At 51.9% G+C, this 138666-nt stretch overlaps 5 protein-coding genes and 1 long non-coding RNA gene across 13 annotated transcripts; 2 read left to right on the plus strand and 4 right to left on the minus strand.

Annotated features, from left to right (window-relative positions):
* Window positions 1-7747: 7747 nt before the first annotated feature.
* On the minus strand, window positions 7748-11656 carry Zbtb42 (zinc finger and BTB domain containing 42). Of its 2 annotated transcripts, none has more exons than XM_038336303.1 (2): window positions 11518-11656; window positions 7748-10914 (listed from the first exon to the last, which is right to left on the minus strand). In XM_038336303.1, the coding sequence occupies exon 2, from the start codon at window positions 10827-10829 to the stop codon at window positions 9813-9815; it is 1017 nt and encodes a 338-aa protein (XP_038192231.1). In that variant the 5' UTR covers window positions 10830-10914; window positions 11518-11656; the 3' UTR covers window positions 7748-9812. The 2 variants fall into 2 exon arrangements, with proteins under 2 accessions (XP_038192231.1, XP_038192230.1); XM_038336302.1 differs by having other exon boundaries at window positions 7748-11092.
* Window positions 11657-16103: 4447 nt separating this feature from the next.
* Window positions 16104-36919, plus strand: Akt1 (AKT serine/threonine kinase 1). Of its 2 annotated transcripts, none has more exons than XM_038336299.1 (14): window positions 16104-16191; window positions 18530-18665; window positions 28477-28605; window positions 31297-31408; window positions 31706-31853; window positions 32289-32420; window positions 32498-32563; window positions 33311-33379; window positions 33637-33762; window positions 33831-33959; window positions 34034-34248; window positions 34478-34565; window positions 35649-35751; window positions 36056-36919. In XM_038336299.1, exons 2-14 carry the CDS (start codon window positions 18620-18622, stop codon window positions 36133-36135), a joined length of 1443 nt encoding a protein of 480 aa, XP_038192227.1. In that variant the 5' UTR covers window positions 16104-16191; window positions 18530-18619; the 3' UTR covers window positions 36136-36919. The 2 variants fall into 2 exon arrangements, with proteins under 2 accessions (XP_038192227.1, XP_038192229.1); XM_038336301.1 differs by having other exon boundaries at window positions 33637-33744.
* Window positions 36920-44628: 7709 nt separating this feature from the next.
* On the minus strand, window positions 44629-51072 carry Siva1 (SIVA1 apoptosis inducing factor). Its single transcript, XM_038338195.1, has 4 exons — window positions 50908-51072; window positions 48765-48962; window positions 45873-46029; window positions 44629-44795 (listed from the first exon to the last, which is right to left on the minus strand). Exons 1-4 carry the CDS (start codon window positions 51023-51025, stop codon window positions 44738-44740), a joined length of 531 nt encoding a protein of 176 aa, XP_038194123.1. The 5' UTR covers window positions 51026-51072; the 3' UTR covers window positions 44629-44737.
* A 3653-nt stretch (window positions 51073-54725) lies between these two features.
* Adss1 (adenylosuccinate synthase 1) lies at window positions 54726-75954 on the minus strand. Of its 4 annotated transcripts, none has more exons than XM_038336859.2 (14): window positions 75796-75954; window positions 72682-72784; window positions 67422-67524; window positions 63488-63550; window positions 63018-63068; window positions 62641-62707; window positions 61510-61617; window positions 61307-61388; window positions 60995-61121; window positions 60333-60487; window positions 59432-59556; window positions 57666-57763; window positions 56165-56314; window positions 54726-55112 (listed from the first exon to the last, which is right to left on the minus strand). In XM_038336859.2, exons 1-14 carry the CDS (start codon window positions 75924-75926, stop codon window positions 55060-55062), a joined length of 1416 nt encoding a protein of 471 aa, XP_038192787.2. In that variant the 5' UTR covers window positions 75927-75954; the 3' UTR covers window positions 54726-55059. The 4 variants fall into 4 exon arrangements, with proteins under 4 accessions (XP_038192787.2, XP_041911377.1, XP_041911378.1 ...); XM_042055443.1 differs by lacking the exons at window positions 72682-72784; window positions 75796-75954 and adding exons at window positions 64343-64437; window positions 75190-75212; XM_042055444.1 differs by lacking the exons at window positions 72682-72784; window positions 75796-75954 and adding exons at window positions 64343-64437; window positions 72200-72218.
* A 3968-nt stretch (window positions 75955-79922) lies between these two features.
* Inf2 (inverted formin 2) lies at window positions 79923-105881 on the minus strand. Of its 3 annotated transcripts, none has more exons than XM_038337707.1 (23): window positions 105759-105881; window positions 94537-94936; window positions 93441-93556; window positions 93207-93366; window positions 92689-92722; window positions 91678-91819; window positions 91026-91167; window positions 90105-90890; window positions 89485-89630; window positions 89335-89396; window positions 88822-88924; window positions 88543-88628; window positions 88044-88144; window positions 87157-87227; window positions 86462-86569; window positions 86062-86132; window positions 85171-85291; window positions 84641-84805; window positions 84364-84466; window positions 84040-84201; window positions 82901-83518; window positions 82326-82382; window positions 79923-80581 (listed from the first exon to the last, which is right to left on the minus strand). In XM_038337707.1, the coding sequence occupies exons 2-22, from the start codon at window positions 94925-94927 to the stop codon at window positions 82327-82329; spliced, it is 3744 nt and encodes a 1247-aa protein (XP_038193635.1). In that variant the 5' UTR covers window positions 94928-94936; window positions 105759-105881; the 3' UTR covers window positions 79923-80581; window position 82326. The 3 variants fall into 3 exon arrangements, with proteins under 3 accessions (XP_038193635.1, XP_038193636.1, XP_038193637.1); XM_038337708.1 differs by lacking the exon at window positions 105759-105881 and adding an exon at window positions 97329-97426; XM_038337709.1 differs by lacking the exon at window positions 82326-82382.
* On the plus strand, window positions 86457-97462 carry LOC119819482. Its single transcript, XR_005286269.1, has 4 exons — window positions 86457-86585; window positions 88516-88645; window positions 94924-95023; window positions 96558-97462. It is a non-coding gene; the product is annotated as an uncharacterized LOC119819482 (long non-coding RNA).
* Window positions 105882-138666: the final 32785 nt, after the last annotated feature.

The raw sequence follows: 138666 nt of genomic DNA on the forward strand, positions 1-138666 counted from the left end.
TGGCTGTCCTGGAACTTTCTCTGTAGACCACACTAGCCTTGAACTTAGATATCCACCTGTCTCTGCCTCTTGAGTGCTGGAATTGAAGGGGTGCACCATCACCGCCTGGCAGGGAATCCTAATTGAGAAAAATGTCTCCACAAGATTGGCCTATATGCAAGTCTTTGGGTTCTTGTGATTAATGATTGATGTGAGTTAGCCCAGTTCACGATGAATTATAGAAGCCCTGGGCTGGTGGTCCTGGGTACTGTAAAAAAGCAGGAAGAGCAAGCTACCAGGAGCAAGCCAGTAAGCAGCCTTCCTCCATGGTCCCGCATCAGCTCCTGGCTCCCAAGTTTCTCCCATGTTTGAGTTCCTGCCCTGACTTCTCTCAATGATGGACTATGGTGTGAAACTGCCAGCTGAAAATAAACCCCTCCCCCAACAAGTTGCTTTCTGGTCATGGTGTTTTACTTCAGCGATAGAAATGCTACCTGAGATAAGGTCACAATAGGGGAAAAGGAGATAGAAAGTACACACTGGTCAATCATGGGAAACATCTTGCTAGTGATAGCAGAAAACTGGAGGTAGATTTGGGATAAAAAAGAGTAAGTTTTAATATAATTAATCAGAATGGTAGGAGACAATTGTTAGTGTGGGACCTTGTAAAGGCTGACTCTGTCTCCCAGGCGCCAGATTTCCTGTAGTGTAACCAAAATTCCCTTAATACCTGTCCGTAAATGCTTTATACATGTATGAGTGCATATTCACGAGGATACAATTACAGCATGTAATTTATCACATCAAGAAGGAAGAACAACATAGAGTCCATTTCACTTGGTAGTATATTTTTTGGATGTTACAACAGGGACTTTTTTGTTTTAGATTTAACTTTATGTGTTTGAGTGTTTTGCCTGCCTGTATGTCTGTGCATACAGTGCCATGGAGAGAAGAGGGCATCAGATCTCCTGCAGCTGGAGTTACAGACATTTGTGGGCTGCCGTGTGGGTGCTGGAATCAAACCTTGGTCCTCTAGTAGAGTAGCTAGTGCTGTAACCACGGGGCCAGCTCTCCAGCCTGGTGCTTTGGTTTTGATGGTGGTATCGTGATGAAAGGGTGGCAGGTCTGCTGTTGGTGGGCATCTAGGCCTTCTCCAGTGTAGCTCTGTTGAAAAGTGTTCTAACCTTATGCCAAATCATTCCTTCTTCCCCGCTCATCCATGGCTCTGATTCCAAAGACTGCTGGGGGAAAGTGCAGCTGTGTGGATGGCTGTGCTCAGATTTCTTCCAAATGATGAGTACTCATGCTCCAAGCATCACAAAACCTAGCCAGAAGTTTGGGACTGTGTATATGTATGCTCCAGATCTGTGAGTCCCTAGTCCCCAAGGTGATTGTGTTTAGAACTGGGCTTTGCAGAGGTGGTTAATCTTAGATGGGTTCATGGGTGTGGGGTCCCTGTGAGGAGATGAGGTGAGCTTGTGATCTGTGCCATGTGAGGTCATAAGTGGTCGCCCTCAATAGACCTTGAATGCTCCTTGTTCTTGACCTCCCAACTTGGTTGGTGTTTTGTAGCAGACCCAACTGGGACACTGTGTTTTATCTCTCCCAATCTGCAAAATGGCATCTTTGTGTGTTTTCAAAAGTATTTATGGGACGTTTCAAGCTATATCAGAGTTTTGAGTATATAGACCTTGTGCACCCACCCCTGACTGCAGTGGCCCTCTCCTGCCCCTCTCTATTGCACCGGGATCTGTATCATTTGTACATTTGTACATTTTAACCAATGGATATACTCATGTAACACATTCCTGTCAGACCAAAGTCATGTCAGCTCAGGAGCAGTCCAGATACTCCAAGTGGAGATTCACCTTCCACCCTGAGCTCCTGTTGCTCCTGTTCTTCCTGCCCCCCACTCGTTATGCTTGCATGGGGCCTCAGTCTGGCTTCCTTTCCTGCAGCATGGGCCATGAACTTCTGTGTGTCACTTTTCATTGCCCCTCCTCTCTTCAGCTGATGTCTGTGAGGGTGACAATACTGATTAGAGTGACTGTACATTAAGTATAAGTGTTTTGAGGGTGCACATTCATTCTCTCAAGCAACACCCACTAGTAGAATTGTTGGGCGAGATGACAGGTGGGGGATTTAACTTTACTACAAATTGCCATTCCAAGCTGAGCATGGTAGCACATGCCTATAATCCCAGCCAGCACTAAGGAAGCTGAGGGAGAGGACTCATAAATTCAAAGCGAGCCTGACCTGCATGTCCTTTCTAGAGTCCTGCCAGAAGGCAGTGATGAGCATCCAAAGACTTTGCCACTGCCGCCTTCCATCTTAGGTGTGTGGTGGTGTCTCGTTGTGCTACTTTGCATTTCCTGGTGGGTAGAGAAATGGAACACTTTTCCCTACAGCCCTTTTGGCTATTATAACTTGCTGGACCCGAGTCTGTCTCCTGAGAAGATGAAGTGGGCAGTGGGCCTTCAAAGCCCCATTTCGGGGACCTCTGGAACATGAGCTGTGTGATGGGACAGTGGCAGAGTTAGAAGCAAGGACTTCCTCATCTGAGGCGTGCATCTCCCTCATGGCAGTTTGTGTGCTGGTGTTTCAAAGCTGAAACGGTGTCTGTCATATCTGATGTTATCAGGAGGCCACCTGACTTCTGTGACTCTGGCCAAGGTTATTTAGCAGTGAACACCGTAAGCATGTAAATGCAGCTTGTGGCTGTTCTAGAATGGAGAGTACCAGCAGTGGAGGGGAAGCAGAAGTCACTGCCAAGGACATTCCCAAAGTAGCCACACCAGGTGTTGTCAACATGTGTGAGGCTGGTGGCTACTGACACAGTCCTGTGGCCATGGGTTCTTTGCCCAGCGCTGGCTTCCCTCAGCCCTGGCTACCACCCTCACTTTCTCAGTAGCATTTTCAAGTCACTTTTTGTCATGTGTATTTTTATCCAGAATTGATCATTTTATCCAGGGTGTTATTTCAACATGCTGCTCTGTGTTGCCAATTCCTCGCAAGGATAACCTTAACGTTTCCTCTGCTATATTTAGTATGAATGGGGCAGAGTGCCTGTTATACGTTGTGGACATGTTTGTCCCCTTCTGCCTGAGATGGACTTCAGAGAAAATGTTGGGACACTTACAACTTTGAATTGGCCAAGTTATGTGTCAGGGCAAAAGGAGGACATGAAACCTGGAGGCGAGCTGGAGCAGGGTTGTGGTGGCACCTCACTTGAGGAGGAAAAAAGGGAGGACGAAGGTGGCAAAAGATGGTAAGATCAATAAACTGGCACTAGGCCGCTGGGGTTGGGAGTAAAGGGTTCCCAGATCTCACTTCAAGAGGAGGGGCCGTGCAGGTGAGGGGACTGATTTGGGTTGGGAGAAGGAATGGGTGGAGTGCTCACAGTCAGGTCCTTCATCAGATAAGAACAGGGTGGTTAGTGGGGGTGTGTGCCCAAGAGCACAAAGGGCAGAGGTCAGAAGCAGTGCAGACTGAAGATGTTCCCCTACCTTCCTACTCCACCAGCAATAGTCTGTCTGGATAGAAGCATGCCAGGCCTCTTCCATGCCACAAACCCTGGTCACCTGCCCTGAGATGCAGGACATGGGAAAGCAAGCCACAGTAGGTAGGATGGACAGGTAGAGAGGCCAGACCCAGGGTCCATTTTTGGGAGGAGATAAATATCCCACTTGCCGTTAGTTCCTGGTGGCCTGTGGGAGTGCCGTAGCACTCTGGCAAAATACCAGCAAGTCTTACTGGGGACTAGTCCAGGGACTCCAGGCCATATTCTCAGCCTCCCACAGCCATCTGAAACATCAGTATGCAGACAGAGCTGTGTCCCCTCAAACTCATGCTGAAGTCCTAGGCACCGGTTTTTGGAGGTAGGCATGCTAGAGGGACGACCGTGGTGTGTCCTAGCTCAGTGTGAATGTGTCCTTCTAAGAAACAGCGTGTACATAAGGACGACCGTGGTGTGTCCTAGCTCAGTGTGATTGTGTCCTTCTAAGAAACAGTGTGTACATAAGGATGACTCTGGACACAGACTCAGCCTACACAGGGAGAGGTCTCAGAGCTAATCTACCATCCCTGCTCTGGGACCACAAGATATATCTTGTTGAGAGTCCTGTACAAAGGACTGTCATGGCAACTGGACCAGTGATTACAGCTGGCACGGGAACATAATGGCAGCCCCAGCACCTTCATTAGCTTCTCCTTTCTGTAGGATCCTGTTTCAGGGAGGTGAGAGCCATTGGCTTATCTGAGGGACCACTTACTGTACACACCTGGAGGTGGGCGAATAGTCATGGCTGACAACCACAGCATTTGGCCTGATGTCCTCAGTGGCTACAGGGTCTCTGAACCACCTTTCTCCATCTCAGAGGTTCTGGCATGCTACCAGCCTAGAGCCTATAACTGTCTAGCCACTATAGCCACAGGTCACCCCATCATTATACGCCACAGCTGTTCACAGGGGTAGGAGGAGAAAGGGGAGGGGCACAAGGTGCCTTTCACAGGAGGTGGACTGAGTCAAGCCGTGCTCAACAGCAGTGATCTTCACACTACACTCATCACAGGTTCTGGGACACCCAATGCTCTGGCTGGCCTGGTGCACCCCAGATCTCAGTGCCAGTGTCCTCAGTCTGGGGTGTTCTGACCTGCAGCAGCCCCCAATTGCTCACTGCCATCCGTGCCCACCATGCACAGGTGGCCGCCTTCTTTCTGTCTTTCAAGTGAACACTGAAGCAGAAGAGAGAGGCAAAGAGACAGGACAGGACCTGATCGGCATGGAAGTCACTGACAGAGGCCTTTTTCACAGCATGCACTAGGAGTGTTCTAAGTATCAGTGGGAGAAGGGCAGGCCTGCTTCATGGAGCTATGGACTTTCTGTATGGGAAGGGGTTAAGTTGGAGTTAAGATTCAGAGAATATGTGGAGGACAGAGAAGCAAAACACAGGTACGAAAGCCCCACATAGGATGGAGACTATGCCATTCTCCAACTGCCTCTCAGCTTGTAGATTATTAAGATTGTTGGCCTAAACCTGGTGCAAGCCTCTAATCCCAGCACTTGGGAGGCAGAGGCAGGTGGATTTCTGTGAATTTGAGACTAGCCTAATCTACAAAGCAAGTTCCAGGACAGCCAGGGCTACACAGAGAAACTCTGTCTCGAAAAAACAAAAACCAAAAAACCCCAAACAACAACAACAACAACAACAACAAAAGACAGCTGGCCTAAAATCAGGGGCCTTTCATTTCATAAAGGTGATGCTGGTGACAGACATGATGGCAGTCATGGGGAATGGTGATTGATGGACGTGATGATAGGGGGAGTGATGGCACTGGATGATGGCTAAGACGACAGTGAGGGAAATGGTAGTGGTAGAAACGAGGGTGCTGGGGGTAGAGGTGACAGTGGAGCTAGAGGTGATGGGAGGAAAGACAGAGGTGAAAGGAGAGAAATGATGGATGTGGACATGTTGGTGGCAGCAGCTGGGCATGATAGAAGTAAGGGAGCGGCTGTGGTGGAGGTAATGAAGACAAGTGGTGGAAGTGGCATTGGTGTAAGCGTGGTAGAATTAGTGACTAGAAGAGATGGCAATGGTGGTGCTGGAGTAGGCAGAAGTGAGAGGAATAGTGAGGTAGTGATGGAGAGTGGACAGATGTGGTAGGGGTAGTAATGGAAGTTGTAGACATTAGGGAGAGGCAGATGGAGGTTCTGGAGAGGACGGTACTAGCGGTAGGTTGGTGGTAGTGCTTGCTTAAGGTGGTGGAGGCAGTGGAGCTTGGGGCATTGATGGAAGTCGTAATAAAGGTGGTGGAGATGGAGACAACGGTGGAAGTAATCTTGGTAGCACTGGAGGTGAGGTAGGTGGAAGCAGTGGGAGAGGGCACAGAGATGATGGCAGACGTGGGGCAGTGGATACAGAGGTGGGATGATGATGATGATGGTAGACGTGGGACAGTGGATACAGAGGTGGGATGATGATGGTGATGATGATGATGATGATGATGATGATGATGATGGTAGACGTGGGGCAGTGGACACTGAGGTGGGATGAGAGGATGGCAGACAGACTGAGCTGGGAATAGATACAGAGGCCAGTACAGAGGCGCAGAGCAGCTCAATGCTCACTCCCTCCTGTCCTGAGATGGTCAAGTGTAGAACGGTACCTGCAGTGTGTTTTTCCTACCTTCCTTAAGGATATCTTTAAAAAACACCTTGTGCTATTTTGAATACTAGAAAGGGGTGGGACCAAGTAGATGTTGTGTGGTGGACAGCTCAGTGCCTCTGAGGTTAAGAGTTAGAGAAGTGGAGAATCCAGCAGCTGGCCCCTGCTCCACCTGTTTCCCTAGGCCTCGACCTTCCCACACCCCTTCTCACAGCACCTCTCACCCCCTGCACAGTTGTTCTGTGTTACCTTGTGGGCCCCTTCCAGGTTCCTGAAGAGGCTTCGGGACACATCTTCACTCCCTCCAGCTCTGTTTTTGATGCTGTGCTGAGTGACAGTTCCCTGGGGGCCCCAGGTCTCCAGTCACTAGGGTCTGTGCTCCTCACTCTGCCACAGAGCTGAGGCACTCGACACTACTGGAGGAGGCAGGCAAGTCCTGGAATTGTCACCCATTGGCTGAAATTTTGGGCTACTGCCAATCCTTTATACCAGCCTCGGTTTACCATCTGGCCAACAGGTCAAGATGAATACCTCCAGGGAGGGTGCCAAGAGGCCCATGCTGCCCAGAAACAGAGTGAGAAGCTTAGTGAATTGCAGCAGATCAGAGGGGCCCCAGGAAGCCTCCCCTATCAGGGGACAAGGTCCCCTCTTCTCTTTCCCATGGCATGGCAACAGCTGCTGCCTCCCCCTGAATGGGAAGAAGCTTGGGCTGAGTCATGGGCTCAACTGGGAACATGACATGGCCTCCTGCAGGACAATGGCTCCCATCCAGGCTTAGTGGGAGGCAGTGGGACAAAGGAGGGTCAGGCACCTCCTCTCAGGACTTAAATCTGGAGCCAAAACTGGGTAAGGCACAGGAGTTGGCCCAGGAACTATCAGGCCTTTCCGGTGCCAGCTTAGGCTGAACTCAGGGCCCTTGTGACAAGCACAGCCCCCACCCTTCCCTGAACTTGGCCCAAGTAGAATGAAGCTGATGTCACATGCTGAGGCCATTCTACTCTGCCTTCCCAGAGGCCTGGTAAGAAGGTAGATAAAGCCCGGAGGGCTCAGGGGGACATCGGTACTCCTATTCAATGGCTAGCACAGGGAGGTGTAGGGGAGCTGGCATGGGCCCCAGATCATCAGCCTGGCGCCCGGCCACCCATTACGGAGGGACCAGACAGAGTGAGGGGAACAAGAAAACCTTTGGTCCAGCCCCAGCCCAAAAGAAGTGTGAAGGGACTGTGGAGGGAAGGTGGTAAGGTGGTGAGAGGAGAGCAAAGTGGAGGCAGTTTGGGGTTGGCTGGATGATTTGGAGGAGGTAGAGAGCCAGGGACTATCCCTTCCTCACATCACACTGCCTTCGTGGGACTCCTTTCCCAAACTCCAGCTCTCTCTCTCTCTCTCTCTCTTTCTCTCTCTCTCTCTCTCCACACACACACACACACTCCCGGGGGTGGGGGGGGCAGCTGGGGAAAGAGGGTGCTTGTCACCAGGCCTGTCCCAGTCCACTCATCCCACAGGGCATGACTGCCTCATGGGCCGAGTGCCAAGGTTGTCCACTACTCCACTCCCCAGCCCAGCAATGCCCACCTTTCCTAACCCCAAGAACAGCCGCAGCCATCTTCACCTGTGGTTGGCTTTATTACACTGTCATGTGATCGCCAGAACATGTGAACAGAAGATGGGCCTCTTTTCTAGGAGTGGTGCAGGCTGACCACAAGCAGAGCTGTGCAAACCTAGTGGGAAGAATTGTCCTGTGGTCATTTCCCAGTGGTCCCTCCAGGGGCAGAGCAGCAGCGAGACCACAGGCAGGGACAGTAGCTGAGGTCCTAGGAACCCCACACAGCAGAATGCACCTGGACTCCTCCACACATCTGCCCTGTACTCTACACAGGTAGTGTGTCAGACATATGCATACAGGCAACTGAACGGTGCCAGTTAGAAACTTAGAACCAGTCACTTATTCCTAACTTCACAGTAACTGCACCGAAGACAATGAGTCCAGTGTTGACTCAGGGCAGATTCCCTGCCCTGGGAAAGCAGGCACTCGGGGAAAACCAACAGCGGTGCTCTGCCTGCTCTTGTAGTACTGCAAACACAGAGACAAATAGACACAGACAGACAGACAGACAGACAGACAGACAGACAGACAAATGAGAGAGAGGAACCTCAGCTCATAAATCATCAGTGGAGTTAGAAGCCAGGACATCATCGCCTCCTCTCCAGCTCTCTAGGCTGCAACCCGCCCTGGAGCTCCAGTCTTGGAGCATCATGGACAGGCATCAGCTTCCCGACCAGCCATGGACATATTAGGAGAGCACAGAGAGAGTCAGTAGATGAACAATGGTTCTGTCCACCATGGGGAGACCAATTGTCACGTCACTCCAGACCAAGCAGACAAATAAATAAATCAAGTGTTAGCAGAAGACACAATGACAGACTTGGCCCATGTCTGTCCTCTGGAGACAGCCCTGCTGGGGAGAGGGGCAGGTTGTTTCAGGCAAGGTTGAGGCCATCCCCATCCTGCCACACCCCTTCCTAAAACCATCAAGGTTCTGGGACAGCAAGGCTTGCTTGGGGAGCAAGTGTCAAAGTAAGGTGGCCCATATCCAATACAAAGGCAGAGGACGAAGACCTTCACATTTCAAGGGTGCCAGCCTTCCTTCCAAGTATGCCGATGAAGGGGAGTCTGCCTCCCCTGCCTCGCTGTGACAGCTCTTCCTACCCGTGCCCCACAACGGGAGGTGGCACAGCAAGCACTGCTCTTGCTAAGCTGCACAAGCTCTGGCCTTGTGTTTGGGGCCTAGGAATGACTGCAGCACCAGGGAAACCCTTAGAAAGCAGGAGAGACTCCCAGGGTCAGGCCTGCTGGAACACAGCATTCACTTCAACATGTGAAGCTTGGCTCATGGCTGGATCTGCCATTTCCAGCCTTGTGACCAGCAGGGACACTTGGAGGGTCCTCACCCAGTAGCAGACATATGGTGGCCTTGAGAGGGCTCCTTTGATATAAAGAAAATCCCTTCCCAAATCCCCTTCTTTGCCCAAAGTCCCACCTTCATTCCACTCCCGGAACAGTCATTCCGGGGACACCCAGCTTTAACCACCTTCAGGACACTCCAGGGTCCCCACTGGAGCTGGGCCTCCTTCAAGGTCAGCTGTGTCTCTATGGCCCCTGCTGATACTTGTGCCTGTGGCCTTCTCAACAGGGGATCCTGCTGCCACTCACCGGGAGTGGGCTGTTCACTCAGTGCACCCTGTCAGGCACCTGCATTAATGACTTTTTTGACAAGTGAGTCATTTTATGATGGCGCTGGCACACAAGGATACTCTCAACTATCCCAGCAGGGTGTCAGAGAAGCCCCGGGACCGAGAAAAACTGTTACCTCACACTGAGAAGCCCAGGCCCAGTGAATGTGCAGGTGGGACCCCTTGCTGGAGAGGACACTGAGGAAGACTGTCCCTAACTGGGCAGGTACAACCTGTGCTCAGGTGTGAGGTGGAGAGTGAAGGGTGGGGAGGCAGCCCATCTAAAAAGCAGCAGCATTCATTCCGGTCCCCAGGTGGAGCCTGCTAGTCTTGAGGTCGGGCTTCCACCCACCTGGGCTGCTTCTTCTGTCCCAGATTCCCACCCAGGAGACCTGTGCCCTGTCCCTTCCTCCACCTTGAGGGATACAGAAAAACACTTCACACCAGCAAGGACTTGACAAGGCCATAGTGGAACTTGCGGACATGGCGATACAGGTCCCCAGACTGTGTGAATCGGCGCTCACACCAGCGGCAGGCATGGGGCTTCTCCCGTGTGTGGACCACAGCATGCCGGCTTAAGTTGTGGGAGTACTGGAAGCTCTTGCCACACTGCACACATGTATAGGGCTTCTCCCCCGAGTGTGTCCGTTCATGCCTCTTCAGTGTGTATGTGCAGGAGAAGGTCTTGCTGCAGAGCGGGCATGTGGGTACTGCCCCCTCAGGAGAGAGTCTGGCACGGGCACTGTCCCGCTCTCGGAAGTGGGCACTGAGATGCAACTGCAGTGCATGGGTGCTAGGGAACAGCTTGCAGCACAGCGGGCAAATGCAAAGATGCCTGTTGGGACCCAGCTCCTCGCTGTCCCCCACTGGCTCTGCGTCCAGTCCAAGTTGCTGGCTGCTTGTCTCTTGGACATTCAGTGGCTCCAAGTCCTCTGCCAAGTCTTGGGCTGCAGAAGCGCAGACTGGTGGTGGGGATCTGTTGTTGCTCCGCGGGCTGCTGCTATCTTGTTCAGAGAATGAATCTTGCTCAACCTTCACCAGAGGCTGGACCCCTTGCTGCATCGAGCTGTAGAGGGATTTCTGGAGGATACAGGGTGGGTGAACCTGCTCCGGTCTTGGACTAGGCTTCAGTGACAGGTCCAGGGCCCCACTTGGCTCCCCTGTAACCTGCCAAGATGAAGGTCCAAATGTTGGCAGGGGATGGGCAGCCTTGACCCCTAGAAGTGGGGGTTTGGCATTTGGTGCAGCTTGACAGAAGTCAGGGGACCAGGAAGGCAGGGAGTGTGGTGGTTGACCAGGAAGCTCTGTCGCCAGAGCGCTGGTCTCCAGATCTGGGTCTTTCTTCCTAAGCCTGCCCTTGCAGACCTTGACGATATCATACATGTGTAGGTAGCTGGCGGCAGCCAAGACGTCCTCGACAGGCAGGCTGTGCAGGTCCAGGCGGCCCTCGTACATGAAGTCCAGCAGGCGGCTGAAGGCGGGCACTGTGACGATGTCGCCGTTGAGCCGCACCGTGTCGCGGCTGCTCTCGGGCTGGTCCCTGTAGAAGAGATGGAAGTAGACACTGCACGCTGCCAGTACAGCGCGGTGCGCCGGGAAACGCGCGTCGCCCACCAAGACAGTGCAGTCGCACAGGAAGCCCAGCTCGCGCTGCTGCCTCAGGCGGCCCAGCAGCCGCACGCCGTGCTCCGGGAACTCCATGCCGCCGCAGTCATCACCTGGGCACAAACGGGACTCCTGTCAACACGCCGGGGATGCCGTGACCGCCGCTAGCCCCGACGCGCCCTTCCCTGGTGCAGGCAGCGCGCAGAGAGGCGCAGGAGTGACGCGCGCAAACGCCAACCCCGAGCTGCCCGGGCACCTGCCCGAAGCCGGAAAAACTCGATCGAAAGTAAACAGAAGCCGCTCTGCCGCCGGGGCGGGGCTCGGGGCGCAGCGGAGGGGCCGAGTCGCGCGGATAGAAGTCGGGACTTCTGGCAGCCTCGCACGCCCGCCCGCCTGCCGCGCCCCCCGACGCCGGCGTTGCCGCCCGCCCGCGCTGCTGCCAGCTGCCACCGCTGCCGTCGGCCCCATTTATGGCAGCGCGGCCGCGGGGAGCGGCCCGCAGAGGCAGGCGGAGCCGGGAACCCGCCCCTGCGCTCACCTCCGCTGCACGCGCTGCTATCCGCTCGCACTGCAAGCTGTCCCGTGCGGCTCGGACCGCACGGAGCGGCGAGCGATGCGCCCCGGCCGGGAGGGCGCGGGGACCCGGACGGCGCCGGGCGGGGCGCTCACCAACTTGGCCGACAGGGCAACGCCTGCTACTAGCCCCGCCCCGGAGAGCGAAACTCCGGGCTGGGGCAGGAGGGGGCGGGCCAGGCGACTTCCCGGAGCTGCGGAACCGCTGAGGTCACCTCACTATCCCTACTCTGTCCGCCCCACCCGGTCGGTCCCGCTAGAAGCCAGCCCGCGCTCTGTGGCGGGAGGGGGTGTGGGACCCTCTCGCGATACTTGTTTCCTGGGCCTCTGTGCCCTCTATGGGGTCCCGACTGCCCGGGTGGACAAAGGGACGCCTTCCAGGCGTCCGCTTCTCCCAGGACCAGTGCACCCGCTGTAGCCAGGACAGTGACCTTGGACCCCCTTTTATATGTCCATGGGTCAGGGCGCTTACCGTTAGACGGCAAATCTCAAAAAGAATTCACGTCTTCCTGGGAAATATCCCCTTGAGCTCTGGTTAATGTATCTGGGACAGGCTGCAGAGCCGTGGTCTCTTGACACAGGATTACCATCCGCTGCGGACCCTAGGCTGGTAGCCAGGGCACTGGATAGGGCATATATGGTGGGATGGGTGGAAGAGACACACAACCACAGAGGAGCAGCAGGAAACCCCCAGAGTCAGGCAGGCAGGTCACAGGATATGTTAGAGAGGCCAGGGCTGGCACCCTGGGCACGGTGTTTCGGGAGAGTCCTGGTCAGGAAGGTATGAATGGGGACACCTGGTTCATTAGACGCAAGGAAATGGCAAGAACGATAGAGCTCTGGGTTTGGAAGGGTTGAGGTTGAACTGATGCCTGGGAAGTCTTCTCTCCCAAGGGTGCATGGGGGGGGGGGGGTTGAAGTTACTTGAGACATTGCTCACAATTAGCTGTCAATTAGATGCTCTCATTTACAGTTCTATGGCGAGGGAGGGGCCTGTAGCCTAAATTGCAGGGCCAGGGTTTCTATGGGGCTAGGCCCATTCTGAATTTCCACCTTGCATTTGCTAGAAGCCCAGGGACAAAGAATATTGGTTGGGCACCACCCTGAATGCTAGAAGGCAAGTGGGAAGGAGGTTTGTACAGGGTAGGGTGTCCCCAGTGGGCTGGGTTACAGTGGACAGGATTGAGGTCAGGTTTTGGGTAGACTAGCCCAGCACATTCTGTGTGTAGAGGGCCTGCTCCTTAGACATACAGAAGAGAATGCCCAGGTGTGAGAGAGACCTCCTGGCTGTTGGGGGGAGCCTTCAGGGTCCTGTTCAAAGTTGATGGGTTGAATGCCTAAGGGGCTGTAGGGGCCCCGGAGGATCAAGACTCCACAGGGAAGAAAACCACATTGTTATACTAAATAGAGGCCAAAGCAGGGGTATTTTGAGTTCTAGACCAGCTTGAGCTATGTGGCAAGGCCCTGTCTCAACTGCCCATCCTGGAAAAACAGTGTATCTGAAATGCAAATTTGACTGGATATATGACTTCAGCAAGGAACAAGTCACACTACATTTACCCAGGCACAGCATGGCTGAGGGGCAGCAGAACTTGGCTGTTCCCAACCTAAGAGCCTTGCCTGAGGAGGGCCAGTTCCCTCCTCTGACTGTCCCCTACTCTGCCTCAGCAACAAAGGCCCACATCATGTATTCAGGGTAACCCTGACCCTATTGACCCTCTCTGAGCCTGCCTGGGCTAGAGCCTACCTCTGCCTCAGCTCCTCTCAGGGTTGGTATGATTCTATGGCAGTGGTCCTCAACCCTCCTTAATATTGCAACCCTTTAATACAACTCCTCATGTCATGGTGACCCCCAGCCATGAAATTACTTTTGTTGCTACTTAATAACTTTAACTTTGCTGCTATTATAAATTGTGGTATACATATCTGTGTTTTCTGATGGTCTTAGGCAACCCTTGTGAAAGAGTCGTTTAGAGACTCACAGGTTGAGAACCACCACTTATAGCTTTAAATATCCCCATTAACAAAATGGAAATCAGAGTACACTCTAGGATCTATGAAAATTAGCTTTGGGGAATGACATAAGGTGATAAGTCTTTAATTCTTTCCCAAAGTCTCCATCCATCCTGTCTTTGCATGAAGGTCACTTTAGCTAGAGTGGTCCTCCCTGGTCCCTCCTGGCCTGCAACCCATTCTCTATTTCTGTCTGGCCTTGTGTAGAGAGTCAAAGGTTGTCAGGAAAAGTGTACCCCTGTTCCTTTTCCAGGGCCATGCTTCTGTATCGATGGATCCTTGTCCTGCCGCAGAACAGGTTTTGAGAAAATGGTGACTGGATGTTGAACAGTGACACCTGCCAGCTCCTTCCTCCATGCTGAGCATCTAGCAGTGCCAAAGCCTGGCCTCTCACTTGCTCTACATGGCTTTTGGGACAGAGAAGTCATAGAGTACAAAGACAGTGAGCCTGTCGCCTGCAGGGCCTGGAGACCTTCGGCGTCACACCATATTGCTCAGGCTAGTCCATCATTTGTGCTGAGAACCCTGCTACCTGGCATTCCAAGATCCTTCTCCACTAGCCAGTGGTGTGTGGCATACAGATGACAGAAGGCTGTCATAAAGTCCCAGTCCAGGTGGTACAGAGAGAACCTCTCCAGCTCTGGGGTGCCCACAGTGCAGCTGATGCCCAGAGCTCTTAGTTCAGAGCTCAGGCACTTGAGTCCTATCCAAGTGCCAGCAGCTGCAGGAGATGGCAGGGAGACATCGGCTGCAGAGCATGTCACTGGCAAGTCACAGTAAGACAGGGCTCTGAGGCTTGCTTCTCACATGTGACTGTCCAGGAGTCTCAAGAGGGGTGTTGCTAAAGTGCCGGCCCAGAAGAAGGAGTTGCATTGAGCACTCTGTCCACAGGAAGACCTTGGACACAAGGAAGGAAGAAATGCAGGACTGGGCACTGCGTAGAAATGGCTCACCACAGGTAGGAGTGTTGCAACAGTGGCTTCCAGAAAGAGCACCCAAGAGAGAGTAGAGAAGAGCCTGGAATTGCTATGTCTTCCACAAGAGGGCGGCCTGCTGGCTCCCAGTGGCCCAGCCCTGTGTAGCACTGGGATTAGGGAAGCATGGGAGGAGGATCAGGGGGCCTAGGGTGAAAGTTTGCTGGCTGAGTGAGGGGTGTGTGTGACTGTCAGTCTCTGAGGGTAACCCTCAGGTCAGGGATACAGCTGAATAGCACAGAACTGCTGGGCCTCTGACTTAGCGCCCTGGAGGTGCTCTGAGCTGGGGCAGCTGAGCAGCAGGAACGACGCAGAACTGACCTCCCTCCCCCCCCCCTCCACCCCACCCCGAGGCGTGTGTGCCCCTGCTGAGAGGAGAGTTTTCCCGGAGAAGGGCGTGTTTCCTAGGTCAGCCCCAGCGGGCTGAGAAAGAGCGCCGATTTTAGCGGCGACTCCTTTCTGGGCGCTAGCGTGGACTAAATCTACCCTCTTGTTTACACTCTAGGTGAACTCTGACCCTTGGATGAAAAACAAAAAATGTCCCCTGGGAAAAAATACCAAACACATGAAGGTATTATTAATTTGGGCCTCAGGGATGAGGGAGGGGCTCTGCGCAGGAACTTCTGGGGCAGGCTGAAGGGGGAGAAGAGAGGATGGGTTAGAGGCCAGAGCCACCTTGACTCTTCAATTCCGGGACACCATAAGGGACCGCCCCCCCTCGTCCTCCCACCCTCCCTCCCGTGCCTCGCCCATCTGAGTCCACAGCGAGGTCTTGGCTGAATGAGCCCTCCCCTTGAGTCGGCCCCAACAACACACCGACCCCTCTGGATGTCCAGGTGTGTCCCCTTCTCCCTGTCACCTGCCGAGTCCCTATCAGTTTCTGTGGCAGACGGTACTGAGTTGAATGAGCCCTCAGTAGCCTTCCTTTTTTTGTGTTGTGTGGCCTTTAGGACACCAGTGGCCGGCCTCTCCCGGTTCCCAAGATGGGGACAGTTGGGCCTCTTGAGGAAGTCAAACTGATCCACTCCCCACTTTAGGACACCGGTGGCCGGCCTCTCCCGGTTCCCAAGATGGGGACAGTTGGGCCTCTTGAGAAAGTCAAACTGATCCACTCCCCACGCCGGCCTCCGTGGGGTCTGGAGAGCTAGGCCGATAAGTGCCAGGTCGTTCAAGAACGGGGAACCTAGGCCAGAGCTGGAGCTCTGGATCTGCGGCGGGGCTCCGTTACCCGCGTGGCCCTGGCTTGGGGCCACCCGAGGGCGGCGCCCGCGGGGCCGCGCTCGCGCTCACGGGGTGCCTCGCCCTGGCCGCGGGCCGCGCCGGGGGCGCCCGGGGCGGCGGAGGCGGATGTGGGCGGGCGGCGCGGGCGCGGGGCGGGGAGAAGGCGGGCCGGCGGCTGGCGGCGGCGGCGGCAGCACCGAGGCGGCGGGCGGCCGGCCCAGCGCGGTAGCGCACGCGAGTCCGGGACAGGCGGAGCGGACCGAGCAGCGCCCGGCGGCCGGCACCGCGGCGGCCTAGACCCGGCCAGCAGCGCGCGCTCGGCCGCCGCTGCCTCCAGCCGGCCCCGCCCAGCGCCCGCCCGCGGGATGCGGAGCGGCGGGCGCCCGAGGCCGCGGCCCGGCTAGGCCCCGTCGCCCGCACGCGGCGGCCCGGTGAGTGCCCGCGCCGCGCCCTGTTCCGGGCCGCGGCCACCCCGCTTTGTTCCTGGCCGCGCCGCGCCTCCGAGCAGAGGAGGAAGTGGCCGAACGGAGGCCTGGGCGGGGAGCGCGCGGGGCCGGGCTGATCGCGCAGGAGGCCCACGCCGGCGAGGGTGCGGGCGGCCGCCGCGTGACCTTGGGTGGCCGCCCCGCGGGGCCAGGCCGCGGGAGAGGGGCGCTGTTAGCGTGCGCAGTGGGGGCCGGTGCGCCCCGGGGCCTGGGGCTGTCTGGGCACTCGGCCAGCGAGGGTAGGAGAAAGGCTCGCCCCGCGGCCTGCGTGTGGTGGGAGGGCCCTGGGAAGGAGAACTCATTTCCCACGGACAGAAAGTTGTGCGCGGTGGCACTGTGCCCGGGCGCGCGGTAGGCACTGTGCCCAGGCTAGCCCACAAAGGACTGCTAGCCCTCCTGGGCCCGGAAACTGCTTCCTGGACTAGGTGGTTTCTGGAGGTGCTGGGGCCTGGAGGACGCGTGGGCAGGGATCACAGTATCTGGGATTCGGGATACTGGTTGAGCTGATGGATTTGTCTAAAGAGGACTGATTTTTGAGTTAGGTGGTGGTGGCTCTGCTCCGTGGCCAGACTCTCCTTCCTCTGGCCCCTGGTCTTGCTCCAGTGGCTAGCCTTGACTGCTTAGAGCCACCACTCAAGTGAAGGGCGAATCGCCTTGGTGGGGCCCCAGCTGTGTGTGTGGGCCCAGTGTCCCAGAGGGGCTGAACTCTTAAGATTTAACAATAGCAACCATATGCCCTTAGAGCAAGGCCCTCCAGGGGCACGGAGGGAAGAAGGTCCCATGCTCAGGGCTGCTTCATGTGAACACTGGTTAACACTGCCGCGTCTCTTCACTCCATGTATATAAATTTATTTTTACAGGGCGCTGGACAGCTGACTGTCATCAGCAGACCTTGGGTCTGGGTGGGGGTGGGGGACATCCAGAGAGAGGTCTTGCAGTTCAACCCTCTGCCTCCAGGCCACACCCACAGTGACAGCCATCACCTGGGGTTCCTTTTTGGCCATCATTTTCATCCTGGCTTTCCATTGCTGCCTGCTTGCTGAGGGAAGGGTGGGTGCTTTCCTTCTTGGGTCAGGTATTTGGCATTGACACATGGCAGTGAGGCCTTCCTTTTGTCACATTTAGCTTCAGTCAAGGCAAAGTAACAGTGACTCTACGTGCTAGATTGTGCCTTCTACGCTAAAGAGGTCCTTAGGGCGTTGTCTGGGTCTGCAGTAGTAGACCCAGGCTGGCATCTCTTCCACATTGACCTGGTCTTTCCTGGGCCTGTCCACAGAATCCCGGTGGAGGGACAGCACCGGTTCTCTGGTAAAGGAGTGCCGAATGCACTTCCCAGAGTGTGCAGACTTGGCCATGTAAGAACTGGGGCTTGAGAGATACCCAGGAGATTCTCCAGCCTAGAAGCAGTGGTGCAGGAACTTTGCAAGATGAGCTGGCCAAGTGTGCTTTGACACAGGCTAGCTGGTGGGCCACTGCGGGACCATAGGCCTTGTATGTTGCCTGCCCCATGTGTGGGCTGAATGCTGTAACTGTGGCTGTAACTACTCTGCCCTGGATGCTCCTTAACTGCACGCTGTCTAGACGTCTCTTTGTCCCTGGTTAGAGTGAAGGCTAGGCAAAACCACAGATGCCTGGTACACCTTAGCCCGATGAGTGAGGCGGCTTCAGAGGAGCAGGGGGCTGTTTTTGAGAGAGTCTGGGGTTTTACTGGAGCAGGTTTTGCGTGTTGCCCTGAAGGAAAGACTGCATTGCCTGCTATGCCTGGAGCCTTTTCATTGTTTACATTCCTGTGTTCCTAATCCGAGCAGGTAGGAACCCAGTTCTGTGTTAGGCGTCTTCCACTATAGGCGTGGTGAGAATGCAGGACAAGGACAGCAAACAAGCACCCCTCACTAGTGTGGGGCAAAACAGAAGCAGTCAGGGCTGGCTGCCTGGAGGAGGTGGACTGTTTGCTGGGTAGCAGATCCCGCAAGCTGTCTGTCAGTAGAGGCTTTCTGGGGATACAGTGGTTTCAGCAGAGGCCTGGAAGGTAGAGGTCGGCCTCAGCCCTGCGTCCTAGACTGTCATGCCTGGCTTTGGGTGCGGCGTCTATGGAGGTGGGTCTCACACAGCAGTGTTTTGAGATAAATCAGGAGACTGGCAGAGTAAAGGTGAAGAGGGAACCAGGGCCAGAGGGGGGTAGGCCCCATGAGGGGTCGTGGGTAATTGGGTGGGGTCCTCTGGAACTCACTAAAGCCGACCCCTAGCTGGACCCTGCCTCATGTGCTTTCTTGGCTTCTTCTAGACGCTGTGGCCAGGCCAGCTGGACTCAGCCTGCTGAGAAGACGCTCTGAGCACCCCTGGGTTACCCCGATCTGTGGGGGCCACGGATACCATGAACGACGTAGCCATTGTGAAGGAGGGCTGGCTACACAAACGAGGTCAGTCCCTGCACTGCAGGAGCAAGGCTGGGCCTGGGTCTGCCCAGCTTTTGGGTGTAGAACTTGGGGGAGGAGCTATACTGCCCTAACTGGCAACTTTGTGGCCATATCCAAGAGTACTTGCTGTGTCCAGGCCTGCTCAAGAGTAGCACCTCCCTGCCATGGGGCTCTAGGTCTGCCTCAGGAGTGTGCAGGCCCAGCTTTTCCCATAGTATGGAGGTCATGGCCTCCTCCTGGGGCCTCTTGGCCAGAGGCTGAGGCCCTGTGCAGGGCTTGCTTTGAGCGGCTTGGGGGTGGGGCCGACTGCTTCAACCTCATTCCTGGCTTTCCTGGAAGGCAGCAAGGATATGGCTGCTGTTACAGGGCTGGCAGGCTGGTAGCCTGGGCACTGCCCAAGGGCTCCTGAGGGCAGGCAGGGCAGGGTTGCTCCGCTTGGCCCTTTGCCCACCTCAGTCCTGGATTCCTGAAGTCAGGGGGCTCCTCGTCAGCAGGGGCCCAGCAGGGGTATGCTGGCATCAGAACTGAAGGGCTGACTGGCTCTTCCTAGGCCAGGGCCCTTCACGGTCCAGCTTACCCACCAGCCCCTTCCTGCCAGCAGTGAGTTTCAAAGCCGGTTCCCCAGGACAGTCACTTGCTCTTTCTCCAGGGCAGGCATCTCAGCCCCTCCTGACTTCCTCTTCCTGCAGACCTGCTCCCACCGGAAGTTCTTGTGTTCCTTGCCAATGCGAGCCACCCCTCCCATTCCTCCTTCTGGCTCTCTAGCAGAGGGAATTGTGATCTTGGTGGCCGGAGGAGGACCCAGACACAGAAGACGGGGAGTGGGGACAGAAGTTGGTGTTAGGACATGAGATGCGGAATATACAGAGCTCTAGCAGAACAGGCCTGAGAGCCACAGGCGCTAAGAGGTGGGGGAGGCTTTCTGGATGGAGACTCAAGGGGACTCGGGAGGACTCAAGCAGCCATGGAAGATGTGGTCAGCTGTTGAGAGGTCTCATTATGGCAGTTACTGGGAAGAATCTGTGCTGGGCTCTGCAAGGGCTGTGACCTGTGCTCATCTGGCTCCAGTCTGTCCTGCCCTCACCTGCCTTCCTGTCTCCCCAGGGCCTCCTTCCCTGGCCCCTGGGAGTCCTACCTCCTGAGCTCAGCTCCCTGGCTCATGCTGTGTCTGCCCCACCTGTCAGTCTTCTTTGGAAGTGGGGCTCATCCCCTTTGGCTCCTGTTTCTCCTATACCCTGGCCATACACAGCTTATTTCATGGACAGATGGATTTGTATGGCTGTTAGAGTTAGGGCCAGTCTTGCCGGGCCTCAAGTTACTGGTACATTCTCCAGGCAGGAACCCTTCTGAGGCCTAGGGGGTGTCGTATTGCTCCCTATGGCTGAGCCTTCTGAAGGGGCCAGGTGGGACAGGATATCAGGCTCTGTGGGTATCCAGAGGCTGTGTTTGAACCTGATTGGACAGCTGTGTCATTGTGTCTCCAGGAGAAGGTCATTGAGTTCCTTAGGCCTTGATTTCCACATTTACGGTATGAAAATGGTGGTGGGTGGGTGGGGAGGAGACTATTATCTGTAGGATGGCTCAACTAGACAGGACACCTACCCTGTGGAATGGACAGGGAACACCTGTCTGGGGTAGGAGCTTCCCACCCTCAGCAGCCTCTGGGGACAGCTGCCTGGTGACCAGCCTCAGGCCAGGAGAGACAAGGCCATTCTCGTGGTCCCTTATCCTCCTAGCTCCAGCCCAGGTGGTATGGGCTCTGATGGGGATGATGACATCCATATTGTCATTCCTGCTCTGGGTCCTCCTACTGTGTCCTGCTCTGGCCCAGCCACGTCCCACTGCTTGGCCTACTGCTGCTTGCTGGGAAAAGCCTGTCTTGGTGATCGTTATTTCTCCCTTCTGAACACCCCTAGCTGTATATGTTATGGGCTCCAACCCATGCCTGCATCATTGGTTTGGGATTCTAGCCCTCTCCCTGTCTCGAGTTGAAGCCAGAACATGTTAGGTCAACCACTAACCTGAAGCCACTCTGACCTGACTGGGGTAGGCAGGGAAGAAAGGCTACTACAATTGTCCCTCAGTTTCCAATGATCCCTTGCACACCTTGTTACCCCCCCCCCCCATATCTTCTACTTTGTTGGCTCTGTAGGTTAGAGTACTTCTGACTGGTAATGGAACCCATCTGTTAGGTCTCCCATGTCCAGCAAGGGACTTGGAGAACATACATTGGTCAGCTGAACTCCCAAGCTCCCCATGAGCTGGCCATGCTTTCAGGGCTTTGGGCATATAGAGAGGATGTTCCTCCCCCTCATTCCATATCTACAGAGATACCAGGTCCAGGTTTCTCCTACTCCGTGGGAGTTCACCCCTCAAGAAGAGTTCCCAAAGTATTTCCTGGGAGTTCTATTTATGTACTGGACCAGAGGGTGCCCAGCCAAGTGCTTAGTACCAGAGCAGTCATTCTAACTATTTATTGATCTGCAGCTGGACCTGAAAGCCTCTGGGCGTCCAGCAAGGGGCCCATAGACCTATGGAAGGCAGTGGGCTTGAACTAAAGATGAGCGGGAAGCAAGGTCACTGGTCTGATGAGCAGGTGGATGGGCAGTGAGGGCGGCAGCATCACCCAGGAGAGTGGACATGCCATGGCTCAGTACTGGTCATACGTCCCCAGTTGCAGAGATTTGGGGGTCAGTGAACTCTGACAGTGTTTTGATAGCCAACTTGGGGTTAAATTGCAGGTGGCTGAACTTTTGTGACCTCTGATTTCAGTCCTCAGCTTGCAAATGAGCTCTGTACTGAGGCCACAGACTTATCTATGTTACCCTTTTGGGCTGTTCCCCCAAATCCCTGATACCTGCTGGGCTGTGTGCACAGAAACTGCCCTGTAGCCATCTACTTGGTCATGTTAGTCATTGTTGTGTCCCCCAGCCCACAGCAGGTGGCTGGAGCAGGTGGGTCAGGAGAGGACACTGACACAGTAGATGGAGGGACTGTTGGGAGTAGGTAGCATATACCGGCTGCTTATGGGCTCACCCACTCAGCAAACTGCTAGTTGAGGGGCCCACCGGTGTAGGGACAATTTAGCTGTTCTCACTGGGTCAGTGCCTGTCAGGTAGAGGAGGTTCAGATAGGGGTGGAGAGAAGCTGGCATATGGTATAGGGCTCTCTGGCTTTGGGTCTAGATCAGTGAGTTTTGAGCTCCTGATTTCTGGGGAGAGCCAGTGGTCCCGAGCCCAGTGGGCAGGTCAGCATTTAGGGACAGGAGTTGTGCTGTGTATGTTGGGGGGGGGGGGCTTAGCCTGAGAGAGGTAAGCATGTGGCACCCGCTAGAGAACTGGACAGAGGTGGCAATTGAATGCCCTGGGCCCACCCCTGAAGGGACACTCCTCTGTAGTGTGTGGCTGTGGCTGAGTCTTGGCTGGTGCTGGGCTGAGTTTCCTGTTTTGTGAGCATGTTGAGTTCTCCCTTAAAAACCAAACAACAAAAGAGGAAGCTGGGCTGCCTTCCACTGGGGTGTGAGGGGTCACTGCTGGCCCAGCCTGGTGATTCCGGAGTGGGCAGCACTCCTCTCTGTTTCCTGATCACTGTCCTCTAGTTGGAATTGTTCCTGTGGGGCTGACCATGTGGAGGTCCCAAGGAGGTGGGGAGATGTGTGTGGGTATGGGACTCCACTGAGCTGCTGGGCCTGGGACAGCCTTTTGGCCCTGCCAGTTCTGCAGGGTGGCAGAGTGTCCTGTACAGAGGAACACTGAGCCCTAGGAGAGGAGGTGCTACATGGATGGGCAGAGCCATGAACTCCTGCCACTGCTAGGAGCAGCTTGAGTGGTTGCATCAGGCTGGTTCCTAGAAGTGCCGTGGGTAGTGGGGAGAACTGTCCTGTTCTTGGCTGGCAATCCTCTCTGCCCAGTCACACCCGGGCCAGGCTCAGAGCCAGCACCAACCCTTAGGCCCTCCTGTAACAGTAGTTGAGACTGTCCTAGCCACCCCACTACGGCTGGTGTTTCACCCATACCCAGCACTTCCCCAGAAGAGCCTTCCCAGCCAAGACCTAGGCCCAACCCAGGCAGGTGGATGGAGGAGCAACCAGTAGCCCCTCAGTGCCAGTGACCTGTCTGCAGAGAGTTGCAAGCCTCACTTCTGATGCCCAGGGACCTGTCCTTCGCCTCTGGATGTCTTGCTTCTCCCCCTCCCCCCCCCCCATTCCTTCAGTAGTTGTTTTTGGAGATAGGGTCTTTGCAGCATAGATTGGTCTGAACTCACATGAGCTCCCCACCTCACTCTTTTGGGCTCTTGGCATAGGACTTAGGAGGTAGTGGTCCCTAAGACACTGTTTTAGAGAAGGCTTCCTGCCCTTGGCTAGGGTCTGGCTGGTCCATGTAATCTCTGTTATCTGTGGTGGAGGCAAGGCTGGAGCTGGCTCTGTTTCCTAGCACAGCCTTTCTGCTCTGTCTGAACGCCCCCCCCCCTTTTTAAGTATGTGTGCGTGCACATACACACATATGCACAGGGGAGGAGCACTCACATGTGCTACAATACATATGTTCTGAGGATACCTTGTGATGTGGATCCGAGGGATCAGCTTGGGTCATCAGGCTTGAGGACAAGTGCTCTTACCTGCTAAGCCATCTTAAAGAACTGTCTGGGCTTCCTGGGCTGTGCCACAGATGAGGTAGAGAGGGAGGAAGATGGGTACCAGGAGGGCACAGCTTTTGGACTCAGCATAGGAACAGTGTGGGGTCTCTCAGCTGTGTCCTGTGTCCGGGGAAGTAGGATGGCAGCTGTGGTGTTGGACTGGCATAGAGCTCTAAACACCAGGCAACAGGACAGAGGCTCCGTGGCTTGCACAAAAACTGTGGGACTAAGCTGAATGGGACGTCTGAGTGGTCCAAGAGGCTCGGCATGTGTTGGATGTATGGCAGGGTGAAACACTAGACTGGCCTGTTCTGGTCCAGGGAGGGTGGGGGCAGTGCTGTGGAGGAGGTAGGCATGTGCACCAAATACTCCCTGTGACTCAGGGAGGGGGTCGGAGGTGGCAGTTGTGGGGAGGTACCATAGACCCAGTGGGTTCTAGGAGGCTGGAGACCTAGGCACCACCATGTGAAGTAGACCCTGGAGCAGCACGCAGGCGCATGGAGTCTGTCACTACGTTTGTGAGGCGTTGTGGTTGGTGGTTGCTGTATCTTGGCCATTCTCAGTGGAGGCTGCCTATAGCAGTTTGTGTCCTGCAGACCCACAGCTCTGCTTATTTTCGGCCTTGCTGTGTGACCTCAAGAGCCCCTTTGTTTCCTCAGCTTCTCCAGAGAGCTAGTGGGCACAGTGAGCCCTACCTCCTACTAGAGATTTTAGTGTTGTGGGCTATGGGGCTCAGTGGAGGGCCAGCCTTCCTCAGGCCCAGACTGGCCACTGGTGCCCCACTCTGTGAGACCAACATGAGCACTCCTCTCAGAAAGGCAGGGCCCGTGGTGTACCTGGTGACACCAGACCTGGAGTTTCACCCTTCCACCCCTGCCTTTGCCCAGCTCTTGGTCATTGAGTCTGTTGAGGGGTCCAGAGACATGGAACCCAGGACCTTCAGAGAGGCCTGGGAGGCTGTTAGTGATGACCTTGCCAGCTGCTGACCACCCACTGCCCAGAAGGCAGCAAGAGCTGGGCTAGCGGCCCCAGTGGGCTGCTATTAGCAGACCGCTTGCTCAATGTGCTGGAGAAGGTAAATGGGCACCCGGCAGCTGTCGGTGGGATGGATGTGCTGGCAGTGGGGGACGTTTGGTCGCTGCTGTCAGCTGGCGCCTGCTCCCCAGGCCTGCTGAGGCTCACTTTGCTGTGGAGAAACAGCTCGGTGCTGCCTGGCGCCTTGCCAGCTGCCGCCTGCCACTGCCACTGCAGCAAAGTGTTTACCCAGCATATCCAGCAGTTTCCCCAAGAACCAGGGACTTGGAGAAAATGCTCACAGTGATTAGGGACCAGGCCAGTATCAGAGGACTCTAGTTGTGCCTGGGACGTTGGTGTCCCCTAGGATGTGTCTGGAAGTATAGGTCATGGCCTTGGTTCTCATGTTGCCCTGTTAGAGTGCTCTGCTGTCGGGGGCCAAGCAGGGGAAGCCTCTTGTGGAGGTACTGTGTTAGGACCCAACATCAGCATCCACTTCACTCTTCCTCCTTTCTCTTCTCTTTTCTCTCTCTCTCACTCTTCCTCCTTTCTCTTCTCTTCTCTTTTCTCTCTCTCTCTCTCTCTCTCTCTCTCTCTCTCTCTCTCTCTCTCTCTCTCTCTCTCTTTTTCTCTCTCGGGTTTTTCTGTGTAGCTTTGGAATCTGTCCTATAACTCCATCTGTAGACTAGGCTGACCTTGAATTTATAGAGATCTGCCAACCTCTGCCTCCTGACTGCTGGGATTAAAGGGGTGCGCCTCCACCATCCCGCTTCTTTTATTTTTAAGACAGGATCTCTATAGTCTTGGCTGGCTTGTTACTTCACTATGTAGACTAGGTTGGCCTTGAACTGTAAGAGATCCACCTGCCTCAGCCTCCTGAGTGCTAAGATTAAAGGTGTACACTACCTTGCCCAGCTTCCCTGTTTCTTTCTGGATGATTTAGGTCCAGGAGGCCCTGATGGAGGGATTTGGAGGGTAACCCTCACAGGTGCTAGGCCATGTGGACATCAGTGAGTGGCATCTCTAGGTATCCTTTTCCTCCAGGATTGGACAGGATCTGGTCTTGGAAAGGTGGGTGGGTCTGAGGAAGCCCTTGCCTCTTCCTAGGTGCTACTGGCCTTGTTGCAAGAAGGTAGGGTAGGCCTTTGGGTGAGGTGGGTACTAGCTGTCACCTCTACATAGAGGTATGCGGGTGGATGTGAACATGTGCTTAGTGGGGAGCTGGGTCTACCGTGACGCGTGGGCTTAGCCCCCATGTCCGCTGTTTGCTGTTTTTGTTGCTCACTGAGAAGATGTTGTTAGGCATATGGCCTCAAGGGCCATTGGGACCACACCGTGGAGGCGGCACCTGGTCATTTATCATCTGCCCATGTCTGTGTGAACACAGGCCTGATAAGGAAACTCCAGTTGTAGCGCGGCACCTCTAGTGGGCCATGTGTACCTGCATTCCCAGAGGCTGTGTGACAGGTGGAGCGTTCCAGCTGGTGCTGTGTGTCCCCAGCTGGACTCGCCTTGCCTGGTCAGGGTAGCAAGCATCCAGATGGAGTAAGGCAGCCAAGAAGATCCCGGTTGGGCCAGAACCTAGCACTTCTGCAGCGACCAGAAGGGCTCAGTACCAGTCCCTTCTCACTGGAGTATGAGCTGGGGGAAGGCCTGCCAAAGTTCATGTCGCCAAAAGAAACCCCATGGTATTCCTAGATACCATGAGGCCATGAGGGACCAGGGAAGCCATCTCTTGTATTGTTTATCATATGTTGATAGAGTTCTGCAGAGGGGTGGGGCCTGGGGGTCTGTCTGCACTGAACTTGTTAGCATGCAGGCCACATCCCAGCTGCAGCTGGCTCAACTGGTACCCCACTGACCACCTGGCTAGACCTTGAGGCAGGAGATGAAGAAAGAGATCTGTGTGCCAGAGCTGTGGCCCCCTTTCTTCTGGAAGGAGGCCGTCACAGGGAAAGATGTGACGAGATCACCTCACTTTACATTTCTCCTTGGTCATGTGGCCTCTGTGAAACCAGGGAGGGGAAGGGCACCTAGGCCTTTCTGGATACCTGCCTTCTCCTCTGCCTGGTGAGTGCCTCTGCCTGTACCTCCAGGTTCACATTCCAAAATCTGCCTGGCCTGGGGCTGGTCATTTAGGCTAATAAGAGGTCAGGGTGGTGGTCTTCATGTGGGGCCTGCACTGGGAGCCTGTACTGGGCGCAGGGGGGTGGGCAGCAGTTGGTAAATCAAGATGGATTTCGGGGGCACGGGTGCGTTGCTCATCAGCTTCCATCCTCAGTTAGTGTCCCGGGGAGCAGCAGCTGGTGAGATGGGAGGCACTCCATCAGGGGCCGACAGCTCCAGACTGGTGCTGGCGGGTGGGCACGCACAGTGGGTGGCCTAGGAAGGAGCGGGATGGGGTGGGCTGCTCACCCCCCAGTGGCTCTGCTATGTTACCAAAGCCCTTGCCTACCCCACTGCATCTTCTAGGCCGTGTGTGTTTGTGTGTGTGTGCGTGTGTGTGTGTGTGTGTGTGCGCGCGCGCGCTGAGGGGAAGAGCTGTCGTGGGACTCTTGGGCATGTGAATACTTGCAGGTGTGTCCCACCTGGTCAGCAGCAGGGCTGGTGCCTGTAGGGGCTCAGGGGACTTTGCAGACTGGGTGAGATCCCTGTTCTCTTCCTGTTATGTAGGCAAGTTGCTGAGGCCTTAGAGCTTCCTCCTGAGTGAGGGAGGGTTGACTTTGACCATTGCTTTAAGGCCCCCAGTGGCTGTGGGAGGTAGCTGGGCTTCTGGGAGCTAAAGATGGGAGGCAGAAAGGGCTCACAGGTGTCCTAGTGGTTGCATGTAAACTGTAGACCCTTGAAGAGAAACAGAACAATCTTGTCTATGCCCTGGAGGAGCACCAGCCAAGTCTGGGCACCTGCCACAGTCAGGAGTAGCTCATGCTTGCTCTTTCCATTGTGGTGCTGGGGTCTTTGTCAGTGCTGATGGCCGGCTTAGGAGACCTGCAGTGACGAGGGCACAGGATCCCTCGCTCTGATAACTGCCAGCCCCTGGAGTGGGGGTCTTGGCCTGGTTGTGGCTTTATTTATTCACTGCTCTCACCAAGAGCCTTCCTCCATCTCTTAGGTTTCCTCTCATCCCGATTAGGGTCATACTGTAGCATCATGCAGAGTAAGGCTGGTGTTTAGAAATGCCTCCCAGGGTGTCGTGTCAATTGGAAGGGGCTAGATGGTGGAGATGGGGGAGGTGGATCATGTGTGGAGCCCTGCAATATGCTGCCCAGAGCCCCAGCTACTTGCACCCTGGCAGGTCCTGAGAGCCTAGAGGGGGCCGTGCTGGTGTACCAGACTGGGTAGACTGTATCTCACCTGAAACCTAGATTTGGTACACACTGTAAGAGGATAGAGAAGGAAAGCTGGCCAGCCTCCCTGGGGCTTGGCAAGGGGATTAGGTGCACTGCCTGGTGCCTGAGACCAGGGTGTTTGACCTTGTGACTTGGTCTGTGCCGTGGAGCACCTGGTGGTAGGTAGCCTGGTCCAGGCAGTTGCTCACAACACATCCCTCCAGGTCCCCTTGTTTAGGGCTCAGTGGGGCAAACAGACTTTATCCCAGATAGAGCCCAGGGACCCCAGCCCTGTGGGCTGCCTCTCTTGTCCTCAGCCTAGTGTCCCGTCAGATGAAGAAGTTGCCTAATTAGTTAGTTCCCTGTTGTTCAGACTCCTTTGCTCGGCAAAATGTAAATTAAACATTTTTTCCGGGTGTCAGTATGAAAAATGACAGTCGCTGGGAGATCACAGAGGACATCTGCTCTGATGCCTAAGTGTGGTGCCTGCTTATGGCTGATGTTGCAAAACTGGAGGGAACAATGTTCTGTGTACCTGGGTGACCAGGGCAGAACTCAGCTGGGTACAGCACAGGTCTCAGCTAGGACCCAAGGCCCCCTGTTCCAGCCGTGGCACCTCTTGAGTCTGCTACACAGGTGGAGCCCTAGAAGATGCTCCCAACAACATGCACTGGCAGCTTTGCCCTAGTGGCAGTGCCTTCAGGGAAGGCTGAAGTGGTCCAGATCCCTTCCCACCTCACACTGTACCCTTCACCTGAATCTGTGTGCCTCTCAGGTGTCTGGGCCACTGCAGTGGTGTTCATGTGCAACTCCTTATGTTCCCCCAACCCCTGCAGGGGAATACATTAAAACCTGGCGGCCACGCTACTTCCTCCTCAAGAATGACGGCACCTTTATTGGCTACAAGGAACGGCCTCAGGATGTGGAGCAGCGCGAGTCCCCCCTCAACAACTTCTCAGTGGCACGTAAGTGTCTTGGGTTGAGTGAGGTGGCCAGGCAGGCCAGTAGGGAGGCTGAAGCTCTCTGTGCCCACTGAGAAAACTCAGGAGAGCCCCCTAGGTTTTGTCCTAGGGTGCTGGGCAGTGCTGGCTCTGAGTTGCCTCCTCTAGGACTGGTGAGTGGCCAGCTCTGACTGGCCCAGGGAACCCTTGCTAGGAAAGCTGAAGGTTCCATAATGGTGACCGGACCTGATTCAGAGAGTGGGTTGATCAGGGTCCCTCTAATGGGCACTAAACAGCCACTAAAGGGCAGTCACTGGGAACTCTTGGGTATACAGTGGAAGGAGGGGCTCCTAGTTCTATGAATCTATAACATCTTAGGAACTATTTCTGTAATTCTTGGGAAGGCCATTAGAAGTCCTTTTCCCTGTGGGTCTTGTGGTCCCCTTAGCTGGAGTGCCAGTGGGAGTCAGTCCTACTCCAAGACTGGTGAAGGTGATGAGGTTAGGATATTGTGAAACTATCTTTGAGAGCTTGCAATTTAAGAAGCTATGTCCTTGTTCTCTGTGCCACATTGTGTTATGCCTGGGATTGGCCAAGGGCTCAGCTAGTTTTGTAGGTGTGGTTGAGTTTGATAGTGATAAGTAGCAGCAAGCCTGAGCCATGAGGTTACTAACAGCAGACTCTGGGGTCATCCTTGGGCTCCAGTCTGGAGTGCAGTGTATGTCTGCCGTAGCTTGGTCTGCATTCTGCCCCAGCACCTTCTTGATATGTTCCTGCTCTGCAGGTAGCTGTTTGACCTGCCTCAGATCCTAGGGATGCCCACCTTCCTTGACTTGGCCAGTCCCCACATCTGCCCCAGAGCCTTGAGGTTTAACATAGTTTGCTGTCTCTGCAGATGGATGGGGAAGGAATCCCAGCTTAGTTATTGCAAGAGGTAGGAAAAGGGCCTCTCTGGAGCAGACCCATAGGTATGGGCACCAGCCAAGGGGGCTGCCGAGCAATGGGCAGGGCTTGGGCCTCAGGAGGTGGGTAGTGTATACCTAGCAGGGAACAGAGCTGGGTGGGACTGTGTTCATCAGTTCAAGGGATTTTTCTTGGAGGTGGGTTTTGGTGGGAGGGGTTGAGACCCCAGTTTGGTTCTTGTATTCATCTGCTTGCCTAACAAGCTATCCCAGATGTGCTGAGGGCAAGGCTTAGGGTGATTTTCCACCCCCATCCCCCACTCCATGTTGACACAGGCCTTCCCCAAGGCTGGGCCTCAAGCCCCTCTTGGCCTCTGGCTTGGCAGACTGCCCCCTGCTCATTCATTGGAGCCTGGAGGCCCCTCACATTTCCAGGACCCAGACGATGGAATGTCGGAGGCCTCTCAGCCCCTCCTGCCTTACAGAGTCTTGCCTGGAAGACTGCACACATACTTTCAGGGCCTGGGATATCCCAAGGATCCACCCTTATAAGTGTGCAGCTTCTAGGTGTGTGCACCAGGCTTGCAGCAGGTGTGCATGTTCTGAGTGTCCATATTCCAGTGTATGCTTCTGGTGTAGGTGCTGCATATGTGTGTAATTTTTCCAGGGACTCTATATGTGACTGAGGAAACAGCAAGATACTCCTGTACCAGACAGGGTGGGTGGGTTGTGTACTCCTGTCCCTTCTGGGGACATCAATGTTCCCCCATCCCTGAGGCCCAGCGTGAGGTAAGGGTCAGAAGCTGAAGGAAAGAGGAACTTTAGAAATAGTTGCGGTGTAGGGCTAACTGATCTAGCCTAACACCTTCTTATAGGGCCTCACCTTGGAGCAAAGCATCCCAGCTGCCAGAACTTAGCTCTCAGTTCTTTTAGGAAGATTAGGACTAGAAGAGGGGCTGGAGCTAGGTGTAACGGCTCATGCTGTAATCTTAGCACTCAGGAGGCCAAGGCATGATTGCCTCAAGCTCAGGACCAGCTTTGATTACAAAGTGAATACCAGGCCAGTCAAAATTGTATAACAAGGGGCTGGAGAGATGGCTCAGAGGTTAAGAGCATTGCCTGCTCTTCCAGAGGTCCTGAGTTCAATTCCCAGCAACCACATGGTGGCTCACAGCCATCTGTAATGGGGTCTGGTGCCCTCTTCTGGCCTGCAGGCATACACACAGACAGAATATTGTATACATAATAAATAAATAAATATTTAAAAAAAAAAAAAATTGTATAACAAGACCCCACCACAGAAAACAAAAAAGCCAGGACGGTAGTTTAACCTGTAAACTTAGCACTTAGAAGGGAGAGGCAGGATGCTTGCCATAGTTTGAGGCTTCCGGTCTACATGGAGTGTTCCAGGACTATACAACAAAGATCCAATATCAAAAATAAACAATTTATTAAAATTAAAAAAAATATTTTATGTGTAAGGGTGTTTGTTTTGTGTTTATATACGCGTGTGCCTGGTGCTTGTGGAGACCAGAAGATGGTGTCAGATCCCAGGAACTGGAGTTACAGATGGTTGTGAGCTGCCATGTGGGTGCTGGTAATTGAACTTGGGTCCTCTGGAGGAGCAGTTAGTGCTCTAAACCAATGAGCCATCTCTCCAGCCCTCAAAATAAATAACTTTTTTTTAAAAGGGAGGATGGAGTGCGCCTTCCTGCGATAGGATGGGTGCGGTCTGGGAGATAGGTTCTGTCTGGCCAGGACTGTAAGGGTTTCATGGAGGAGCAAATAGATGCTTCCCTGAGCTCTCCTTTAGAATGCCAGCTGATGAAGACAGAGCGGCCAAGGCCCAACACCTTCATCATCCGCTGCCTGCAGTGGACCACAGTCATTGAGCGCACCTTCCATGTGGAAACGCCTGAGGAGCGGTGAGTGGGAAGGGGTGGGGAAGGCTTCTTGCTCAGGGCCATGCCTGTTTGAGAGCCAAAGGCCTCTGCTAAACCCATTCTGGAGAACTAGGCTGCTTCCACTTGCAGGGTGTAGGTGGCGAAATGATGGGAGAAGCCATTGTCCCTAGTACCTTAAGGCTTTCTGATACTCCTTAGTGTATGCAGACCCAGGTTCTGGGTGGTTGCCTGTAGCTTCAGGACCAGGTAGCCAGGCAATGGCTGAAAGCCATGGCAGAGCCCCTGCCTGGTGCCTGAGGCCTCACTTGACCGCTGCAGGGAAGAGTGGACCACCGCCATCCAGACTGTGGCTGATGGACTCAAGAGGCAGGAGGAAGAGACGATGGACTTCCGATCAGGTTCTCCCAGTGACAACTCAGGGGCTGAGGACATGGAGGTGTCCCTGGCGAAGCCCAAGCACCGTGTGGTGAGTCCAGGCTCTGTTTCTACTGGGGCTACCAGAGTTGTGGAGGGATCTGACAAGCCCTGGTATCCCTGACTGACTGGCTCCCTGTTTGGGTCTGGGTGCCCTGGCTCCCCTTATATGGGTTGAAGATATACCTCAGTTGGCAGGATGCTTGTCTGGCATGCTTGAAGCCACAGTACTAAAAAATAATGAAAATGAAGATGTCTACCATGTCCCAAGCCCCAGTGCTCTGACTAAACTACTGGACTTTCACTGCAGGCCAATAGATGTGAGAATGGGCCTGTCTTGTCTCAAGCTCTCTTGAGTTTGCTGTGGGGTAATGTGGAGTCTTGTTTGCTCTAGATGCTGTCAAGCTGAAGGCAGTGGCATAGATATTTCTCCCCGTAGGCTAGCTGTGGTGAGCACGGGCCCTGCCTAACTGTCTACTATCCACAGACCATGAACGAGTTTGAGTACCTAAAGCTACTGGGCAAGGGTACCTTTGGGAAGGTGATCCTGGTGAAGGAGAAGGCCACAGGCCGCTACTATGCCATGAAGATTCTCAAGAAGGAGGTCATCGTTGCCAAGGTGCGGGGTGGGGAGTGCTGGAGGGCGGGTGAGAGGAATGCAGGGAAGATGAGTGCTCACTTGGTTTTGCCCTCTAGGATGAGGTTGCCCACACACTGACTGAGAACCGTGTCCTGCAGAACTCCAGGCATCCTTTCCTTACAGTAAGTAGTGGCCATCAGTCTGGGTCCGTCTGAGGTAGGGTCAAGTGGGATAGAGTGGGTCAGTCACATGGTGCTGCCTTCAGGGGCTTTAGGTGGACTGAGGGAAGGATAGGTGTGAGGTGCTGGCATGGGGCGGGAAGCCTGCTCACAACAGTAATGTGCGGGAAGGAGGCATGACTTTGGTCTTCTGACCTTTGTCCCCTTACTCCACTTGGACCCATCTTTAAGCTGATTCTTCTGAGGCCAGGGTTCCTCAGGGTTTGGTGAATGGAGGTCAGGTATAGCAGCTCGTTTGGCTCCAGGGTCAGCATTTTGGGCTTGATACCTTTAAACAGGGCCGCCTGTAGTCCATGATGGGAAGGCTGCTGGGGTGGCTCAGCACACCAGGTCTAGAAACGCTGTTGTGTCAGACTCCTCTGCCTGGAGGCTTTTGGTAACCCCAGAACTTGGTATAGTCAACTTCTAAGCCATCTGCCCTGTACTTGATCTCTGACCCCATGTCTCTCATCTTAAAATATGCCATTTGACATGGTGGCTTTCCTCTTGTGGTCCTTGCTCTTAGGAGGCTGGGGCAGAAGGATTTGCTGATTGCAGGATAGGACGGCGTGGAATATCACTTGAGACAGTGTTATCTTGTCTCAGGACACTGAAATGTGCCCTGATATGTCTTGGGGGTGGCTGGGTGACAGTGTAATACCAGGATGTTAATGCTTTGTCCGTGCTAAAGCTCACTGTGCTTCATTGCAGGCCCTGAAGTACTCATTCCAGACCCATGACCGCCTCTGCTTTGTCATGGAATATGCCAATGGGGGCGAGGTAGGGCCGTAGGCAGCTTCAGCGCTGGGCACTTGGTGGGTAAACTTGTCCCTCTGAGAGCCTTGGAATCTCTCTGCAGCACCCCTGGCCATGTGAGCAAGCCCATGGTTGCTTGCTTTGGGATGACCTGTTTCTGCTGAGTTAGAATCTCTAGATCCCTGGTTCTCTTTGGGGGTAATCTCTAACTTTCCCTCTGCCTTGTGGGTCACGTGTGGGGCCCCTCATGCAGTCCCTCCTCAGCACTTTCCACCCCACAGCTCTTCTTCCACCTGTCTCGTGAGCGTGTGTTTTCTGAGGACCGGGCCCGCTTCTATGGTGCGGAAATTGTGTCGGCCTTGGACTATCTGCACTCCGAGAAGAACGTGGTATACCGGGACCTTAAGGTGTGTCCACAGACTGGGGGAAGTGGGGACTGGGGGCCTGGCCACGCTAACTGAGGCTTCCTACACAGCTGGAGAACCTCATGCTGGACAAGGACGGGCACATCAAGATAACAGACTTTGGGCTGTGCAAGGAGGGTATCAAGGATGGTGCCACTATGAAGACCTTCTGTGGAACCCCTGAGTACCTGGCCCCTGAGGTGCTCTGCCACTTCTTGTGTGTTCCCCCACCCCCCCATATCCCAGACACATGGTGACAGAGTCCCCCATCCAGGTGCTGGAGGACAACGACTATGGCCGTGCGGTGGATTGGTGGGGGCTGGGCGTGGTCATGTATGAGATGATGTGTGGCCGCCTGCCCTTCTACAACCAGGACCACGAGAAGCTGTTCGAGCTTATCCTCATGGAGGAGATCCGCTTCCCACGTACACTTGGCCCTGAGGCCAAGTCCCTGCTCTCTGGGTTGCTCAAGAAGGACCCCACACAGAGGTAAGGGCTATCAGTGCTTCAGGCTCAGCCTCTGGACAGTACTGCTTCCCACTGTACCCACCATACTGCTCTGCACAGGCTCAGTCACATGCAGCCAGGGCAGACCCAGGGGGTGGTCAGGCAGCTAGGGGATACCCACAGCTGCTCAGAAAGCTCCACCCTGCGACCATCCCCACGAGCCTGTCACCTTGCATGCAGTGTCTGATCTTGGACCTGTCTCCCACCACAGGCTTGGCGGGGGCTCTGAGGATGCCAAGGAGATCATGCAGCATCGCTTCTTTGCCAACATCGTGTGGCAGGATGTATATGAGAAGAAGGTGTGCATCTGGCCACTGTGCCACACTGGATCACGTGTGTGTGCATGCACATACAAACACTCTTCAGTTTTCACTGGTTCAGATGCCCATGACAGGCTCACAGCTCTGTGGTAATCACATGCCCCCCAGAACCACAGGGATGTGCACAGGATACTCACACAGGATAGGGGCACTCTGCTGCCCTGCAGGCCTCACTCACTCAGTTGTTAGGCCTATCCAGGCCCTTGATTGGACTTCTGCATCGCCTCCTCCTGCCTTTTCCCTGAAGGTCTCATGTGCCACGTGTCTCCAGCTCCAAAGAGAGCCCCACTCCTTTCTTTTAGACAGTACCTGGTTTTTTTTTTTTTGTTTGTTTGTTTTTTTTTTTTTTTTTTTTTTTTTGGCATAGTGGAGGTCACTGGCAGAGAGCAGAACCCCTTGTACTCATCCATAGGTGGGGTGCCCTTTGCCTCCTAAGCAGCCTTGGCCCTGAGTAGCTTGATGAGGCTTGGTAGGTGTATGTATGTGTTGGGTGCCGTCACCAAGCCTGCTTTTAGTGTATCCAGCCTGCCTCCTACCTTAAATGTTCTTTCTAGGCTACATGGGACCAGCAGCTGGAGCCCTGCCCTCTGACCATATGGGGGTGTGGATGGCACACCTCTCCTGCCTGTACCCACTAGAGGTCCCTTGAGTTGACGTGTAGCACTGCCCTTACACCAGACTTTGGGGAGATAGCATTTGAGGATCCCTGCCTGTGGGACTCTAGGGGACGTTAGCTACTTATATACATATCATTTTCTGGATTGCTTCTTGTCCCAGGGCTGTCAGTGAGGCAAGTGAGCTCAGCTTTGTCTCCTTCCTTATGTATGAGAAAACTTGCAAGAAAAATGACAAACAAAAAAGACAGGACTATTCCTGCCACCGGGAGATGTGCACGGTTGCTGTCTTCTACCTCTGTGGGCCTGCCCTTCCCAGTTTCATCTATAGCTGTTCTCTTTGCTAGTGGCTCACTCCAGGAAGTCACACTGCCTGGAATGGAGAGGGCTGGAACATGGGGTTGGAATTTGGAACAGCTGACACCTGTCATCTTCTGTCCCTCCACAGCTGAGCCCACCTTTCAAGCCCCAGGTCACCTCTGAGACTGACACCAGGTATTTTGATGAGGAGTTCACAGCCCAGATGATCACTATCACACCGCCTGATCAAGGTGAGGCCACCCTGCTCTAAGGTGCCTCAGTGCCAAGCTTTTATTAACTCTGTTTTTGGAACTAGAGTTACGAGATGCCATGTGGGTGCTGGGAATTGAGCCTGGGTTCTCTCAGAGCAGCCAGTGCTCTAACCACTTGGCTTTCCCTCCAGCTCCAAACACACACTTTTAAAAAGTCCCTTTGGAGGGTGGTAGCAACTAAGCTGGGCATGAGCACTCTGAGGGTGTCCTCATATCCTCCGTTATGTGGCGGGTGGGTGGGCTGTTTCAAGTCTGGGTCTGAACCACCTCTTATGCCCCACAGATGACAGCATGGAGTGTGTCGACAGCGAGCGGAGGCCACACTTTCCCCAGTTTTCCTACTCAGCCAGTGGCACAGCCTGAGGCCTGGGGCAATGGCTGGCAGCTATCACTCCTTTGCATTGCCGAGTCCAGAAGCCCCGCATGGATCATCTGTAACTGATGGTTTTCTCGGATGTGCTGGGGAGGAACCTTGCCAGCCTCCAGGACCAGGGGAGAATGTTTCTACTGTGGGCAGCAGCCTACCTCCCAGCCAGGTCAGGAGGAAAATTATCCTGGGGTTTTTCTTAATTTATTTCATCCAATTGGAGGCCAGATGTGGCCTCAGTGCCCAGAACAATTAGATTCATGTAGGAAAATATTAAGGACTTCTGCGACCATGTGCAATGTGGGCTCATAGGTCTGGGTGGGTCCTGTCACTGCCCCCATCGACCTGGCCACTCAAGCTGCCACCTGTCTTTAGGGTCCAGGGCCAAAGTCCACCTGGAGGGCACCAGAAGCACCTCACTGTGGTATGCTAGCCGGCTCTCCCTTGGGTGGGAGGAGGCAGAGCAGCCTCAGCACTAGGGCTCAATGGGATAGCCAGGGCTCACCTAGGTTGACAGAGGAACAAGAATTCAGTCTGTCGCTGTGTGTCATGCTGTTGAAAGGCATTTTACGGGGTTAATCACGGTGACAGAAGAGTATCTGCCTCACACGAGCTCGTCCCTTAGCGCTGTCCTTAGATGCTTTACTTCTCCAGCTGTCCCCTGGCCAGACACTGGCCATTGCTGCACCATGTCGTTTTTTACAACATTCAACTTCAGCATTTTTACTATTATAATAAGAAACTGTCCCTCCAAATTCAATAAAAATTGCTTTTCATGTTTGTGGTTTGCTTTGCTGGATGGTATGAAGTGTGAACCCTGTTTGTGGGTTTCAAGTGGCAAGGATCATCTGGGACCTCATGGTGGGTCCTGGGCACAGATCCCTAAGGTTCGCTCCAAGGATAGCCTTCAGGGGAAGATATCCCTCCAGTAAGACACTCCTGATGACAAGATCCTGTCTGTTTCTGGAGTCTACTGTCCTCTTGACCCTCCCCAAAGGATGCTATCCAAGCCACTGGCGAGCTCAAGCTGCTATGTGTCTGGACAGAGCAGTAGGCTGGAAGGATCACCCCTTGCAGGGGATTACAATTAAAGGGCTCAAGAGGCCCTGGTTGAGATCACATAGCACATCTGTGACTGAACAAAATGGGGCCATTATGGGTTTGGATGGAGGTGACAGTAGCCAAGGTCATACTCTTAGAGTGTATCCAAGCAGCTTCCAAGATATACTGAATATGCTGTTGGTTCCACCTGGTGGCTAGTGGTGGCTACTGCAGCAAGAGATGAGTCAAAGCAGAGGTATCCAAGAGCTGGGCTCCCTGTAGGTGTGGGAACCCAGTAGCTGGTGACCTTACTGAGATGGCATCTGACTCTTGGAAAGATAGGAGTTGGTGATGGTCTTGACCTCTGGAAGATGAGAATATCCACCTCTAGAACAGCCCAAATTTTTCTCTGGGTGACCACTAGAAGTCTAGTGGTGACTTCTAGAGCCCTCCTGGAGGTGTACACAGCACTGCATACTGTTCTTTGAAGTTATTAAGGATCTAGTGAGAATAGGCACCAGATCCAGGTGATGGAGCACACCTTTAGTCCAGCACTCAGAAGAGTGGAGGGAGATAGCTCTCGAGTTTAAGCCCAGCCAGGCCTACATAGCAAGACCTCGTCAGAAAAGGGTGGGGGTGGAGCAAGCATACACATGACAAATAGTGCTCTCCATGACCCTCAGACTAAGAGTAAAACCTTATCTAAATAAGCCAGTTGAAATAAAACAGCAGGCACAAGACCCCTTGGGGACGTCTCTAGTACAGAGGAAAGGGTCTTTGTATGCCTCTGTCGCAGGTGGACAACGCTCTTAGTGGATACAGTGATGGTCAACTGAGCCCACTGTCAATTATACAGCTGCCCAACAGAACCATTGTAGGCAAGAGCCAGGCGTCTAGGGGATGCTCTTGGGAAATGTACCCTCACCAAAGACAGACCTGGCCTACCCTACAACCAGAGCAGATACGGGGCTAGACCTTGCAACCTTGGAAGGGTCTGGTAAGCTTACATGAGTTCTCTAAAGTAGTCCAGTTTATAGAAAATTGAATAGTTTTTGCCAGGGTGGGGACTGGTAGGAACAAGGAGTAATTGCTTAATGGTTTTAGTTTCCATTTAGGGAAATGACTTACTGAGGCCAGGAAAGGAGAAAGGAGATTTAGTTTATCTTCTGGGGACTGAGGTGAAAGACCTTTTGGATATGTTCTAGGATAAAGGTTGACTACTTGTATTGTGACACTCAAGTTGTGTTGGAGGAAGATACTCATTCGTTCCTGGCCACTTAGACCTGAAATAATCACTCAGAAACTATTACTATTTGCAATACTGTTTGGACAATAGCTTAAGCATATTGCTAGCTAGCTCTTTTATCCTAAAGTAACCTATCTCCATTAATCTGTGCATCACCATGAAGTTGTGGCTTACCAGCAAAGTTTTGGCAGGCTCCAGTGGAGGCATCCGTCTCTGGTGGTGGCTACATGGCTTTTCACTAATTCTGCCCCCCCCCTTCTCTCTCTCTCTCTCTAATATATATATATATATATATATATATATATATATATATATATATATATATATATATATCTTTTCCAGCCTGGCTACATTCTGTTAAGCCAATGGCCAAAAGCAGCTTCTTTATTAACCAATGGTATTCACAGCATATAGAGGAGAATACCACATCACCTCCTCTTTTCTGTAAATAAAAAGGTTTTAATTTTAACATAGTAAAATTACATAAAACAGGTATCAAGGAAGAATTACAGTTACAACATTTATATCTGCTTTATCTTTTGTCATAACTAAGGAAAATTATAATTGTAACTGTCTATTCTTCAACTCCATCAAAGAAGGATATAATATTACCTAAGTTAACAGGAAGTACATTGTAAGCAACTTCCAAAACTCTAGAATTGACAGAGACATCTCCCTGCCTGGATAGTCACCCAAAGTTCTTCTGTAATGTTGCGGCAACCATTTTCAGCCTACAGGCCCATATTATCCGGCAGACTTTTCCATGAAGCAGGAAATTTCAAAGATAGTTCCTCCTATATTGGCAGTTTGTCAGTCACTTTCTTCTGTGTCCTGCAGAATGTCTGGCAGACCCTTTCATGAAGCAGGAACCCCAAGCTCACCAGTTATCTCTCCATGGGTCCTACATGTCCAGGTCACATAGCATAACACCAAGCAGTCCAGGCAAGAGCAGTTTCTTGCGCAAATGGCCAACAAACTCCATAAGGAGCCTCTTTGGTGTCTATCATCCTCTTGAAGTAGATTGGTGTTGCCAGGAGCAGATGAGTTTCACTATCATGAAAAATCTCCAGTTTAAAAACATTTTAAATGCCATATTCCATAGGTCTTTGAAAGATTTGAAGATTATCTATCTAATTGAAATATATATCTAGAAAACCTAAGCTTGACTATTATAGATGATTATCTATAAACCTATATTTCTTAATTATACATTACATTTTTAAATGAGCTGCACAAACACAATACCTTAATCACGAGAAGAAATATATACATAACAAAATTGACCTTAAATTTCTATCAATAGACCAAGATCTATACTAGTGCAAAGTATTGATCTCTATGTAATATCCCCCTTTAAATGTAAACAAATATTGATAAACAATATTTGGGAATTTGGGCGAAGTTCTCTCCAAACTGCTTTCGGTTTTTGTTGGGTGAAGTAATTTGGGGGTGTTCATGGTGACCTTTTGGAGGGAGGATCTTGCTTCATCAAACCACATTAATCTGGAAGGAATCCACAGGTTCTCATCCTCTGTGGAAACAAAAGAACCTCTTTTCCAAAGCAATAAATCCTTAGACCCAAATTTCGAAGTCAGGATACCTTTATAATATATGTTGGTTTAGCTTAGCAGCCTATAAATGAAATGTCTCTCTGTACTTGCTCATTCACAGTAAAAAGATTCAAAGAAACACAATAGTATACATAATTCAGATTCCATCTTTATGTGGCTTATTTTTCTTACTACTTTTTCTACAAGTTTACTCTGTCTCTTTAAAGACTTTATTTTGTAAAAAAAAAAAACCATTTACTTCTTTTTATAACTTTCTATACTCTTTTCCTTTTCTCTCCCAAGCCTACATACATTTTAAAAACATACTGTGACCCATTTAGAGGTCTTTTACATCTCTATTTGTCTTTATTGTGTATCTGTGTTCCTTTTCTGACCAGGACTGCTTCTTAAAATGCTAAGTGGCATAGCTAGGACTAAGGCTGCTTTGCCTTTTGGCTCTGCCCAGTGCAACATGGCAGAGGCCCCATCCCTGCCTCTGAGACTGCTGGGTGGGAGCCATCCTCATCACCTCAACTCTGGTAACCAGTTGGTCCGTGCTGCCACCACGTAACTTGCAGCATGCTGCCCACAAACCCCATTGAAGTGTTCGGCCTTCTGAAAGAGCCAGAGTTCATGCTGGCATGGACCAGGAAACCGTGTGTGTGTGTGTGTGTGTGTGTGTGTGTGTGTGTTTGGCTACTGTTGAATCACGAAGATTTCTCTTAAAGAAAGTGCGGCTTGCTACCAGCAAATAGCCCATCTGAAAAGAAAATTGCAACTAAACTTGTTTTTTTTGTGTGTGTGTGTCTAGAATTCCTTTCCAAGCTCTCTCAGGTTTTATGTGGATTTAGCACACATTGGTATGCCAGTTTATTGGGGGAGGGGGGAGGTTGCTCATTTGTTCCTGGCCGCTTAGAGCCAAAATAATCACTCAGAAACTATATGATTTGCAATACTGTTTGGACAATAGCTTAAGCACATTTCTAGCTAGCTCTTTTATCCTAAACTAACCTACCTCCATTAATCTGTGCATCACCATGAAGTTGTGGCCTATAGGCAAACTTCCAGCTGGTGGCTTGCATCTTTCTCCTCTGGCGGCTACATGGCATTTCCCTGACTCCACCTACTCTCTCTATATATATCTTTTCCAGCCTGGCTATATTCTGTTAAGCCATTGGCCGAAAACAGCTTCTTTATTAACCAATGGTATTCACAGCATACAGAGGGGAATCCAAGATCAGAGTTATGTACTGGAATATGGTTGAGTATTTGTATGATACTGTTCCTGGGGTGATGCAAGCAAATGTCTATTTATCCCAGCTAGGGAACCAATGATAGACCAAAGTACAGATACCACCTAGTGAACCTGGTTTTACGGGGTGGGGTGGCATATAAGAATATAGATGGCTGGACAGTGGTGGCGCACGCCTTTAATCTTGGGAGGCAGAGGCAGGTGGATCTCTGAGTTTAAGGCCAGCCTGGTCTGCAGAGCGAATTCTAGGACAGGCACCAAAGCTACATAGAGAAACCCTGTCTCAATAAAATAAAATAAATAAATGAAGGGTTGTTTATAGGAACAGAAGTGACTCAGGAGACAGTTGTGTCACCAAAGATAGGTGACAGCTCACACGCACACACTGCACAAACTACAGGCTGGAGAGTAGTCTGAGCCTCTTTGACAGAGCTTAGGGGGATTTGCTTGTTCCAGGGAGTCCATCAGACCTGAGAATGCTTGGGAAAGGCCTAGGGAATCTAGTCAGTTTCAGGGACTTCTGAAGCCCTTGAATTTACTTGCTGAGCTTTCCTGTAGGAGGAGTGTTTTACTACATCCCATTCTCAACATCCTGTCTTAAAGAGCTCCCCCAAGACAGGACAGTTAAGTCCTGCAGGAAGCTGCCACACATCAGTCCGATGACAGCAGCACTTCATCATGCAGTTTCCATGAGGCTAGGAGGCCTGCCCACAGGATCTTAAGACCCTGGTGAGGATCCTCCCCATATCCCTTCTTTGCTGGGAATGGCGACTGCTTTTTGTCCTCTTCCTGGTTCTCTCCAGGTGGTGGTGACACATGCCTTTAATCCCAGCACGCAGGATGCAGAAGCAGGTGGATCTCTGTGAGTTCGAGTCAGCCTGGTCTACAGACAGGACAGGCTCCAAAGCTACAGAGAAACCCTGTCTCGAAAAACAAAATGAAAAGCCCCAACAACAAAACCCAACACATTAACCCTTTCAAGGGTGCCCTGTTCCAGTGTGCAGGTCACACTGGCAATCTGGTGTGCAAACTCTGGCCACCCTAGCTCTAATCCCCCAAATCTCAATTCTTTTCACAGGCTCTCTGAATCCCCTCCCACACCACAGCTGGGCGTCCTGTAGGCAGGAGCTACACCCTGGGCTCATCTCATTCCCTTCTTTGGGGTTACCATCCGACATTGGGTACTATCTAATGTCTTGGTACTTTCTTCTTTTTAAAAGTTGTCTAAGGACTGGAGTGCTCCTTTGGTAAAAATGCCCGCCGTGTAAACATGACCTGAGTTTGATCCCCAGAATATATATAAAAAGCCAGACTAGGTGGTGGCATTTGATTATAATCCTAACGCTGGGGAGACTAAGACAGTCACAGGTCCCTGAAGCTTGCTGGCTAGACAGCCTAGCCTAATCAGTGAGCTCCAGGCCAAATGAGAGGCCCACCTTAAAACCAAACCACCTCCTAACCAAAGAAAGACAAAGCAACATGAAGTAGATTGCTGGCTCCACACATGCAAACTCATACATGCACCCATCACTAGCATACACTGACACTAACATATGTATGTACTAGCATACACACATAACACTCCCTAAACCAACCATTTCTAAGTCATTGCAACTCCATGTCTGGATGTTGGGCAGATTACAAGTCTGTGACACATAAGGTGCCATTTCAAGCGAAGTCACAGCTCTTGGGAACCCACCTACATCGCAGCTGAAGGGTTAACAAATGTATCATTCTGAATGGTAGAATCAGAAAAGTCAATGGGGCTGTACATTAAGGCATTAGGATGCTTCTGAGCCTAACCTGAACCACAGGGACATCCAGAAGAAGAGCCTCCAGCCACGGAAGTGAGTGGAGCCAAGGAGCAAGCATGCTTAGCATGCTCGGGAGTGGACTGAACCCTAGCGGGGCAGGAGAGGTAAAGTCTCCAGTGTTTTACAGTTAGGGCCAGTCAGCTACTTTTGAGGACAGCCTGAAGGTGATGGGGTTATGCAATGCTCCTAGCTAGTGAGAGATGGGCTAGATACAACAGGACTCATGCAAAACATGGCTGAGCAGGCCCGAGGACAGAATGGAGAGCCCGCAGGGCCCGAGAGAAAGCTACAGCAGGGTGAAGCAGCATCGGAACCATGGGAGTGACAGTGTGGTGTGGGGCCAGGGTTTGCTTTGGTTCCTGTGGGTGCCTGGCAAGCCCCCAGCAGCCAGCTCCTTTCTGATACCTGCAGACAAGTGTTGATGGCTCTAGCACTTAAGACAGCCTCAGAATGTTTAAGATCCAGAAGATTGCCAGGCATAGTGGTGCACGCCTTTAATCCCAGCACTCAGGAGGCAGAGGCAGATAGATCTCTGTTGAGTTTGAGACCAGCCTGGTCTACATAGTTCGAGGACAGCCAGAGCTAATAGTGAGCCCTTGCTGCAAACACATCCACCCGTCCGTCTGTCCATCCTCAGACAGAGCTTCACTGGCTGGCCTAACTGGATGCCTCTCCTCCCCAGCCCTGCTATTAGCAGTGTTAACTGCTACAGACCAGTAGCTTTCAGCACTACTTAACCCTTAACTAGCCAGGATCCCATTATCCACAGCAGTGAGGCTCTCTCCACCTGCAGCCTCCAACCCTCCTGCTGCTTATAAAGGGGCTATGGGTCAACTGTCCAATCATACCAGGAAGCTAACCACCCTCATCTAGGGCAACACCTCACTGATGTGCATGGGGACCAACAGCCATAGCTATCCTTACAGGGTGGGGCAAGGGGAGCTCTGTGCTGTCTACCCTCCCACCAGCCAAACACTTCTAATTAGCAGAGCCAGGGAGTTGGAGTGCCTGGCCTACCACTACCTTCCAGGCCATTTTACCTCTGTGAACTCCTTCCAAAGCCCTGCATAAACTACATCTCTGGCTGGCAGTGGTGGCGCACGCCTTTGATTCCAGCACTCGGGAGGCAGAGGCAGTAGGATCTCTGTGAGTTTGAGGCCAGCCTGGCCTACAGAGTGAGTTCCAGGACAGCCAGGGCTACACAGAGGAACCCTGTCTCAAACAAAATAAAACAAAAAGCATCTCTGAAGATGCAGTGAGGACTGTCATACCCCAAGCATACTCCACTGGACCAAACCTCTGGAGGGCAACAGCTCATTATAAATCACCTGGGGCCCGGCTATGTGGGTACTGAAAAGGGCTGGTCGTGTGACAGTGGCTATTCAGGGTGAGAGGCAGCCAGCCTCCCGAGATCCAGCTGCACGAGGACAGGAAGGAATTCTCCAGGCCTGGCTTGCCTATCAGGTGGGTTGCAATAAGCAGGGGTCTTACCATACAAGGAGACATGGTGCGTGCTGCTGGGAAAGCTGGCCCTGAAGCTGTCACTGCTGCCCTCAGCTTGGCTGACCGACGAAAGGGAGTCCTCGTGCAAATATAAAGAGGTTTATTCACTTGTTACTGGGGTACAAAACATAATGTATAAAAAAGCCACCTCCTCGCTCTTCAGTGTGAGCATCTTGGTTGTCCACGGCCACATCAGGCTTCAATCATGGCACAGCTGGTGCAAAGCGTCTTCTCACCGACATCTGCATAGCTGCATTTTCAAGAGAGAGAGAAAAGCCGCCTGAGAGGCCGAATGCTCCCTACTTACTGAAACCCTTAATCCTAGGACACCTCAGCATGTGAACCTGTTGGAGGACAGACTCAGGAGACAGTAGCTGTCATGAGACACACACAGATGTGACATGAAGACGAAATGACAAGATGGCCATTGACGGGAACACTGAGACTTAGAGCCAGCAGCCATCAGAAGCTGGGAGGCAGCCGGGCAAATTCTCCCTCCCAGCATCAGCATGACCGGCCCTACAGGCACCCAAATCTTTTCCCCAGAGCACATCTGCACTGAAGAGTGGTGGCAAGGATCTGCCATGTGATGTGTGGTTTTCCATCTGATCCATTAGTTTTAGAAATGTTGGGTCTGAGCTTGTCTGGATCCATGATACTGATTCCACACACACTTGGTGGAATGTGTCCTTACAGGATGGGACAAGGGGGCAGGGCTCTGCAGTATCCACCCACTGACCAAGCACTTCCAAACAAAGAGCTGACCCAGCCGGCTGCAGTGCCCCTTTCCACAGGGCAGACCTGACCTGCGTGGACACTGGCACATGTGAGGCAATCCTCAAATGACAAGCACACTGGGTAAAAACTGAGGCTTAGAAACAGTGTGGAGGGGCTGGAGAGATGGCTCAGTGGTTAAGAGCACTGCCTGCTCTTCCAAAGGTCCTGAGTTCAATTCCCAGCAACCATATGGTGGCTCACAACCATCTGTAATGAAGTCTGGTGCCCTCTTCTGGCCTGTGGGCACACACACTGACAGAATATTGTATACATAATAAATAAATATTTAAAAAAAAAAAAAAAAACCAGTGTGGACTACTGGAGTTCTAATAAGGACTCAGAAGACCAGACCACAAGGCTGTTTAAGCCAGGCAGCTGCTTTAAGTAGTTCACAGACACTTGGGAAACACGGACTTCTTTCAAAAGGGTCACTGAGCAGAGCATTTGCCACCAAGTCCTGTCCTGTAGTATGATGGCAAATGGTGCCTACAGAGTGCCCACCCAGGAGAGAGACCATGACTTTTGCAGCCCCACAGACCAAAGCACTCACTCTGCAAGGCCACACAGCATACAGGCCAAGGCACCGCAGCCCCAGCAGGTATATATACATTGTCCACACAGGGCCCGGTAGCACTCGCTGCAGACTGCCTTCCCATCCACAGATCTCACGCAGGATGAACAAGCGATGGGTGCTGTCCCAGGCAGTCCTGTGAGGAAAAAACACCCAGGCTGTCAAAACTGGAAATACACTGGAAGAGGAAGAGAGCAGTGTGCACCGACCTTCCCCAGCAACTGAGTCCTGACACCTGTCAGCCACCTGAAGGCATTCCCAGGACTGGTCACAGACTCTAGGACAGACCACCTGCCTGGTCCTAACATGAATGGGTCCACGCTTCCTGGAGTACTCTATCAGAACTCTGTGCCTCTGTCTAGGTCTCAAGATGTGGTCCCCTGTTTCACTGGTCAGCCAGGAGGTTTCTGCGCTGCATCTGGGGCCACCCAGATTCAGGGCTGAGGCAGAGGCCTGTTCTCACCAGTCACATGAGAACCATGTCTCAACAGGCAACAGACCAGCATGTTCCTACTATAGATGGGACACCAGGAGAGTGTAACATGAGGGCCAGGCTTGTTGGGGTTTCTGTCCTGCCTAGTTCCCACAGCCATTTAGCCCCAAAGAAAATCACAGAGGTCTCCATAAGATTATAAACTGATTGGCCCATTAGCTCAGGCTTCTTATGAGCTCTTGTAGCTTATATTAACCCATTATTCTTATCTATGTTAGCCATATGGCTCAGTACCTTTTTCAGCAGGGCAGGTCACATCCTACTTCTTTGGTGATCTGGGCAGAACTGGCGAGGGAGCTTCCTGCTTCCCAGAATTCTCCTGTTCTCAATGCCTCACCTCTACTTCCTGTCTGGTTTTCCCACCTATACTTCCTGTCTGCCTACCACCCAATCAGCGTTTATTTAAGATATGATTGACAGAATGCAGACAATTCTCCCGTACCACTTCCCCTCAAAAAAAAAAAAAAAATCCATAGTCCATTTTTTGGGAATGTGGGCGTAGTATTCCAGGCTACTTCCAGCTGGCTGGGGGCGCTGATGATCTTATGGGGACCTAAAGAAAATTTAAATTATGATCAAGTCCTGACTAAAGTATCCTGTGAGTCTTGATCATCTCAGGCAGCAGTCTTGAATCTGTTCTGGATGTAGAACTCAGACATCCGGGCCATCTGTTCCTACTGGCGATTTCTCAGGTGGTCTTCCTTGATCAAACCTGATTTTTCTTAACTCAGAATGAATCCACAGCCTCTCATTTCCTGTGGAAACAAAAGCAAAACCTCTTCTCCAAAGTAATACACCTTTTGACTTCAATTTTCAAGTCAAAGTATTTTCAAAATACTTATCTTGGATTAATTTAGCAGCATTTATAAGCAAATATCTTTTAGCAGCTGTTGCTCCTTCTTCAGCATTCAAACAATTCAAAGAGAGCATAATAACATACAGTATCAAGATTCTCTGTGTGTTTTCCATCTTTACGTGGCTTTATTTTAAACTCTATTTCTTATATTTTTACTTTTACTTTTTGAGACAGGTTCTCTGTGTATCTTTGGCTGTCCTGGAACTCCCTCTGTAGACCAGGCTGTTTTTGAACTCACAGAGATCTGTCTGCCTCTGCCTCCCAGGCATTGGGATTAAAGGTGTGTACTACCACACCCAACTACTCTCTTTCTATTTTATTTTAAGGACTTTAACCTTTTTCTTTTCTCTCCCAAGCCTGCATATATTTTTAAACACACAGGAAACAATTTAGAGGTTTTCTTCGTCTGTGAATCTATCTTTACTATCTCTCTCTTTTTCTGACCACTTGAGTCTTTAATTTACTAAGCTGGATCCAGCCCATTCCTTATCTTTCTGCAGTTCCAGCCTCATGGCAGAGGTACTGGCTGTAGCCATGTTTATTTCCACCATTCTATGGCATTTCAAGGTCTCTGCCAGCAAGCAAGCTGCAGCAGTGTGCTCACAAACCACACTCAAATGTTCTGTAGTTGGACCGCATGCCTGAAAGAGTCAGTCTGCCCTGGCAGGAAAGCCCAGAAAGCTGGCATTTTAAAACAGCGCAGCTTTTTTCCTGCTACAGCTGAAAACCAGAAAGCATGCATTCTGCTTTTCATCACCACCATTTAAGTGTTTTGTGGCAGGACCTCTTAAAAGAGCTGCAAGATTTTACAGCTAAAGCTGAGTCAGGAAGCCTCTCTTAGATGAGAGTGCTTGCTTGCCTCTAGCAAGCAGAGCAGACCTGAGAAATTGTTGCTACCAAGAAGGCATGCTTTACTCTATTTTTTTCTGTCTAGAATTACTTCCTGAACTCTTTCAGGCTTTATGTGGATGCAGTTGCCCCACATTGGGTGCCATTCTGTAACATGAGAGCCAGGCTTGTTGGCTGTCCTGCCCAGTTCCCACAGCCATTTAGCCCCAAAGAAAATCATATAGAGGTCTCCATAAGATTATAAACTGATCGGCCCATTAGCCCAGGCTTCTTATTAGCTCTTGTAGCTTACATTACCCCATTATTCTTATCTATGTTAGCCACATGGCTCAATACCTTTTTCAGTGGGGCAGACTTCCCAATCAAAGGAAGCTTCCAAACCTTCTGCCTTCCTAATGCTGCAACCCTTTAATACAGTTCCTCATGTTGTGGTTATCCTGAACCATAAAATGATTTTTGTTGCTATTTCATAACTATAATTTTGCTGTTGTTAAGACCTGTACTGTAAATATTTTTGGAGACAGAGGCTTGCTAAAGGGTTGCAAGCCACAGGTTGAGAACCACTGCTCTGAGTGGATCCTGCTTGCTCAGGTGGTCAAAGTCCCTGAACAGAACATTTGTCAAGGTCTTTCCTAGGTGCAATAGCCAGCAGGTACCACTGGCAGCCACTCACCAGCTTCCGAGGAGGCCTGAGTTTGGCACCGCTTCAGTCGGCCATCAGGTCCAATCAACATTTGTCCCCTTGTAGCTTGAGGAGCCCCTGGCAGGCCAGGCTTCAGTGACTCCGGCAGGTGGATGATGGAACAGCCTTCGCTCAATATGTGATCTCTATAGGCTTGGGCCCCTTGGAAAAGGAGCTGCTTGGTTCTTTCTGGGGGAAGAAGAGCTTTTCTAAAGACAATACTGCCAACAACAAAGCCATTGCACAGCTGTTCTATGACCCTGCAAGGCACAGGGTCCCTTTTCGTGCCTGTCCCCTAAGTCGTGACACTGCCAGGGCCTCCCTGCCTCCAAGCTGAAAAGGCTCCTCCGCTCTCCTTCCTCTGGCTCCACTGTTGTGTCCTCCCAGAGCAGCCTGCAGATCCTGCAGCCCAACCCTTCCGCCAGGCTGTGCGCAACACTGCTGCTCCTTTCATTAGCCCATTTCAGCAGCCACAGCAAATCTCCTCATCCTCCCAGCACTCCTGAGGGCTTGTCTTATAACCAGAGAAAACTGTGGTCCTGAAGCATTCATTCTCAACAGCAAGTGCCCCAAGGAGGCAGGAAACAGACATAGGTTTAAAACAGCACCGACAATCACTGTCAGGCCAGTGAACAACTGTACTTACTATAGGGGACAGAGCCAGCAACCTCCTAATGAAGTCTGTCAGAATCTACCAGGCCCTCCCACCCACCATCCCAGGATAAGTGGCTGCTCACACCTTTAACAGTGGCTTACCATTAGGCAACAGGCCCAGGAAACCTCAAAGCGAAACAGTGTTGCTAGTCCCAGAAAAACTCACTCCCACATACAGCCAGGGGAGATCTGCCAGACCCAGGGCTCTCTGTGAAGTTGGCAGCAGCAACATCAAACAAAAATTCAAAGAGAGTGGCTGTTATCAGCCTAGCTACACTCAGTGCCACCTCCTGCTCTAAGACAGAAAGTGGATGTGGGGCACATCCCACCATTCAGGAGGCTTAGTAGTAGGACTGTTTAACTTCAAGGTCAGCTTAAGATACATTGTTTGGGAAATGGAAAGAGTCCTGTGTTGAGAGTAACCTTTGTCCTCAAGAACTCCTAACCCACCGAAGAGTCCAGAGTGTGGGCTGCGGCTTGGTATTCATCCTTCAGGCCTCAAATCGTGTGTCCTGTTTTACTATACAACACCCCAGAACCCAACACCCCTCCCTGACCTGGCTATGACTGGCCCTGGCAAGTGCTCCAGGACAGAAGTCCTTAAAAAGGTAGAGCCGGGCTGAGGTTCCAATTATACGCAGGTCTTCTTTTTAACTGCATGTTTACATGAAAAAAATATGAAATTTGCCTTATTCATTGTGAATGTGGAGGTCAGAAGACAACTTCCAGGAGTTGATGTCTCTCCTACAGTGTGTTCTTGGGATCTGAGTCAGGGTCAGGCTTAGGTAAAATGCACTTTAACGGGCCGAGCCATCTTCTAGATCCTGTTTGAATTTTGTTATTGCGGTTTTAACACATCTTACTATGTAACCCACGCTGGCCTCGAACTCAAGAGCTCCGCCTGCCTTTGCCTCGTGAGTGCTAGCATCAAAGGCATAGGTCACGACCCGCCCCCTGACCCATGTCTCCATTTTTTCCGAGGGCTCGACGGTTTGCTGTTCAGTCCTCACACTTCATCACCCCCGAGGTGTCGGCAGAGTACAGAAAGGGAAAGGCCAATTAGCTACACACTTGGGGCCGAATAGGGAGTTTGTACTTCCGAAGCCTGGGCTTTATGGCACATTCGAAGGCACCGGGGTACCACTCAGAACTACAGGTGAAAACTTTGTGCTAAGCAAGGGAAATCTGGTTGCATCTACCCCAGAGAGTCATTACGGCAAGGCAATGCTCAACAACATCCATCTGCAAGAAAGCCCACTTGAGAGGGCCTACTGCAGCGCACGCCTTCGCGCCCACCCGGTCGTCCCTCCGCTTGTCCTGCGCCAGGCTGGACCACTCGGCAGTAGTCGGCTTCGACTCGGATTTTCCCGGAGCGGCCTGAGGCCGCCTCTATCCCCTGGGGTCGCGACGCTCAGGCCAGTTGGGGTCTCCCGCTGCCCCGTGCAGCACGGCCTGCTCTACCACAGAACCCCGCACTCACCGAAGACCTCGCGCGAGTAGCGTTCAGCGAACACACCGCGGCTCAACTCTCTCGGGCCCACATGGACCTTCAGCTGCAGCGGGGAAGCGTCCGCGAACGGGCAGCTACGCTTGGGCATGGCAGTGGGTACCAAACACAGACCACAGCTGCGCACTGCGCGCCCAATACACGTCACAGCGCGCTCACACCGCCGAGGAGGGCGGGGCGGACGAGGGAGCGGAGCCGGATAGGCCGGGGAAAGGCTGGGGGCTGGGCTCAAGGGCGCGGGATAGGTCGAGGGAGGCGGTGAGTGGGACTCAGAGGCGCGGGAAAGGCCAAGGGGATGGCCAGGTGGGCGGGATCTGTGCGTGGCGAGAAGCAGGATAGGGCGAGGGTTGGTGGTGGGCGGGGCTAATGAATGACACGGCTCAGGATAGGCCGAGAATTAAGAGGCGGGTGTGGCGCGGGAAATAAGCGGGGAGGCTAACGCAGGGGCGGGACTTCAGCGGGGTGGGACTTTTGGTAAAGTAGTTTGAGATCCCGGATAGGGCTCCTCCGGCGGAAAGCAGAGTGTCCCCGTTGTCGCTAAGCAACTGTGATGGGTGGTATTTCTGGGTTACGAGTCACAAGCAGTAGGGTGGCGCACTTTGTCCGGGCGTTGTGAATCCTGGCACCCATCTTCCCCTCAGAGTTCCTCCTGCATCCCTGAGGCCTGACCTTGGGGGATTGTTTACAGTGTCACCGCGGGTCCACTGGTCAGAGCGGATTTTAAACTGCCTTGGGGTCTTGTAACGTAGTAAACTAGGGCAAAGCAGCGATGCTGAGGACCTTCTCAGTCCTTGTATTTCCACACGACCTGAACGTAAGGGCTACTTGCTGGGGTGCATTAAGTTTTGCTCTCCGAGTGCGGGAGACCGGAAGCATGCTCAGCAGGCATTTATTCTCCAGATTTTGGAGATTGGAAATTGGGTTCTCTACAGGCCTCTCATCTTCCTCTATCTGCAGACGGAAACTTTTGTGTCCTTACTGGATGGGGTGTCTGTGTCCTCATCTCATAAAAACACTAAGTACTTTGAATTAGGGTCCACCATAAATACACCATTTTAACTCGTTAAGACTATATCCAGGAGCCAGGTGTATTGCTCATCCCTTTTATTCCAGCTCTCAGGAGGCAGAGGCAGGTGAATCTCTGTGAGTTCAAGGCCAGCCAGGCCTACAGGATCTAGTTCCAAGACAGCTAGGACTGTTACAAAAAGAAACGCTGTCTCGAAAAGTAACATTCTGAGGTCTTAAGAGCTAGGTCTTCAACATGAATAGGGGACACAATACCAGAGCCAAGTAAGTGTACAGGGTAAACCCTGTAATAAACACCTGATAAAAGTCACTGTTCTGGTGGAAGCTTCACCCCAGCCTCTGGCATAAAGAGTCTGGAATGTTCTGGTAGAAGTTCCACCCCAAATCCCCTTTCCATCTTTCTCCAGACCGTGTAGCCCTTCTCCAGAGATTCTCAAGACCACTCCCACAGGGTATTTAAGCTGTCCCCCAGAAATCAGACTGGTTTTTCAGTCTCTCTTTCCCATCTCCTCTCTGGGGGGCTGGAAAATCATCTGGGGCCATTTTACCCATTAAACCTGGGCTGTTTCAAGTTTGGTTTGATTTGGTCTGATCTGGATTGCTGTGTCAGTGGAGAGGCTTATGGGGTGCAGAAACTTTTCAGTGACTAACTACTGACGTCTGTGCTTCCTTTCCCGTGGGTGGTGTCCCCTGTTGCAGAGCTGTAAGGAACTGACTCTATGTGGAGACACACATTCGTCTCCTACTCTAAGGCTTAAATCCAGTGGGACAGACAGTCGGGGACCTGGATAGGGAACCACCACTAGCAAAGCTGCTCACATTAAGATAATGAATTCCCCACACCGAATTCCCACTTCCAAATGCAGTTCCTGCAAGCTACCATGGGGTTCCACCGGGTCTGACTGCCATTCTGAGTTAGAGAGGTATAATTATTTCTTAGTTTCTTCTGTCTGTTTCCTTCAGATGGAGGCTAGAGCCTGAATATGCTTTTAAAATGTCTAACGTTGGGCTTTCTTACTCTTTTTCTAAGGTTCCCACCAAATGGCATCCAAATCTCACGCAGGGAGACACATTCTGTGTATGCCATTATGTCTGGCTGTTGTCTCATAGTTCTGAGTTTGCTCTCCCTGGCTCACATCTGTTGGCAGCTGGTTCCTTTCGATACTGCTTGTTCTCCTGCCTAGGGAGCCTAAAGTTTGTTCATCAGTCTGTTAGACACCAGGTCCCTTGGCAAGTTTTGGCTATGATGAATTTAGTTCCTGTAGACAACCTTGGATCAGGCCATTTTTGCTCACTGTGTTGGTGGCACCTGGGAGTGGGGATCCCTGTTCCATGCTGTGAGTGTGTTAGAGGGAGAGGGGTCGTGTGCTTTCCTCTAAACAAACCCAGCAGCTTCACAAGGTGTTAGGAATAGGGTTATTGTGATTTTCCTCCCACATGGTCCTTAGGGAAGCTCTGAAAAAAGGCCTTAATCTCTAACCCCCTGACGGGTCAGGGAAGTTTAGTGTGAGCCTTTCATGGGTGGTCCGGTGTGAATATGAAGTCTCCCCTCAGAGGTTACACACAATGGCAGCGTGATTGAGGGGTGTTCGGATCACAATGGCTAACTTCAGTAGATGAATACATCAGTGAGTTGATGGCAGAATAGGCTTTTCAGTGAGACCCGGTTGGAGGAGGTGCCCTCCCTGACAGTGTGTCTGAAGGGTGTATGGTATCCCTGTCCTCATACTGTTTCTCTGCTTCCTTCCTGAAGCTTTTCCACCATGATGCATCTGCTCCACCAGACCTATAGGGGCTAGTCTGGAACTGTGATCTAAAATAAAGTCTCTCTCTCTCTCTCTCTCTCTCTCTCTCTCTCTCTCTCTCTCTCTCTCTCTCTCTCTCTTTCTCTCTCTCTTAGTTATTTTGTCATAAAGGTGAAAACACAATGAGATATGTCCCTAGACTGGGATACCCAAACTCTGGCATATTAAATTCAAAGAGGCCCCTCGGTGTCCCAGTGGGCACAAGGCAGGGGCAGTGCTAGTTAATACTTGTTTGCTTCAGTCTGGAGAAGTTCCCAGGGACAGTGACCCAGTGTGTCTGGCTAGAACGACAAGGTGCTGCCTGGGCTGCTCAGGCCCTGGAGGCAGGAAAGACTGTTGTTCCTGGATCCCTGGCAGCTCTGGACTGTATACTCTCTGTATGTTCTCAGATGGTTAGTTCTGGAAAACATAATATACCAGGTCTATCTTTCATGGGCTTGAAGCATTTGCTTTCTGAGCAAGCCCAGCACTGTGGCTCCATACACCAAGGCTGTAGGAGTGCAGCTGTTATGACATCTTGGTTATAACACCCGTTGTTGCTATGGCACTCTCCCAAGCTCTGCAGGACAGTGTCACTAAGCCATCCCATTGTGAAGTGCAGGCCACAGACAGATCATTTCCTGATTGACAGTGGACAATAGTGTTGTTTTAAAGGCAGGTGCCTTCCAGATAGCCCTGGCCCACTTTTGTCTGGCTTTTTGCACGTCTTTCTCCATGCCCTGGGAAGTGGCCCCTCCTGCTTTGGTGTTTATAAGTCTGCAGGAAGTTGTGCTTTGTGTGATCCTGGCTCTGCTGGCTTCTGATTCGGATCTCACAGACCCTATACTGTGGGCAGCGCTCCTCATACAACGACTTGGGGTTTGATCTCTGGAAGTGGCATCATGCAGACAGACATGGTCACTGGGAAAGGTTGCTATTAAGTGATTAAGAGTGATAAGGACAGAGTCAAGACAAGTGTGATAACTTCCTGGTGGCTCCTGGGTGTACGTTTATTATGACATGGCTCCAACTAAACACATGCCATTGACAATCAGTCATTGAAGGCCTCTGTGTTGAGCACGTAGGCTCATTTTAAAAGCAGATTTTTAAAAAGTGTGCACAGTGCTCCTTTCACACACTTTAAGTTGTTGTAGAATTCAGTGGGTCAAACTAAAGACGTACATAGAAAAATAAAAGTATGGGAAGTGGCTTCAGATTGTCTCGAAGGTGTTGACTGCACTGCTGAGGGTCTTGGCTGCAGCTGCTCACTCCTGGCGGTGTGGTGCAGTGTGGCCTGCTGGCTTCCGCTTGGCATCTAAAACAGCTGGATCATGGACTCTCTGGATTTCCCAACGCCGACCCATTTGACTGAAAGAGCGACAAAGAGCACAACAGAGAGATCATGAAAAAAATTGCTTCCCAGGGCTTGGGGAAAGAGCCCTGTCGGTAGAGCTTCCTTGTTAGCACGAGCACCTACGCCGATCCTAAAAGCCCAAGTTAAGATGCTAGCCTGGTGGCATATTTTAATCCCAACACTGGGGAGGTGGAGATGGAGCCTCGGGGCTCACAGACCAGCCAATCTAGCCTGCTCTCTGAGCTCTAGACCAGTAAGAACTTCTGTCTTAGAAAGAAGAAGATAGCATGCCTGGTTCCTAAGTTGACTCCTGAGGCTGTCCTCTGCACACATGCACATATGTTACAAAATGCCCCTTAACACTGCATCATATGGTTTTCATTCCCCTGGCAAAGGTGCTGCTGGTTCACCAAATGGAGAATTTTTAAAATAATTTTTAGAATTTTAAAATTTTATATTATATGATAAGTATTTTGTCTGCATACATGCATACTATGTACATGCCTGGTGCCCACAGAGGCCAGAAGACAGGGGATTCCTTGGAACTGGAGGTACAGATGGCTGTAAGCTGCCATGTGGACACTGAGAACCAAACCCTGGTTTGTACAAGAGCAACAATGCTCTTAACTGCTGAGCCGCCTCTCCTTTCCCAGAAGGGGAGTATTTTAAACGGTATTGTGGGCCCTATAACAGGCGATTCATCCACAGGCATCAGAAAGTAGCACCCTGCCCTATCCTTCTCTTTGCTTGAGTCATGTGGATGCAGCCCTGAGTCTTCTCTGGGTGACAGAGTAAACAGCCACAGGACAGGGACATCCTGCCTGCTTCTTTGCATCCTAAACTACACACTAGTCAGGGTCGCTGGGTCCCAACCTGGCTGGAGCTGTGGAAGGGACCCTCCCCAGATGGCACCTGTTCCCAGCTCCACTTCTTCCTATCTGTTCCGTTCATGGGGTTACTACCTGGGGGGTCTTATTTCCACTAGGCCTTGTGTTGGGATACCAGCCCCTTGGGGTATCCAAGGCCTCAGGCCTGGGGGTAGAAAGGACAGACCTATGGCACATACTTGCAACTCCCAGGTGATTCTCCACGAACCGCACATAGCTCTGGGCCTGCGGTGGAAGGTCGTCCCACTTCCTGGCACCAGTGGTGTCTGCTTTCCATCCAGGCAGTGTTTCATACTCTACCTCCACCTTCTGCAGAATCTCCTGGTTAGCTGGGGGCAGGAGAGAGTGGGGTCAGAAGGGTCCCACAGACTGTCTAGCTTCTGGGGATAATTGTCATCTGACCTAGTGACTCGGCAGGCAGGAAGCTGATGAGGACAAGTGGGCCCTGCTGGCTTTTTAGCATTGGGCAGTGAGCAAGGGATTGTAGTGGGGCTCAAACATTGGCTGTGTTCCTTCCAGCCAGGAAGCATGACCAGTTCTGAGACACTGGCTGACTGATCTGCCCAGTGTCCGCAGAGTGTCAATGGAGGGACTCCAAGGCACAACTGGAAATGATAATGGATTCTAGAGTCCTGAAGCCAAGGTATCCTTAAAGATACAGAACTCTCTTCTTCCCTGGCACTGCCAGCTCTGTCCCGGGGCACCATGGCTTATAGTGGGTGTACCATTTCCTGCTGATGGAATATTCTGGATAGGCAGCCTCCTAGAAGGGTTCGCAAGCCTCAGAGCCAGATAGTGGGACATTCCAGATCACCACAGAGCCCTGAGCCACCAGTAGGACTCTATCAACTTGAAGGGTCACCCTTTCAAAGGTCAGGGGTCAGTAGGGCCAGAGGACTGGGCCTCAAGGATGCACATGGCTCCCCCAGCTAAGGAGTACTACTGAGTCTGTGTGGGTTTACTGAGTGGTGACAAGCAAGAGGCAGTTTGCCTATAATATGCTGCAGGGGAGGGAGTCTCAGCTGATAAAATGTGCCTCTGACCTGAGGCTGACAGGCATATATAGGCCAGATGCACAAGAAACGATAAGCCAAAGAGTGTTTAACAAAAGACAGGATGCATGGGTGCAGGAGCCATGCCAGATCTTTAGATACCACCCAGGGACAAGGACACAACTCAGGGCCTAAGCACCTGTTAGCATAGGTGGGCCCTGAGTTCTAGCCCCAGCAGCAGGAACTCACAAAAGAAGGAATCCACCCATAGAGCAGGTTTTCTCTCTGAAATGTATTATGTTTCATAGCAATCCAGATTTTTAAGAGCCGCTCATGTCTCCTGACTGTCCAGGCTGTCCATCCCCTTGGAGATGGGCCTTTCTGAGGCTGCTGAAGGTCCCCAGGAAGCTAGGGCAAGTGGCAGGGTGGGATCTCAACTGCCTTTCATTTCGGCCCTGTCCCAAGACACTTCCAAGCCACCAGAAGGCCTGGAGTTTCCCAGAGATGGGCCAGGCCTATCCAAGAAACTGTGGAACTAAACCTGGTTTCTGCCCATCTTTGGAAGCAAGCAGTGACCCTCATCTTAGAGCCTAAGCTCCTTACCTAGCCACCTAAAAATTAGTGGATGCCTTTTCTAATGCTCAAGAAGGGTCCCACAGCCGGGAAAACCCCGGCTCATCTCACATACCCGGGAAATAAGGTATCCTCTTCCCATTGAGCTTGTAGGAGATGCCAACTTTAATCTCGCTCAGGACATCTAGGATGTCCAGCTTGGTCAAGGCCAGCCTGTACCCAAAACAGAGGAATAGCATACAATCATGGCTTCCGTCTGGTTTTCACCCTCTCCTTTCTCCTGCTGTTTGCACTGAACATGGTAAAGATTAGGTGATTCCTCACAAAATGCAGTCACTGCACGGGCTGGAGCACAGAGACAATCTCCTCTGGGCCTGAGTCCCGAACCCATTTCATCTCCAGCAGCTGGAGCATTCCTGAAATCTGAGCTTTCTCTCTTGCCAGTGGGTGCCTCCTCTGCCTGGGCTCCTCCACGTTGTCCATGTTGCTTGGGGCATATGGGGCCTAGGGCTCTGAGCGTGGTACCCACTTTCCCTTTCGCTTTTCCAGGATAGATCGGCTTGAACACCGCTCCAGAGCTGTGACCAGTGCAATATGGCAGTGGCCTTCCTTGGCCTTCAGCACTGCCTTGTACTGGTTTCCTTCCTTCCCTCTTTTTTGTTCTCCCCCTTTCCACACAGCCTTCACAGCTGATCTCTTCTCAGCAGGATGTGGGGTGCAGACCCTTGCCACCTTGCATCTACTTCACAGGGCCTCAGACACCTCTTCACCAGCCACACGGTTTACTTCTAGCTACCTGTCAGCTGTTTCCACCCAGGAAGGCTCTGGTTAAGTCTTGAAGGCAGCAGACACTCCCTAACGCTGGTGGAGGAGCCTTGGCCCCCTTTCATAGCTGGAGAAGGAGCAGAGAAGCCTGCACCCTACAACCCCCTTTTCTGTCCCCAGGAGAGGGTCCTGAGCAATCAGACCTGCAGAGGCCCCCTGTGGTCTATCCTGAGCTCCCTGACACCCTTGCAGAAAACTGTTCGAGCATTCCAACTAAACGCATCATTGGAAGCTTTTCCGTGCAGGCTCACAGCAGTGGGGGGCCTGGGAAGCCCCTGCTGTTGCTGCAGGGATACCTTGCTTTAGGTCCTTATCCAACCTTGACCCCCTCCCATGTCTCCTGACTGGGGGGAGGGTTTCAGGTTCTTCATAGGGAGCCTTTCTCACTGGGGCTCTGTATCCTCAGGAGTGTTAAGTCAGCTCCCAGAGGTACATGGGAGCTACAGGCTTGGTCTGTCTCCCCACCTAGCCAGAGGCATCCAGACCCTGCCTGCCTATCTGCTCCCCCACCCAGGCTTGTGCCTCTTCCCAAATCCTTCTCAGGGATCCTCCTGTGGACAAGTCTTCTAGAAATGACAAGTCCTTCTGGCCTATAAATACCACTGTACTTTGTAGAAGGTCCCCAAGCTCTGCAGACAAAGCCAGGGGCCATCACCCCCACATCTTCCCAAATATACCCTTCTTTTAAGCCTGCTCTGCTCAGGCCCTGGTAGCTCAGCTCGGGATCACCCTTATCTTGCACTTGGCCCCACACTGTGCTGCACACCCAGCCAGCTCACACTAACTCTCAGATGGCCACTGCAGTGATTTTGGATTGGTCAGGATGGAAGAGCATCCCTGTGTTGGGTTCGCTTCACACTTATGTCCTTGTCACTCCCTGGTGCTGGCCTTGCTTGGGGGTGGGACTTGGTGGGATGGAAAGACTCCATACACATGTTAGGGCCCCAACCCCTGAGGTAAGTTTCACTTGCCCTGTGGGCACTGGGATCAGAGAAGATTCCTATGTGATAAAGCTTTGCTGACATCTTGGTGCTAGTGTACAAAAGGGCTGCTTACGCAGTGAAGCCATTAACCATGTGAGCATATCTTAGGATCATCAGGTCCAGCCAGCCGCAGCGTCTCTTCCTGCCTGTGGTCACCCCCCACTCATGGCCACGGTTCTGTAGCAGATCTCCAATTTCCTATGTGAGAATAAAGGACTGTTTGTGCTGGCCGTGTTGGGCACTGGCCAGGACAGGTGTGGTAGGTGCCCACTGTCTCCTGTGCTCCTGGCTTCCTCTCTTCTCCATCTCCATCAAGCTGAGGCACACTCAAGGGGCTCTGCTCCCCAGTATGACCCTAAGAAGGTAGCACTTTTTCCAGAGCACCTCAGAGGTCCAGCCTGTTTGTTGGGGCTCCCCTTCTTTCCTCTTGTTTATGTGTGCGTAAGTGAGGGTATGCCTTGTCCTGTAACTTGGGGTAGGGGGCAGGATTTATCCCCACCCTGAAAATAGCCCCAACTCAGGCTCTTTCCTGGGACAAGAGCTGTGACCCATCCCAATCAGGTGTCAGGGAAGGAAGGCCCGGAAGATTCTGAGGCCTCAACAACTTCCAGAAATGCTCCAAGGCTAGAGAGCTGAGGAGAGGGCACTGCGCTCAGCCTCAACTCCAAGTTAGTGCCAAAGGATTCCCACTTGTCTGTGGGCCTTGGTGGAACAGTGGAGTTTCGGACACATGTGCACACACACACACATACACACACATACACACACACACACTTTGTGAACTGTGTTGCTAATGGTACAGAAACAGACTGTCTTTCAAAGCCCCTAACACCCTCACCTCTGAGTCTGTGCTGTAAAAAGACCCCAGTAGGACATGGAGAATTTTTCTGCAGGGTCCCCTCAGCATGCCTGCAGTTCCACCTGCCCACCGTGCAACCCCAAATATCCCATCCAACCCCTGTGCTGGAACTCACATTGATCTGTTCCGTGGGGAAGGCCCCAATGCCCACACGGGTGGTGTAGGCCTTTACTACACCATAGACATCACCTATGTTCTGAGGTGGGATGCCCAGGCCTGTGCACACACCGCCCACGGTGCAGTTGGAAGAAGTCACAAAGGGGTAAGTCCCTGCAGGACAGAATAGTCAGTGACTACCAATAACCCTTTGTAGATCCCAGGGCCCAAGGGACCTTTTCAGCAAGGGGCAGTTTGACTCCCTTTGTGGGAATTACTGGAGCCATCAGCTGAGGTCCTACCTGGGACAATGGCCTACACAGGATGTTGTGTGGCTCACATAGGAGCCTGTACTGAGGTAGCCTGGCCTCCCCAACAATGAGGGCAGTAGACTGGTATGACACGGGGCTGGGGACATGAGGTACCCGGCCTTGCAAGGCTTTCTTGTCCTATTTCTGGTCTCTCAGCCTCGCCTTAGTTCAACCTTTGGTGCTCCCTTTATCCGGCTGAAGTTGGGCAAGAAGGAAATGGGCTGACTGACAGTAGGGGGTACGGACAGCACTGTGGCCTTGGAAGGTGACCTGTTTCACTCAACTGCTCCATGACTTTTCGTAGTCCCAGGCAGATACAGAAGGCCATGTGAGAGCCCCTCAGGATGGAGTTGCCTGGAGGGGGACTCACCGAAATCAATGTCAAGGAGGGCTGCGTTGGCTCCTTCCACTAGGATCTTCTTGGGGGGGCCGTGGAGTGCCTCATACATAAAGTAGACACCGTCTCGAACCATGGGTCTGATCCGCTCAGCAAAACCCTGAGAGGACGGACCATGCAACCACATGAGGCTGCAGAGGGGCAGGGGCTACAAAGCCCCCCCAAACTGACATCTGGCAGTAGTGCCTGCCTGGGACTAGGGTTCTCGGTGGCAGCTCCCTTGCCACAGAGGGGTCTGCCCCACCTCCACGTACCCAGCGCCTGGCCCAGTGCTGGCCAGTTTACCTTGAGCCTCTTGAGTTGACCTTCCACATCTATTTCCAGGGTGGGGAACATGGACTGGTGCTGGTGGGCCAGGTTCTTGAATCTGCGCAGGCAACCCTCACCGTGACCCTCTGAGGGCACACACTGGACCCGGGGGCGCTGTTTCCCGTCATTGTCTCCCACCACCTTTACCTATGAGCTGTGGGAGGGTGGGGCAGACTCACCTGGCGGAAAACTCGTCAAAATCCGACAGGAGGTCACAGATGCGGAGGCCTGTCCGGGCAGCTTTGGAGGAGTAAGTTGGTCCAATCCCCTTCTTGGTGGTGCCGATGCTGAAAGATATGAGAAGGCGCTGCTGAGGAGCTCTGCTGTGACCCCACCCCAGCTTTCAGCAGACTCATGCTCATGAATCAAGGCCGGAAGGTGAGGGAGGCCACTAAGCAGCTGTAGTGGGGTCTGAGGCTCAGCTGCTGCAGAGACACCTGGACAACTCGAGCACACAGATCACGGTGCAGAAAGGTGGGTTCCATTATCAGGGCTTCTCCTGTCTTCCTGCCTCTAAGCATTTGCTCTTGTGCTCTGACTGCCCTCTTTTTTGGCAGCAAGAACACTGTTGGAGTGTTGGAGCTACACACCTAGCCCTAAGGTCTGCACATGACCCCAGTCAATCAAATACTGCTGCCCCCTGTGTCTTGCTCTGTGTGTTCATGTGAGAGTCTATGTGTGCTAGTGTGTACGTTCGACTGCAAGTGTGCTGTGTGAATGGACCTATGCAAGTGCAAGTACACGTGTGAGTGTGAATGTGTATATACAGGTGTGCAGGCACATGTGTACTCATGTGTACATGCGAATACATATGAGTGCTCATATGCACAACTGTATAAGCAAATGTGCCTTAGCATGTATGTGAGCTCCATGTGCCTGTGCAGTGTGTATGTGGCTGTTGACTGCCTCCCACATGCATCCCTGGCACATCTGGGGTCCTAACAAACATTTCTGAATGGACAGAAGTGCAAACATTACATGAAAGAGCCGGAGTTGGGTGCGGGGTGGCTGTTTGCAAAGCAGAGACAGTCAGGCCATTTCAGTGTTTCTTATGTTTTCCTGTGGGATGTGTACATGGTCAGGGTGGTATTGCTATGGCAGGAGATAGCAGCGACGGTCAACCAAGCCAGGGTGTGACACCCCCTGCCCAAGGCTGGACGACCCCATTGTTCTTTCAGGTTTTATTCTCAAGGGACCCTAAGTTGGTTGATGATTGCCCCCTCTCCTGCTCAGACAGAACCTGTACCCAGGTCACCAGATTGTGAAACTGGGGTCCCAGGAAGAGGAAGAGTGTGGCATGAGGAACTTACTTCTTCCCCTCCTGGGCTTGACGCTGTACTTCCTGCAGCCCGTCCACCGCCTGGTGGAAGTCAAACACTGTTGCAGCAGCCGGCATGTGGATAGGAGAGGAGAGAGGACAGTGTGTGAGGGGCCTCATTTTCTGAACGGTATCAGGAGAAGGGGTAGCAGGTCTCTGGCTGGGAGTAGGTACTGGGATCCCAGAGTCCCAGGCTCCACAAAGGGGTAACCAAGTATGTCCCTAGCTTTGACTTAGCTCCTACCTTGAGGCCCATTAAAAAGAGTAAGCTCAGCAGCATATGGGACCAGGCAGGTCCTCCAGGGTCTCCTGAGCTCTGGATGGAGCGAGCAAAGAAGGGCCACCCCCAGAGCCCCATGGGAACCTTACCAAGGTGGGCCCGGTCAGAAATGATAAGCCGCTTCTCCCAGTCCTTCAGACCTGTGGGGACAGGGCAGAGATCACAGGTATGTGCAATCTTAGGTGATGAGGGCCATCCTCCCAAGTACTGTTGGTTTCAGTGTGACCAGATTCCAAAGGACCACATGCATTGCCCAGCAGCCATGGCCCTGCCCTGGCACCTGTTCCTTACTGAGGCTTCTGAACTCCAAACCCACAAGACACCACAGCCATGCTAGAGCTCCCCCTGTATCAGCCTCCTTCCTGGATGACCTGGGCCTTGAAACTCCAGGGGCTGGAGATGCCATGGCAGTGGCCTACAGCAGTTTTGGAGATTGTGGGTTGCCCAGCTGCTGCCCTTGAGTGAGGACTCCACTCTCCACTCTGCACAGTTAGCATGCAGTGAGCAGTCAGCTAGGACCTCAGCAGGCCATGGGCCTGTGGGTGGGGAGATGACCTACCCTTCTTCTCATTCTTCTCTGCCTCTTCAAACAAGCCTGGCAAGTGGATGACTACACCATTGCCTGCAACACAAGGGACAGGATCATGTCCTAGGTCTTGGACATTTATGCTTCAGATGGTATTGACAGATGGCAGCAGCAAGAGACTCAAGTGCCCAGACCCAGGTGCTGCATGAGAAAGCTCATTCCATCACATGCAACAGCACAGTTACACTTGGGGACACTGGGCCTAGACACTGAAGACATGAACCCCATGACCCACTTAGGTGAGATCTTGAGGTTCCATGCTCATGAATACAGAAAGTAGAGGAGCAGCTTCTGGAATTGGGGAAGTGGAGGGGTGAGAAGGTGGTTAGGACTCCACAGTGTAGGTGCGGGGTGAGGAGAGTTCTGTCGCCGGTGGTGTGATGGCCCCATACACCTCTATCCTGGGAGTTTGACCGAGGGGGCTGAGCACTGAGCCTGCCCTGATGGTGACAGCAGCTTATTATAACTGAGAAGTCTTGAAGGCTAGCAAGACTTCTGGAGGGTGAGTGGATGAAGACCTGTGCTGTCAAATGCTGGGCTGTTTCTTAGTGCTAAGGGAAGTGAGTTGTCAAGCCAGGAGTTCTGGAGGACCCTCAAATGCAGGCAAATGCAGGAGTGTCCGAGGAGGCTGTCCACTCAGACCCTGGTTGGTGTGAAGCAAGGGCAGTTATGGAGGTGGTCCTGGTTAGTTTTTTCATTTACTTGACAACCTAGAATTACCCAAGAAGAAGAAACCCCAGTTAAAGAACCCCTTGATCAGATTGGCCTGTGAACATGTCTATGGGACATTATCTTGACTGCTAATTGATGTAAGAGGGCCTAACTCACCGTGCATGGTGCCATGCCTAGGCAGGTGAGCTTGGACTGTATAAGAAAGTTAGTTGAGGCTGGGTCTGGTGGAGCATGCCATTAGTCACAGTGGCCTGGAGGAAGAGATAGGCAGATCTCTATGAGTCGAGGCTAGCCTGGTCTACATTAGCAAGATTCTGTCTCAAAAAATCGAAGAAGATGAGGAGAAGAAAAGAAAGGAAGGAAGGAAGGAAGGGGAAGAAGGAAGAAAGGAAGGAAGGGAAAGAAGGAAGGATAAAAGGAAGGAAGGGAAGGAAGGGAAAGAAAGCTGAGCATGAATGATCAGAAAGTGAGAGATCTGGTGAACAGAGCTCCACTATGGTTTTGTTTCAGATCCTACTTAAGTTCCTGCCCCAACTTTCTTCAGTGATGCACTGAGACCTGGAAATGTAAGTGAAACAAACCTTTCCTCCCCATTTAGTCTGAGTGCTTTATCATAGCATCAGAAAGCAAACAATAGTAGAGGCTGTCTTTCACGTGGAGACCTGGTGACCACAGCAAAACCAGAACAGGGGGGCTATGCGGGGACCTGATGCCAAGATGATCATTAAAAAACAGCCAAACCCAGGAGACTTCCACTCAAGTCAGCCTAGCAAGAAGTCCTCTCTCTAGCCCTGAGGAAGGCACCTAGATACCAGGGTCCCCTGTTCCTGCTGCTCCCACCATGTGTGCCTCCAGAGCTCCCCTCCTCTGCCTGACTCACCAGAACACATCCTGATCTAAGGGGATGTGACTTTGCATCTCTTCGGTTGACCCCAGAACAGCGGGTCAAAGCCCATTAGAAGCATGAACTGCACCTGGGAGGCTGAGGCAGGAAGATCATGAGTTTGGGGCCAGTCTTGATTTCATGTCTCAAAATCCCAAATTAATAAAGCACTCAGGGTGAGAATAAGGAATTCAAGGCTAGGCTTGTCTTTGGAGCAAGTTCAAGACTGACATGGGCTACAGAGATCCTGTCTCAAAATGCAAAGCAAAGCAAAGCAAAACAGCAACACAAATTGAAACTACTGCCTAGCTGACAACTGAAGGCCAGCGACACAGGGAGCTTCGGAGTGACCAAAGCTTCTGCTATCCCCAAACATTCTGAAATCAACTGTGGTGGCCTCAAAACTGCCATTACAGTGAATAATTTAAAAAATTATTCTATTTTATTTTATGTGTAGGGGCTTTTTGCCTGCATACACATGTGCATGTGGTCTGGTGCCCATGGAGGCCAGGAGAGGGTATCAGGTATCCTGGAACTGAAGTTACAGATGGTTGTGAGCTGCCACGTGGGACTCAGACATAGGTCCTCTGGAAGAGTAGCTGGTGTTTTGAACCATTGAGCCATCTTTCCAGTCCCTACAGTGGGTGGATTTTATAATATGTAAATTATGGTTTAATGAAGCAGTTCCATTTATTGAAATTATATAAAAATAAGAAAATAGGAACAATGGAGAAACGTGGACCTTAAAGGTTCCCAGAATCCCACGCTGGGAGCTGTTCTTTATCATGGAAAAACAAACATGGGATCTTCAGAATTAGTTCACACAGCTAGAGTCAGAAACTCAGAAAGTGAAGGTGGCCTTGCTGAAGACCATGTGGCATGCCAATATAGGGTCTGGACTGAGGAGATCCTAGCAAGCAGAGACCACCATTGCTCCTGGAGGAATCCTATACCAGCCTCATGGGGCTGGCCATGGCATAGGTTTGGCAGAGGGAGGTGGGAGACTAGTCCAAATCAGAGTGACTCAGAGATTCCACAAGCCACAGAGAACACAAAAGGTCACCCAAATGCCATAGCATCTTGAAATAACCCCACAGCAAAGGCAAGGAGTGTCGCAAGCTGAGGGGCAACATGAGCTGGTACTCTTGCTGAGTGGCTGCTCTAGGCACCCTTTGCGATGAGCATGGCCCCTCTGGTCTCGAGTGAGCTCCCAAATAATTGCCAGCCACCCTCTTGCTGTGGGTTCCAAGCCATCCTCTGGGCTAGGAAGCATGTGTCATGTGCATCCTCTGGGCTAGGAAGCATGTGTCATGTGCATCTCCACTGTGCTGCCTTGTCCCACCCAGGAGGGTTCTGGATGAGGGAGAACCAGGCTGGCAGGTTGTTTCCTGCGCCTCCCCGAAGGACGGACAGCACCACTGTCCGCTGTTCCGCTTGGCACACAGGTAGACAGGCCACCTTAGCAGCTGTAGCTTCTCACTGTGGAAGGTGAACATCACCACCACCCGACTCTACCAGGAGGGCTAGAGACAGCATGTACTTGAGAAGAGGGGTCTAAGAAGTCTGAGCTCTGACTCTACCCACCCCAGCCCCTACCTTTCAGATTTCCTTCCTCTGCTCCTACACAGTGGGCCAGATCTGTGCTATCCACTGGTCGTGGACAGGCAGTACCTTGCCTTTGCTTCCTGACTGAGATGTGGGGTCAGCTAGGCCTCAAGTATGTCAGTCAGAGCTAGAAAAATGAGGACAAGCGGGCTGGGGCTGAGATAGCACCACATAGAGAGACCAGGAGCAAGCCTGGAGATTCTCAGGCATCTGGAGTAACTGTCTGAGTGGTAATGGCTGTGACAGCCCAGGCAGCATCAGGAAATATGCCCAGGCTGTTCCCAGACCCATGTACTCTGAAGACACACTTTTGTACACTCACCCCACACATACAAACATACACTTACATACATAAACTTAAAGACAGACACACTCTTTCTCTCTGTCTCTCATACCTCTCTCTCTCTCTCTCTCTCTCTCTCTCTCTCTCTCACACACACACACACACACACACTTGTTCTCTGTCTCTCTCTCATACCCCCTCTACACACACACACACACACACACACGCACGCACGCACGCACGCACGCACGCATGCTCTGTATGCTGCACAGAGCTTCCTGCCCCCTCTGACCGCCAGTGAGACCATACTCTGAGGACAGTTTCTGGGTGGGGAGCTCAGGATGAGCACACAGGGCAGGCCGGCTGAAATCCAGCTCTAGGGTTTACAAAGAAACCTCCCACGCTCTCCACACACACTGGGATCCTCCTTCAGAAAATCAGGCTGAAGCTAGCGGGGCACTCACCAATGAATGACACGGCCTTGGTGTTGATGATGCCGCTGGGTAGCAGATGAAAGTCATATTCCTTGCCGTCCACCACTACTGTGTGCCCAGCGTTGTTGCCCCCCTAGGAACAGAGACCCGAGTGAGTGGCTGGTACCTGAGTGTTGCAGACAATTCCAGAGCCAGCTCTCTCCCTACATGGTGCTTGAGGCCCCACTATTATGCCGTGGTACGGCTTGGGCCATATAAGTCAGTGGTCAGGGCTTTGGGCTGAGTTAGTGTCTGATGCTGGGATGACCAGGGGTTAGGTGGGGGATGCTCTGGCCCAGCCTTGCCCCACGGCTCAGTACAGCCTTGGCAGGTGGACCTTACCAAGCACCCCTCTCCACCAGGGAGGAGTGAGGAATTGAGGATCAATTTCTGTGGAAAGAACAGACCCAGACCCCACGGCCCAACTTGTGGCCCTCTTCAGCAGGGCTCTGTCCTGGATAAAAATGAAAGGAAAAGGTGATTCCTAGGTCACCCTGTTCCAGGGAGGTTCCTTCTTGGAATTCAAGCTGATAGGGTAGGCCAGTTGAGTTAGGGTTTTCAGGGTGGGGAGAGAACCGAGAACCAAGGCCAGGCTTCAGGCTCCAGCATCCTTCCTCCATTAGTCAGCCACCTGACCACAAGCACACAGCTCCACACTCTGGACACTGTGTCCTCAGGCCCTCAGAGGCAGCTGGTGCCAGTGGAAAAAATAGAGACCATGGTGGTGGGTCGCCAAAGCTTTCTTGCCTTTGATTGTGGTAGACTGTCATCCACATGGGGTTGCAGGGGCTACTTAATAAGTTTCTGTCCAGCAGGAACTTGTAGTTTGGGTGTGCTGGTAGGTGGGTGGAGGCAAGGCACAACGGGTAAGGCTGAAGCCATGAATAGGTGGAAGGCCACACTAACTGGATGTCTGCAAATGGGAACATAGATTGGTATAGGGAGTAGCAGACTTAGCTCCCAAGCTGACTTGATGTCCTCTAAGCCAGGCACCTCATACCTTGCTTATGGTACTTCTAGAGCAGGGGTTCTCAACCTTCCTCACGCTGTGGCCCTTTAATACAGCGCCTCATGTGGTGGTGACCCCAACCATAAAGTTATGTCTTTGCTACTTCATAACTGTAATTTTTCTACTGTTATGAATCATAATGTAAATATCTGATATAGGACCCCAAAGGGGTTGCGACCTACAGGTTGACAACCACTGCTGACAAACTGTGGTCAGGCTTTCAAAGGTCAAGAGTTATGACCTGCAGTACCAAATTCCACCTGCAGGTAGCACTGTGGTCCCCCTGATTGTGCAATGGGGCTCAGCACTTGGGTTTGGCCTCTAGTCTTGACCCTTGTGGCGCTCATTTTAGCCTAGGGACTCTGAACCTCAGCTCCAGATCACCTCCCTGGCCCATCTCCTGGAAGACACACAGGCCAGGCACACGTCACTTTGTTTGCCTTGCTGAAAGAGCTGAGGTGGTTTCAGCTCCCACATTTCTCTTGCCTACCAAAGCAAGACCCTCAGTGAAGGTTCACCTCCCTTTGTGACCACCTGTATGCACAATGCCTACCAGCTCCTCTATTGAGGCAGGCAGCAGAGAACGCTGATGCTGAGATCCTGTCTAAGGGCTTTCCCTCCAAGGACTTCATTTTACACATGGTTTAAGAGTAGACCACAGACCTGTATGCCTAAGCTTCCTGCTCCTTGCTTGCTCTCTGAGAAGTTTAGTAGCATGTAGATGACATCAGATGACAGAGATGGGCCAACCAGAGGCCAACTTCATGGCATGGGCCCAGGTACCCAACTGTTAGGGAAGGTACACTTGTGCAGTCTGTTCTGAAACCTCTGAGACACAATTCTGCTGTGGTTGTTTGCTGTTTAAAGGGTAGAAACCATCTAGGAGGCTACTCACTTTAACATGATTTGCAGGGAGCTCCCGGTTTTTAGGTGGCTCCAGAAACATGAAGGTACCTCCTTGGGAAACCCAAAGTACTTAGTCGTCTGGCCTTATAGGCCCTGTGAGCGGGTGATAGTGACACTGGACTTCCCATGGAGTAGGAGAAAGTGACATGGAGCACGCCAGATATAGCACTAGAAGGTGAACTGCAAGAAGGGCCCAGAGGGGCTGCTGGGAAGAAGAGAGGACTTGTGGGTGGGGCATGAAGGAGGTGGAGCTGAGGGAGATACCTGCAGCTCTGGCTTTGAACTTGCCATCAGCTGGTTACAGCAGACGCCTGAGTGTGTGAGGTCAGACCATCAGAATGGCCCCTGAGGAACCTTGGCAAGCCTTAGGGTTTGGAGACTCCAGCCACAGCAGATGCGGAACTGCCACCACCCCCTTTCAGTTCCCAAAATATGTGAACACCCACAATGCTGTTTGCTGCCTGAGGCAGTCAAGGTGGTGTCCAAGAACAGATGGGGAAACTGAGGCCCCTAGAGAAGACAAGCTTGCAACAGAGCCTAGGGTGATAAGCTTTTCTTGGGCTGGCAGGCTTGCAGGAACAGCAAGGCAGCCAACCTGGATTCCACTGTGGTTAGGGCCAGGGAGCCCAGACACCCTCGGTGGGATGCTCTGTCCCACCCTCTCTTCGAGTGCCCAGGCCCATGTCAGCTGGCTTGAGAACACAGACAGCAAGCCACCCGCCTGTCTGTGTTGGGGTAAACACGGGTGCCTGGGAACAGGCATGAGCATCTCGGGCCAACAGATATCAGATGACCTCAGCGCCAGTGCCCACTGCAACACCCAGGCACGAGGCACAGGACACTGCTAAGGCATATACCATCCCAGGACACTGGGCTTTCAGCAGCCCTGTGGAGCCCAGGGTGATGGCTCCCTCTTCCTATTGAGGTTTCAGACTGATGGGCTGCCCAGAGACAGCTGGTGGAGATGGAGACAAACCCTCCCATGCCTGGTCCAGACATTCAATAAAATTTGGGTATGATGGGAGTCACTAACCCCTGAAAAGGTGGGGGACATTCAGACCTGCCTGGTACAGCTGATCAGACTCGGCCCCTATGAGGGAGGTGGAGTGAGGAGAAGCGAGGTCAACTCTGGTTCTGAGGTTCAGCAGTTTCCTTAAGTGGGCAGGCTCTTGAGGACCCTGTGGGGATCTGCACAAGTGAGGAAACACTACCTGTGGTACTGTCGGCTCCAGCTCTGGGGGATGGAGAGGTCTGCCAGCCTCAGACTGCTCCGGGGCATCTTAGAGCCCAGCTTCTCACTGATACTCAATACGGGGCGGGGTGGGGGGAATCCAGCAGTGCTAAGTGGCCAATGGCCAATGTATGTCAGGAATAGCCCAAAGGCCTGCTGTGGCCCTGCCCTGCTGCGGGAGCCTTCTGCTTAGGATGACCACAGGTGCTGAACACTAAGGAGGACCTGAGATGTTAGAGCCAAGCTCTTGTTCAGAACCCTTCCTGCAGGTCCACTGGAAGATGACAAGCTGTCTATGTTTGCAAATGAATCCTGGCTACAGCCTTCAGGATCCATCAGCAAGGGCAGTTTCTCTCCACCCGCAGTATGAATAGTGTGGAACAGTGCCCTTGGAGGCATGGTCACCATGGTACATCATGACACCTTTCACCACTGGCCAGGTAAGGGGAATGGCTACATGGACAGCCCAAAGCTCATACCTCAAGATGTCTGTACCACAGGAACTCAGATCAGGCTGCAAGCCCACGGTCAGGGGCATCACGGAGCCTGCTGGGCACAGCAACACCGCTTGGTGTCTCCAGGATCCTCCTCTACAGCATAATTCTGAGTCCCCCGTGTACACTGCAATCACCCTAGCACTCTTCGACAGCCTGGCTAGTAGTCACCCAGAACCCCCAGCCCCTGGTATCCAAGAGTTCAAGACAAGAGACCTTTATCTTGTGCAAACAAAGAGGGACCAGGGCCAAACCAGATTCTACTCCAGATCAGCTTTGTCTGGACCTCTGCTATATGCCCTGTAGCTGTGACCCAATGTCTCTAGTGTGAGGCAGGGAAGGGGTCTGGTGCAGCCCTGTAGGGGCTCCTTCTCAACGGGCTGCATGGTTGTGGACATACACTGCAGAAGCCAATACTCATTTCCTCTGCCTACCCCCACCTATCTTGTAGCTGGAGAGCCTACCTGCCCCCACAACCCTGAGCTCCAACCCCAATGTCCAGAATGCTCTTCCTACAGCCACCCATCTTGTGGCTGTCTGGACACAGCTCCTGACAATTCAGGGCCCTGTCAGTGCATAGGCATAAGCTAAGCAGAGGACCTCCAAGTTGCATGCAACCAGCTGGTGTCCAGGCATCTCCTTCCAGGACAGACCCAGAGCCCTGCTGGGCGAGACCTGAAATAGACCTCCATGGGCAGCTGGGCCCCTCTACCCAGGAGATCTGTGTGTGGACGCAGGGCACCTATAACACATCTCTGAAGTCTTCCTTAGCCTCTCCCACCTTTATCCTCTAGACCAGGACCTTCCTTGCCTTGCAGGTCCTTGGACAGGGAGCTGTGGCCTTTGCCTTCCACCAGAGGGTGCTCTGGGCTCCTGCCTTCCCAGTCCTCCTCATTCCCTATTCTGGCCTAGTACCTGTAGGCCCCAGTATGGTAGGGTACAATGAGATGGCTGAGATAGTTAGGACTCCTCTGTCCTCCTCATGGCCAGCAGGGAAGGCTATGTCAGAGTGACGTGTATTACTGTGATGTGCACCCAAGGGGCAGTCTAAGGAACAGTGTTTAGCTCCCAGGGCCTCCGCAGCACTGGGTTCCCCGTTTACCTTAGCTCATTCCCACTCTTACAGTACCTGCAGGGGTTTCTCCACCCCTCTGTCAACTCTGGCTGTCCTTCGGGCCCTGGATGGTGCAATGTGACTGCAGGACTTGGCCTGGCCACTAACATGTCACAGGTTTCGTCACCGTCCTGTTCCTGTCTGTGTCTGCCACAGCTCCTGCCCTGGGACCTGCCCTGTGCCCGATTTCTAACCTGCTGATGCCTCTCCCCTCAAGGCCTGCCTTCTAAGGACTATGGGGGTGCCAAGGCCTTCACTTCCTTCCCAGATCTGCTCACAGACCTATACCTCACTTACTTCTTTCCTTATAGGGAGGAATAGGTTTGGACAGGAGTGTGACGGTCCTGCCCAGGGTAATGTGGGGCTGTGTGACCCTGAGAGTCTTCTCCTGGAGATACTGTTTGGCCATCAAAGTCATCAGTAAGTACAGCCATAGAGAGACATGCTTCTGGAATCAACACCAGGCATTCTGAGCACAAAGCAGTGACTCCTCTTACCTGCCAGAGACTCCTGGAGTGTCCTAAGACCCACGGCCATGCATGGACAAGGTGCCAGAATGCCTGCAGACCGCGAGGCAGGTCCTCACACAGAACTTCAGCTCTAAGAATGCCACACTGTTAGAGAAAGCCCTGGGACTCATGGCCTGTGGTCATGGCTATTCACCACCGCCTGAGGCCAACCTTTCTACAAGGGTGACCTCAGCTGGACAGAAGCCTCAGACATGGGAATGGTATGTGGGTTCATACCAAGCAAGCCCCCAAAACAGCCCAGTACTGAGCATGACCTAACACTCTGAGGGTTCTGACCCTCCAACCACATGGAAGGAGAGTCTTAAATTCCAACAGGCCTTCATGGCAGTCTGGCAATGCCAGGCAGGGCACCATAAGTACCGGAGAAAGAGTACTATGGGCATGGAGGAAAGAGCCTAGGCCAGCAGTGAGGTGCATCAGGAGATGGCGGTCAAGATGCCCACGAAGTAACAGGTACACCGGGCTCATCTGAGGGAACAGTTGACACAGCCGGCCAGTCAGGCGGCAGAGGAGAAAACATGGAGGACACAGAAAGAGGAAACCTGGGCCTCCAAGGAAGAGGAAGAGAAAACAATCTTGTCCTAGCCAGTGGGTCCATGGCTTCAGCCTCTGGACCTTCACTTGGTTCATGCACCCATCCAAAGTCAGAGACAATTTGCCTAGACTCCCACCCTGCCAGCCTCTGATCACATAGGCCTGGCCATGGCGACAGAAGACCAGGGAAAATGTGAGGCCAGTGGCAGGCAGAAGGGTCCCAACCGAGGAGACAAGCACAGGAAGGATTTTACTGCACTGACCAAAGGTTTTGCAATGACCAGGGCTGGGTACCCATGGGAAAAGGACTTGTGGTGCCTTCCAGAGGGGGCTAAGTCGTGCCCAATGGAATTCTGGATCAGTTGCCTTCTCCACGGAGTCAAAGGAAGGAAGGCAGGCCTGTGCCATCATGGTGGCTTGTGGTAGAGGCTATAGAGGACCCAAAGGGAAAGTTAGTTTCATTCTGCAACCCTGAGCCTCAGTGTCCCCACCTGTAGAGGAGCTCCATCAGTGGCTCCTGACCTGCTAACTCAGCCATGTCTCCCTTCCCTTGTTCTCTAGGGAAGCACCTACTTGGGTCTGCTGGGGAGGTCAGGTGGTGGGAGAGAAAGCCCGTCTGAGTAGATGGTGTGCTCCAGCTGGCTCTCATCTCTGCAGGCCCTGTCAAGTAGTGGGGATCTGGGCCTGGCATGTTGACTTGGGCATAGATAGAGCAGGGAAGGACCATCCCCACCAGAACTGTGTCCACAGATGGAGGAGGAACCTGGGGCCATCAAGGCACGCCACAGGGATTCTCTGACAGTGCTGATCAGAATCAGCAAGTTGGAAGGAGGGGTTGTAGGCACCACAGAAGCAAATGACCAGGGGAAGGGTGGGGAGTGGTGCTGGGACACTTTGGAGAGGCCTACGGAGCACTGGGAGTGTAATACCCTGGCTGCACACACTCAGCTGGGCAAAGCATGCAAGGCGTAGGGAGCAGGGGTCCAAGGACTGTCCTCAGGACCTAGAGACTTCAGGAGGGAGGGGTGAACAAGGCAAGAGAATAGGAGAACTTTCCAGAAATCCTCAGCCCCAAGCTCTGCCTCCTGAGCCCACAGACCCTGAATCCCTGCTCTGAGTTCAAAAGGAACTGAGCAAGAAAGCCATAGAACCAGGGAGAAGAAACTCCAGCAGGTGTCCTGCCTCCATTTAGGTCAGCAGCCTTAAGTGTGTCTCCAAATCCAGTCATAACAGGATGTGTTCCCTCAACCTAGACCCTTTCTGCTAGAGCTGACAGCCCAGAGGCAGTGTGGCTGCCAGGAGCAGCAGCATGGCACCACCAGGAACCAAAGGAGGCCAGGCTACTAGCCCACTGTCCAGAGCCAGTCAGCACAAGCGTGGGTGCTCAGAGCAGTCTGCAGCTGGCCAAGAGCACGAAATCCGTCTCTGGCCTTCTCTGAGCACTACCAGCCACTAGATCACCCTGCCAGGAAATCTGTGGCTCCTCCTTTTCCCATGTCATCCAGGACCCCTGTGAACTCAGCTTCAGGAGCCCACTCCCTGCCCAGAAAGCAGCCCTCAGCCACTGCGGTGTCTTAGGGGACCTTGACTCACCCCAGTGGGGCTCTCCCCACCAGAGGGCCCACCATCACTGTCCTGGAACACCCTATCCCTAAGGATCCCGTGTCTCCTACTCAGCAACTTGTATTTTTAGCTCGGGATCCTGCCATCGCCCTGGGGAGGGGATGGGTGGGTGGGAGGACAAGAACTTTGTGTGAGAGGGTGTGTGTGTGTGGGAAGGAAGGGTTTAGGCAGTGGGGAAGGGGAAGGTGCTCCTGGAGGGGAGGAATCCAAAAGGCAGTGACCCACTCAGGACACAGGAGGACAGGGTTCATCTGGATCCCAGGGAAGGGGAGAGGCACGCTGGGCAGGTTGGGGAGGGACTCGGCGCCTGGCCCGCACCTGGCAGCGGCTGACGATGTCGGCGTCCGTGGCCAGCAGGTCCACCACCTTGCCTTTGCCCTCGTCCCCCCACTGCGCGCCCAGCACCACGGTCACGCGGGAGCCTGTCGCCGCCACCTCCTGCTGTAGCCGCCCCCGCTTGACTCCGCCCGCGCCGGGGGGCCGGTCGTTGGAGGCTCGGGTCCCCGACATGCTGGCTTAGCCGGTCCGCTGCGCTGGGCCACAAAAGAGCCAGCCGCAGCCAGCGCTCTCTCACCATTAAATGCGGCCGCCTAGAGCTGGGGGCGGGCCGGGGGCGGGTCCTGCGCGTGCGGTGAAGCGCCTCGGTGACCTCTAGCCACAGCTCCCCGCCCCTGCCGCTGTCGTAGCAAGTGGCGCGTTTAGGGTGCAGACACCCCCAACACAATTCCGGCAAGCAAATGACCCAGAGATCCAGGGACGCAAGGTGGGTCAGTGTTGTGTGACCTGGATACTTTAGTCCTCTGCCCCCTGGACTGCCAGGACTAGGGTTTGTGGTTGCAGGAACTGCAAAGGTGGCTGGCTGCCTTTTACCGAGCAAGAGAGTGTTAGCAAAAACAGAAGTAAAAATGCGTCCTTGCCGCTAACCTGGAGGATCTGCCTGCGGGATCTCCTGCTCTCCCATGGTGAACTTCGAGTCCGGGACTGGGCATCGGTCTCCTGAGGGCCGCCCAGAAAGTCACCTTAGCTGAGGATAGCCTCTCTCCACCGAGCCACATAGTCACCCCTGCGTGCCTACGTCATGCTGTGGAGGTGGCATGCAGCTCTGGGGTGGTTGTAGCTGTCACTGGACTTCAGTCCCAAGAGTAAGATGAAGCACCCCAAACAACCCGATCAGAGCAACTTGAGAGACACAGGAGTAGAACAGGGTCCAGGTTTCCCAGAGACACACACCAGACTTAGGTGACAATTGCCTCTACCACTCCTGGGAGCCCACCCGGGTGCACTGCTTTGCCTTGTTCTTGCTCGCTCCTGGGTGGTAGATGAAGCAGGTCAGTCCAGGATGGAAACAGGGACAAAGGAAGGCCTTGGGGCTGGGAGGACTGCCCCACCCCCGGGGGCTCATATGTGCTTCCAAAGTGTGCTGACTGACCCCTGGACAGGTTCGTTGTGGTCCTGGGGCCAGTTCCCAGATCTGTCACAAGACCAGGGAGACTTGACACACCCTCTAGTGGCCTGGCCTCACTCCCCAGCTTGGGGAAGAGATGCTGTTCCTACTCAGCCTCAGTCACACTGCTGCTACCTCCCTGTATGCAGGTCACTGTAATGTGTCCCTGTTTCACAGGGGACATGGACACTCGCCCTCCTTCAGTTTCTTTGGGTGAAGCAGCCAGGGCCTACCTCCAGAAGAGAGCTTCAGCCTTTATGTGCAGACTGTATAGCTTTGCTTCCCTCACTCTGCCACAGTGGGGAGCGGACAAACTATAGAAGTGGGATAGAGTCAGTGGTTTAGACCAAGATCTCCTGAGAAGCGGCTGGGGCAGACAGGAATACCTGAGGAGAGCTTACTCCTGGAAAGTGAAGCAGAGGCAGTTGATGCAGGAACGGAGTCGGGGTGCATGGGAGAGGATGAGGGTCATAGGAGGTGGGAGTGGGGGGCACAGCAGTTTCTGAGGAGTGAGGCAGGAGAGAGGCTAGCAGAATGATGCAAGGGTTAATGAGTTTTGTCTCCAGGTGAGAGAGATTAGGAATTAAGAATGCCCGTGTTGCAGCAGGGTGGTAGTGGCACATGCCTGAAATCCTGGCACTCAGGAGGTAGAGGCAGGAGGATCTCTGTGAATTCAAGGGCAGCCTGGACCCACGCACGACTGCTGGGGCTACACAGAGAAACCCTGTTTGGGGGGGGGTCATATGCCCATGCCAAATGTCTTTAATCAATGTGTTTGCCCTTGCTCTCCGGGAGGTGTTGCTGCAAGCGGGAAAGGAGTCCTGGCTCCCTTTCCTGGGGTTCTGGGTGAGAGTCACGGTCGGGGGCTCAGAGGGATCTGCTATGGGGGCTTAGGTGGGTCCTGGGACACTGACTCTCTTAAGCCAGGGACTATAAATAGCCAAAGGCCCAGATAGAAGGGGGAAGGTTTTTTTTAAAAATAGCTTCAGTCAAGCTCAACAGCTGAGCCCTGACAGTCATGAGGCTCAGCCGGAATTAGCACCCCACCCCCTCATCGAGCCGTTCCAGGGTGGTGGGCAGTGTAACAGCCACTAAGTTTGGGGGGGGGGGGTCTGGCTTTGCAGCTGTGTGACCTCAGACAAGTGGCTTCAACAGTGTTTTGCATGGCCTTAGGGAGAGGGTGTGTAGGCATGGCACCACCTACGGTTCCCTCTGGATCACCGTGAGACCGCGACACAGACGCTGCACACGAATTGGTACCCATCAGCCTGCAGGTGCCAGGTGCTTCATAGTTGCCACAGAGCTGGCTTCTTCCACACCTGTCAGCCACTAGGCTGACTTTCAGCAAGCAGTGGGGACAGAAGGCTAGGGGAGCAGGCCTGTCTGCAGGCCAGTGAAATGCTGGCCTCTCTTGAGGCTTCGGCAGGTTTGATTGATAAGGTAGGCATTCTACCCAAAAGTCAACAATTCGCTACTCAATTTTACTTTAATATCTGGGAGCTCCAGAGTGAGAAAAGCAGAGTTAAATTGCTTAGAAACAATAGCCCGAGGGGCCAGCAAGATGGTTTGGATAGTTTGGATCATAAAGGCACAAAAGCCAACAACCTGAGCTCTACCCCCTGGATCCAGTGGTAACAGAGAACAATTCTTCAAGGTTGTCCTCTGATCTCCACGTGTGTGCTGTGGCAAACACCCCCTCCCCATTAAAAAAATTAAAAATATCCCTGGTAGGAATAAGGCAGCAGCTTTGGGAACACAGTCCAGGCGGGTGTGCAGAGCAGAGATGAAACAGTCCACTCTCGGCCTTGCGGGCAGATGCTGCACTTAGCATCACCCCACACGCAGAAGCAGTTAAGTGGAAAGCACAATCCAGCCGTGTCACAGACTGTGACTCAACCATGAAATAGGAAACACGGCTCCATGCATCTCGAGAACAACTGGAAGCAGCCAGCCACAGAAAGAAACATGTTGAATGCTTCCATTATACAGTATGCTTAGAATGGGCAAATCCAGTGAAAGCCAGACCATAGGGGCAAGGCCGGAATACTGGATGCTCATGGGTGTGAAGGAATTCTGTGGTAATGGAAAACTTTGATCATGGAATTTTTTTTTTTTTGTTTCTGTTTTATTGAGACAGGGTTTCTCTGTGTAGTCCTGTCCTGGAACTCACTCTGCAGACCAGGCTGGCCTCCACCTTACAGAGATCAGCCTGCCTCTGACCACCCTCCCCACCAGTGCTGGGATTAAAGTTGTGTGCCACCATGTCTGACTTGATCATGGAGTTTTTTTTTTAATGTTTCTGTGTGCATGAGTGTCATGCCTGCATGTATGTCTGTGCACCATGTGCATGCCTGTTGCTCACAGAAGCCAGAAGGGAACATCAGCTTTGCTAGGACTGGAATTACAGATGGCTGTTAGCACCTATGAGGGTGCTGGGAAAGGAACCTGGGTTCTCTGTAAGAGCAACCAGTGTGCTTAACTGCTGAGCCATCTCTTTAGTACCTTTCATCATAGTTGCTAACCACCACACAGCTCTTAGATAGGCAAAAAAGGTTTGCAATATGTGGGGTGAGGTTTGCAGAATGCAAATCAGCCATCACACCAGGGTAGCCAGGGCTCTGAGCATTTGCCTTGTCTGGCCTTAGTTCCCACCACCTCCCCAGGGCTCAGGAACCCTCAGCAGGTGCCTGGTGAGCAGCTGAGTCTGAACAAAGCAAGGGAGGACTGCAGCTGACTGTCCCAGGCTGGACTGTAACCTTCCTGCGAGTCTGGGAACACGCTCCCTGGATAGTCTTTAGGGACACTCTGCCCTGGCTGCTGACAGTCAGCAGCTTCCAGGGGGCTGGGCCAGGCCAGCAGTTGCTTGAGCATGGGCGGTGACATGAGTCCCAACATTGCCTCCATTCCCCAGGTCCCTATGTCCCTCTCGGGCTGGATCCCCAATGGCAGGGGCCTGGGGAGCAGGACAACTCCCTTCTTTACTGTACCAAGGGTCTTTGAGGAACATGGCCTGCACTTGCTCACTGTTGCCCCAAACATCACCTGGTCCAGGCACGGAGTTTCAGTTTCTCTGGGGCTCAGTCCCAGCCTGGACCCGAAGAGCCTCTCCAGGCAGCACACCCAGCATCTGCTGCTGTTACCCACTCGGAGGCGTGGAAGCTTTGCTATTTGTTGCATCCATCCAGCCCACCACCCCTTTCTGGCTCATCCTCTTCCAGTGGGAAGGGACAAGCTGCTGAAGACTGTCAGCGCATGTCTTTATGCCTCACCCTGCTGCCTGCTGGGGGGCATGAGGGGTGAGGGCTGCGTCTGGAGACTCAGATCATTCAGGCTGGACAGCAGCATGCATGGGGATACAAACTCCAGGTTGGTGCTTCCTCACCTGCTCCTTTTCCAAGTCTAGAAAGAGAGCAGACGGTCTTGACCACTCGTGTGTCACCACGCCTGCACTGGCTCACCCGTCCATTTTTCTACCCATCAAGCAACCCTGCATGCTGCCTCTGGCCTTTCTCCCGGTCACTGCCTCCTTGTAGTTCCACCTGAGCTGCAAGGGGAAGGCCCTCTCCACAACGCTGCCACTCGTCCCCCGGTGTAAACACAACGGTCATGACAGACAAGGTTGCTTTTTATTGGTTAAAATCCCCGCTGGGCTCCAAACTCAACAGTGCACACCTGGAATGGGGACAGGGAAGCCGAGCAGGGGCAGCCTGCTCCTCGCTGGGCCAACACTGAGGGAGATGGCAGCTGTTGTGGTCCCCCCTCATTATTCAGCTCGTCTTGTCCCTTGGGGCCTACCAGCCAGGATCTTCTCACCGCACTGCCAACAAGACTCCCTGGGGCCCTCAACATCCCCAATTCAGCCACAGCAGAAGAAAGATGCAGAAAACAGTACTCAGCTAAAAATCAACTGCGCCACGGAGGCAGGCTGGGGATACTGCAGCCCACTGCAGGCATTTGTGTCTCCCTGGAGCCAGACAGGAGGTTCCCTCCCACCCCTGCGGTGCATGCGGTAGGGGTGGGTGGTGGTTTGCAAAGCGGATTGTGGGCCTGTGAGCGTGCAGGTGGTCCGGGGTGATGCCAGGTCAGGTCCTAGCATCAATGGCCAAGGCTTCCAAAGATCCCGGCTGGGTAAGGCACGGAGTTTCGGTTTCTCGGGGGCCCAGTCCCAGCCTGGCCCCCAAGAGCCTCTCCAGGCAGCAATCCAGCATCTGCTGCTGTACTGAGCCGTTGAGGACACTCACTTAGCTTTGGGCCTGGACCTGAGGCCTGTGGGGAAGGAAATGACAAAGTTAGGAGCCACCTTTCTCAGAAAGCTACAGCTGCCCACTACGGTTCTCACTGCCAAGGTTCTTCTCCGGAGCAGCAGAGTTCATCTGAGTGGATGGAGACAAGGTGATACCAGCAGGCTGCCCCTGCAGAGGCTGTCCCAGCCAGGCTTGGTGCCTTAGCTCAATTCCACCTGCAATGGGGTCCGTGGGGTCTACTTCTCACCTCTCAGACCCACACCCACTCTCTATTCTCACCAACCTGCACTGGACCCTTTGAGCTGGACTTGGTCCTTCCTGCTTTCTCTCTGGCTAGGTGCTGACCAAGGAGGGTCCTGGACTGGCAGTCACACACTTAACTGCCACCAGCCTACCCCTGTAGGAACCCTGATCCCAACACTCTATGCGCTTCCTAAAAAACCCGCTTTTCCACCAGTGGTAGGTGGGGTCCAGGCTCCCCTGGAGGCTTGAGTGTGAGAATCTGTTCAAGACGAGAGAGAATGAGTAGAGCAGCAGCTAGCGGCCAAAACTTCGCCCAGGGTGTTATCAGGACATCCACAGGGGGTACGGAAATGAACCAACACCAAGGCAGCGGTGTAGCAAGTCAGTGTTAGAGCAGTGGTACGCAGCATAGAGAGGCTGCTGGTCCAGGGACACAGGAGCTGGTCTCCATTAAAGTGCATTATACAATGGGGCAGTCCATGTGCAGGATTAACACCACTGAAAAAGTGAGGGAAGACACCGTGAGGCTGGGCCCCAAGAGGAATGGAGTTCTGACCTCCCTGTGGGTCTTGCCTACAATGAACCAACAGCCCTCATCCTTGTACCTCGATCCTGAGACTTAAGCCCAGTGGCCAGCGGGTTCTAAGTGCCAGGCAGACACAGGGTCCCTGAGCATAGCCAGAGGTGCTTGGGACTTGCTCAGCCTGGACTCACGGCTCATGACGGGCCAGGATCTTTTGTCCTAAGCTGGGCTTTCCTCCATCCACGAAGCCTGGCCATGGAGCAGGGCCCAAGTTGGTCCAACAGCACCTTTAACCTCATGGCCCTGGCTGTCTTGCCATGAGCGGGGTCCAGAAGACCCCTATGGCACATACAAGGAATACCTGGCTCCCTTTCTGCTCCTGGGTACAGGAAAGGGAGGCCCAGGAACCTTTGCCTCTGGCAGCAGCTGCACTTGAGACATCCATTTTCTTCCAGTCTCTTTGGGCACACGTTTGGCCTTAGCCTGTACCATGGGAGAGCTGGAATAGTCTTGGGAGGGTTGGCTTCATGCAGAGGGACCGTGTCTTCTGGGGAGTTGGGGTTAGTAAAGCTGCAAAGTTACCATGACCCTGGGTAGGGCTGAGACACAGATAGGAACAACCTCAGTCTGTCCTGCAGGACCAAGAAACAGTCATCCCCAAAGATCCCATGCTGTACCCACAAAGGCCTGAGATCCCACTCCCTACAGGAAGCTTGGCTTGATCTACCCTTCCTTGGAAGCCCATTTGGAGTCCAGCTCTGAGGTTGTGTCCAGCTGGGGGAGAGAAGACCCTGGGGCTGGCAAGGCTTGGCAGCTGGGCTTTCTCCAACAAGGCAGGAACAGCAAGGGCACCAATAACAAGAGCCAAGGTTGGGATTTGCTGATAATACCCAGAGGGCTGTAGAGAAGCTAGGTTAGTGCCCAGGAGGGTCAGGCAGCAGGCTGAGGCCCCAGCACCCGCTGCCACCATTAGTCAACATAAGCCAGGCTGCATACATACCTCACTGGATCACACACAGCCTTTTTGTTTTATTATCATCAGAATCAGGGACAAACTCTGCTTCCAAATAAAAGAAACACACTCATCAGCTCATCACAGGAGGGCAGCCCTGAGCTCAGGGTGGTGGAATCTGTGGGGGCCAAATTAGCCATGCCAATACTCTTGGCCAGGGGCAGACATAAACCGCCAGTCTAAAGCCCAGATTCTCTGGTCACAGTGACAATGGCAGTTACACCCAGGATCTTAATGCCAGACCACCCTGCAGCAACAAGAGCCAAGGTCCACCACCTTGCTCCACTCCCTACAGAAGGGGTGTGAAGGCAGGAATTTGCAGGCAAGCAAGGGTGACGTGAGTGGTGGCTCCCAAAGTGGCCCTCTGTGTGAGGTGCTGTGTCCCATTGAATCACCCTGTCTCCTGGACGCTGGTTGAGCCTGTAGTACCCGCAGGGATAGGGGAGGGACCAGCTGGATGGCAGGGAGAGGTCCCAGGCCCTGTGGTGGGACAATCGGCTCTAACCACATGCCAGACACAGGCGTCCCCCAGCCTTGCTCACCACAGCCCGCTTCCCACTTACCTTCTTGGTTTCTTGAGGGACGTTTCTTCCTTCGCTTGCTTGTCCCTTTTGAGACCCGGCCTCGAACCCTGGGGAGGGTGCCAGACCCTGAGGAATCTGTCACTGCATCTTCAGAAAAGGACCTGTCCAAGGATGTGTCAAGCGCAGACTCTGGGGCTGTGTCGTCCTCGTCCTCAACCTCTCCAGGGCCTGTGCAGGGGAGGTGGGTGCTGTGGCCGCGCTCAGCTGTATCCTCTGCTCCCTCTCTCATGCTGTCAGCCTTGGCTTGGTAGACACCCCTCAAGGCTTCAGGATCCACAGCATCCTGCTGTGAGCTCTCGATTCCAGGAGGTTTACTGTTAGAGAACTCGAGGGGCTTCAAGGCCTGAGCATCTCCCAGAGTCACTGGCCAGACGCCCTCGGAGGGCTGAGCATTCAGGGTCTCTTCAGGGACCAGGAAGTCACTGGCATCCACATACCAGGAAGAACGCCTCTCCAGGGCTGGGGGGCCACCTTCCTCCTTGGAGGGCTGGGGGCTGGGGACTAAAGCGTCCACAAGGTCCCAGCCCTGAGGCTCGCTGGCTGCTGGAGTATCCAAGCTTGGCTCTGAGATAAGGTGGTCTGTGTTACTGGCAGCAGCTGCTGTGGATGGAGGGATATGTCAGTGACATGAAGGGCCATGTTCGGGGCATTCTGGTCCCACTCCTGGAAGTGTTCCTGACCCTGAGCCCTCCTCAACTACTCCAAACTTCAGTCTGAGGAACCCTTCAGCATGGCTTCTTATGGGTCAAGGCAGGGCAGTATCTTCAGTCTGGCCACACACGGGAGACTGGGAGGATACCCAATAGGCCACAAAATCCAACCGTTTTTAGAGCTCCAGTGGAGCCCTTCCTAAGGTCTGCCTGACCTAACACCTCAGGTGCCCTGAACTCGTGTGTCTATCAGCAGACCACAACTCCCACACCTCCTGGCCACCCAAAGGCACAGCCCTCTTAGGGGGCCTTTTCAGAGCTGTGCCACCGGGGCCTCTACCATGCTCCCCTGTCTCCAGGGATGTGTGTGTAGGGTTCCCAAAGAGCCTCAGGTCCCAGAAGGCTTCCCAGAGGTAAGCATAGGTAATTGGTGGGAGGGCACGGGAAGGTCACAGGCTCGGGTCTCACCAGGCTCTGTGGCCTTTGGAGGATCTGTTGGAGCCAGTCTGTTGCCCGCTTCAGCGTCCCCTCGGCCCCGGGCTGTCTTCCGTAGCTGGAAGCCCTTCCTGATGTCGGCAAGCAGGGCATCGATGACACACACCTCTTCTTGTTTCCCAGGCCCCTTCCTGACTGCAGAGCCACAGGCCTCAGAGAGCAGCTCAAAGAGCCCCAGGCCACCCCAGGGATCCCCAAGAGAGCCGGAGAAGCATGGCAGGGCTTGGGAGAGGAAGGACAGCAGGTCCACCTGGATCCCAAGCCTCGTAACTGTTCCCACCTGTCCCCGAGACCCACCAGGCTTCCCATCCTCGCCCCTCGGCCTCCGTGCCTCCTCCTCTGCCAACTGCTGTTTCCTCCTCTCTGCCTTCGCCATCTGCTCCTTCCGGTCCTTGTTCTCCTGCTCAGACAGACAGGAGCCTCGTCATCCATCCCAGTAACCCACAGTGGAAATACTGAGGGACAAGTATGGTGGGGGCTCATGGCTGCACCTATCACAGCTGGGAACAGAGGGGCTGGGAACCCCACTCTGGTGTTCACCAGGCATCACCTAACTCCCCTGGGCCCACCACACCTTCAGGGAACGGGTGAAGAGGTCTCGGAAAGTCTTCATAGTGTTGAACGTGTCCTCTAGAGATAGCTGCTGGGCGTCTTCACACAGGTAGTCGGCCAGCTCCAGCTTCTTCTGCTCAATGGCCTCAAACACCTTGTCTAGTGCCTGAGAGGCCTCGATGCTGGCCTGGGGACATAAGCCTCGGTCACCCCACAGTGAGCCAGGGGAGCATGCTGGTGAGACCTTGTGCCCAGGACCCTTGGGCAGATGTCTCCATGTAGAGTAGGGCCTGGGGCATGCTGGATGTACCTGGGAGCTTTAGCTTAGGGTCACAGAGTCCATACCCTACAAGAAAGACTAAGACAGGAAGCAGAGAAGCGGCTCTGCTGACTCAGGCTCTCTTGTCCCCTTGGCCTGTGCTCACAGCAGAGCTGCTCACTCATCTACTCGTTCTACATGGACCTGGACATCCCAGGATCTGCGCTCCTCCCTCGACTGTACTGAGAAGAAGCCTCTTCTGCCAACCCTAGAACACCACTGGCCAGCCTTACCTGGAGGCGCTCAGCATACTGCTTTTTCACCTCAGGGATTGAGGCGGACACCTTCCGCTCTGTTTCCAGAAGCTTCCTCAGGTTGGTGCTGGCCTCTGAGCGGATGATCTCCAGGTTGATTCTGAAAGGCACCGAGGGGCAAGATGGGCAAGGTAAATCAGGCATCAGCTGACACCTGTCACAGTGGGCCCTTGTCTGCACAGTCCCTGGGACTGTGTCAGTCCTCTTCATGCACCCTCTGCCAACCCTGGGTCCATCACAGTTCTCACACTGCAGGTCCCAGAAGCCAGCCAATCCTGATGACCCTGTATGGTAGGTTAGGTGCCTATTCTAGTGACACTCAGATCAGTCAGACCTGACAGGATACTGACCCCTCACTGTAGAGTGGGCTCTGTTTCATACTGGACACTCCTGGGAACCTCTGCCCAGCTGCTAGGCCCACTGTCACTCTTGTTTGAGTGACTCTAAGGCCCAGCAGCTGCTGGACCAACAAGCTCCCAGGGCAGTGGAGCATGATGGGAGCATAGACTCTGGAGCTGGTGTGTCCAGTTAGCCTCTCCGCTGGGTGGTGAGACTCCAGGATGACGACACCACTTCCCTGAGCCTCAGTTTCCTCACCTAAACCATGAGGTGGCGGGACCTAGCTTAGGCTGTTAGGAAGGTTCACTGTGTAGAGACGCTGTGCCAGACTGTCACCCCATCCCTTCCAGACTTCACTTTCTGGTCTAGGTCACAGTTAGAGCGGACACGGTCCCGTCCCAGAGTGAAAGTCAGTATTCTCTGGGGTAGGGAGTCCTGAGGCACCGCTGTGGCCAGGCTCTACGGCAAGGCAGCTGGGATCAGAGGCTGGGGCCCGAGCTGCTAAGGCATTAGGCTAGCAGGAGCACCCACCCTGCAGCTTGAGAGGGTGGCTCCAAGTCCCGCGGCAGCTGTAGGAGGTCTGGGTGGCTTTTCTCTACTTCCTGTAACACAAGGTGCCCAATAAGATCCTGGTGACCCCACTGAGCCTGTAAATATTACCCTGTACAAGCATGGGTGGAACCTCCACCAACTCTTTGACCCTTTGGGGTCTCTAAAATCCTGCCATGGGCCTGTGATCTTGTAACAGTTTTGCTTTCCAGAGGTGGGTGACAGTAGACGGCCTGTCCTGATGTGTATTGGGGGAGTAGGTAAGGCCTGCTGGGGATGGGCAGTGTTGTGGCTTAGTCTCTAGAATAATTAACAGGCCTAAGGCCAGAGTAAGGTCTGACAAGAGTAGGGGACGCCCCATCCGCAGGTTCCCAGAGGTCACCTCCAGTACATGGTGCAGCAGCGTCACACGACTCTGCTGGGACTTGGTCTCTGTGAGCTTCAGCAACGTGCTAATCTTGAAACCGTCTGCATCTCCTGTGTGGCTGCCCTGTGAGGGACAGGGGGTGAGTCCCAACTCCTCTTCAACTCCCAGGGTGTGGGTGAGCCCCCTGACTGATTCTCAGGGTGTGGGGTGAGTCCCTTGACTCCCAGGATGTGGGGTGAGCCCCCTGACTGACTCCCAGGATGTGGGGTGAGTCCCTCGACCCACAGGGTGTGGAGTAAGTCCCTTGAGCCCCAGGGTGTGGAATGAGTCCCCCGACTCCTAGGGTGTGGGGTGAGTCCCCTGACTGACTCTCAGGGAGTGGGGTGATCCCCCGACTCCCAGGGTGTGGAGTGAGTCCCCCGACTGACTTTCAGGGAGTGGGGTGAGCGCCCTGACTCCCAGGGTGTGGGATGAGTTCCCTGAAGGACTCTTAGGGTGTTGGATGAGTCTTCCGACTCCCAGAATGTAGTGTGAGTCCCCTGACGGACTCTCAGGGTTTGGGGTGAGTCCCCAGACTCCCAGGGTGTAGTGTGAGTCCCCTGATAAACTCTCAGGGTGTGGGGTGAGTCCCCAGACTCCCAGGGTGTGGGGTGAGTCCCCAGACTCCCAGGGTGTGATGGGAGGTGGGTCACAGGACAATTTCGACTTACATAGTTGAGGAAATTCCCAATCTTGAGGATCAGCTGGCAGAAGACAGGCAGCCGTTGGCTAGTGAGCAGGCCTGTGATGGATGAACAGGGTTGAAGTAAAGTCCAAAGTCTCCATGTATCCCAGAGTGTGGCTGTTTGCTTGGCTTCCTGACCCCGGGCCTATCACAGCATCAGAAAGGACACAAGAAGGGGATACCTGGGACTACAAACTCCTATACCAATAGGCGTAGGGACTCTTGAAACACTTCCTGCCATGGCCACGTTTGCTGAGCCCTCAACTCCAGCAGGTGTCCGGCCATTACATGTCCTGCGGGCAAGGACTCTGGAATGCTTGAGGAGCCTCTTCCGATCTGTGGCCACCCTCGTTCTCAGGTCCCTGTCCCTTAGGCTGCAGGGGGGACACTCCTGGCTTAGTGGCTGAGACAGGAGCTGGCATGCACCATGCTGTGTACCTGAGAGGAATGAGCTGTCCCTGGGCACTGGAGCCCATCTATGTCCCTGATCTGGTGGCTAAGTGGGTCTCTGTCATTCTTTATTCACAGAAGAGGAATGTATATATACCTTTGTGTTTCTGTGTGCTGCAAGTGACTGCACATGAATATATCTGCATGCATGCTATACCTGTGGGTATGGACTAAGTATCCTCACTCATGTGTGCAGTAACTTACTGTGGAAGTTAGTGTACTGAGTGTACAAACGTGTGTGTGTGTGTGTGTGTGTGTGTGTGTGTGTCATGTGGAAACGGAAGAGGTGACCATGGGCTTTGGTGGAGAAAGCCAGCAACTTCACAGCTCTCGATGGCCATGATGCCACGGCTACAGCAGGGGTTGCCGTGTGGCAGGCCTGTCCCTCCCAGCCAGCCCCATAGGCTTTCGGGCCCCACTCACTCTCGCAGGCGGTGAGCACCAGCTGGGCCTTGGGCCGCACCATGTCCAGTACGATGGCCGTGCCTTCACACAGCATCATGCACTCCACCCGCAGCTGGTAGCTGGTGTGGCAGAGCAGGGGTTAGGGCCTGGAGGCTCCACCAAGCTTGCCACTGGGAACATGCTCTGCCCTTGGTGGGTGGTCTGAGAGAGGGGTCCCCATGGCCTGGCTGGGGAACGCGCACATTTCTAGGCCTGTGCCCAGGACAGAATCAGGTGGCAGCTTAGGGGGCCTGGAGCTTCTCAGGAAGACTCTGGCCTCAGGACTTAAGAGGTCACCTCTGCTTTCTGAGAGAGGACGAGGAACATGGTGACATTTAGAGATGACTCATTCTTGGAGCCCTAGGGACTGTGTACAACTGCCTTTCTGACCCCTTCCTCCTCACCTAAGCTTGGCTCCTACCCTACTCTCCCCATCTTTCCCTTCTCACAGGCTAAGCAGGAGCCCAGGGCTACTCACCAGGGAATATCCAAGAGGAGAATGTAGAACTGGTCAGCACTGGCCAGTTTGGCTCGCTCCTCCGTGAACGCCCGCAGGTTCTCAATCTGCATGGATGCCACAGGTAGGAACCATGTCTGCCTGCCCGACACCTGCCTCCCTGCACCTCCTCATCAAGGTCCGTGGTGGCTCCCGGCCTTCCAGTGGCTCTCCACGGGGGTGAGGCGGTTCTCCATGGGGGCGAGGCAGGTCAGGACCTCACTATCCCTGCTTCTCTGGTTGATTTGGGCCCCTGCTCACCTCATGCTTTTCTGGAAGGAGCTTTAGGAGCTGTTTGAGAACCTCCACATCAAACTTGGTTGTGTCTCCAGCCCGGATCATTGCAGTGACTTCTTCATTGGAGCTGGGGAGGGTGAGGGCAGGGGTCAAGAAGCATGACTTTCTCTCTTCCCCTTGTCTCTTGCCATGCTTAGGGATGCGGGTTGCTGATGGGCATCCATGAAGCTCTTTGAAGGGTAAGGGTTTAGAAACTGGGAGGCAGGGCCTAGTTTTCCCTTGACTTGGTCACAGCTTGCTTATGGCCTAGGAGTCTACCTCAGGGATTTTCTGGGCCTCACTTCCACCCTAGCCTCTAGAATCTTCAATGAGACAGTCTGTGTCAGCTATCATACACTATCTCCTGCCCTGGGGATGAAGCATGCACAGACCTGGCCAGTCTGCAGAGGGCGCTGCTGGACAGACCTGGGAAGCTCAGGGCAGAGCTGGCCGCCTGCCTGGGGCTGAATCTGACAGTAACGTTAGTCCCTCACTCACCATTTAAATTGCTTCAGGAAGATGTTGAGGTTCAGGCTCTTTTTGGAATCCAGAAAAGTGACCTAGAAAACCCACCTTTTAGCTGGTATCTGGAGGGTGGGCAGAGCAGGTCATTCTACCCCCGCAGGAGAAGGTCAGGTTCCACCTTACCTCTTTGGGTTCCTTCCTGATGGGGGCAGCAGAGGGCTCCTTGGGCTTAGCCGTGGGGAAGGAGAAGAGCTGCTCGATGCTGGAGAAGTCAGGTTCCACCACCTCTGTGCAAGGGCTGCTCAGTGTTGCCCACATGGAGTTGCGTTCTACAGGGGAGGGACAGACAAGGTACCCTGCTGAAACTTCTCCTTAATGTGGGCCCACGGATCCAAAGGCAGGTGTGCTGTGGTCTCTGGGGACTGAACAGGAACCTGGAGCCAAGCCTGGGTGGCATATCTGATAAAGGAAACCTCCAAGCTGTTGTCAGGCTATGTGCACATATGTGGGCACACACACACACGCTGGCAGGCGACCTGGGCTCTCCAGCTGGCCTTCCCTGAGCATCAGCACCTGACACCTAGGGCACTACAGAAAGCCTTCAGAGGAGGGAGGGGTCTTCGGCAACAGACACCTGTGATCCACAGGACTCTGAGGTGGCTTCTTCCCATGCAAGACACGTAAGACCTGGACTCTGACAGGGGCCAAGCTGTCTTGACTAAGCAAATGTGGCTGACACCCACAGGAGGAATGACCACTGTGTACCCACCCTCCCCAGAGGCTGGCTTGGAACAAGGGCTCACCTCGTGCCACATTGGATGGCAGCTTCTGCCAGTTCAGCTTCTTCATACGCAGTGTGGGTGGATTCACCCTCCGGTGACTGGGGACCCAGGCTGAGCCCAGGCCGTGGTCCACCTGAGCCACAATGATCTCCTCCACGCCACCCACCATGGAGGGGACAGAGAAACCAGGCAGGGGAGGAGGTGGGGGAGGAATCCCACCTGTTCCAGGTAGTGGGGGAGGGGGAGGAGGAAGAGGTGGACCACCCATGCCAGGGAGTGGGGGTGGGGGCGGGGGCAGGGTCCTCCAGGAGTCAGACAGAGGTGGAGGTGGTGGAGGTGCTGGGGGGGTCATGGCTTCTGAGCCTGGTAGGGGAGGTGGTGGTGGGGGTAGAGAAGATATGGTCCTTGAGCCTGGCAAGGGGGGTGGCAACGGTGGGGGTGGAGGGGGTGCTGGGGGAGATATGGTCCCTTGGCCTGGCAGGGGTGGTGGAGGTGGAGGGAGCACAGGGGTAGAGCTGGAGAGTGGTGGGGTAGGTAGAGGTGAGGCTGCCTGTTGGAGGGCTGTCTGTGGAGCTACGTCATCACTGGGGCTCTGGCTGCTGCCCACATGTTGGCAGGTAGAAGCCGCCGCTGGCTGCTGGCCTTCCACTTTAGCCGTGGGAGTAGTAGTGTTTCGGGAGGAACTGTCCCGATTCTGGCCTAGGTTGGCCTGGACACTCTTGTGGGCCTTGTCCAGGGGGCTTGGTCGGGGCCGCCCTTTGATGGACAGCAGTCGCTCAACTACCTCCTCCAGAGTGCAAGCCTGGGCTGTAGGAAGGAAGTGTGCAGAGTTAAGGGAGAAGGCCAGAGATGGGAACAAGGCAAAGGGACGTGGCCAAAGATCTCAGGGTCTTCCCACCAGGCTGTGCCCCCCTGCATGCCTTGCCCCTCCCAGCTTCTCACCATCGCTGGTCAGGAGTACAGCCCGGTTCACCAGGTTCTCCAGGGCCTCCCAGAGTAGCTGGCCTGAGCGGCCGGCAGGCTCCAGGTGCATGAGACCCTGCAGCACTGACAGCAGCTGGGCTGACGCTGGGGAACAGCTCACCTGCAGTAACCAAAATAGACATGTAGATAGTCATCCCCACCCTTGGGCAGGTGGCTACCCACCAGCCCATGTGCCAGGGGCGTACTGTCCTAAAGCCCCTTCACCTCATTACAGCCCGGGGTGATGGGTGGCTCAGATGCAGAGCTCTTTGTGGTACTGGTAGTACTGAGGATCACCCTATATGCTAAAAGATGTTAAATGGTACCCCTGGTTTCTACCTATTACTGTTACCCCCAGAAGAGAGCTGTTGCATTCAGTCACTCAGACTGGGGGGGGCATGTAAACTCAGACTCCTGACCCCTCACCTGGCGTTAAGTTACCTGAAGTCCCCAATAATCACTACCTAGCGGAGGCACAGAAAGACACAGTTAATTTGGACATCTTTGACCTCTGGAAGCTTGTCTTGCATTACGACCCCATCCCCAGGACAACACAGCCCCTGCCTTATGAACCTAGCTCTGTGCCTGGCTATTGTGGGACTGGCCCTGACCGCAGAGAGCCAAGCTGTACCTTGTGGAACAGGGAGGCGAAGACTTCCTGGTGGCTGTTCATGTTGATACCGTTGCAAACATGCTGCAGTTCCTCCTCATCCTCTGCTTTGGCCTCTTCGAAGGCTTCCAGCTGGATCAGCAGATCAGCATCCTCTAGGTCTCTAGGGGATGAGGACAGCCATTTGAGCTGTCTCACCGAACCCTTCCCCACAGATCCAGGCTGCATGCAGCTACCTCTACGCCGCCCACCTGAGCACACTGGACAGCGTTCCTAGCCAGGCCCAGTGAGCTGCAGCCAGCACTGCAGCAAGAATGGATCTGAGTCTCTTACCCTGCCAGGCTGCCCAGGGGTCACCTGGATATGTCCAGGCATGGGGTAGGGCAGATTCTCATGACAGGTACAGGATGGACTTGGGCCCTCATGTAGAGGTTTTAAAAAAACACAGTCAAGATCACACTTGAGGCAGGCCACCATGACACAAGAGAGGGGATGGGCTTGGCCTGAGTCAGCTGTCAAGAGTATACACTGGGGCTGGGTGCTGCCACTACCTCAGCCTGGCCACTAACTGACCCCCTCACTGCCCACCTGGGGACAGGTCCCAGAGCTTTGCACTGGGCTAGTTTCACAACAGTACAGTCTATACGGCTGCTCATACTGACTTCCTGGAGGTAAAAAGCCCCAGTGGGGTCTGTCTTGAGTGTAGTCAGGATCAGGGTTCTCAACTCGACAGGCTCCCTTTGGAGACACCAGGGTCAACACAGACTCCAGGCTGTGTTACACCCGATCTTCAGAGCAAGGCGAGCAACTGTCCATAGAAGTGAGTTCTACACCACAGCTATGGCGTGCTGTGCATCTGGATCCTGAGTTAACCAGGCATTCTGGCTCCTATGGGCAGTGCCTGAGTCCTAGGTTCACTCCTAGAAGAAACTCTCAACCCTTCCGCAGACACTGCTTGGGCCAAATGGCTGGAACCCCAAGGAGGGACTGGGGAGGGGGCAGCTGGCAGAAGCAGCCATAGCAGGGACTCACCGTAACCGGGTCAGAATATCCAGCAGCTGTAGCCCTGGGTTAGAAGGAAGGGATTAGAAAGTCTGGAAACTGCCTTTGGCTTCTCCCTGCCTCCAGCTCCTTGTCACATGATTAGGACTCTCTGTTATAGCCCCTCTCCCTCCTTTAAGACCACCAGGGAGTCTTAAAGTTCCAGAGGGGACAAAGTCTACTGCTTGTTCAGTGGCCACTTGAACTTCTACTGCTTGAAGAGGCAGAGCTGGAGTTGGGAGCAGGCCACCCGTCTGCCCCTACCACCTAGCCAGCTATGAAACAGAACCCTCAGCACTGATGTCCTATCTGCCATAGGAACCGACGGCAGTCAGAAGCACTCAGACCCTGGAACAGTGCCTTACTCTGGGGTGCTAGGGGATATGGGGCAGGGGCAGGATTTGCTGCAGTCCCACTTTCCCAGGGGAGGGGGCACAGCCTGGGCTGGCCCAGCAGGCAGGCACTTTGGAGGAATTCTAGATGACTGGCCAGCACACGAGGGTACCTACCGATGAACTCACTCCGCAGCTGGGCACGAGTGCGGAGATCCTCAGGACCCAGAATGATGGCATTGATCACGCTGAGTAGGGTGACCACATAGGGCACATTGTCACTGTCTGACAGCTCATTCATGATGACGCTGAAGCGATACTGCTGGCTGCACACCGTCTGTAGGTTGGGAAGGGTCAGGGCGTGCTCCAGCAGGAGATCCTGTGTTGTTGACCCAGGTCCCCACTACTCACCTTGTAATGGTCCAGGGCATCTAGCGTCAGGGCATGGCCCTCAGGTGAATAGATGCACAAAGCAGCCAGCAGCTCAAACACCTGCTTCTTGACCATCACATTGGATGTATCCAGGGCTGTGAAGGGTCAGGAATGTCTCAGCAGGCCCACTGTCCTGCTGCCCCCATCAGTCTTTAACACACCTGTGATTTGATTCTGGTGCTGCCTAGGATGCCAACCCCAGCTAAACTTACGGTCCAGGATCTTTCTGATCCCCATCTTTCCCAGCACCCTGACTTTGCCTCTTGGGACACACCCAGGTCCTTTCGGGGAAGGGCTTTAAGGCAAGGGAGGGTATTTGGAGTCTACAGAGCCTAGCCCAGCCCAGCCCCTGCAGCTGGCTCCAGGCTCAGCGTGTTCCAAACTTGACAGCAAGGGATGGCTCCTCATTCCTGTGAGCCCTCTCCTTCTCCATCCTGAGCTAGGGAAGTTTTGGGGTGCTTTCTCATCTGGCTGTGCTGAGAACAACAAGGGCTTGATGGAGGGGACAATCAGGTCCAGGCTGGAGATACAGACTACAGCTGGTGTGGGTCTCTCAGGCTAGACATGGCAGCCTCCTGTTTCCTAGCTCACACCGACACCACCACCCTAGTAGCTGCTCCATAGATGGTCTTAGCGCCCCAGTGGGACCTAGCTGCTTCTACCAAGGGACATATAGAGACTCGCCACAGCCAAGGCACTGCTAGAAGCCAGAAGGTAGAGCAAAGGCAGAAGCAGGAGGCATGGCCAGGTGTGGCCAACTAAGTAAAGAGAGAGGGGTGGGGGCCAGGGAAGGGGCTTAAAGGCAGAGGGTGATGTCCTTAGCAGGTGAGGGCCAGGCCTGAAGGGCTGTGGCTGTGCTGTTATGGGGCTTGGAACCGAGCAGTGTATTGGGGACCTGTTCTGAGGTCAGAGGGCAGGTAGAGCCAGCATAAGGCTGCTGGTCACAGAACTGAGGAAACAACTAGGAACAGCTAGTGGAAGGACTCAGGAGGCCCGACTACCTTCCTCACCTCAGGGCTGTGTTTTCTCTGATGAGCCCCCATCCCCTGCCCTCACACAATGGCCTCCAGCTCACCCTGGGAGAGCTGGCGGACATAGCCCTGGTTGCTGAGGATGTATTCAATGCCCTGCTGCGAGTTCATGACTGCACGCACACAGCTGATGCAGGTGAGCTGCAGCAGGGCGTCTGCAATGCGGGCCACTCCGCGCCCTGACAGCCGCGCCAGCGCCTCCAACAGCAGGTCCAGGCCGCTCTGCTCCAGGAACTGCACCATCCAGCTGCCATCGCTGCTCTCCAGGCGCTTGCGCAGGCCTGAGTAGTTGACCACAGAGGGCATCTGCAGCAGCCGGATGCACAGCTCAGGTTCCGCGCTCTCCAGGTTGGCCTCCGTGGGGTCTGACTCCTGCGGCCCCAGCTTCTCCTTCAGCGCTGCCCACTTGCGCTGTGCACCTTCCTTCACAGACATCTTGCTGAACTGCAGGGAGAGAGGAGGACAGAGCCATCAGCCTGACCAGGGAACACACAGGACCCACAGATTAAGAGATCAGAGGCCAGCTTGGCCGTAAGTAACACGTGGAGGCACTGTTTGCTACCTCAGTTTCTCTTTTAGGTTTCTGGCTTATAGTCCAATAATGGGAAGTTGGGACAGCCACTTTGTTTCTAACCCTCATAAAGGCTCTCCTTGTTCCATCTGGATCGAATAATAGGCAAGTCCTAGCATATGCAGGAAAAACCCTAAGGCTCAGGGAGAGACAGTCAGACCCCTGTGCATGGGTATCGGGACATGAGCTGTGTTGCCCTGATAAGCCCCATTCAACTAGGAGAGCCTGGTTTAGGCAGCAGGCAGCCGTGCCAGCTGGAATGCTATGACATTATGGTGACGATGCATCTCTGAGGCTCCCCTATCTGGCTCCAGCTGCTTCCCCAATGCCCACAGCCTGGGAGGTGGGGAGAGTGGGAGTGGGAGGAGAGGCGAGTCATAGGTGCAGGCTGAGGACCCAATGTGATGAGATGCCCAGGGCTTAATAGAGTAGGTTCACCCAGAGAGAAAGTGAGTCCTCGGCATACAGAGCGTCACCTGGCTCATCAGCAACAGGCCCTACTCCGACTACGGAAATGCCTCCCAAGTGGGGCAGGGGCAAGTCTGGCCTAAAACATTCTCCAAGTCATGTCTTTCCTCAAAGCGTAACCGTAGACAAACTGCACTCTTGTCTCCTCCAACCATGAGATTCTCTTGGGCCAGTCCCTAGGCCCCGCTGGCTGTAAGGCTGTCCATCACAGCCCCTGGGGACAGCGTCAAAGGTCAGGGGCATCCCAGGCTCTCCTGCAACCATGTATGGCTGGGATCTTATATTTAGCATCTGAGAAAGGCATCATGGATCCGTGGGAGGAAAACGCTGAGGGGAAGGGCTTGGTGGGGCAAGCTCCCATAGCTGTCTCCATCCCAAGGGCCGTGTCCTGCACTTTCTGCTGTACTCAGGACAGGCATTTTACCTGCTGAATGGGAGAAGGGCTGTGGGCAGTGCTCAGGGAGGCTACACTATGGCCACACTCATAGCTACTGGGCCCTGCAAGTGTTCCTGGAGCCCACTGAATGCTGGCAGGCTGGTGCTCTTCGTATAAGGCTTCTCCTCCAGGGAAGGGGCAAGCTCAGGCTGAAGAGGTGCCCAGAAGATCATTGCCTGAGTGGAGCGAGAGCTCAGGCACTCTGCTAGTGTGGCTCTGGCTTCCAGGCATCTGCTGTCCTTACCCGAGGCTCTGCTGCTCTCAGAGAGCATGCCTAGCAGTACTAACAGAGCCCCTGCCTGGCTCCCCATTTTTCACCCGTTCAGACGCTGGTGGCCACTGGGTCCCTCTTACAAATAGCCTGGTGAGCAGCAGAGACAGGTCTGGAGACCTATGGGGGTTTCAGTCCAGTTACTCGGCCTGTTTGAGCCTCAGTTTCCTCCCCTGTGATTCTGTCTGAGACTAGGCTGGGGTTGTTCCTCCTGCCTGTAGGTAAGAGGAATGTCCAGGAAGATCAGCCTGGGTCCTGTGCTGCACCTCACTGGGGGAGGAACCCACTACCCTCCATCTCTGTTTTCACCAAATCCTAGGCCCTTCCAGCTGTCCAGCTGTCTACTCACCCAGATGCGCAGGACTTTCCGACCATCTCTGCCTACACATTCGGGACCCTGCCTCCAGCTTCTCATCCCTGCTGCCAGCTGCCGGTGTGGACCTGGTTTCTCTTGGGCAGCGTTACGCCCTTGAAGTAGGTCTTGGTAGTAAGTGTGGGAGCTTTACCACAGAACGGAACTGCCTGACGGGCCTCTGCACACTCCCTAGTTTCTGTGCTGCCCAAAGAGGTGCCTAGAACTGGCCTCCCCGCCTCCCCGCCCCATCCCTGCCTCCATTGGCCAGAGGCTCTGTCCCCTTGGCACAGGCTGAGTGGTTGGAGTATGAACTCACCCAGACCTGGCCTCTGGCATCCAGAGTTCTCTGGCCAGGAGCTCTAGTCTTTCATGCTGAACCCACCCGGTCTTTCTGGGACATCAGGATCACCAGAGTCACTGTGCCCCAGGCTTGAGGCCCCCAGATACAAAGGTCAGGGTAACTGCTTGCCTTACAACTGCTCCTCTGGCACTTTCCAGTCCTCCTGCCCCGTGTGCAGCCTGTCCAAGGACTGTGGACTCACTCTGTGATGGGATCCTCCCTGTATCTGTGGGGTGGGCCCTGGATTCATGCTCGCTTTCCTGGGAATTTATTTGTGGGGTTAAAAGGCTAAGCCCCAAAGCCCTACTGATGACTGTCCACCTGGGAGAGCCAGTCTGGCTGGAAACCAAGATGCCAAGGTGAGGAGCACTTTCTTCCTCTGCCAGGCTTCCTACCTCTCTGTAGGATGACGCCGAGGGTGGACAGGTGACAGTGGCTTAATACTGTGACAGCATCTGGTACTCCACAGTCTAGCAGCTTTGGCCAGGAAGGTCAACGGATTAGACCGATTAATGATTGACAGCCTTCATCACCTGTGTGCATGTTTCCAACTCGGCACCAATCAGAGAAAGGCCAGTCTAAGCAATAGGACGTCCCAGTCTAAGCAATAGGATGTCCCATTTCTGGCTGGCCTCCATGAAGCATCCTAACTCCCCCCCCCCACCCCCGCCACCGTAGAGACTATAAAGCTCTCCCTCTCCTGCCTGCTGTCAAACTTCTGACAAACACAGCTGTGGGTGACCCCTTTACTACAGCAGTCTTTGAACCCAGCTTCTGCCTTCCATGGGAGACCTGGGGAGCAATTTCCAGGAAGGTACTGGTGCCAAACATGGCTGGGGCAGAACCTCACTGTTTATTGTCTGTGTGTCTCAGGGAAATTCACACATGCTCTCTCTGCTCTCATCTGCAAAGTGGGTCGGTTACAGTGGGACCCATACAGCGGCTTACAGCCGCTGGTCAGAGTGAACAGCTGGAATAATTGCGCTGGTTTTATTTTGTTTTGTGACAGGACTTCACAAAATAGTCCTCTTGGCTGGCCCCAAACTTATCATGTAGCTGAGACTGTCCCTCAAACTCCTGGCCTCTTACCCGTGCCTCTGAAGTGCTGGGATTAGAGGTGTGTGCCACCACAGCTGGCACGAAGCTGTCTGAAAGGCATCTGTGCATTCCTGGCCCTCCCACTCCCAGCTCTGGGGCCAAGTGCTCAACTCTGAGTCAGACCTGGTGGAGACTCGGAGGGGCTGGATACCCTGGTTTTGCCCAAGGTGTAGGGGATGGCCCAGCATGGGAACATTTTCAGGTGTTTTTTCCAGTCAGCATCCTAGGGTGGAAGGGCTGGCTCTGCAGCCAGGCTTTGGCAGATGGAACTGGGACATGGAGACTGTCCCGTCTGCCTACACAGCTCACTCAGAATAATGGGACTGCAGTGGGCAGGGCCTTTGTCCGTAAAATCACCAGATCCAAGGGCTCAGGGCAGCTTGCCCTTTACCCAAGTTTTTTTGTTATTGTTGTTTTGCTTTTTATTTTCTTTCTTTCTTTCTTTTTTTTTTTTTTTTTTTTTTAAAAAAAAAAAAAAAAAAAAAACAGGGCATCACTCAGTAGCCCTGGCTGGCTGTGGATGGCACTGAACTTACAGAGTACTGGGATTAAAGGTGCACAATGCCATGCCCAGTTTACACGTGGTTGTTTTTGTTTTTTTGTTTTTCAAAACAGGGTTTCTCTGTAGCTTTGAAGCCTGTCCTGGAACTAGCTCTTGTAGACCAGACTGACCTCAAACTCACAGAGATCCGCCTGCCTCTGCCTCCTGAGTGCTGGGATTAAAGGTGTGCACCACCACTGCCTGGATTTTTTTAAAAAAATTTATCTTTATGTGCACTGGTGTTTTGTCTGTATGTATGCCCGTGTGAAGATTCTGGATCTCCTGGAACTGGAGTTACAAGCAGTTATGAGCTGCTGTGGTGCTGGGAATTAAACCCTGGGTCCTCTGGAAAAGCAGCCAATGTTCTTAACCACTGAGCCACCCACCTCTCCAGCCCACATACATGGTTCTTAAGGGTTACTTTTCTACAAGTACAGGCCTTCTACTTAGAGACTACTCATGAAGGCAGGGTCTTTTTCAGGGTCAATGGTGACCAGCCCAGATCTGAGCATTGACAGGACTCCTAGAAAGGAGAGGATCAGGGCCTGCAAGCCTCAGGGTCACTGTTTGGGAGGGTGGCTCTCAGTAATAGTTGGCTGTCTCCTGCATAAGCTGTAGACCAGCCTGGCATGGCGCTGTCCGCACCTCCACCCCACATGCCTGGGCAGCTACTCTGACTCATGGAACTCCAGAGGCTTCCGCCCCTGCCTAGTAATCAGACGTGAGCTAAGTGGGCGTGGAGGACCAACTCTACTTACACAGCATGCCATGCAAACAAACCAGGGGAGAGACAGTAGCAGGAAGCCCTGCACGGGTCCCCGGTATCTAAAAGGGTGGCTGGGGTGTTCCAATACATTAGGGAATCTGAGTGAGTCACATGACTCCACATCTCAACTTCCTCATTGCTACATCCAGGAAAACAAGGAATATAGTTCCAGGAGCCAGAAGGCCCTGCAGCCAGTTAGCTACACAGGGCCTTTTAGATATGCCAGAGTTCAGGTATCCCTTGAGCAGCAGCAGGCCAGGCTTTGCACCTAAGCCCTGGGGCCAGAGGCGCTGTCATCTGTACCCAACTCCTGCAGGGACTGCCAGCATTAGGGAGTTGATGGGCCAATTCAGAGGTAAGTGGCTAGGGCAGGCACAGACCAGGTAGGGGACCCCTGGAGGGGCTGCTGCCTAGGGTAGAGAGGCAGCTGAGGGGGCACCTTGCCAACCAACACCAGAATCAAGCCTGGGGTGTATCTGGGCCCAGAGCCAGTTGGGGATTGGGGGAGACACAAAGGAGGGAGCTCGCCTTCCATGGGTGGGAGGGAGAAACGGCAGAAGCGGGATTCCGGAACTGGGTGGCAGGGGCTGCCACACTGTATTTTTAGCTCTTCCAGAAGCCTAGATTTTCTACTGCTTGACAACCCTTGGTTTTACAGAAGTGCACACATTCCCGGCAGTTTCCGGGGCTCAAGGACAGCCCCTGTCCTACCGGGACTCCTACTGTCTTCTCTCCCAAGCAGTCCTGTTCCCAGCAGGTGTCACATCTTCCTGACTGTGAGCCCCTCAGGGACCTCAGCTGGCCTACGGCTCAGCTCAGGTAAGACATCCTATATGCGCAGTAGGCCTCAAGGAAGAAAAGAATTATCTCATCCACCGTCCTCAGGAAACAAAAGAACCCATCCACTGTCCCCAGGAAGCAAAAAAATCAATCCATCCGCCATCTCTACATCCACACAAATGGAAATATGCATGAGGCCAAGTCAAGAGGCTGGCCAAGCAGCACCTAGCCCATTTCCACTTGCCAGCGCGGCTCAGAATGAGTGTGCAGAACCTCGGACTTCCAGTTCCCAATTGGTTGCAAGGAGAGCAAGGATTCCACTGGGCCACCTTAGTATGTGGCACGGGATACACGGTCTCAGGGAGGGAGTGTGCATGAAGGAGCTCTTGGCACTGGAGTTCACACTTGGACTGTCACCAAGACACCTGCCTGCACGGCAACAGACATAGTAAACAGGAAATACCTGCCAGGGCTAGGGGACACCCTCTGTTCCTGCTCCCTCTGAGAAAGGTGTCCACAGAGAAGCTGTGGGGGACCCTTAGGGCAGCCTAGGGTGCTCTCAGTGTCTTTCTCCTCTACAGGAGTTTCACTCAGGCAAGCTGGAGACAGGAAGGGTGGCGGCACCCATAGTGGAAGCTGCTTTCACTTCCACCCGCTCTGGGATGATGTGGGGACTCCAGTTGTTCTAGACTTGCAAGGTCTCCCCAGCTGCATAAAGTACAGGGACAGCCTGGCCCCCTCGAACATTCATTTAGTACTGGGGGCTGCGGAGAGGCATGGAGGATGGCCGACTCCATTGGTGAAGGTGCTCCTCCTGTGACCAAGTCCCTGGTGGGGGTAGCAGGTATGCAGACCTGGGGTTCTGGGTTTGCTAAGCTCCACAGGTAGGAAGGCAGGGCTGTGACTGAGGGCTAGGGTGCTACAGACCCCAGCTCCATATGAAGGGCTGAAGTTGGGGGTTTAGGGCCATGGAGATCTCAGGCTCACCCTAGAATCCATCTGCTTGGGTTCTCTCTCTCCAAAATCAGATACCCTTGGAAATTCCTTCTCCAACAGGTCCCATGTGCTCTCTGACCCCTCAGATGTTTTCGGCAAGGCGTCTCCCAAACTGGGCAGGTTAGAATTTCTTCAGGATTCATGTGGCAAGTGTTATATTATGTGCTGGTCTGAGCTCAGCCCTGTCCATGCCCAGGATGGGAAGGCTGTCCTGTCCACCCACATCCCAGATCCCAGTCTCCACCCTCCGCCAGTGTCTAGCTCCAAGCTTCCCTTCCAGGGGCAATGAGAACAAAGACACATTGAAAGTGGGGGAGGGACAGCACTTGCATCCTCCAGCATAGCCAGAGGCATAGCCGGGTGTCAAGAAGAAGACAAGGCTGCCTCCAATGAAGAGGCCTTCACCTCCGAACCGCTGGTTCCTTGGACAACCCAATGGACTTCCTGTTTCTGTCTTCATACAAGCACGTCACTGCCAGCACCACAGTTTCTTGGTTGTCAGGAAAAAATGCCGCTTTATCTGTAACTACCACACAAGGTCATCTCAGCCCTGACAGTCTCTATCTATTTAGCTCAGTGCTCCAGTCTCTGGGGCCCTGCTCAGAATTCCTCAGCCACCTGGACCGGGGGAGCCAGTCAGGCCCAACCGGGTGAGCAAGATCCTCAGTGCACGGCTCATCCATACTGGCTGGGAAATGAGGACACCAGGGTTCCTGCAAGAGAAAGCCTACTCTGGACTTGGGTTTGATTATTTGTATAGTGGCCAGGATGGTCACCAGGGAGCCCTGGACACTCGGCATGGATTGGCTGATCTAGCACTGTCAGAATGACAGCCATCAGGCCTGCAAGCACGATACCTCCACGGCTGAGCCTTCACTCTTTTCAGAGGTGACCTCACATCTCTCTGCAACCAGCTGCGGGGTTCTGCAACATGCCAGGGCCCAGCCCCTACTCCTGTCTATACCTCCACAGTCCTCCCTCTGTGGAGACAGGCCTTGCACTAGGCCACTCATGTCTGTATATGATGTGGGGCAGAGAGGCGTGGGACAGGTAGCATCCTCCTCCCAGCTCGGCCAGGCGGGAACAGATGTCTACCTCTCTGCTATGAGCACAGACATCAGTAGAGCTGTGTCTGCAGCAGGAACGAGGACACAGAGATGATGAGGAAGGGATGAGTTTGCACGTGGAAATTACGGCCCAGGGTTGCAGGAGCCTGGAGCAGCAGATATGGCAGTCTGCTTTACAAAGTTTGGAGGGGTTCCAGTGAAGCCACGCCTACTGCCATGAGGTGTGCTAAGCTGGATATGTGTCCTTTCTAACCCACTGGGTCTGGCTTCCCTAGCGCGTGGCTTTGATGTTGGCTTCGTTCCTTCATGTGAGTTTTACACTGGCCTCCCATCCACTAAGAGGCTCACATACAGGCCCCAATCAGCGCAGGCCACACATGCTGGTGAGGCTGAGCCCATGGGAACACAGTACCTACGTGGACCTGGGATGCTCTGACCAAGTCCAGCTCTGGAAACACGTGGAATACTGTGGCAGCATAGGCAGGGGCTGCCCTGGTACTCGCACACTGCCAAGGTCTCCGCAGATGGCCAGCTAGCTCTCCTCAAGCTCACTTGCCCTCCCAGGAGTCCACATGCCGCAGGAGAGAGCCAGAGGCAGGAGGCTGGCCGGAGCTACCTGGCCTCCTCTCTGGACTCTCCCATCCTCTCTTCTGCCCCATGTCTATTTCCTACAGAAAGGAAAGCCATAGTGAGGGTGGGCTAGGAAAGCAGCCTTGGCCATCCTTTCCTCCATCGGGGTGAAGGGCCCTGGGCTTCAGTGCACACCTCTGTCCTGATTGGTTTTTCATTAACTTGACACAAGCTTGAGTTATCCAGGAAGGTGCTCCTCTGCTGAGAAAAATGCCTCTATCAGACTGCCTGCGGGCAAGTCTATAGGGCATTTTCTTGATAGACTGGGTGGTGTGGTAGCACCAAGGAGGGCGGTGCTACCCCCGTGCAGGTGGGCCTGGCTACCGTAAGAAAGCAGGATGAGCAAGCCCACAAAAAGCAAGCCAATAAGCAGCTCTCCTCCTGGCCTCTTCTTTAGTTCCAGCCTTTAGGCTCCTGCCCTGACTTCCCTCAGTGATGGAGAAGAAACAAGCCCTTTCCTCCGCAGTTGGTCATGTTTTATCACTGCAGTAGAAACCCTAACTATGACACCCGCCTCAGTCACGCCCACTCTACCTACCAGTGCCCCATGAACCAGGTCCCAGGGGTCTAGGGCATCTGGCCCTATTATAGTCACTGGGGGGAGAGGGAGCCTAGAGGGTGAGCTTGCTTCACCCTATTTAGAGACTTAGCAGGAGCTACCTGACCAGGGTAAGGCCGTCTGATCGTCTGAGCTGCAGTGGCCAGTCCTGAGATGCTGTCCTGTGATGAGTGCTTGCTCACTAAGGTCAGGCTACCAGGGTGAAGACCACATAGTAGGGCGCCATTCTCAGAGCTCCATAAGGGTTAGGGAGGTAAGAAGGCTTTGTGTGGCATATCAACTGGGTACCAACTCCTTGGGGGTGGGGCGATGTCAGTACAAGGAATTGATGTCTACAGCACAGTCATTGTAAGGGCCTCTTGTCAGGATAGACAGGAGTGGGAGCCAAAGGGCCAGATGGGCCCCACAGCCCTTGGCTCGGGGCCAGTGCTTGAAGGATTGTGGAGGTGGCCCCAATGGAGGAGAGACCCTGATCAGTCCTGCCTGTTCCTATGTAGTCACACATTAGGAGAGGGCCACAAGGGGACACTGGCACAGCTAGCACGGTCCCCTACCCAGTTCCTGTACAGCTGGAAGTGCCATGTGCTAGGTACTGGGCAGGTGGGTAGTTCTGAACAGATCCTACTTTGGCTCAAGGCCCAGGCTGTCTGAACTTTCTCAACAAGATCTCAACAAGATCGTCTTCACTCAGGACAGGCTACCAGGTCGAGGCGACATCATAGGGCTCCTATTATAACACCTCCAGAGACAGGGACTCCATCCTCTCTGTACACGCCAGACGCTCCTCATTCCGCTTCAGGCCACAGGGGCATCTCCGTGGAGACAAACTCTGAAGCTCACTCTAGAAAGAGGGAGGCAGCCCTTTCCAACAGAGGACGCCTGCTGGCTGAGGAACTATGCACCTATTGAACACTTTATGTGTGTAAGACAGAAGTAGGGTGGTCAGGTAGTATCCTCCAGACCCCGGGAACCAACACACTAGCACCCTCACAGAGCCCAGGAGATCTGCCTCCTCCAGAGAATGCCATCATTCCAGCCCAGAATGGGCCAGCAGCAGTAGCCTGCCTGCACCCAGCATCTAGCAATTCCCCTGCCTCCCCCAACAGCTCTCACGAGCCTGAAAACTTTCCCTCTGTAGCAAGTGCACTTTGGTAAAAGGTGAACGAGTCTATTTAAGGTAGGTGCTTTCAGGTCCCAGCACAGGGAGATGTGTGCAATTAGCTCCGACAGCCATCAGCACCCCCACAAAGTGAGGGGCCTCTCCTGAAGGTTAACCCGTTGCTGCTGTTCAGGAGCAGAACCCTCGCTAGAAGCTTGCTTGGGTAGGGTGGTGGAGGGTAGCCCTTCCTGGGAGGGCTGGACTGGCGCTAGAGAGCTTAGGGAAGGGGTGGGAGGGTAGAACTGGCAGGCTCAGCTCCTACCTGATCCTAGGAGTACCCTTCTTGGTCAACTTGGACAGCTGTCCCTGAGCCAATGGGTGGGGACAGGGAGACCTCTTTCAGTCCCCATCCTTGGAACAAACACTCATTTTTGCTACGTGTCTGCTCCCCAAATGCCCCCTGCCCTGGGTGATACCCTGAAGAGATCTCGATGTTTGCTCATGTCTGAGCCACTGTCCCCACCCTTCAAGAATAGGAGAAGAAACCAAGGCCCAGAGAAGGCAAACACCACAGGAGGACTAGTGAGAAGGGAATTCCCAATTGTAGCTTCAGCGTGGGTGTTAGAGAGGGTGCACTGGCCTGGAGCTCAGGCAGGATCAGGGCCATTTTGCCACTGACTCCTGGTGTGCCCAACCTGCCGCTGTGTGACATGGGACCCTGGGTGGTTAGAGGCCTAGGCCTATAGACCCCCCTCCACCCCATAGTCCTCTGGGGGAGTCCACCAAGGAATAGTTAGGGTCACTCAGCTTTCCTTCTAAGATCACCTTCATTCCTAGCATCCTTGCCCAGGATGGGGGCTGACAGATGTTGCCACAAGAAGCAGACCTGTTCCACTCCCTCAGGTCGGCCAGTAGGGTGCAAGATTTGGCAGGGGCATCTTTAGAAGCTAGCTCTCAAGGCGGGGCCACAAGCCCACATTGTGCTACTCTGTAGGCGGACCTCTAGTTGAAGTTTATTTTTCTCAACTGCGGCTGATTCATGGTCAGGATGTGGTAGCCGCAAGGTGGGGGAACTCCTCCACCAGTCAGACCCTGGGCAAACACCCTGCAGTCAGTGAGCGGCGTTCCCATGCCTGTAGTCTAGCGCCGAAAGCGCGGACCGGAATCTTGGCTACAGTGGTGCATACGCGGCAGCTCGAAGCCCTCTCCTCAGTCTCAACCGTTTTGCTCACCGTCCCCAGACTCCGTTTCCCTACGGGCTCCAGACTAGCCCGAAGCCTCAGACTTACCGGGTGGGGGCGCAGCGAGAGGTGGTGCAGAGGTTCCTCTGTCCGGGCGCCGGAGCGTCTGGTGCTGCGGGCGGCGGCCCCGCGGCTGCTTTCCTCACGGTCTAACCTAACCGCGCTCGCGGGCCGGGTGGGGCGGGAGGGAGGAAGGGGAGGTGCGGCCCCGCCCGGCGGCGGCCACGTGGGGGGCGGTGCTGCCCGGGGCGGGGCGAGGTGGGGTCTCCAAGGAGGCCCTGCCCAAGCGGGTTTGGCTTTTCTGCAAGGGCGGAGACATTGGAAGGAGTGGTAAATTCCGGGCCAGGCTGGGGACCCGCCGAGAGTGACCCCTTTGCCTCTCACCTCACTGTCAGTTCCCTCCCAGACTCCCTAGCTCGTTCCTGGTCTGCCCCCTACGCTGGCCACCTGGTCAGGTTCCCGACCCCCTCTGGTCCCATTCTGTCTCCTCCATGGGAGCCCTGCTCTGCTCTAGGCTGCTGGTCGTGAGTCCTCTGATGGATGCCCCTACCCTCGCCCTTCATGGGAGATAGCTCTTTTAGTTTCCAGTTCTGTCCTGAGGACCTGAAATGGAATCCCTGGCCTGAGTCTGGGCTGTGACCCTGTGGAGCTTCAGTTTCTCCGGCTTGAAGCAGTACCTCTAAAAGAGGTTATCCACTCCCGTGTGTCTGGAGTACCCCAAGCTGAGTGGAGGACGTGTGGCCGATGGGCAGAGTGAAGGGCTTTGGGTCTCTGTCTAACCTTGGGTGTTCAGGGTCCTCCCCAGCCACATGGGATTAAGCCCACCCTTGGTTGCCTGTAAATGTCATCTCCCTCTTCTGTGCCCCTTGGGTGGCCCCATCATCTCAGTCCCTGGAAACCCTGGCTGGGCCCCAAGCAGGAATAGTCTTTGATAGCCAGCCAGTGCTGGGATGGCCCTGAGTGCAGCGTGTGCACTAGGGAGCCCGCCAAGGCAGGTGCTGACTGGCTGTTGGACACTGTCCAGCCTGGGAAGTAAGTTGTGGTCATTCCTGTACTGGAGCTGGCTTGTTCTTAGAATGCACAGCCCTCGTTGCCTCTACCTAAAAAGCCAGGCAGCCCCCACTAACCCTCAGCACAGAGACCTTCCTGCCTTTTCCGAACTGCAATTCTGGTTACCCAATATCACCTAGGTCTGGCACCTTTGGGAAAGGGGAGATCAGATGAACTCAGCTCTGTCCTGGACTTCCTTTGGTCAATGGGTGTGTTTCTTTATCCATAAGGAAGAATGTGACTTCAGCCCCACCCTGGAGGACTGCTGGCCTCAGCTTGACCACCATCCCTTATCTACCTGAGTGACCCTGAGAGGCAATCTGAGGGAGCTGTGCCATCTTTCCAGGGGCCTCTGCTTGCAGTAGCCCAGATTGATGGAGGTGGAGAGCCACTCCCGCCAATCCTCCCCATTGGCTCCCTCAGTAGCCCTGATTGAGGTGGAGAGCCATTCCCCTCCCCCGAATCTTCCTCCCAACCCTCCCTATTGGCTTCTTCAGTAGCCCAGATAGAGGTGAAGGGCCATTCCCCTCCCCCGAAACCTCCCCTCCCCTCCCAATTGGCTTCCTCAGTAGCTCTGATTGAGGTGAAGGGCCATTCCCCTCCCCAATCCTCCCTCCACCCCCGGTTGGCTTCTGCTCGGAGACTTTCTTCCCTGAGTGGTGTAGGCTGGACCCAAGGACCGGGTTATATCCCAGGTACCATGGGCACTGCTGGGGGCCTATTGGAGCTGTCAAGGTCAGGCCAGGTCACAAGAGGTCAGAGCAGGGTGAAGAGGGTAAAGTAGATAGTGGGCAGCTGGGGTGAGGGGTCAGAGATCTGGTAATTTGTGACTATGGCTCCTGGAGAACTGGGACTTTCCCTTGGCCCTCAGCTGGGGTTCTGGCAGAGCAGGGAAATCTCGGCTTCAGGAACACCACCTGCTATGATTGCTGATATTCCCAGCCCCTTCCCATTTCCTTTTTTCTTCATTTTTTGAGTTGTTGTTCCATGTACCCTAGAAATCTTGATTCTCTTGTCTCAGCTCTTGGGAAGTAATAGGATTACAGGCTTGTGTCAAAATACTTGATACCTCTCTCTCTCTCTCTCTCTCTCTCTCTCTCTCTCTCTCTCTCTCTCTCTCTCTCTGTATTACCAGACACATCAACCCCATCCTGACCTTTCTTTCTGCACCCAAGGGTTAAGAGGGTAGAACAAAGCAGCCTCAGAAATGTGCTTCTCTGGTCATGCTCAGCACTCTGGGCCCTTCATGACTTTAGGAATTTCTTTCTAGAAGCCATAGCTATGGACAGCACATATCCTGGCGTGTGAGTTTGCCTTTGCAGCTGGAAGTGCTCAGTACTTCCTCACACCTCAACACTAGATTCCTATAGACACGTAAGCACGCACCTGCCATCCACGCCCTGGGCCAACAGCACACCCAGCAGAGAGGCCCACACACCTGCCCACACTGAGAGTGTGCCCCCAAGCTGACATGCCAAGGCCTCTGCCTGAGGAGAGCTCACCACCGCCTCACCAGGAAGCAGAGACTCGCTGTGATTGGAACCAGGAGGAGCAGACCTCGGCACTGCCAGCTTGAGCTTCACTGGGAACAAAGCAAGCAGGCGTGGGTGTTTCCAAAAGAGAAGTCTTCCAGCTGGGTGGGATGGTTAGCATGGTGTACAAGGCCCAGTCAAATAGCAGGTGTAGCAGGTGACCCCTTGAAAGGCCCAGAGGGGATACTTGACCCTAGGATCCCAAGCAGCAGCAACAGCCAGGCTTGGGTTTGATTTCCTCCATCATCTCTGCTCCTGGAATGTTTTTTATCTTTTGCCTTTGAAACCATTTCTTTTCCCTTCCTCCTGGGTGCCCTGAGATGCCTTCTGATGCTGTTCTAGAACGAAGCAAGTGAAAGCTCATCCACACACCCACTCACACCCACCTCTCCGCCGATACACACATCTACCTTGGACAGGTGTTCTGACAGAGACAAGACCAGTCCAGTTACCTTGGCTTTAGTGAGAAGGCTGTCGTGGGTTCTGGCCCCAGGCCCAGACTTTCGAAATAAGCTCTGCTGTGCAGCTAGAAGGCCTTCACACCACTCACAGCGGCCCTTGGCATCCACCCTTTCCCCTGTGTGTCCCTAAGTGCCTGTCTGCAGGAGGCAGACACTAGAGAGAGCTCATCCCTGACCCCGGGGAGTGGCCAGGTTGGAGCAAGGACTAAGTATCTTTGAAAAGGGACAGAGTGCAGGTTGGCTAGCCAGAGGTTTGGCTCTGGCAAGGCCTTTATCCTCCTGGTCTGGATATTGCACACCACATCAGGGCATCTCAGAACTGCAGACTCCGTGTTTGTGAATATGCCTGCTCACTGAAATTTAGCTACAGCCCTAAGATCAATACTGGAAGTACATTGGCAGTCCTTCACAGACATGCACACGTTGAGAAAGTCAGGGTCACCAATGGACAGGTGGAAATGTCCTCCATGTATTTAGGGCATGATCATGCATTTTTGTGCTTCTTATTGGTGACCTTACCATTAAAGTGGCCCCAGGCATAAGCTCAAAAGGGCCGTACTGTGTCTTCTGCAGGAAGAGTGAGTGGCTCATGTATGAGATCTAGTGCTGCAGTCCTGAGTCAGTGTGGAGCAATAGTATATTGAACAGGGAGTCTGGACGATATGACCAGGAAGCTCAAAGACACCTACACTTGTATTTTCTCAGAAGTCTTTGTTAACCACACCTGGCTGATGGCCTGTAGCTGAGACATATCAGTCTTATTATGTTGGCAGCTTTATGGGACATAACAAATGATAAAACAATGTTTGTATTTAGCTGATGTATAATCAGATCTTGGTTTATAGCATGGTGTGTTTTCATTCTTGTGTTCCCATGGAAGCTACCAGCCACGAAACATCCTAGACCCCGGGAAGTTTCACTGTGACCTCTGACCCCAAATTTGTACCTCCAGAGATGAGGTCATTTCTCTTCTTGCCTCTTCAGTTTCAGATTTTTTTTTGTCCAGTACTACAATTTTATGGCATCTTCACCCTTGCATTTAATTGTTTTTTTCTACAGAAACCTGTGGCTCATTGTGTGCTTTCCTGTATTTCTAACCCATTCTTTCTCCTTATGTATGTATGTATGTATGTATATTAAAGAACTTTACACATGAATACTGAATCTATATCACTCCTGCCCCTCTCTCATGTTCCCCCAAATTCATGATCTCTTTAATTATTATTGTTGCACATATATATTCATATGTGTATATACAACCTACTGAGTCCATTTAAAATACATTTATTTTATTTTACTTCATGTATGTGCATTGCTGCTTGCCCTGCATGTCTGTGTACCATGCCAATGAAGAGGGCAGCAGATCACCTGCCGGAGTTACAGACGGTTGTGAGCTGCCACATGGGTGCTGAGACTTGAACCAGTGCACACTGGAACCTCAACCAGTGTTCTTAACTGCTGAGCCATCTCTCTAGCCCCTACTGAGTCCATTTAGCTTTGCTTGTACATACATGTGTCCAGGACTGACCACTTAGGATTGGACAACCTGTGTGGGATCTGTGTCTCCCAGAGGAAACAGATTCTTTTCCCAGCAGACAATGGCCGACTGAAGTTCTTTACTTAGGTGTAGGACCTGTGGTCTTACTCCTGTGCAAGCCGGCATGTCAACTGGTATTGTCATTATGCTGGTCTTGTTGAGCAACCATACTGTTAAGAGTTCACAAAAACCTCTCTCCGTCACGTCTAGCGGATACTATCTAGCAGTAAAAGTCCTAGATTCATTATTTACCATCACTTTGAAATATACCATCATTAAACACATCACAACCTATACAGCCATTAGACTGCTGGTGGTCAGAGGGGTTTGTGCAGTCAGCCATTAGGATATACATCTACACATCTGGACACACTTCCTGGTCAGTGTAGGTCTCAGGTGGACTCCCAGCCCAGGGTTGTCCTACAGGTACTCCTCTTTTCCCTGCCTTCTTCATCTGCTATAAAGGTGACACCTGATGGTTGGACTCTGAGCTAGACAGATGTGCATGCATCGCTAACTGCTTGGTGGCCTTCCTTATCTCACACCCCTGGCCAGCCATGGTAATACCTGGAACCATGCCCAGAGCATAATTTGGGCCTTTCTGCTGACCTTCAATGAGCCCAACCCTAACTCTACCCCTCCACACAGACACACACATATCTCCCTTCTCCTGAGACTCTTGTTGCCCCCTCCCAATACAGAGCATAGCCCAAAGACTCGCTTAGGGCAATGGGTGTGTGAAGCCCCTTAGTTTTAGCTTTTTGATTGGGTTGGGTCATCTTTTGCTAAAAGGAGGGTTCTGCAGTTAATTCTGTGAGAGACCACTGGACCTCAAGCCCGGATGCTAAGAAATGGAGGGAGGGGAGGAACGTGTGCACAAGATGAAATCCCTTGCAGTGTCCCACTGAGGCTTTGAGTGGAGGGTGCTTGGATTCCACCCTTGCCTCAAACCTGGCCTCTGAAGGAAAGTAGTGTTATTCTTAGAAGCCTTGAATCTTTAGATTTTTAGGAGGCAGGGCCAGGCAGGAAGAGGGCTGGAGAAAAGAATCACATCTGTGCTTTTCAAGTGATATGAACAGAGCCTACATGTCCCCTCTGCTGGCTTTGGCCATGGGCTGACCTAGGGCTGGGCTCCTAGGGCTTGGGAAGCAAGGGGTGTGATAGTATTGATAACGGAAACGAAGGGACGCACTGTGGGCTGACTCCCAACCACCTTGCTGGTCTCAGCCCTTCCCAATGCATCCCAGCACTCCCAACTTGCTCTCCACAGACCACGTCTCCGGGGGCTCCCTGAATGTCTCTCCCCACTTACCACACTGGCCTTCAGGTCCCCTGGTCACTATGGACACCCGACTCTGCCCTGCCACACCTGGCTAATGGTCCAGAAACTTTGAGAATCCAGGTGAAGAAAACAGTGGACAAGGGCATGTGCCCCAGTGTGTAGGATAGGAAGAGAGCGATGTCGTGTGGCTACCAGGGGGATATCAAGAGGTTGTCAATGGTTACGGAGCACCCCAGCTATTCTGCCCCTACCGCCGCTCTTGCTCCCTGTCTCAGGTTACTGTATGGCTTAGGATTCAGGGTTACCTCACCCACGAGTTTCCAAGGCTGACACTCATCTTATGACAGCACACAGAGTCACGTGATGGCTCTTTAATTGACCAGTCCTATTATTCTGCTTACTAACCCAGTAAACGCTATCTGTCACTCTCTAGGGCCTTATTTCCATTTTCAGGTGCATTTATGATTGAAATACATGTGATCTATCTTGCCAGAACACCAAGCATCAGACTTGACATCAAATAGAGTGGTCCTCAACTTCCTTTAAGAGTCCTACTGTGGGGAGTTACAAAGATGGCTTGGTAGGTGAGAGTGCTTGTTGCTTTTGCAGCACCTATACGGTGGTTCACGTCATCTTTAACTCCAGTTACAAAGGCTCTGACCTCCACAAGCTCCAGGCACGAAAATGTGATATATATATATTCATAGGCAAAACATTGACAGCTATAAAAATAAATCTAAAATAAATTTTAAAAATTAAAACTAGACAAAAAAAATTCTGCTATAGGCCGCTGAGATGGCTCAATGGATAAAGGTGCTTGCCAGCATGCTTAATGAGTGGAACTCACGTGGTGGAAGGAGAGAAGCTACTCCCAAAAGTTGTCTTTTGACTCCATCTACACACACTATGGAAAGTACACACCAACACCACACAGTAAATAAAGAAATAGATAAATAAATAAACAGATAAACAAATTTAACAAAAACTTTAATATTGTCTACAATGGCAAACTCATGCTTTCATTCCCTTTAATTTAAATCAGAGATCTAAGTCAGCTACTTGATTACCTGTGATTAATCTTCAGGGAACACCCACACCCATCTAAGCACCTGGCTGTCACTCCTCAGTGAATCTCAGCTCCTTTGACCCTCTCAGCCTCAGATCATCGAGATCCCTGCTTTACAGAGGACACTTGGACCTAGGGGAGGGATGGTCCCTTCTTGGTCTGGTGCTGAGTGCTGTAGCAACTTTCCTGAGTGACGCTAAGACACCCTGGACATACCCCTACATCTAAACAAAGTCCAGGGAGTCCCAGATAACCTCAGGGTTTGTTGACTTCCTCTTCATACTCAATCCTAGGAGGGCCTGAGAAAAAGCAAGGGTGATGTTGCATAGCCCCTATAATACCCCTGTGCTGGGGTGCTGACCAGCAGCCACTCTGGCTTCCCCTGGAGCTTGGGCTGGTTGCACAATCCACAGCCTGAATTAAGTGAGTTAAGAACATCTAATTCTTATATAACATTTGCTCTCCAGTCTTATGGCCATAAGACAGGAAGCTATGGCTGCCCCTCGTGCAGCTTGCTTCCCAGCTTAATGGGACCCATTGCCTTGTTCATGGGCGAATGCTAATCTGGGTCTTTCTTTACCTGCCTGGCAGGAACCTCCAGGCCCTGCCCCAGCTCCCTGTACACCCCACCTACCTGCTCATGCCCAGGTAGCACGTGGCTTGTGTTGGGGTCCTTAAAAGTCCAGCTTCTGAGGATCCCTCCCAGGGTTCAATTAAAGACACCACAATAAGTGAAAGGAACCAGTCTGAGGGTTAAGAAATCTACTCACAACAGGATCTGTCTATCCATGTTTCTTCATTCTTCCTTTTCTTTCTCACTCCTTATTCCTCCGTGTTCTCTTCCTGAGTGTCTATCTGAGTGTCTAATGTTACAAACATTCCCAGTCATATATACCCTTATAACCAGCAATTCCCCAGCCCTAGCCGGTTCCAGGACTGGAATTCTTTTTTCCCCATAAAAATCAGATAAGAGTTTTCACACACACACACACACACACACACACACACGCACGCACGCACGCATGCACGCACACACACACACACACACACACACACACACACTCACACAGATCCATGACTATTGCTCAAAGGTGGGAGTGGCTAGTGCACATCTGGTTAGCTCCTTAATGGAGGAAGTTAGTTAAGAAAGGAATTAAATCATCAGGGAAATCTAAAGGGGAAGGCTACTGTGCTATGCTATACTTTTAGGTGTGATAAAGCTAAAAGGTTTATTTTCAGTAAAATTATGAGTAGGGCACAGACTTTTTTAAATCAGTGAGCCACTGTTTTTCTCCCAGCATGCATGGAGGATACTGGGTAACCAGGCAACCTATGTAAACAGTCAAGGGGAACCTAATGGCTCCTGATCTGGTTAGCACATTCACCAGACGCTGCAATTTCTATGGGCCTACGTCTGGAGTTTACACTTATTGCTCTAAGTGGTAGAAACAAAGAGGAGACCCAGGCCTCTAAATGATCAGTTCTGAACACTGACCAAATGTCTGCTGAAAAATATAATTGCAGGAATGTAGGAGAAGGAATGAAGGCCTGGTGGTGGGAAACTGTTTTCACCCGTAGCTGGGGAATATGATCAGTAAGCCCCAAAGGTGTAGGAAACAGCTCTGAACTGTGGAAATTAATTCCCAAGTATATATCAGGAGAGTCAGCTACAGTGAAAATCTACAGCAAAAAGCAGCCACTCTACTCACAAAGTAATGACGCCAAAAAGCCTTGCCTTTGGTTTAACATTTACCAGCTGGCCGACTTGCCCCTGTTTTTCCCAGTCACCTCTGAGCCTCACCTTCAGGGGAAAGAGTCCTTTGTATGTCAGTTCTCCAGGCAGGGACGAAGAGTTTTCAGACTTGAACTGGAGGATCATCCCTTCTGCTATAGGCAGTCAGCAGCACTCTGCCTGGGTCCCCGCTCTCCTCCCCTTTTTCTTCCTCTCATGTCCCCTTCTAGGGCCTGAACATATCTACCACTCCCTTGCTCCACGTACGGCATCGCTGATGCCTCTCTAGCTGGTGGCTCACTACTGACTTTCAAATAACTCCTTATTAGCTTGGCTTTATTTGCAAGTGAAATTGACATCAACTTCTCATTTCATGACCTATGGTATCGGGGTTTAGAGAGGGACAGTGGTGGATCCAGTGCTATTCACTGGACTTTAGGATATCTGTGTGCTGTGCCCCAGGGTCCCATGGGTGATGTGAGCAGGTGCTGGATGCTAGACTGAGCTCTTCCATAGTGAGTCCTTCCTGGGCATTCCACCCCACTCCCAGCACCAGACCCCAGCTGTGATGGGGACACTGCCTTATCTACTATTTGGGAGTTGGGGAAAGCTATGCCAAGCCTGGAGGGTTGACTCCTTCTAGAACTTCTTCTTTACACTTTGAGTGATAATGCTTCTCTGTCCAACAGATAGACACTCAGGAAGTTCAGGCTGGAGTAGGGTGTGAAGGGTTGGTTAGCCCTTTAGGCCCTCCTGATAAGCTCTCTTTCCTTCCGAGGGGATGAGGACACTCCCCTTTCCCTTCCCACCTCTGGCAGCAGTTTATGATGTTTGCCCCTCCAGCGCCCTGTTCAAGGAGTCAGGATGTTTGCCGAGTGAGTCAGTGTGTTGTCAGGAACAGAGACACAAGTGCTGCCAGCCAGCAAAGCCTGAGCCCCCTCAAGCGGGGGCTCCCGTCAGAGGCACCCTGCTCCTTGGACTCTGCCGCAGCGAATCTTTTCAGGATGAGTCAAAGTAAACTTATTGCCAAAGCAAAAGGACAGGAGGCCCTTCAAGAGAGTCAAACGTGGATGTCAGGAGGGGGCTGCATCTAAGTGCCTCTGTGACCACCTGTGTGATCCAAGGTTGTGAATCCCTTTATCTGCAGCCGAGTGTAGATGTTTGGGAATGTATGTGCTGATCTATCTTTTTAAAAATACTTTATTTAAATTGTATTGTGCGGGGAGGGCTGGACAGGATGTGCATGTGTCTGCAGAGGCCAGAAGCATGGATTCCTGCGGTTCCAGGCTACTGTGAGCCACCCATTGAGGCTCTTCTTGAGGAACACTACACACATGCTTAACTGCTGAGCCATCTTCCCAGTCCCTCTTTTTTTTCTTAAAAGAAAGAATTTTTCACAGTTATTTATTTGTCTGTATGTCTCCATGCACACACATCCATGTGCGAGCACACACGGCACGGTCCATGTGCAGAGTCAGTTGTCTCCATCCATCAGGGTCCTTAGGACTGAACACTGGGCAGCAGCATCTCTGCCTGCTGAGCCGTTATTTTTTCTTCTCCACAGAATTCTGTCTTTGAAGAGATTGTCTTGAGATGCTTGAGTGGGCTGCCACTGGAGAAGGGGGTGCTAGGAGAGATAAACCCCGGATCAGAGACGCCACTTCCCAAGGACACGAGGACCAGTTTCTTGTCTGCTTTAACAGTCTGCTCTGTGGTGTTTCTGGGGAGGAAAGGGTGGCTTTTTTTGCAGGTGGACTGCTCGATAATATGAAAATTCGTTCAGTGTCAATCCGTAAATGTCGAGGAATTAAAGCACGGGGCCTTTCCCTTCTCATGTCTGCTCTGTGCTGTCTCGAGTGTTGCTGGGTTCTGCTGGGTAGTCTGTGGTCAGGGAGGCCAAAGAGGAAGCGGCCAGTCCAGAGACCCACTTCACAGCCTTACTTTTCTTCCCACACTGTCCAGTCTCTGGTAATGGGCAGTGTGCGCACATGTGTGTGTGTGCGTGTGCGTGTGTGTGTGCGCACGTGCGTGCGTGCAGGTGTGTGTGCGCGTGCGTGCAGGTGTGTGTGTGCGCGTGCGTGTGTGCGTGCGTGCGTGTGCATGTGTGCGTGTGTGCGTGTGTGCATGCGTGCAGGTGTGCGTGTGTGTGTGCGCGCGCGTGCAGGTGTGTGTGCGCATGTGTGTGCATGTGTGCGTGTGTGGGGTGTGTGTTTATGTGTGCGTGTGTGTGCGTGCAGGTGTGTGTGTGCATCTGTGTGTGTGCGTGTGTACAGGTGTGTGTGCGCGCGTGTGTGTGCATGTGTGCGTGTGTGCATGCGTGCAGGTGTGTGTGCGCATGCTCGTGTGTGCGCGTGTGTGTGCGCGTGTGTGTGCGCGTGTGTGTGCATGTGTGTGTGCGCATGCGTGCAGGTGTGCGTGTGTGTGTGTGCGCGCGTGCAGGTGTGTGTGCGCGTGTGTGTGCACGCGTGTGTGTGTGCGTGCACGTGTGTGTGCATGTGTGCGTGTGTGCGCGTGTGTGCGCGTGTGTGCGCGTGTGTGGGGTGTGTGTATGTGTGCGTGTGTGTGTGCAGGTGTGCGTGTGCACGTGTGTGTGTGCGTGTGTGCATGTGTGCATGCAGGTGTGTGTGCACGTGTGTGTGTGTGTGCAGGTGTGTGTGTGCGTGTGTGCGTGTGTGTGTGGGAGGGTGTGTGTGTATTCCAGGGCTCCTGTACTTGTATTTGAGCAGCCCTGATGCAGCTAACAGAGCTGAGGCCCTTCCTGTGTTGGTGAAGGGATGATTGTCCCCTTTTCTGGAAGCTGCTGACTCAGACAGGGCCTGAGTCATCTCCCACCTCCCTGCTGCAGCCACACTTGTGGTTTTGCTGGATCATGGGATGGGGGAGGGCAGGCACAGATTGACCACTAAGGCATGCCCTGGCTGGGCTACAGAAGCTCCTGTCCCCGGGGTTTGGCCTGCCAAGGGAATTCTCAGAGGCAGGAAGTGCCCGTTAGTTGTGTTTCCGATGGTCTAGGCCTTCTCTCTGTCCCTGATGAGCTGCTTTACCTCAGGCAGGTACCTAGGATGCTGGGAGCTTGGAGCTATGGCCTCTTAGACCTTGGAACATGATGATAAAGACCCAGCTCCTAGTCTCCAGAGCTCTGGAGAGCCACCTGGAGATGTGTGTCACACCCTTCAGGCCCTATCCAGACAGACGTCGTCAGATAGAGACAGGAGAAGTGGTGAGGGGCCCAGTCAAGGACTTGACTGAGGTCCAGCATGGAGGCAGCTGGAACTCTTCAGCTGGGGCTCATGGAAGACATAGGCCACGGGCTTAATCAATGCAAAAGGGCAGATTCTTTCCAAGAGTAGAAGCAGAGGAAGGCCCTGCTTTGCGACCTGCTGACGAGAAGCTAAAGTGGGACTGACAGAGGCAGGAAGCAGGGCTGGGGAGCTGTCAAATGGCAGATCGCTGGGCGTGTGTGAGTTTGAGTCTTAGCATAAAGCTGAGTCCCCACTGTGCAGCCTCTTAGTCTGTGAGCCTTGGAGCACAGTCTGAGTGGCTGGGGTCCCTGGGGAGTGACGTTTGCCCCTGCAGCCCTCGTCAGACCTGGTTCTGAAAAGACAGAACCAGAGGGCCCAGCAGACCTTGCCTGTAGTTCACTCTCACCTACCTGGTCATGGGCTAAGGGCTCAAGTCCAGAGCAGGGGCAGGCACTCCATCCCCGTTTGGTGGCACACACTTGTAGCAGGTCTTCCGCATGCCGTGACAGACATTGGTTCTCAGGAATGGCTTTGCCCAGCAGATGTGGACACCTCTCCATGGACAAGTGAACTCAAGGTCCTGGAGGCTAAGAGCTGGCTCAACGGTGGAACCCACATATGCTTAGCGCTGATTTGGGCTTTGGTGACACAGGCTCTGTTGTCAAAGACTCAGGTCTTCTCAGCAGTCAGGATAGCGGGGATCTTGTTATTCCCAACTACAAATAGAGAAACTGACGCTAAAGATGGGAGAGGCTGGTAGGGAGGAGACCTTGAAGGTAACAAACTTGAGTGTGCCCAGCTGGATACAAGCCACATGCGTAGCTGCTAGGGAGCTTTTTTAGGAGTGGGGCACCCTTGTGGCCACAGGATCCAACTGGGCATGTGAGTGCCTCCAGCCTCTGGAGACCTGCCACAAGTGTACTTCACAGAACTGGACCGGGTGCCTCAGGCTGGATGCCTTGGGCTGGGTTCTATGGTACTGGCACCTTCAGCCCTAGGCCTAGGGGAAGGGACTTGACTGTAGGTCAGTTTCTGCAGCTGTTTTCCAGGACTGTCTGGGTGGGATGAGGGGCAGGAGGTGAAGGGTGAGGAAGGCTCTCTCTGCTGAGCTGGGTCGAGGTCAGTCTGCCTCACCCTGTCGCATTCCACAAAGGCCTCACCTCCTACTTGTGAAAAACTTCCAGTGTTTTCCAGCTTCCTTGTGCTTCCTGGAAACGCCTCCCCGAGCTCCCGCCTTTCTCAACCTGACTGTCTTTTTTATTCTCTTGAACCAGGGTGGTCATCTGAAGATCTACCACACATCTGGGCAGCTACATCAGGAGGCTGGTGGCGTCTCCCCAGGGGGCTGCTCAATGTCCTTTCCCTCCCAGGCTGAGGTCGTAGAAGAGACTTTCAGCAGGGCTTCACATATGAAATTGATGGGTGAAGGGGGAGATCCAGCTGGGGGTGGCATGGGGGAGGAGAAGCTGCCTGGCTGAGTCATGCTCCGGAAAATGAGGGAAGAGGAGTTTCCACCAGCTGTCTCTACAGGAAGAGCAGGCAGAGGGCCAGGAGGGGAAGGAGGGAGGATCAGGGAGGGTCAGGAAGCTCCCTAGCTACGTAATAAGACGTGTTTTCCACTTCAGCTTCCCACCTAGCTAGCTCCTATTTCCCTCACCCCTCACCTAAACCAAGGGGTTCAGGGAAACCCCAGGATTCCCACCTAAGGGACTCTCTCTGGAACTGCCCCTGGGGCTCCCTCTTTGCTTCAAGGCATCTAGAATCTTCAGGAGGCTCCTGAACTCAGTCCACTCAGGGTTCCACTCTCTCAGCAGCACCTGCAACTGTCCTCTGTCCCAAAAGGCATGCTTGACTCAAAGTCCCTTGGGCCAGGCAGTGCCAGGAGTCTCTGCAGTCTGGAGTTCCCATCCTGTGGGGATGCAGATGGATCTTTTCAGAGTGGGCAGGCTCGTTCAGACAGTGATCTTGAGGGTGTGGCCACGCGGTATTCTGGCTCTCTCTCCAGCATGCCTGCAACCGTTAACATAGCTGCTGTCTGTGTGAGAACTTTCCTTACTGTTGACAGGTTAAGAATAATCTCAGCCAGGTGCGTGGAGTTGGTGCAGTCCCGCACTCAGGAGGCTGAGGCACTGGGATTGGCGTGAGCTGGAAGTCAGCTGGGGTTTTGTAATGTAAACTGAAACCGCCAGATACAGTCTTTGTTGAAGATTATACAAGGCTGACTGACTGTGTGGAACTTTGCGACTGCAGAAAATTGAAATGCTGCTGATGCATGGGAAATTACCTTTACTCTCTCACCAGCTTTTCCTCACCCACCTCTGTGTCTGGCCTAATACCCTTGGGACCATCAGGTAAAACCTTGGGAATGTGTTAACAGCCACCAACCTAAAAGCTATGACTGTCATCAGAGAGCCTCTGACCGCCCCCCCCCAGTCACTCCCTACCCCTCCCCCCCCACACAGATGCTGCCTCACTTGCAGTTCCTGCCCACATGATGTTTCTACCAATGTATTACTTTGAGTTTTTGATGCAGGGCCTCTACGTAGCCCTGACTGTTCTGGAACTCACTATGTATTGAGGCTGTCCTCAAGCTCAGAGATCCTCACCCCTCTGCCTCCTGAGTGCTAGGATTAAAGGCGTGCTTCACTACATCCAGTTTACAAAATTTGCAGCTGGGCAGTAGGAGCACACTCTTTTAATCCCAGCACTTCGGAGGCAGAGGCATGAGGATCTCTGTGAGTTTGAGGCCAGCCTAGTCTCCATAATGAGTTCCAGGACAGCCAGGAATGCATAATAGAGACACCATATTTCAAACAACAAACAAGAACCTGATTGATTGAAAACATTGGTGAATACAAAAAGCGTAATAAAGCAGTTCTAGAAGTTGCTTTAACATCAACTCAATCCTACAACTAAGAAATAATGGTAGGTAAATTGCCAAGCCTTAGTCTAGAGAGAGGCGGGCTGGACATAATGGAACAGCAGAGGGGAACTGCGTAGATACCACGCGCAGGAAAGGAACATCAAATTGCAGTTCATTTGCATTTAAGTGGATGGAACTGCTGGATTCTGGATAAATATCTTATCAGGAACAAAGACACTGACTGTCAGCAGCGGCTAGGAGACAGCCCCTCAGTCGGCAGCATCCCTGTCCCCTTAGAGACACCCACACAGGTGAAGCTGGATCCTTGGCTCCAGCTAACTTCGTGAGTTGGTTAAGTATTTAAATGGAACATCGTGTAGGAAACAGCAGTGTGAAATCCTGGTGGGAGTTCCCGTGGAGGTCTGTAGAGGGACACAGGGCTGCCGTGTAGGAAACAGCAGTGCACAATCCCAAGTCCTGGTATGAGTTCCCACGGAGGTCAGTAGAGGGGCACAGGGCTGTACCCAGGCCTGTAGAATTTTAAGTCACATTTCTTGAAGAATGTCTTTACAACAATGTTGTAAGTGAGGCATAGCTGAGACTTCAAAAAAGTTTAAGTCTAAGTAAGACACATGAGCTGTTTATTTTTCTCGTTTTACAGATTTCTTGTGTAAATGCCGTTCTCAGGGGGCTGTTGAGGCCACTGTGTAGACCTGGGAGGAGCGCCGAAAGAGTGAGACTCAGGACGGCAATGTCCGGGTCTTATCAGATCAGTTCTTTTCTTGTTGCTTGTTTATTTTTTTTTTAAAAGGATTTGTCTTTATTTTAAAATTATGTGTATATGTGTGTAGGTGCTGAGTGCAGGTGCCTGCGGAGGCCAGAGCTAGAGTTACACGTGGCCGTGAGGCACCTGAGCTGGGTGCTGGGACCCAAACTCAGGTTCTCTGCAAGAGTAACGCTCACTCGTAGCCGTGCTATCCATCTCCCTGCCTCTCTTTTGTCTTTTGAAACAGGGTCTTATCCCAGGCTGGCCTTGAGCTCACCATGTAGCCGAAGATGATGGCCTTGAACTTCTAATTTTCCTGCCACCACCTCCCAAATGCTGGCATTAAAGGTGTGTACTACCAGGCCCAGTTTATGCAGATCTGGGGATTAGAACACAGGACTTTGTGCATGCTAGGCAAGCACTCTACCAACTGAACTACATCCTCAGCCCTCATTTAAAGAATCATATTTTTATTTTTTAATTATGTGTATGTAAACTGGGTCATAAAGGTGCACACCTTTAGTCCCAGTACTTGGGAGGCAGAGGCAGGTGTATCTCTGTGAGTTCAAGAGTAGCCTGGTGTATATAGTGATTCGAGGACAGCCAGAGCTACAAAGACCCTGTCTTGAAACACCCTTCTCCGAATTATGTGTATATGTATGTGTCTTTGTATGTGACTATGTGTATGAATACAGTTCCAAAGAAAGCCAGAAGACAGTGTTGGATCCCATGGAGCTGGAGTGAAAGGCAATGGTGAGCCACCCAGTGGGTGCTGGGATCTGAACTCCCTAAGAGCAGTAGGTGGTCCTAATTCCTGAGCCATCTTTTCAACCAAAGTGCACTTGCTACAGAGGGAAAGTTTTCAGCCCCTCATTTATGGCTTTTAGCATTTGAGATATCTTTAGGATAATTTTCTCTATAGGCAATTTTTTTTTATTAAGTATACAGTGGTCTGCCTGCATATGTCCCTGAAGGCCAGAAGAGGGCAGCATATTTCATTACAGATGGTTGTGAGCCACCATGTGGTTGCTGGGAATTGAGCTCAGGACCTTTGGAAGTGAAGCCAGTTCTCTTAACCTCTGAGCCATCTCTCCAGCCCCTTCTATAGGCAATTTTTAAAAATGTGTTTAGGTGGGTGTGGTACACAGGTATATGTATGTAGAGACTCACAGCCAGTGTTGGGTGTCTTCTTTGAGCGTTCTTTACTATTTACTGAGGCCGAGTTTCTTGCTGAACCCGGAGCTTGCAAATATGATTTAGTCTAGTTATCCAGCTTGTCCCAGGGATCCCCTTCTGAGTGCTGGAATTACAGGTGGCCTGTGCACGGCCCCCTTTGTAGGGCCCACAGGGCTACCCCTCCTCCCGGGGTTCATCTTGAGAACAGTTTCTGTCCAAACATCTTATTGCCGTTTCCAGCTAAACATCCTGTTTGTTCCTGTGCTCCCTCTGTCCCCATTGGTGGTTAGCTTAGAGGTTTTTGTTTACTCTTGAGCCTGGTGATTTCCTACCTGCCTGGGGGGGATTTTCATTGTGCAGCAGCTAGGTCTATAAGGTTTTTTCTAAGCTTGAATAAATGGCATTTGACGTTCTCTCCTCATGAATGACCCACGTCTCTTGCAGGTTTCTTAATCTCGAGACCCTTGACCGGCTCGTGAATCATCCCATAGTGCAGGCGTTACAGTTGGAGACCACCAGCGAGAGCGGGAAGTATGGGGACTCCTGAGAGATCGCCTTCCGAAGGCTGGCCAGCATTTAAGATATTGATAGTGAGGGTGAATTGAAGATGGGTGCTAGTTGTTCTGTTCCAGTATCGATGGTCCGATTGGCGGGCCAACTGATAGTTATTTTAGAGAAGCTAGGCACCAATTGATAGTTCCTTTAGAGAAACAAGGCACTGGTATTAAAACTAAGACAGCACAAGAGTTTATTAAGACAGTTTTCTTTTTGTATAGGCCCAAAAGTGGTATTGCTGAGTCTTAAGGTAGTTTATTGCCTATCTTTCCAAGAGAGTTTAGTCCCTGGTTTCTACAAGCAGGGGGCTTTAATATTCCTGATTGGGAGCAGGCAAAAGCTGACCTTCAAAGAGTGTTAAAAGAGCAAGGGCCAGAAGAATTTCCCATAGCAACATTTTCACTATGGGTTTAGTCAAAGACGCTCTTCTCAGTGATGATGATAAAGTAAAAGAGTAATTAGAGAATTTGGCCTAAACCTTTAAGGAGATTCAGGATCTGTGAAGTCTATTAAAAGCTTTGAGGAGAGGAACTTAAAGGTACTAAAAGGGATATAGAAGAGAAAGAAGAGACCTTAGAAAGGGAGATTGTACTGCTAAAAAAGAAGTTGGAAGAAAAAGAAAGAAAGGAAAATTGCACAGATACCGCACACAGCATAGCACCGCTGGGGGTTTCCCCCAGCGTAACCTTGACACGTTAACTGGTGCAGGACAGTATGTGGGCTTAGCAACACAGATTACCCATGACCCTGCTGTTTATGCTCAGATAGCTGCCCTGGCCATTAAAGCACAGAAAGCTCTACCTAATAAGTGAGCAGGGAAACAACTGTCTAAGGTCCTTCAAGGACCCTCAGAACCTTATTTTGAGTTTGTTGACCACCTGTTACAGCTAAGAGGTCACATTTTGGGGGATGTGGACACAGCTATGCTTGTCATAAAGCAATTGGTATATGGAAATGCTAACAAATACTGTCAGGAGGCTATATATCACCATAGAAATAGGAGTTTAAATGATTATATTCGGTTATGCAAGGATATTGATGGCACTCATGTTATGGGACAAGTAATTACTTCTGCTCTTAGGGGAAGTCAAGGTGGAGCTAGATCAAAGGCTTGTTTTCAATGTGTGCAACAAGGATATTTCAAAAGGAATTGCCCTGTGGGTAAAGGGGTGGGTAGTCAACTCAGGGGAAATCCAGGTGTTTGCCCAATGTCAGGGTCCAGTGCTATCCCGGACCCTAAATTATTTTCTTTTGACCAGACCCCAATATAAACTATTTTTCCCTCTCTTGACCAGCATGGAGACACGGGAATAAAGACACAATTCACACGGCTTTATGGGGAGGGAGATTCTCAGTGGTCCCTCATGAAATTCTGAGTTCACATCCAGAAGAATTCTGCTTGCTTTATTCTCCAAACAGCTTTAATACCAAAACATAAACTGAAGGGGAAATACATTAGCATTCTGTCTCCTAGGTAACCAGGTGAATGGCTTTTAGTCATGTTCACATCTACCTATCTGCTGTGTATGCTAGCTGTCACGTAGGCTTGAGTCAGCATCTTTATCAGGCATCTTCCAAATTACAAAGAAAGGCACAAAACAACATCCTGACCTTGTTAGAGCAGCGACAGCCTGTCTGGAAGGCTACATGACCACCTCAGTTGGGGCCTATGGCTTTAGAGCCTGGCTGCCATACCATATAGAAATATGGGCTACACCCAAAGTGTCAAAAGGGGGCCCATTGTCTAATGAGTGCCGCTCTAAAACTGGTATTCAAGGAAATCCCCTTCCCATGTCAGGAAATCTGAGGAGGGGCTTGCCCTGGGCCCCCAAAACACAAGTGTATGGGACCATGAGCAGACCAGCTATTCCCATCAGATTCATTCTTCAAAGAAATGCCTCGACTTTGTCCAAGGCACCCCGGGAAGTGCTGAACTGGATCTCTGTACATCAGCCCAGGTAGCATTGACCCCACAGATGGGTGTGCAGGCCTTGGGGACTGGAGTATATGGACCTATTCCAGAGGGTTCAGTAGGATCAGTCTTAGGTAGAAGTAGTTCTGCGCTTAAAGGAATTATAGACTGTGATTATACTGGAGAAATTAAAATTGTGATGGAAGCTGGGGTGGGAGTCCTTGTCATCCCTCAAGGAACAAGAATAGCTCAACTGGTGTTTTTGCCCATGTTTTGCTCTGCTAACCCATTTTTTAAACAAGAAAGAGGGGACAAGGGGTTTGGCTCCACAGGACTCCCTGGACATTTTTGGGTTTCTATTTTAGAGAACCACCCACACTTACATTAACAATTAATGGGAAAAGGTTCCAAAGCCTTCCAGATACAGGGGCTGATTCTTCTGTGATTGCTAAAAAACACTGGCCCACAGCCTGGTCTCTACAGTCAGCCTCCATGGCATTGCAGGAGGTAGGAATGGCCAGTTCTCCAGAGTGCAGTACCCAATATTTAGATTGGAAGGATGAAGAAGGTCATAAGAGCATTTTTAGACCATTTGTCCTGGAACACCTTCCTCTTAATTTGTGGGGAAGAGATGTTTTGCAAGCTATGGGAGCAGTTCTGACCACTGAACCTGTGCAGCGCATGTTAACAGACCAGGGCTTTGTCCCTGGGCAGGGATTGAGCAAAAATCTGCAGGGATACCCACAAATTCTAGCAGACAAGAAAATAATACAACAGTCACCTGGACAGTTTTCTTAGGGGCCATTGCAGAACAGCCAGAAAGCATTCCCATAAAATGGAAAACTGAAAAACCTGTATGGATAGAACAATGGCCCCTAAATAAGGAAAAATTATAGGCTGCTCATACTTTGGTCCAGGAACAGCTAGAGGCAGGACACATAGTGCCATCCACTTCTCCCTGGAACACTCCTATCTTTGTTATTGAGAAAAAGTCTGGTAAGTGGAGGCTGCTGCAAGATCTAAGAGCAGTAAATGATTGTATGGGAATTATGGGGACAACTCAACCTGAGTTGCCTCAGCCTGTGGGTATTCCTGCAGGATACCATCTTTTAGGTATTGACCAGAAGGATTGTTTTTTCACCATTCCACTGCATCCAAAAGACTCTGGTAAATTTGCCTTCAGTGTACTGTCTATAAATTTCAAAGAACTATATAGACAATACCAGTGGGTAACACCCCAAGGAATGGCTAATAGTCCTGCAATCTGCCAAATGTTTGCAGCCCAGGTTACTGCTCCCATAAGGTATTAAGTATTCTCAACTGTATATCATTCATTATATGGATGATATCCTATTAGCTGGACAGGATCCAGATATAGTTCTTGAGGCTTTTGCTGACTAGCAGGGATGTCTAGCACATGCTGGGTTGATGTTGCCTCCAAAAAGGTACAACAACAGTTTCCATATCAATCCTTGGGGCATAGGCTCTTGCAGACAGGAGTGAAACCACAGAAAATTACTCTTCACTTAGATAAACTACACACTTTGAATGATTTTCAAAAATCGCTTGGAGATCTTAATTGGGCCTGACCCAGTTTGGGAATTCTTACGGGAGCCTTAAAACCACTTTTTGGCATTCTGCAGTGGAATCCAGATCCAACCTCCTTCTGTAAGTTGACACCTCAGGCAAGGCAATGTATTACTTTAATTGAAGAAAAGCTTGCCTCTGCTCATATTCATAATATTCCATTTAACCTTTTTACTGACAGTCAATATGTAAGCAAAATTCTTACGCCTTTGGAAACTGCAGCTTATATTGCTTCTGTATCTCTAGTCCAGATGCAGTTATTGGCTATTCAAACACTGCTTTGGGCCTGATCTGTTCCCATTTATATAGAGCATTTGCGGGCTCATACTGACCTTCCTGGTCCCTTGGGTGAGGGGAATGCATTGGCCGATCAACTTACTCGCCAAGTTTGTGCAGTTAGTCAAGAATTGCGGCGAACCTCCCTGGCCAGCAGGGAAGAATGACCACCGAGTTGAGGATTCTTCTCAAATCACGCTTTATTGGAGCCTCTTGGTTGTAGGGAGAGCAGAAAGCGAAGGGCCCAGAGCACTAAACGGCAGCCGCTTATATAGGGAGAGCGGACACGGGTCGTGCCTGGATTGGCTACTCGCTCGTCTTTCGATGCCCCCGGCCACGGGATTGGCCAAGATTACTGTGCACTACTGCGCATGCGAGAGGTTCCGTCTACAGCCATGCCTAATATGGAGTTGTTTACTCGGTGGCGCAGGGGCTCGGCGCCATCTTGTAATGGCGGCCAGCAAATCGGCTCCCTGCAAAGAGTCTTATGAAGCTGCAGAAAAAGCTCATAATAGTTTTCACCTCAATGCTCCATCTTTAAGATATCTTGAGAGCAGGCCACTGATATTATTAAAAAATGCACTCTGTGCACAGAACTTTTAGCTGTTCCCCATTTGCGAGTTAATCCTCATGGGCTTGCCCCTAATCACTTTGGCAAATGGACGTTACCCATGTTTCTTCTTTTGGGTGTATGCAATATGTTCACATAACCATGGACATGTATTCTCATCTTACTTTTGCCTCAGCCCAAATAGGAGAAAAATTATGGGATGTTAAAAGTCATTGTCTCCAGGCTTTTGCCTACATGGGAGTTCCATAAACTGTAAAAACTGACAACAGGCCAGCCTACACCAACACTGGCTCTGCTAAATTTTGTTTTGAGTTCTCTATTTCTCATAAAACAGGAATACCTTATAATCGTCAAGGACAGGCTATAGTGGAGTGAGCGCATCATATGCTCAAAGCCTGTTTGCATAAAACAAAAGAGGGGAATATGGTTCCACCCCCGAGATCATTTATCTTTTATTTTATATATTTTAAGTTTTTTGACTATTGATGCTCAATCTCGTACTGCTGTCGACCGGCATTGGCAGTCAGTTTCTTCCAGGATGCCTCACGTCAAATGGAAGAATTTAGTAGATGGCACTCGGTGTGGTCCAGATCCCATACTGGTGTGGGGAGAGGGGCTGTTTGTGTTTTCCCTCAGGATGCTAACAGTCCAGCATAGGTACCTGAGCACCTGGTAAGTGCTGTGGATTTTCCTGCTCTGGAGCCCGAGGACAGGACAGAGCCAAGAGATCAAATGGACACTGGAAAAGAAAGAATCCTCTGTTTCTGGTGCCAGTGGAATTGGATAGCCCTACGTAGCCCTATTTCTTCTCTGCCAATTTTGGCACAGGTAAACCCACTGTGCCTTTGGATACTACCCAAAATATTATCACAGCACTTTGGAAAATTCCTCAGTTGTAGATATTTCTGTTAGCAGAATTTGCCCAGCTCCACTCAGTCACTGCTGGCCTGGGCCCTTGAGTTACAATTGGAGTCTTTCTGTAGTTTGGGCCGAGGGCATTACCACCTCCCCCTGGACTCTTAAATCCTATCAGAAAAAAATTGTACTTTCCAGGCAGGAGTTTGTGTCACTGCCCCTTTCTTTTTGGTTGATCATCCTGCTAATATTTCTGGAGTTTTAAATTTTTCTTAGCAGGTTTGTTAACTGAAGAGTTGCTGGGGTCCTGAGGAGCTGGCTGTGGTGGTCCCAGTGCCAAGGATTGTTCCTCTACCTGTCAATCAACTCATCCTGCATCGAGCAAGAAGAGATTCTGGCATTACAACAGCCATAATGGCGTCTATTGCTGTGGCTGCCACAGCAGCTATGGTTGCTGGAATTGCCATTAATCACTCAGTTGCTTCTGTTAGCACAATGGATACCTCTTCGGGGTAGGTTGCAATGCCTTAGCCACTCAAAATGATATTAATAGCTATATTCACAAGGGAATATTGCAGTTACATTTGCAATTGGTTTTGGTTCAAGACCACTGCTAAGGTTACAACTTAACAGATACAGTGATAATGCTTAATGCTGCTATTCACAGATCCTGGAGTGCACAATTTACAAATTGGCTCTTGAGATTATTCTAGTTAACAATACCAGGATTCCTCCCACCAGCTCTGAGACCTTACTTAAAGGGCTCCAATTTATGGGCAGACTCATTAAGGATTGAGCAGGCCCAGCCTCTTTAGGAGTGCTTATATGTGCTGGAGCATCATCTTCATGTTTTCATGGCGCCAGAGCCAGAGGCAAGCTCAGGTCAATGCCACTACTCAGTGAGTCCTCTTAGCTATTGCCCCGGAGGATCCTTCAGTGAAAATCGGGCTGAACATGGTGAAGGGTGACTAGTGAGCCAATGACGGCAAAGGTCTTTGGGGAGCTGCCCCAACCCAAGACAGGAAATGTGTTTTGACCTGGACGCTTTCCCATGATGGATAAGGGGTGTTGCCTGATGTCCAATGGCACCTAAGACAGGCCTAATCATAGGCCTTATAATAAAGGGGGACCTGTAGGGTCCACAGGGCTACCCCTCCTCCCGTGGTCCATCTTGAGGACAGTTTCTGGCAAAATATCTTATTGCAGTTTCAGGCTAAACATCCGGTGTGTTTTTGTGCTCCCTCTGCCCCCACTGGTGGTTAGCTTAGGGGTTTTGTTAACTCTTGACCTGGTGATTTCCCACCTGCCTGGGGTGGGATTCCATTGTGCACAGCTAGGTATATAAGGTTTTCTTCTAAGCTTGAATAAATGGCATTTGGCATTCTCTCCTCATGAATGACCCATGTCTCTTGTGTGTTCCTTTAATCTCCAGGCCTTGCCCAGCCTTGTGAATGGTATAATAGTGCGAACTGTACCTTAGAGAGTAACACAGGCGTTACACCCCTTTACATGGGTTCTGGGGATGCAAACTCCAGATCTCACATTGGTGGAGCAAACACTTCACTTATAGAGACATCTCCCCAGCCCTCTGAAGACAACTTTGGTTTTATTAATTGTTAGTTTATTAGACATTTCCTGACTCTCATTCATCAGGAAAAACAAACTAGACCCCAGAACGTATTAGTAACTTTTTTCATTGCCATGATAAAACCCCGACAGAAGCATAAGGAAGTATATGTATACTTCCTTAAGTATAAGGAAGGGAGGTTTATCTTGACTCAGTTTGATGATGCAGCCCATCATGTCAGGGATATTCATGGCAGCAGGAGAGTAAGCGAGATGGTTGTGTTGTATCTGCAGTCAGTGAGCAGATGAACGCTGGTCCACCGTTTGCTTTCTCATATATATTTAGGCTGGGACCCCAGCCCATTTGGTGGTGTCACCCACATTCAGGTGAGTTCCCTGCTTAGCTAACTCTCTCAGAAAACACCATCATAGACATACCCAGGGGTGGATGCTAATCCCACCTGGAGAGAAAAAGACCATTACCACATTTTTGAGTCAAATTTGAAGCAAGTTTTATTAAACAATGGCCAGGATGGTGGATACTAGCCGGGTTCATAACTGGGATTCCCAGAATATGGTCCTAAACTACATTAGTCAGAGACTTATAAAGGCAAAACCCTTTATAAGCTATAAACTTCTGCCTTTGTGCAATGGGGGCAAGCACACATCCTGACATGCTTCCTGCCTATCTCCTGCCTATGTGTGGTCAAGCACATTCTGTGCAGTGGGGGCAACCAAGCTTGTTTACAGATGTGAAAACATGTGTCTTGATATCTCACATGAACAACACCCCACAGCATTCCAGTTATTTGTACTTGGGCAAGTGGGGCTTACAGGTTAGAGGCATATTTGTTTTATAGATCTCATAAGCACAGTGATTTAAATTCAAAACATAACTTTAGCTCTCACACTCCCCCTCCTTGAGTTGTATTCTGAGTCAAATCCTTGACTCTGTGGTAGGTACCGTTTATATCAAGATCTAAGAACCATTAACTTAATAGCACCCAGATGGGAAGTTATGTATCTAGTTAAGGCATTAATGATAAAGAGCCAAGTGTAATTAGAAGAAGCAGATGAGCCAAAGGCCCTGAGATGGCTGACGTCAGATTTACTATCTAGGAAGAACATGAAAATAAGACTGGTAACCAGTCATTTATTTCATTTCAAGTCCACCTTTCTTGAGATTATTTTTAGGACAGCCAGATTATCTCTAAGGGTTCACGAATGGTTTTGTATAGAAACAACAATTTTCTCCTAAATAACCTCCTAGTTCTACATAGAACAGGTTGAGTGTCCTATCACACTGTAGAACTTCAGCTAACGAATCCACCATTGACAGATTAACAGGTGCCTTTCCTGATGTCAATAGGCATTATAGGTAGTTATTTTATCCCCTTTGCCAGGGAGTTTCCTTTCAACGTAACATAAGGAGTTATGTACTCTCTTCTGTAACTACTTCCTGCTAAAATTAGAATGCCATTAATCCCAGCACCCGGGAGGTAGACAGGTGGAGGAGCTATTTTTGTTTGTTTGTTTTTTGATTTTTGGAGACAGGGTTTCTGTGTAGCTTTGGAGCCTGTCCTGGAACTAGCTTTTGTAGACCAGGCTGACCTCGAACTCACAGAAATCTGCCTGCCTCTGCCTCCTGAGTGCTGGGATTAAAGGCGTGCGCCACCACCGCCCAGCTACTTCCTTTTTTTCTTTTATACTTTTAAGAACTTTAACCTTTAGCCTGCACATATTTTTAACACGTAGTAAACCATTTAGATGTTTTCTTTGACTTTGAATCTTTCTTTTACTGTATATCTCTCCTTTTGTGACCACATGAGTCTTTAATTTACCAAACAATATCGGTAGGACTAAAGCCATGGCTTTGGAGGCTGAATCCAGCCCATTCCTTAGCTTTCCAGCCTCATGCCAGAGGTACCGGCTGTAGCCATTTTTATTGCCACAACTCTGTGGCATTTCAAGGTCCTTGCCAGCAAGCAAGCTGCAGCATTCTGCTCACAGACCACACTCAGTTGGACTGCCTGCCTTAAAGAGTCAGAGTTTGCCCTGGCAGGACGGCCCAGAAAGCCAGCATTTTAAAACAGCACAACTTTTTTCCTGCTGTGGCTAAAAACCAAAAAGCATGTGTTCAGCTTTTCATCAACATCATTTAAGTGTTTCCTGGCAGGACCTCTTAAAAGAGCTGCAGGGTTTTGCAGCTAAAGCGGAGTCAGGAAGCCTCTCTTAGATGAGAGCTCTTGCTTGCGTCTAGCAAGCAGAGCAGACCAGAGAAATTGCTGCTACCAAGAAAACATGCTTTATTCTATTCTTTCCCAAGCTTTCTCAGGCTTTATGTGGATTCAGTTATCCACGTCTGGGCCCCATTCTGTAGTGTTGGGAGAGGTGGGCTGTATTCCTGTCAGGGCCCAGGAAGGCTAGTCAAAGACTAGGAGGGGATTCAGACAATGGGGCATTCATCAGAAGCATCCAGTTGGCTGACCCAGCTGAAGAGACAGTAGTGATCACATTGGCTGGACTGATTCACATCAGCTTTCAGTGAGTCCAGGGCTTGTAGCTGTTTGGAATAGTTTATATGTAGATAGTTCCTGAATGGTGTCTGTCAGTCAAGTGGAAATCTGCTAAGACAGATATAGACTAGGGACAGAAGTTAAAGTTAAGAAACTCAAAGGAAAATCTTACATTTGGAGCTCCCCCACCTCCAGAATAGGCAATAAGCAGGGAAATGTAGGTCATTGGTTGACATGACAGGCATACTTATCTGGAGTCCATTTGACCAGTGGCAGGTAGACTCAAGCCTTAAGACCCCTTTGACTTTTTGATGCTTACATGAATATTTAGTTTATAGAAATTTATATTAGCATTACCATGGTGTAATCTGTCCTGAAATCCACACTGTAGAAAAAGCAGCTAACAGGTATCTGTAAAACAGCTGGAGTAGACTCACACCTTTGAATCATCACAAAAACTATGGCCCTAGGTTAAAAAGCATGAACACTCATTTCTCTGCCCAGATGGCTGAATATTTAGAGCAGACAGAGACGTTTTTTAGCCTGATGAGAAGCACCTTTAAGTCTATAGTTAGAAGACAGCCAAAGGATTTAAAATCTTGATCTTGTGACTGAAGGTATAGTCAGAGCTTTCCCAGCTTGTCAGAATTCCATCGATCAATGTTAAAACTCTGATCCTTTGAAATCTTAGTATAACATTAGCACAGAGGGGAGAAGAAATCTGAAACAGTTCTCTTTCTTTTTTTTCAATCTTTTACATCCCTTAGATCACTTCCTTATACCTTTATAACTTACGCTTGCACATTTTATACCCTCAGAGTTCAAGTTTTCACAGCCTCAGAACTTGACAGTTTGTACTTACCTCAGAACACTCCCTTGGATCCTCTGAACTTTATAAACTTTAGACCTTTTTCTTTCCCTCTAATCATTTCCCAGACTCATGAGTAGTTATTACTGAGAGAAGTCATTGCAAACAAGTTCTTTTAAGTAGAGGAATAGTAAAAACTCACATCTCAAACCTGTTTATCTTTTAATATAAATCCTGTTAGCAAGGCGACTGTATCTGCCTTTCTCAAAAGGAGACCTAGTAACTCTAGAAAAAACAAGACCCGATTTTTATATATGAGATGAACTAACAAGGTGGCTGCAGCCTTGGAAAGGAGATGTTTGCTCACAGTTAGCCATAAACACCATCAGAGATCTGAGAAGGATAAATTATAGCAGAACATATAAAATAAATGGCCTACGAATAAACAAAAAAATGACAGAGACTTATTCACTACCTAGAAGGTTACCCTTGGCCCGCATGGTTTCCATGGCTTAGCTGAAGGCAGAGATCCCAGGGAAGCATCAGTCTTTGGCCACCAGGTCTAGAAGAACGGAGACACTTTCCTGTGGAGGAAGAACTGGGTGACTAACCTTGTCTGAGCAAAGTGAAGCAATCAACTTTCCGGTGTCCTGCTTGTCTATAGTTTGGGCAGGTCCTGGTGGAGGAAGGGTCATGGTGCAGTTTTACCCAGTGGTTAGCATTGCCACAGTCAAGATGGTGTTGTCTGTGCCCCATAGTCTTCTTTGGAGACCTCAGCATCAACACTAGGTGCTAGCATTTCTGTCAATTATGGAAAAATTTTTCCATTAAACAATTAAAATGTCATATCCAGCAGCTCTCTGAAGAGTTTGAGGACCTTGAAAACACGTACAGGAGGATACATAAAGCTTCTGCTTGTAAATGAATTATGTAACAGCTTACAATAAATTAGTAGCTTTTTAAAAGATTAGTAGGCTTTTACAGCTTTATTTCTGTTAAATTTGAGCTTAAAAAATTAACCTCTGTTGTCCTGTAGTGAAGGTTTAGAATTTAAGTGGATGGTCCAATCTTGATGTGGCCTCCAGAAAATGTTAATCCCTCCAGGCAAGAACAAGACCATTACCACAATTTTTGAGTAAAATTTGAAGCAAATGTTATTTAATGCTAGCCAGGATGATGGACACAGGCCAGGTGCATATCAAGGATCCCCAGAATATGGCATCAAATTACATTAGTCAGAGGCTTATAAAGGCAAAACCCTCAAGGGTACACACTTCCCACCTTCATTGAACTGGGACAAGCACACATCCTGAGGAACTTCCTGCCTTTGTGCATCCGGCCTATGTGTGATCAAGCACATCCTATGCACTTGTGGCAACCAAGGCTGTTTCCAGAAAGCAAAAACACATGGCTTATATGAACAGCAGTCCCCAGCATTCCACAAAGTTATCTGTCCTTGGTCAGGTGAAACTTAGAAGCTTTGTTTTGTAGTACTCTTGAGTGCAGCAATTTAAACTTAGGCTGTAACTTTAGCCATCATGTGTGTTTCTGTAATGATTCTAAGTTCTGTCAAGTTGACAATCAAGACTGAACACCACATGGGCACGAGGCTTCAGCCCCTTTTTGTGATTCCTTACTTTTCTCTGTCTTTATGCAATGTTGCTTTGGTTTCTAAAAATGTCTCACTTGTGTGAGTAAATTGCTCTGAAGCGCACTGAGTAGAGGAGCCCCATGTTCATGTGCAGTCATATGGCTTCCTCCATATCCCTCTGTCTGCTGATCGCAAGTGTGCTGCTGTAGGGTCACTGTGCTCAGCTTCCTTCTGAAGTCTGCAGTGTTACTGTGCTCAGCCTCCTTCTGAAGTCTGTAGGGTCACTGTGCTCAGCCTCCTTCTGAAGTCTGTAGGGTCATTGTGTGTAGTAAGGAGCTGCAGGCTGTGTTCCTGCCACCCAGATCCCAGCCGCCTGGCTAGCTTATGCCCCGAAATAACAACATACAAACTGTATTCATTTAAACGCTGCCTGGCCCATTATTTTCAGCCTCTTACTCACATCTTGATTAACCCATATCTAATAATTTGTGTAGCACCACGAAGTGGTGCCTTACCAGGAAGATTCTAGCATAAGTCCATCTTGGGCCGGAGCTTCATTGCGTCTGTCTCAGAGAGGAGAGGCGGGGCAATTGTCTGAGCCATCTACCTCACTTCCTTCTTCCTGTTCTGTCTACTCCACCCACCTAAGGGCTGGCCTATTAAATGGGCCATGGCAGTTTCTTTATTAATGAATGAAATCAACACAAACAGAAGACTCTCCCACATCAACTGTGCTCAGCCTCCTTCTGAAGTCTGTAGGGTCACTGTGCTCAGCTTCCTTCTGAAGTCTATTCAAGACACAGAAAAGTGCATCGAGGTCAGAACTGCGAGCTCCAGTTATTCCCACCCAGGGAAAGGGCTAGCATCCTGTCTAGCACCAGTCCTTGCCCCCACACACATTCTCTTTCCTTCTCTGTCAACTCCTTCCCTGTAAGCTTTCATAAGTGGGTATCATGTGGAGGTCCAAAAATGTGAGCCTATATCCACGTTGATCTAAGGTCAGAGAGTTGGAACTTACCTCTATTCCTTCAAGGTTATTGGGTTTCTACGTCAAACAAAGGTCCCACTTAGATTTAGATCAGAGAGTTATACCCTCTCAAGGTTATTGTCAACAGGTGTGGCTAACAGCCAGATGTCTTTCAGGAATAGAGAAGTAAGGTAAGTACACCAAAGTGTGTGCTGGTGGCTTCCAGCACCACCCTGAGCATTCTAGCACTGTTTGTGTTGGGATAATCCTTTTGTATACTATGTGAAAATGTCTTTGTTTTACCTCACCTGCCTAAGGTACCTTCTGATTGGTTTAATAAAGAGCTGAATGGCCCTAGCTAGGCAGGAGAGGATAGGCACAAGGTTCAGTTCTCATGGACTCAGGGAGGGGGGCGGGGGCAGAGCCAGTCACCAGCACCATGTGCTAAGCAGAGACACAGAAGGAGCTTGCAGATGCACAGAAGGGCTTTACAACATTTTCCTGGAGCCACATCACAAAAAAAGCCTGGTCCAGACCAATAAAATTTTGGAATAGGTACAGTATGCTTGAAAATGTGCTTAGGTGCTGAAGAAAGGGTATACACAGTCATGGAAAAAAATAAAGAGTTTGAAAATAATAAAATTAAGTCTTTAAGGAGAGACTAAAGTAATATAAAAAGAATAAGCCACATGAGGATGGGAAATACCATAACACAAGACATTTGCACCCTATAAAGTGCTTTATGAACTAGGTTTTTAAAATACTAATGAGCAAAAAGCAGCAGCTGCTGAGAGACATTGGATAGTAGAAAAACTTGCTGAATTGAACTCGCCTATATAGTTTAAGAATGTCTTAATTTCAGAATGGAGGTCAGAAAAATGGGTTGTGTTGGGGGAGAGGTTGTGCCTTTGTTTCTGCAGGTAACAAAGATTGTTTCAAAATTAATAAAGATCAGCTCTGACTGGGGAGACTGCTTGAGAATCTTGGCTGCAGACATAAAGAAAGAAACCAAGAAAAAAAAAAAAAAAGGCCGGGCGGTGGTGGCGCACGCCTTTAATCCCAGCACTCGGGAGGCAGAGGCAGGCGGATCTCTGAGTTCGAGGCCAGCCTGGTCTACAAGAGCTAGTTCCAGGACAGGCTCTAGAAACTACAGGGAAACCCTGTCTCAAAAACAAAAAAAAAAAAAAAAAAAAAAAGAAAGAAACCAAGAAAGACTACACCACAGGTGACATGGGGACAGCTCTGGAACTGGATGAGACATCACAAACCTTGTTGGCTGCAGAGTCCTCATGACTTTTTATTACATGCCACCCTTCCATATGGCATGGATGGAGACTTTTATTACAGTTTGGTTATGCACAAATGGGCTTATAAACCTGACAAATGTCTTTTACCTGCTCAAACACAGGGCAAAGATCTTTAGTTGATCCATGTACACCATACATTCCATATTATTGTTGATGTAGATATATATGTTACCTTTAAAAGTTTGTGTGTTTTTGGAGAAAAGGACCAGGACCCATGAAGACAAATAGCCTAGGTGATCCTGCCTCTCAGAATGCCCCTGTTACAGTTTCCTCAAAAATCTGCATCCAGAACAACTTTAAAGCAGTTATCTAAGATGGTACAGCCTTACAGACCACTCCAGCCAGGGCTTCAGTTTCCTGTCACACAGAGACTATACAACAAATGGTACAGCTAGCTCTCCCAGGACTTGACCATTATCTCTATTTTCTCAGGGTCCCCTAAAAATGCCATCACCCCCAGACAACAGGAAGTAACTTGAAGAACTTGAAGAACACTATGCCCACATTCCCAAGAGGTGGGATGGGTGGTTCTTTGGGCATTTGGTGGTTTGTGGATGTTTATCATCATTTAGGCGGGTTAGTTGCAAGTTTGTCAGTCATGGTCAGGGAGGAAACTAAATAAAGGAAGTTAGATTAAGGGATTTCTTTTTCTTTCTTTCTTTCTTTCTTTCTTTCTTTCTTTCTTTCTTTCTTCCTTCCTTCCTTCCTTCCTTTCTTTCTTTCTTTCTTTCTTTCTTTCTTTCTTTCTTTCTTCTACTTTTTGTTTCCTCTATCCTTTCTCTCTTACCTAGTTTAAAAGGGAGAAATATAGGAAAGATAAAAGTTTAAAAACATACTTAGACTTTTAGTTTAAAAATCTACTTCTAAGCTAAAAAACAACTACTAGTTCAAATATTTTTCATTGGTATGGATTTTTGTATATTGATACAAATTTAAGATTCTTTTTGTTATAATATAGCATATATATGTTTATATATATTTCAACTTTCTACTCTTATTTCAGGTATTATAGCTGTGCAGTTCATTTATAATGCAAAGTTCTAGTCCTTGAAAGCTATTATTACAAACTGTTTAGAATTATTAAGAGAGGCAGGCTAGTAGTTTAGTCATCTATAACAATCAAACTTGTAGTCATGGTGGGTATGTCTTCAAGGTTAAACAAAAATATATTTTAGATAGATAAGTGGTCTTCAAACATGTCAGAGATCTACAGAATATAACATTTAAGATGTTTTAATAACATAAGGCTTTCCACGACAGTGAGAAACATCTGTTCATGCAGGACCAATCTACTTCAGAGAAGATGATGAGCATTGAAGAACCTCCATATGGAGTTTGCTTTTGATGTGGAAAATCTAGCCACTGGGAAGAAACTTCCCCTGTCTCAACTGCTGACTATATGCTTTCCAAATTGGACAAGCAGAATGCAAAAGAAATTGACTGCTGCATTTAAGGTAGGCCAGTCCTTCAAAATTCCTGCTTCACAGAAAAGTCTATCAGATATTCTGGACTGTAGGCCAAATATGGATGCCTCGATGTTACAGAGGAACCTTGAGTGACTGTCTAGGCAGCCAGGCCTCTCTGTCACTTCTATGGTTTTGTACTTCTTATTTACTCAGGTAATATTTTATCCTTCTCAGGTTTCTGATGGGGTTGAAGATTAGATAGTTATAGCTTAACCATTTTTCTTGTTACTAAATTCAGAAAAGAAACTCACAAAAGAGATGCAAATTTTATA

The sequence above is a fragment of the Arvicola amphibius genome, chromosome 7 (genome assembly GCF_903992535.2).
Source record: "Arvicola amphibius chromosome 7, mArvAmp1.2, whole genome shotgun sequence".
Classification (NCBI taxonomy): domain Eukaryota; kingdom Metazoa; phylum Chordata; class Mammalia; order Rodentia; family Cricetidae; genus Arvicola; species Arvicola amphibius.

What these genes read in the sequence shown, in the direction of transcription:
- Zbtb42 (XM_038336302.1), bottom strand. Translation starts at nt 11,075, where the DNA reads ATGGAGTTCCCGGAGCACGGCGTGCGGCTGCTGGGCCGCCTGAGGCAG.
- Akt1 (XM_038336299.1), top strand. Translation starts at nt 18,620, where the DNA reads ATGAACGACGTAGCCATTGTGAAGGAGGGCTGGCTACACAAACGAG. An exon ending in AATATGCCAATGGGGGCGAG is followed by an intron (nt 33,380 to 33,636) that starts GTAGGGCCGTAG and finishes TCCACCCCACAG; the next exon opens with CTCTTCTTCCACCTGTCTCG. An exon ending in AGGATGTATATGAGAAGAAG is followed by an intron (nt 34,566 to 35,648) that starts GTGTGCATCTGG and finishes GTCCCTCCACAG; the next exon opens with CTGAGCCCACCTTTCAAGCC.
- Siva1 (XM_038338195.1), bottom strand. Translation starts at nt 51,025, where the DNA reads ATGCCCAAGCGTAGCTGCCCGTTCGCGGACGCTTCCCCGCTGCAGCTG. An exon ending in CTACTCGCGCGAGGTCTTCG is followed by an intron (nt 48,963 to 50,907) that starts GTGAGTGCGGGG and finishes TTCTTCCCCCAG; the next exon opens with AAAGAACCAAGCAGCTCCTT. An exon ending in TCAGGCCTCCTCGGAAGCTG is followed by an intron (nt 46,030 to 48,764) that starts GTGAGTGGCTGC and finishes TTTTCCTCACAG; the next exon opens with GACTGCCTGGGACAGCACCC.
- Adss1 (XM_038336859.2), bottom strand. Translation starts at nt 75,926, where the DNA reads ATGTGGCTCGGTGGAGAGAGGCTATCCTCAGCTAAGGTGACTTTCTGG. An exon ending in AGAGAAGAATGAGAAGAAGG is followed by an intron (nt 63,069 to 63,487) that starts GTAGGTCATCTC and finishes CTGTCCCCACAG; the next exon opens with GTCTGAAGGACTGGGAGAAG. An exon ending in GTCAACTCAAGAGGCTCAAG is followed by an intron (nt 61,122 to 61,306) that starts GTAAACTGGCCA and finishes CCGTCCTCTCAG; the next exon opens with GGTTTTGCTGAGCGGATCAG.
- Inf2 (XM_038337707.1), bottom strand. Translation starts at nt 94,927, where the DNA reads ATGTCTGTGAAGGAAGGTGCACAGCGCAAGTGGGCAGCGCTGAAGGAG. An exon ending in GATATTCTGACCCGGTTACG is followed by an intron (nt 91,820 to 92,688) that starts GTGAGTCCCTGC and finishes CTCATCCCCTAG; the next exon opens with AGACCTAGAGGATGCTGATC. An exon ending in AGTATGCTGAGCGCCTCCAG is followed by an intron (nt 84,806 to 85,170) that starts GTAAGGCTGGCC and finishes TTATGTCCCCAG; the next exon opens with GCCAGCATCGAGGCCTCTCA.